The sequence below is a fragment of the Chlamydotis macqueenii genome, chromosome 14 (genome assembly GCF_036417535.1).
Source record: "Chlamydotis macqueenii isolate bChlMac1 chromosome 14, bChlMac1.mat, whole genome shotgun sequence".
In the NCBI taxonomy this organism is placed as follows: domain Eukaryota; kingdom Metazoa; phylum Chordata; class Aves; order Otidiformes; family Otididae; genus Chlamydotis; species Chlamydotis macqueenii.
The window spans coordinates 20,712,692-20,856,870 of record NC_141569.1 but is presented as its reverse complement, the minus strand read 5'-3'; the positions used below and the strand labels follow the sequence as shown (position 1 = coordinate 20,856,870).

The following is a 144,179-nucleotide window of genomic DNA, read 5'->3' as shown; positions in this document are numbered from 1 at the left end:
CGTCCGAAAGGGCCCGGGCCGGGCCCGGCCCCGGCCCGCCGCTCGGCCCTAGGCGGAGTAGAGGCTTCCCTCGCCCGGAGCCGCCAGCCGGGCCGCCCATGGCTAGCGCAAGGCCGGGGCCCGGGCCTACCAGGAAGCGCCGGAGAGGGGAGGGGGTCAGCGCCGCGGCGGGGTCGCTGCAGCGCAGCTCCAGGAATGCCTGAGCAGGAAACACCTTTTTTGGGCCTCGGAAATACCATAAAAGGCGCGGAGGAAATGCCAAATATGGTCGGCACGGTTCCGGCCGCCGCGGGAGCGGCGTTTCCGCTCGGCCTTGGCCGCCCCGCGGCCGCGTGACGGGGCCCCGCCCGCTGGCGCGCTCCCGCCGCGGGCGCGGTGCCCCTCGAGGCCGCAGGGCCGCAGCCAGCGGCAGCGCGCAGACCTTTCTGCTGCCGGCGGTCAGAGCTGCAGCTGGGCTTTAGATCGCGAACAGCTGAGGTTTAATTCAGGCAAATTGATTTTCCGGCAGCGACTGTAAAAGCAAGGGGCCTTTGCTTCCTTCCGCCGTGCTGCACTTCCCGCACGGAAGGCGAGGGGTTTCCCCGCCAGTGGCAACACCTGCTGTTTCCCTGGGAACAGCCTCCTTGATACCGGCTTATCCTCCCGATTAGACTAGGAGGAAGCTTTTTAAGAGTCAGAAATTCTGTCATCTTCAGACCAACACCAAACGAAAAGATCTCACAGAAAATGTGTAGTCAATGCTTTCTTGACCCTGAAATCTCCTTTTGTTTTATGGGACGAAGGCCATGGAGAAAGTGGGACAAAAATATCCTATGCAGTTTATTTTCTTTATGTTGTATACAGGGACAGCACATGCAAAGCATAAGTCACTGCAATTTAGACCAAATGCCAAAGCTTAAATTACGAGCACTTTCTAGGAGGTTCCACCAAAGAGCATCCACATTAAAGTGGCCCTGGTTGACACAACTCAACAGTTTTTACTAAGTCATTTGGGGGTTTTGGTTTGGTTGGTTTGGTTGGTTTTGGGGTTTTTTTTTGTTTGGTTGGTTGGTTGTTTTTTTCTTCTTCCCAAACCAGAGGCTCCGTGGTACTGGGAAGCTTCTTGCAATAAGATGCAATTCAGGCAGGCGGTCCACCCCCCATCTGGGCGGGCAGTGTCACCTGCAGTGCACAGGTACTGAGCCCCTCCCACAGACCACTGCTGGCTTCCACTACTCAGTTCTACTGCTTTTTGAGTCAGGATCAACATGGGGCTGACAGTAACCCTACATACCTGGTTCAGTGCCTCCGCACATCCCTGCAGCTGAACGCTGCTGCCTGTGGAGTGCCTGTGACCAATGCTCACAGCTGTGGGAGACCAGAATTCTTCCATTTAGAGGGAGACTGCAACACCCTCAAGAGAAAGCCTAAGGAGGTGACCAGGGAGGTGGGGGGAGAGTTAAGGTGAATTTCTGGAGCCTTCACAAGTTGAAAGGTTCTACTATGTCACAGTGAAGAAAGCACAGGGCAAGTTAGACCAGTGTTTCTCTGGTCTTACTAGAGAGACCTCACAGATCCCATCGTCTCCCTTGCACAGCTGCCTTGGCACCCACAGGCCAGTCTTGTGTGCAGAGGTAGCTAGCCAGACGTCAGAGACGTGCTCTGCTGCTAGAAAGCATGCTCTGGCCTTAATTCCCGTACAGCCATGCAACACTGCCTGACTCAGTCCACTTTGCACATGATGTGCCAAAAAGTACCTATCTTCTTTGCCGCCTCTTCAGGCATGGTAATTACTATCACTGCTCATTTCTGTACGAAGTGCCCTGAAGAACCTGGAGCACCCCCAGACTCATCAGGTATTGCCTGAGAGTTCCCTTGGCCAGTTTTTAGCACAATTACAGTTCCAGAAGGCTAGAACAGGAGTTAGCAGAGACTAGCTTGAAAAGTCAGCAACATGTACAGCTTCCTGGGGAGGGGACGTGGAGAGGGAGGTGCTGAGCTCTTCTCCTTGGGTTCCAGGGAGAGGACACGTGGGAGTGATTCAAAGCTACATCAGGGGATGTTCAAACTTGACATTAGGAAACATTTATTTACCTAGAGGGTGGTCAAATTGAACAAGGCTTCCTAGTGAGGTGGTTGATACCCCGTGCCTTTCAGTATTTAAGAGGCATTTGGACAATGCCCTTAAGAACATGCTCTAACTTTTGATGAGCCTGAAGTGGTCAGGCAGATGGACTAGATGATCGTTGTATGCCCTAGGCCCCTTCCAACTGAACTACTCTATTCTGTTCTAAACATCTAAACAGAGCCGTGTCCACTGATCAGAATGGGCTGGCACCGACTCCAGCTGTTTATTTTGCTGTTGCCTTTAGAAACCAGAGGTGGGGAAAAAAAAATTGTTGTTAGCTTTACATAACGTTATTTGCTTCCTTCTTTGAAATATCACATTTGAAGGCCATTCTTCATTGTCTCATCACCCGTAAATGGATTTCTGTGGCTTCTGACATGGGTTACACTCTCAGACAGTGTGAAGCCAAATATTCAGCTTGCCCAGTCAATCTACCTTGGCCAGAGCCTGGAGCCCCTTGGGTGGAAAAGAGATAGTGCTTTTCTCTGAAAAGGCCCATCAGGGCGAGCTGCAAGTTTCACTGTTAGCAGCTTGCAGACTGCACCTGGCACTGCAGGCACGAACCAGCACAGAGACAAAGCAGCCCAAGCCCTTCACCATAGCTTGTCCCCAACCTGCTGGGGGACAGTCCTGGCTGAGAGACAACAGACTGAGATTTACCAACTGCTGAGCTCTTAAGTATAGTCCAGAATTGCTGCCGTTTGCCAGGGGTGTGCTGCATCCCCAGGAAGAAGGACTAGCCCAGGGGCTTCAGCAGGTTGCCCTTCCTAGCCAGTGGGGTTAATTTTGGCAAGCAGTAGGGCATGCTGTGTCCAACAGAGAGTGCTTGCCAGTTTACACTGTGCTGTGTGCATTCATCAATGTTTGCATCTGCATCCCAGCACCTTGCAACCCTAAACACTAGTGAGTTGTAGAGAGCCCTCAAAGGGCTGACAGAACCCTCCTCTACACCTGCATCACCAGCTCTGATGGCTGCAAAGTCCTTTGAATTCACCCTGCAGAATGTTCACAAACCCCCTGAAATGTATTTCAAACCACCATATAAGGAAGTGCTTCTTCCTGTAAATGCTGGAGCATCTGTACTAAAAGCTATCAGGCCCACACACACACGCGCTCTATGTTGTGTCAAGGTGGAACTTCTGACAGCCCTCAGCCGAGCAGAGCTACCTTCCATCAACCAGCCATTTGGACTGAGCTTATTGTATTTCCAGCCTAGAAACCGCTCTAGATTTCTGACTACCAGTTAAATTTCTGACTACCTATGAACACACAGTTGAGATTCTAATTTTTCAAATCTCATTTTCAGTACTGGGAGAATTGTTTTTCTTCCTAAGATTAGCTCATATGCTTCTAGAGCTGCCAAAAACCAGGAATTGTGGCTGCTTCAAAAGAGTAGGTGATACACCTGATGCAAGGATGTGTGTGCTCCATCCATGCCTTTGCAAGCAACTGTGCCGAGGAGTGATTGGTCTCCCTTCCTTTCTTTAAGCAGATATTTCTCCAAGAGACAAGCAGCACTTGTTACTTCCCAGCCACTCAAGGAGTCAGGGTTGCTGCAGCAGAGTTTTCTTATGCAGCAGCTGAAATTAAAATGTGGAAGTCTGCATTATTTGATATTTTATTTATTTTTTTTTTTCTGAAGGGTATTGTACACCAAATATCCCATTGGCAGGAAAGCGCATTCAATGTGTTTAGAAGCCAAACAGTCACTTTCATTTTAACAAACACAATTACAAAGTAAAAATAAACCACAAAATAATGAACCGCATGTTCATAACATACAAAAATTGCTGCCTACTCAGTAGGTAACTACAACATTCCAACTCCTGAATATATATATATATAAATTTACATTTTTGTAACAAAAATAGACTTTGAGAGGTGTGGGAGTTTTTTTGCTTACATTCTGTCCCCCAGGGCTTTCTCGTGCTCCCCTCCCCACCCATTCCCTGCTCTACCTTACATTCTTTGAGTAACATCCCTTTCACTTTAAGGCAAGATGCAAAGCATCCATTCACACAAATGAATGACGTCAGCAAGGCTTCACAAAAAGGCACCAAGACTTGTAACTTTAAAACCAAAACTTCTGCCACATGTGAGTGTCTCATCAGGTGATATTTACATAGCATCACTCTAACATGCTCAAATACAGTAAGTGCTGTTCCCAAAGAAGTTTGAAACTCATTACAGCATTGTCACTGAAACAGAATTAACATTTACAAAATATGGCCCTGCAAACTCCAAATAATACAATATGGATATGTAAAGATTTTTCACGTCAATAGTACCTAAAGGAAAGCAAAACCATGGCACATGTACAATTTACATCAGCTAGGTACTTAATCAAAAGTCCTTTCTTCCTAATAAAAGCCTACTGTTTACGGGGAAAATTATACTGAACTTATATCCACAGTCCATGCAAATTAAGTCATTCAACAGAGTGGAAAACTTAAACGGCCATTGTTTCAGGCAGCTGAAGTTTAAAGAAAAGTTAAATAGCCTTGCAACATATGGTGTTGAGGGAGTAACTGGAGACTCCATATCTGGTAGTATCAATGGAAAAGGTGAATTCTCCTGTTCCAGAAGGTAATCTCAGCAAATCTCAATTGTTCTTGGAGAAAAGGCTGATGTCATGTCTGAAAGTGCTGATGTCACCTGTGAGCTGAAATTGTTGGTGACCCCTGGAGATGAGAAGGAGGTGGCCACTTGGGTCTGAAAAGTGGCAGTGCCAGAGGGGTAAGTGGTTGCTATAGAAGGAGATGGGAATGTCGTGTGTGCAGGAGAGGGATAGGGTGAAGAAGCAGGGGAGGAATATACTGTGCGCACTGGCGAGGGGTAAGTGGTGGCAATGGAGGAAGGATAGGATGTAGTCCCAGAGGATGAGTACGCAGGAATTGGGGAAGCAGTTGAGACCGGAGCTGCCTTTTCCACTTTCTTGTCCTTCTGCCTAAGGTGGATTTTAGTGTGTCTCTTCCTCTCATCGCTTCTGGCAAACTTCCTGCCACAAATGTCACAGGCAAATGGCTTCTCTCCTGTGTGCGTGCGGATGTGTGTAGTCAAGTGGTCGCTCCTGCTGAAGTTCCGCATGCAAATGCGGCACTGGAAAGGTTTCTGTCCTGTGTGGATGCGGATGTGCCGCGTTAGCTCGTCAGACCGTGAAAACCTCCGGTCACAGGACTCCACAGGGCAGGCATAGGGTCGCTCATGAGGAGGGGTCTTGCTGGGACGGTTTGGGTATTTCCTCATCCTGCTAGGCTTGATCAGCTGAGACTGATAGTTAGTGTTGAGGGTCTTCAACTCTTGGGAGCCAGTCTGAGTAGCAAATGCCTTAATAGTGGACAGTGGCGTGAGGGAAGGCTGCTGTGCTCTGGTCTCCAGGGCTGGGAAGGGCTTCTGATCAGCTGGAACAAGACTGAGCTCACCCTGTTGCTGAGGGAACAGGTAATCTGGGATCATTGGTACCTGAAAGTTGGTTTTAGCAGTTGGATAAGCTGGAGGGGGATACTGGATGGGAGCTCCAGAGGGGCTGGGAAAGGACTGGGTCTGTGGTTCAGGGAAAATGTCAGAGCTGGAGTTGGGAAAAGTTGGGGCAGCCGAATAAATTGGACTGTTCTCGCTGGCTTGGACAGAACAGCTCAGAGAGGGGCTCTGTGAGGAGGAGGATGGTGATGATGAAGAAGCCGTAGAGGTGGGAGGTGCATTAGCCATGCCCACCAGCCCGCTGACGAGGCTGAAGAGGGGCTCTGGCCATAAGGTGTTGCTACTGTTGGGGGCCGGCTCTAGGGAGAAGCGCCCCGTGTAGGTTATCGGTGGCAGTCGTGCCGTTTGGTTGGGATAGCTGGTTTCTGGCAAGGTTTTCTCGTTGTTCAGCGAGATATCGGGAAAAGTGTCTGAAAAGAGAGGAATAGCGATTACATCCAGCAGCCACTGCAGGCACTGCCAGAGCTTCGCAAGCCATCCCCACACAGCGCAGCCCCAGATCCTTGCTTCTGGTTAATTAATAATTGAGCGTAACACATCGCAGCGCCGCTGGCAGGTTTCCAGCAGCAGCGAGCCCGGAGCTGCTGACGCAGACGGGAGAATCCCCCCGCGCAGCCGCCGGGACAGGAACGCCGCTCCAGCGCGGAGCTCCCGCAGACTCCTCTGCCCCCGCGGCGGACCGGGGCTCCCCGCCCGCCTGGGAGAGGCCCACGCGCTTACCTGCCGCGAGGTGCTCGAAGTGCTGCTCCCCGGGCTCCCCGGCGGCACCGAAGCCCGCGCTCTCGGGCGCCCCGGGAGGGGCAAGGAACTGCGGGCCCCCGCCGCTGAGCAGCATCATCTCCTCCAGCTTGGGATAGTGCGTGTCCATGGCAGGGGGCGAGTGCGGGAAGGCGCCGAAGGGGTCGGAGATCTGCAGCGGGGGCAGGAGCTGCATCTCTGCCTTGGCCGCGGCCATGAGGGCGCCGGGCTCGGGCTCTGACGGGTGGTGTCGCCGCCGCCGCGGGCCCGGCGAACGGGCCGGCTGCGGCGAGGCGGCCGTCGCCTGCTGCGTGCCCTGCTGAAAGTGCTCGGCTCCCCGCCCGCCCGCCCGCCCGGGGCTCCCCCCGCCTCTGCCCGCTGGAAGCGCTCCGCTCCCCGCCCGCCCCCGAGCAGCCTCTATATATCGGGTCCCACCGGCCGCAGCCCGCCTCGGCCCTGACGTACATGGCCATATATGGAAAGCAGGAAGCCCTTATATGGATGCGGGCCGGAGGACCCCGCCTGGCGTCAGTGCCTGGCACCGGGGAAAGCCGGGCAGTGGGGGCCCCGCCCGCCCCAGGCTGGGAGCCCCGCGCCCCTTGCAAGCCCGTCCCCGGCCATGGGCAGCGCCAGCGCAGCGCCGCCGACCCCGGGGCGCGGGGTCCCCAGCCCTCGCCCGCCCCGGCCAGCCCGCCGGAAGTCCCCGCCGATCTTTCCATATTAGGAAACAACCTTATAAGTCTCGGTTCCGGCGGAGACTTCCCGCTCCTTATATGGCGATTCCGGCCCCGGGGAGGGTGCGCGGAGGGGGGAGAGCGCGGGGAGCCCGGGCGCGGGAGCCGGGTTGCCGCCGGGCCGCGCGCTCGCCCCCGAGCCGCGGCAGCGCGCGGAGGCCGCAGGCCACGGGAGCGCGCGGCTGTTGCCCAAGCAGGCGACACGGGGCTCTTGGGGAAGGCCCCGTATAGTCCAGCGCCGCCGCCGCGGTCTCGCGGGCAGAGCTCCCGCTCACCCTCATTCCGTCTGCTCGGCTCGCGCTACTCGTCCCCCTAGCCCCCGCCCCCGCTCCCGGCTCCGCAGAGGGGTCGCGAGCCAGCAGCTCACGGTCAGCGGCGCCTCGCGCTCGGCCGCCTCGATGCGGAGCAGTTTTCCTGGCGCTGGCAGCGCGCCCCGGGCGGGAGCTCCCCGCTCCCGGGAAAGGGGAATCTCTGAGACGCCGGAGGCCTGCCGGGAGCGGAGGAGGTCTGCCAGCATGGGCAGGCCGGGGCAGACCCGGGCTCTCTGCGCCTCCTTCACGGAGCAGAGAACGGGGCGCTGCTAAAAACCAAAGCCCCGGGTACCGCACGGCCGCAGCCCGGCGTTGACTTCGGCGCGACGAAAAGCGACTGCGCTCGGAACGGGACGCTGCTTTCGCGCCCTTGGAGATGTTCCTTGGCGCAACAGCAGTTCTCTCGTGCCTGCCCTCCCCGCAAACGCGGGCTGCTCCCAGCACCGGCTCCGCATAGAACCGGCGGCTCCGCGCGGAAGGTCCCGGGAGCCCGGCCTCGCCGCCTGAGGCAGGACGCGGAGCCCCAGGAGAGCGCTTCCCGGGCCCGGGGGAGCCTCTCGCGCTATAAATAGGCCCTCGACGCGGCCGCCGCCCCGCCCCGCCCGGGCAGCCCCGCTGCCGGCGCGGGGCTCCCCTGGCGCTGGGCCAGACGGCACCGGCGACGCAGTGCGGCCGCAGTGCGCGTGCGCGGCCACCGCGAGGGCTTCCCCGCAGTGCACCCCCCACCCACACTCCGTGGGCGGCGCTGGGAGCGGCAGCTGCGTCTCGCCCGGCTGCGCGGTGCTGGAGGGGACGCTCCACGTGGGCCCTGCTCGGATCTCCGGCGGGCCAGATCCAGTGGAACCGGGCCTAGAACCCCGCGGCGCTCGGCCGCCCCTGGTCGGCTGCGGTGCGGAAGTCGCTGGGACCCGTGCTCTGCCGCGGACGGCGATCTCCTCGCCACAGAGATGGAGGGCAACGGCGGGCGCCTTTGTTCCTGCTGGCGGCGCGGTCTCCTGGCCAGCCGCGCTCGCAGGCGCTCGCTCAAGCCATGGCCCGCAGCCCCAACGCCGCGCGGCAGGGCTGGCCTTTCCCCGCGGAAATCCTGGCGCAAAGCTGGGCCGCGCACCGCGGCTGCCGGGCAGTCCTCTTTTGCTGGGGGAGGGCGGTTGTATAAATCACAGTACGGCTCTGCCGCCTTTGTAATTTATATTCAAGTCGCGAGCAACCGGGGCTCTGCCTGCCTGCGTTTATAGAAGATTTAAACCTCTTGTCGTGTACTGTTTTAACTGAGTTGCTATATTTAGGGCCGCATCTTGTCAGTAACGCTTTGCAGTGTCTCCTGCGCTGATGCATTTCCACCCTAAAATCCATTACGGTTTGCAGCCACAGAATCCCTCCAGGAAACATGGAGGAAGCTCCCGCTTATCTGCAGTCTGTATTATTCAATAGTAACTAATACGCATTTGTTCTTTAGTACTTACTATTTATGGAGAGAAATCATATGAGTTTTCAAATGTGAGTGCACTAGGCCAAAGCTCTATTTTCAAATTCTAATTCAGTGCTTTTCCTTTTTTTTTTTTTAACAAATTCAAATACCTGGTGCACATTTTGAGAAATCCCATACACGATAGTTACAACTAGTCTCTGATTTCCATCAGCCTGTTACAGTTTGGAGTCCTGTTGTTAGAAAGGGCAGAGTAGCAGAACTTGACTTTTTCTACAAACACTGTAGTTTGTTTTGGCTCCTGAGCATCTAACTGACATTGCAGAAGCCATTGCATCCACTTTCCCCCTCTTTTCTGTTTTCCCTTCTCTTTCAAGACCAGAAGGAACTTTATTTCAACAAGTGCCTAATTCCCAGGGAATTTCCTTCACACACCCTGCATATGTTGGGCCTGATATTCCTTTTTAACTGAAGTGCATAATTCAGAAAAAAAAAAAAAAAATTTTTTTCCAAAATCTGAAATCACAAAGAGATGGAAAATCTATTAGTTGCTTTCTTTTCAGTTACCTTAATTTTTATCAGTGTAATTCTAATTTAACAATTCATATAAGAGGACGCAAGAGACCTGCTTCAGAATTGCAGACAGTGGTGTAACTAGCTTGAGCTGCACATAAATTATAGTAATAAAGACTGTTTTGCAACATCCCTTCTGTCGAGGCTTCCTGGCTTCAGTGAAGTTCTAGAAAGGCAGCGATATACACAGATTACTTACAACCTGGACCACTGAGCTAGGAGGTCACCTGTTGTCATTCACACGCCGGGACAATGTCTGCTAGTTTTCCAAACTCATGTTCTGTGTTCCATTTTCTTTTTCTGAATACAACATTAGGTCTGTAGGAACTATATTAAAAGAGTTAGATTTTTACTACTGAAAAACCAAGATCTGTTAAGTTCTGCCCATTTGTTAGAGTGAGGGATGTTGTAATCAGACTGAAAGTTGTGAATGAAAGCTTTCATAGCAAGTGGAGCCTCTAGCTATTAGAATAAGATGACATCTGTGTTTTGTTTTCTAGATAGCGTAATTTGAATGTCCAAAGAATTTGCTACTATAGATCAGTATTTTTTAAATAATATTTTTCAAAAATGGCAGTGTTTTAATAAATTTGTAACACTTCACTTAATGCTCCTAGTGAAAGCACAGAAGTGTAAGACTTTGCCATGGGATCCATCATAATTTTATTTAAAAGTTTAATTATTTTTGTTGTGGTTGTCTAACAAATGCGATACTCTGGTTCTCCTTGAAAGTCCATCATCATCAAATGTACTTGTCTCTCAATACATTTCCGTGAGAGGAATGCTGTTCCAAGGACATATACAGTGAAGAATGCTATGCGGTGAGGGAAACAGAGAATGAGGTATTAAGCTCCACGAATAAACCACCCATCTCAAGTCACCAGGAAATACCAATCTCTGCTTCAGTTTTACAGTTGCATCTTTAAATTTTAGTAGTTTTAAGTACTGGCAGCATGAGACCTTCTGAATTAGGCTCAATGATAATACCAACGTGGATTTAGCAGAGAGATCAAATGAGCAGAGAGACCTTTCTGTCTACAAGTGCTATCTCAAGCAAAATACCCACTGCAATATAATGCACAGTATCTACATGACTACACAGCCTCATGTTCAGATCAGAGCTGTATCTGTCCATGAGTCCACAAATTTCTATTTGCTACAGGTATGAGATTAAAGAACAATTTATTCCTTTTCATTTGCTTGACATAGTTGCTTGCAGTAGACCTTGCATACTGTTGTTATCTTGCTCTAGTCTTTACCGCGTGCCATATTAATCCACAGGCACTCAAGATCATTCACATCAGTTACCAGCCATGCTACAGCAAGTAACCTTTAGCACTTCTTCGCTAGGCTGAACGCTTTTGGATCCCGCTCTTTTATTTACATTCTCTTCCTGAATGAGTGGTACTTCTGAGCTTAGCATTCCTAAGATACAGGGAAAATGTTTCCACTAAAAGAACAACGGTCGCCCAGAGAGGTGGTTGATGCCCCATCCCTGGAAACATTCAAGGCCAGGTTGGACGGGGCTCTGAGCAACCTGATCTGGTTGGAGATGTCCCTGCTCCTTGCAAGGGGGTTGGATTGGATGACCTTTATAGGACCCTTCCAACCCTAATGATGCTATGATTCTATAAAAGCGGTATATAGAACTGAAATTAGAAATAAAATCACAGTTTAGTAGATAGCTGTGCTTAGTTCTATTATTAAGGAATTTCAACACTGGTTTGTCTTGTGCCTGACGGGGGGAAAAAACCAAACCAACAACTTGTTTATTTATTCTACTAGAAGCTGAACTGAAAGTGTGTGGGGGGATCACATGATCTGAGTTTATCTGGCTGAAAATTAGACATCTTGAGTAAGTCAGTATTTGAGGTTCTCACTATTGTCAATGGAGCAAGGCAGAACCCGCAGAAGCCAATTCATCCTACCTCGTTTATATACCTGCCCTGAATGAGCTGGGTCTCTCTGTGTAGTAGTGACCCACAGATGACTACAGAAAGATTCTGCATCATTTTTTCTCCATTCATATGTAATCTTTTTGATGGTTATAAACTAGCTGAGATGAACCCTGGGTATTATTTTGCTTGCTTTCTTAATAGAAGATAATCCAGTGTAACTTTTTTTTTCATTCAGACTAATTTGTGTTATTGTGCTAGTAAGAACATCAGAGTGTCTCTACAAAATATGTTTCCATACAATTGCAGCTTTATCTCTCAGTTATTTTTCTAACTGCTGCTTTCTATTTTTTATGACTGCAGCTTACTTCCAGGTCTTGCCAATGTCTACTGTGACTAAAAGTAAAGTGGTCAGTGTTACTGTTGGCACTGGATATAACTGAGTTCAACTCTGGTTTAATTAGATTCACTTTATCCACAAAACATAGTTTCCATGTGTCTGGCATGCCCATTGTCTTTTGGCAAAATTCAGTCATTTTCTGTCAGAGATGTCGGTTTTGCCTGGCTATGTAATAATAACAGCAGCAATCATAATTTCTGTCTCTCTCAGCAATTGTTCAAATACATATCTTCAATTGATGTTATCCCAAACCTCCAATTACAATTCTGTTCTCTGTCTCCCCTGGGTACTATTTTTAATGTTCCAGACTGTAAAACAAGCTTACAGAGAAATCCTTTTTAAAAGTTTTATCATTCTTTAATTATATAATTCTCTATTTATTTTGTTGTATTATTCTATAATCCTGAAGAGTTAGAAACAAGAGAGGGTATTCTAGCTTTTTTTAAGAAATACTGTAGAGTTGTTTATTCCTGCTCACCCTCCCAGAACCAAGCCATCTGATTTAGAAAGCTGGGATATTTTTGCTCTAATGACTGAGATGGACACCCCTGCATTTGCTGCAAAATTCTTACCGCATTCTGGTAATGTTTCTCTCTTCGTTCTGTAAACAGGTTTGCAACGTGTTATGCGTATCCTTGGTAGCGGTGTTGTTGAACCGCAGGAGGGAACTCTTCCCTGGAATTACTTCAGGAGCTGGGCGTGGTCTACAAAAATTAAATAGAGCATGAGCTGTGTAATAATCAGGTTGCTTGTTAGGTTTTTTCTTGATCTCAGACATTATAGATGAGCAGAAAGGTGACATCACCGATTTTCCTCAGAAATCTAAAGCAGCTGAGGGTTTTCCCCTCAGGCTTTCATGCCTTGATTTAAACAAATCCTTTAAAAATAGTTCATTTGGGATGCATGAGTTAATAGACTTCAAAAGCCTGTAAAGGTTGTGTCATTGCAAAAAACAAGTTGCTATACACTACCTGAAGTATTCAAACATTTCTCAGAGTGCCTAAGAGTACCTCTGCTCTGGTGAACTCTCATCTCCAGTTTAGATAATTTGGCTGTGGTTGCTAAGAGACAGTGCTTACTTTGTTTCAGTGTGAGCCCTCCGACAAACAGTATTAGGCCTCCTATGGTATCAGGATGAGTAAGACAATTAACCATACACAAAGCTGTCTTCTATTGTCCCTACAGAACTATTATATGAGAAATATTAGAAAGGTAGAGGTAAGTAGTGGAAGAAGCAGATCACAATTGTGAGCATTCAACAGATGTTATCAGTGAACAAAGAAAACAGATACCTCTACCAGTGCTGGGATCTCACTGCTACTGTAACACAAGCATTCCTTTTCCTCCTTCAGCAGTAATCATTTCACGTGTTCACACTCTTCGTCGGGACAAAAATCACTGATGCCATCTACTGTATGTGTATGTATCTTTAGAGATGAAAGGTTAAGATGCCAGGCAGACTCAGTGTAATAAAGCTAAGGAAGGCTTCTGACATTAGATTAACATTTCATTTGGGGGAGGGGAGAGGAAATATAAATGATAAACAGCTATTATCTTGCCAAAGAAGACTGAGGCCTAGCAAGACCATCAACATTTGCACCATAGCACCCTGGATGAACATTTATGTGGAACTGCTACTCACATGAAAGAAAAGACCATGAGGATTTTCTTAACCCGTAGGGAGGACTGCTTGACAGCCTTCCAGAGACACTTTATAGAAGAAAAGGGTGAACATCTGTGCAGGGAATACAAGGTGCAAGAGGTCTACCAGGATTCTTCTGAAGGATAAGGAGACCCAAGAGTTTCTGGCAGCAATGTAACCTCATTCACGCTGATGTCAGCATCACTGTGAGCAAGGCCCTGATGAAGAGTTCAGATTGTACGCTTAGATTGCAGCTATCCAAAGGTAGATGAGCTTAATCCTATGCTATCTACATTGTTACATGGCCAGGCACTGTTATAAGCCTACCTAAATGTTCTATTCAAAAATCCTGCCTTGTGTTGCCACATTTGGAAAGGAGGATCACAATAGGACAGAATCCTTGGATGTCTGTGATTTTAGGTATAAGGTTAGTCATACCAGAGTTTGCATTCTGACGTCTTCAGGGCATGGGCTAATAATGTATCAATTCACATGCTCAAACAGAAGTATGTACTTGGATGCTTTTCCAAATTACAGCCTGTATGAGGCAAGTTTGCAGCATTTATTTTTAAGTAACGTAACAGAAAGACAAAGGGGAGTTGCATGAGGACAATTATTGTCTGTCATGCAAATATTGAAGTGCTGTGATTCAGCCAAGACACAAAACTGTAAGACACAAGACCTCGCTATTTATATTGCTTAAGAAAGGCTTAATTAACCACACAGAACCACAGCACAGTTGAGGTTGGAAGGGACCTCCGGAGGTTGTCTACTCCAGCCCCTCATTGCTCAAGCAGAGCCACCTACAGCTGGTTGCCCAGGACCATTTCCAGATGGCTTCCGAATATCTCCAAGAGATTCCACAGCATCTGTGAGCAACCTGTCACCCTTACGTAAAACATGTAATCTTCTGTTCAGATGGAGTCTCCCGTGTTTCAGTTTGTGCCCATTGCCTCTTGTCCTGTCCATGTGCATCACTGAGAAGAATGTGGCTCCCTCTTTATTCCTGCCTCTCCATCAGGTATTCCTATACATGGACAAGACTCTCCCTGAGCCTTTTCCTCTCCAGAGCCTTCTCTCCACCATTTTTTCCCCAAAACTGCAGTTTATTTGTCCTACTTTACTTGGTGGTTTTAGCTAAGTGCTGTCTGTGAACTGTTTCTGTTTGGCGCTAAGGCAAATGTCTCCGGGAAACGGCAGCACGTGGGCAATAAAAATTCGTAGCCTGAAGTGAAAGGGACAACGAAAGAAGAGCATTCCTGGCCTTATTCTTCCATGGGCTTCAGTACTCCAGTTGGCAAATTTAGTGATTTGATAATGCAGTTTTAAATTACATTTCCTACTTTCCGTAGCACAAATAGTCCTACAAGTTGTGTTTATTTACAAGATGTCACAAGCACACAGAGTCAAACCAGTCTGACAGCAAAAGGTTTGGGAGCTAGACAGCAAAACACTAGGAATTCATCATGGAAATACCTATGAGCTCTTAACTATAATGCTTTTCTGCTTAACTTAGAGTATCTATGCAGAATACTCTCCCTCTTGCTATGACGGTTCACTAACAGAACAAAAGCAATCCACTGCTGCATACTCAGGATGTTATAGCAAGGTGGCTTATTGTTCTGATGATTTGTCTTACAATTCTCAAACTCCACTTTTTTTTTTTTAAATTTCCACTCTCACTGCAGTGCTGGATAGGAAGTAGCTTGAAAAAAATGACTCTGCTATTACAGCAATCTATCCCATATTCTCTCCAGCCTGTAACAAGAATTCAGGAGGGGGGAATTTCTTCTTGAGTGACACTGGCGGATAACAAAATCACAGAGCTGAAGAGCGATTCTACCCCCTCTTCTGCAGAGGCAATTAATTGGCTTACGCTCCACAAGAGCAAATCCCCCCCAACCACAGCACCTTCCTACTACATGCACGTGTGTTTGAAAAATGGTCTCTTGTTTGCACTTGTGCACAGGTGTCTTTTCCATTAGTCAGCTTCGTATCTCACACTAGCACATGCTGAAATAGCCAAAGCACATGAACAATTCAAAGGCAGATCTCTAACCTACTCAGTCTGCGCTGGCAGAGAGCAGCAGAAAACTGCAGGACACCATACAGTGACCCCAGTAGCCACAGTCACTGTGGCAAATAAAGTGGGCCAAGGCCCCTTTTCTCTCTGGCGAGCAAGTGGCATGGCATTTGTTATGCGTACATCCTCCTTCCACCTTCACCCTCGGTTCTCCCTCTAAAAGAAAACAAGATGAATTGTTGACGCGGAAGTAACGGACACTGCTGACGACCAATATGATCAAGCAAATGCCGATTTATTGTTGATACATCCCGGTTAATATAGCCCTTCTAATTCTGTATCATGCGCAAGCTCTCTACCAATTGGTTAACTATATCATGCACGCGCTCCTAGCTAAAATATGATTCGTTAAGTCTCTATGTTCACGCGCACGGCTCTCTCCACCTGCACCCTGCTTCATGTTCAGCCCCCAGTCACGTATGCCAGCTGTTTTCCTTCTTCTCAAGGTTGCTTCGTTTACTTTCTCACAGGAAGCTTCATTACTTTCTCACAGGCGGCCTCATTATTTTCTCACAGGTGGCTTCAGTACTTTCTTACAGGCAGCTTCAGTACTTTCTCACAAGCGGCTTCAGTGATGTCCTTGAGGCCTGCTGCTCACAAACATAACAATTCCATTCGGTCTGGATTGTTCACTAAGTGTCCCTGATACTCCAGGTATCCAACAAATCCCCCTTTTTGTTTTGAACAATCCAGACCCACTTTCATCATACGTTCCATAGCTTTCACAAAGCATTTTTAAATATACCCCAAAATCATCAGTGTCAACAGCAAACCCATCAATAATACCAACCCACAAACTATCAAATCTTTTAGCCAGCCTGTGACCCCCAAGGATTTCAACCAGTCTGTTAACCTGCTTTCCACTTGTATTGCATGCATGTTGCATCATAACTCTGCCAACAGATAGCGTATCGACTTAGAGTGATCAGAAACATTCATGCAACACATACCTTCAAAATCTTCATGTCCATGCGCTAATAACAAAAAATCAATGGCTGCTAGATTCTGCAAAAATATCATGACGCATGCTATCCATGTCTTCTAATAATCCTGATAACATGCTAGAGGTTAAATTCATTTGCTTTTGTGCCCAACAAGCTAATTTATTTAAGTTAGCTAAAGTTTTTGCAGTTGCTGCCCAAGGAACAAATAAAGATAATGCTATCCGCTCAGCTGTACCCAACAGGGTTAAATTGCCGTCACAATGGGGAGTCAATACTTTTAGCGATCTTCTTGCTCGCGTATGATACCGTAATGTTCTCATAGGTGGAGCAAACACTATCAATTTTCCAAAATAACATGGTCCTCCTATGGCCCTTTTTGGTACTCCTGACCTTATTTTACTACAATATCAACTAGGTTCATGTAGGCCTCTACTGAATCTCCCCTTTTTTTTTTTTTTTTTTTTTTTTTTTTTTTTTTTTTTTTTTTTTTTTTTTTTTTTTTTTTTTTTTTTATTAGCCAGATTGTCTGTATTGAGTTGTTAATCATTTTTTGCAAGCATGGTATGTTAATGATTATGCCTAGTATGATGCCTAGTATCACAATTCCGATTTTAACCAAGGACAGCAACCACCCAATTATGCCACACACAAGCTTAGTTAATAAAATTACTGATCACACGTTATACATATTCATGATTATGAAGCAAAGCTAAGTTTCACTACCTTCTAGTAATTTTCTACTATAACATTCTTCTACTATTATAGATATAACAACTCCAGTAACTTATCTATAAGAGCAATGACTAGTTTTCTGCAGGCCTCTGTTGAAACAAGCCATAAATTCTGCTAACAATGTTTTGTATCTTAAAGCTTCCCTTCTCATTCCATGGCTTTCTTCCTGAGAGCATGATTGCATTCCTCCCCCAAGGTCGGTGTGCTTTCACTGATACCGTACTGGCTCAGCGAAATACCACATCTCCCCCTTCTTTGTTTATGAGAAGAGGCTTGTTTCAACGCTTTATCTGTTAAAGTCTGCACACATTTTAAGACACAGAATATAGATCAAAATACATCTATACAAGGAATGAATAAGCATCCTACAACTATTAGTAACAAGCTTATATCAAGTCACCAAAAGATTTCTGAATATCAAAACCATCACTTTGTTGCTGTTTTTGTACTCCTTTTTGCAAGTTTTGAATACTTTTGTGAATAGATTCCGAATGATCAGACAGATTCATGCAGCAAAGCCCATCAAAATCCTGACAATCATGATTTTGTGCTAATAATAATAAAAAAAATCTATTGCTGATCTATTCTGTTACTAACCCAACTATGCGAAAGACACCGCTGAGCAAGAGGCTGTTTATCAGCCGGGTCAGAGCAGAGAAGGGAGGCAGGCGCAGCACCTTCAGGGCGTCCCCTGTTGTAAATAAAGTGTGCTCTGGGTCCGTCCTCTCCCCTTCGCTCCGAGCCACCTCTGTTTATACCCTCAGCAGATTCAGTGAAAGAGTACTGACTAGGTGTTGCTGCATGTGTGGCCAGCACATGCAACAAGGCCTGTCAAAATATGTGCTCTGCAGGCTAACAGCGGTTCTGTTTTGTAAAGTAGCATAGTATATAGAATCTACATCGGTTAACAGCATTGATAGTGCCAATGAAGTTATATTTATTTGCTTAGCAAGCCAACAGTCCAATTTATTTAGCGTAGTTAACGCCTAGGCACTTGCCACACCAGGTGTAAAGACTGAAGCAGCAATAATTTTACTTAGTTTCCAAAACTCTGTATTGTCTTGGCAATCAGATTCAATGCTATGTATGCTTCGTTTAGGTCTTTTATGCTGTCTGGATTTTGATATGTGCTCGCATGATTACGTCAAGCTGTGTCATTGCAATCTATAGATCTTAAAGCATTTACAATCATTACCCCTCTAGAAACATTAGCTCTTGAATAGTTATAAAATAGACAGAAGTCCATCTTTACTGATCCCAAAAAGTTCCATCTTTTGTAGTTTTAGCACTCAGCACTCGTGGTTGCTGCTGTTTTACACAGAGTTGCTGTCCGACCGGTATCTGGCAGGTCAATCAAACATGTTCTGAAATACCCGCAGATGAGACAGACAGGGATCCACTTGTTTACTGCTCCTGTAAAGACATGAGCGTATCCCTTCCCCCATGTTATAAGAGGGAACGGTCCTTCCACTTATACAAAGCTCAACTCAGACAGGAGTATCTGTTAACCACGTCAGGGGCGGGGGGTGGGGGCGCCTGGCGGCGGCCGTGGCCCCGGGCATAGAGGAGGAAAGAAAACTAAAACCCGAGGTTTAAGACAAGAATAGGGAGGGATCCTTAAAGCCACCGCTACAGGCAAAAAACAGACCATCACTAAAACCAAAGCAGGATAATGAAAAAAGGAACAAGACAACCTCCCCCCACCCCTCCCTCTTCCCAGGCTTAACACCATCTCTACCTCCCTCCCCTGCACCCTGAGCGGGACAGGGATGGGGGGCGGGGGGGGCGGGAAGAGGGAATGGGGGTTACAGACAGTTAATCACGCGCCGCTTTATTGATATCAACGGTTTAACGGCTGCACCTACAGCAGCAACCATGACTGTAGCCTTTTCTTGTTCTAACATTCGCTCGACAGCTTCCAGCAGTTGCCCTGTACTAGATCCTTTTGGCAGCACACTAAGGGCTCTTAAGGGCTCTCTTAGGCTTTTTTTTTGGGTTTTTTTTTTTTTTTTTTTTTTTTTTTCATTAGCATTATTAAAGGCAAGCATATCTAAGAACTTTGCTTTCATGTCATCATCCAGATCAGGGTGAGCCATAATTGCAGTGTGCAACCGATCAATACATTTCCCATATGGTTCTGTGGGACCTTGCCTTACTGACGTAACGGCAGGTCCGGACTTTTCATCATACACCCTAGCAAGCGCTCTATAAGCCAAATCTTGGCCCAGTTGTAACACTTTGGTAGCAAATTGCGCTTGCCAATCAGATCGTGTGTAGGGTCCCGCTCCCATCAGCATTTGAGTTTGCACCCCGAATAATGGATCACCCTGTTGTCGAGGCGATGCAGCTGCCCTATCACAAGCAGCCTGCCAGTACTGAAAGAACTGCAGCTGCTGTGACAGTAGCAAAAGCATCTGGACCATCATTCTAATATCATAAGGAGCTAACAACAGTGACAAAAAAAATATGCTGCAACACAGATTAAGCATATGATGATTTTAGCCCATACTGAGTAACTGCACTTTTAGCTTCCTTCAATATTTTCCAGTCTAATGTTTTCAACACACTTCTCCCAGTATTATCAGTCACAACTGGAAATGCCATGGGCAAAGGCTCTCCTTCTATCAAAGCACCTCGAATCACCTCTTTCCACTGCACTATCGGATTCAAAACCCCGGCCCCTCCCGCCGGCGTCCCTTGCAAAGGTGCAAAAAGACTGATCTCACCCGATGCTCCGTTCGGAACGAATAGGTTGGATGCTGACAGGTCTCGATGTGGCACAGGCGAAGGAGTTGACAAGTTTCCCAGCGACGCTTCTAGGCGAACCTCTAGGGCTTCTAGCCTTTTTAGTGTCTCTTGCAGCTGTGCATCCTTCAAGCCGGATGAATGTTCATCCCCCTCTTCCTCATGCCGTGGTGGCAGGGAAGAAGGTGGTAACGGGGGATAAACCGGAGCTGCTGGCGCCGGCGAAAAGGCTCGTGACTCTGAGCCTGCACTGGCGCAGCGTGGCAGGGTGCCTGGCGGTGGTACATCTGATGGTGGTGAAAAGCCTTTGGCAGTTTTTCCCTCTGGTGCCCGCATATCTATAGTTATAGGGGCTGTGGCTGCATTTCCTGGAGTCCTTGCTGGGGCTCGAGCCCCCCCACCCTCAGCACGAGCTGGGGCGGCGGCAGGGCTCGTTAAACCCGAGAACAGCATGCTAGTAGCGGAGGTGGACCTGCCGGCTGGAGTTAAGGCCGCAAAAGCAGATGTGGCAACTGAACGTTCGGCTTTCATGCTTATCAATGTTTCATTAATTAGCCTCCACACGGTGGAGAGTTTGCTCGCCTCCTTTGATCCTTTACTTTTTTCATCCCACAGCTCTTTTCCTATCTTCTCCCATGTTGGGAGTTCAAAAGCAGCATCAACTGTGGAGATTAATTCCCTTTTCTTTGCCCACTGCAGCAAAGCTTCTAGGATGGCCGAGTCATAAATCAGTCCTCTCATAGAGAGCATATGTTGGAGGAGCTTAACCACTGCTGACTCCTCTTTGGTCAGTGTGGACCCCATCTCCTCCCCGGCCGCTCGCCTGGCCAAGACGAGATTCCCTCCGTACCTTTTGTACCTTTTTGCGCTATAGCGACTTCCCGAGTGCCGGGGCAGCACTCGCCTTCGACCGGCTTCCGCCCCCTCTTCTTTTCCTATTTCGGTTCCGTCGGGATGTCCAACGCCGATCTGAGGGTCCCTGTTCGGGCGCCACCTGTTGACGCGGAAGTAACGGACACTGCTGACGACCAATATGATCAAGCAAATGCCGATTTATTGTTGATACATCCCGGTTAATATAGCCCTTCTAATTCTGTATCATGCGCAAGCTCTCTACCAATTGGTTAACTATATCATGCACGCGCTCCTAGCTAAAATATGATTCGTTAAGTCTCTATGTTCACGCGCACGGCTCTCTCCACCTGCACCCTGCTTCATGTTCAGCCCCCAGTCACGTATGCCAGCTGTTTTCCTTCTTCTCAAGGTTGCTTCGTTTACTTTCTCACAGGAAGCTTCATTACTTTCTCACAGGCGGCCTCATTATTTTCTCACAGGTGGCTTCAGTACTTTCTTACAGGCAGCTTCAGTACTTTCTCACAAGCGGCTTCAGTGATGTCCTTGAGGCCTGCTGCTCACAAACATAACAATTCCATTCGGTCTGGATTGTTCACTAAGTGTCCCTGATACTCCAGGTATCCAACAATGAATTTGTCCAGACTGTTACAGAGACCAGTCCGTGGGCTGCTTGACTCACGTGAACTGTGCCTGGGCCCACAAGAACACTCTGAGGAGCAAGCTAACAACTCTGAAGCACGGACAGCCATGGAGCTATGCCACGTGCATGACTCAGCTAATAATTGTCTTAACCCTGCTGAAGTACTATGTCTTCTTTGTAAAAAAGTGAAGAGGAGGAATATTTTTTTTAATCTGTGTGAAGTTCCTGGATGCACTCCCTAAGAGATTAAGTCTGTCACTTATAGTCGCTTTCAAATCCTAAAAATATGATTTTTTTAATTCATTTTTGGCTCTTACTGAAAAAAAAAGTACCCTTTCTATTTTGCTGTGTTTGCCTATGGAGCTGGCCAGGATGTATAAATACCATTTAAAATAAGTCAGTATGAGAGGTTAATGAGAGTTTAAATTAAGATTGATGAGAATACACATTATACGTATTTCTTGAGTAGGAGCAACAGGTCACAGATCAAGCATTGAAGACTCTATTGTTGAGAAACATTCCCAGTTATACTGCCTGGATGGTATCAGTGTTCATCCTGTATTTGATGGATTGGTACATGGAATAAATAAGGTGGTGAGTTTTCCCAAATTTCTATTCTACAGCAATTAAAAATAGAGTGCTAGATACTACTTTGAATCAAAAGAGATTTAAAAATGCACATAATCACCAAATATCTTTCTTCCTCTCACTTATCTTACATGTTTTTAATGACAGTCCACCACCTATTACTACGTCTAGCAGTTAACTTGCAACTAAAAACTATAATTTGCGTTCTCTGTATCATAGTTTTAATTGTCAGATAGAACTCTATTTTCCCGGTTCTCTTTTATGAGTGCTAACACACACATTGCTGCAATCACCAGGGTGAACACAGCTGTGTTGAAAACACCTACAGCCCTGCACTAGAATAGGTACTCTGCTCTTACTACGTCCTTGGCTATAGAACTGTTCTTACAGCAGCCTTGCTATCATCCTCAGTGATTGTTGGAAGCTCAATAGGCTACAGTCTTTTTCCTCCCCTAGTTTTAATGTACTTTGTTTTATTCCTAATTGTAGCTTAAAATTGTGCAAAACCCTTGCATTTCTTGTACACAATTTTCTAGGTAAGGAGATGGGCTTTTTTTTTCTCTCCATACATTCTTCAAATGTTCAGTTGCCTCTTTTTCTTTAAAAATACAGAATAGAGAGCAGGGGAAGGGGGAGGACCCTCTTTAGGAATCAAGCTGTAGCAAAACTGAGCTTGCGTTTCCTGTGAGTGTCAGTGCTGCTTCTGGCTCAGTATCCATGGAAACCTGATTTCCCATCCTGCTGCAGGAACTAATTGAAGATCTCAACCTACTTGCTCAGGGAATCACTATGATACTAATTCACATCAGGCTATCAGGCTCACTTTATTATCTTGGATACTCTTTTCATTACTTTTTATCAGAACAAAAGGTTGAATTAGTTTTCACTAACTTAACAAAAAAGGCCATCTAAATCTTTACCTCGTCAAAACTAGGGCACAGCACATCGAGACTACATAATGGAAAACGGTGATTTCAAATGGAGCATGGCCAAAATGTCAGCAACAGGAGATGGTGCACAGTTGGTAGTGCTCCATGTAAACCTCCTTTCCTGCATCATATACGCAGCTCTGATTTTCACCTATGCCACTAGCTGGATTATCCTGGGGGGAAAAAAGTCACTGTCACCCTTCAGTATCAGAACATACCTACCTTTCCCACATTTTCATTCTGTCCTAGAATATAACGCAAAGCTTCAAAGCAAATAAGCCAAAAGGGACTTTTCCTAGGGAATATTGTTTCCAGATTTCTCTTTGAAGGCTTTTGATTAATTACAAACATAAGCACATCAAGTTCCCATGGGGTCTGTTCCTGAATCACCCGCCTCTGCATCTCTACTTTTGAACTTTCTTTCCTCTTGCTTTTATTTCCTGCTTAATTCCCTAGTTGTGGTACCCATTCCCTTTATTTCTCCCTGACCTCCAAATAATTTTATCTACTTTGCATCTTTTCTACTTGGACATTGATTTTCTCTGTTTTCATATCTCTGACACCTTGTATTTACCAGCTGGTCCTTTTGTAACCATGACAATTATATAATGATGTCAGCAAAGGATCTCACTAGTGTCTAAGGAAGTGGATCTCATTAAATGCCAGGGATGCTGCTTGAGCTGACACTGAGTGTCTTGTACCCAGTTTTGTTTGGGGTTATCTGTATTTCGACTGTGATCCCGGAAAGGACAATATCTTACGTTAGCTGGTATCCTTCAGACAATTACCCTCTCCTTCTCTAGTTTGCGATATTGAGATATAGTCTCTCCCACAAATGTGGACTATTTGAGGAAAGATTATTTCAGGAAAGATGTCAGGGATGTTATCATAGACCTATCATACAGTCTTTGGGTTAGATCCAACAAGTCATGCTGTGTTGCTCTGCTACCTCTCAAACACTGATAGTTTATGAGAAAAAAACTGATTGGTCTGAAGCTGTAATCCCAGATGCTGCAAATGCTGCATATACTTGCTACAGAATAGTTTTGGATTCATGGACAAAGCTAAGCAGCACTGTCTTCTCTGACTGGTAAGTGCAGGCAGGGGAAAAGTGAAAGTAACGTTTTGAACTGACTTAGCGGCAACACAAGACATGTTAGACAAATACTTAGGAGAATGAAGAAATACCATAGGACCAGTGAAAGACTGTACTAGAGTGCCAGAACACCAGTATTCTTAGAGTGAAATAATTTTTTCCTTCTAGCTGGATTTACAAATTACATGTTGTGTTATATTGTTACTCACCACCAAGACTGAGAATCCCATCTGTGACTAACCACTCTTCAGTCTCAGGCTGCAGTTTCCCAGCATCAGACTCTTTAGGCACCCAGGGATTCAAATGCTGTCAGAGATAAGAGTTAGCTGAACGTAGACTTCCAGGGAGAAGAGAAATTAGGAGGCAAGCACCTACTTCCCACGCATAGCCAAGCTAGACCTTCTCTGTATTCCTCATCTCCCACTGTAAAAACATCAATTCACTTGTACTTCCTCTTTCTCCTCACATCAATAAAGACCATCAGGTGCTGTGAATCTGAAGTCCTGGGATAAAGTAAGACCTCAGTGAAAACACCTGCTTTATGTTCAGCTGCAGTAAGAAGACCAGCTGTTTAATCTAAGAAAGTGCTGACAGAAACTATAACTAAAATAATACAAATTCATTGTGCAACCTCTTCCTGCACTCTGTTCAGGCTGGTTAGACTTCAAAAAGAACTTAAAAAAAAAAAAAAAAAAAAAAAAAAGGTGAAGCTAGCAAATACTGTTTGATGTGAGCTTATAATGAAAGAGCAAACACAATGAAGCAATGAGGTAGCAAGTCTAGAACAAATAAGCAGAAGTACTTTACTGTAGTAACACACAATGGAATTCAACACTGGATGATGCAGTACAGGCCATAAGTATAAACAATTTCAAAATGGACTACATCATAAACTAATAAAGGATAGATCTATTGGTGGCTATTAAAGATAATGGTGAGAAGCAGCCTCTAGTTCAGGAATCACCTAATGGTGTATTGGAGAGTGGGGGCAGGAGAAAGAAAAATCACTCTATGTTTGCTTTGTTTATTATATATTCTCAGCACCCACTACTGGAAACTCACAGCCAAGAACTGGATGGGTTAAGTAGACCTGACCTGTCAGTTTTTCCAAAGGCAAAGCTCAATAAAGTACAGAAAAATTCTCAAAAGGTTCAAAAGTCTTGCTTTTACAAAAACAACAATTAAGATGCAACACAATTATTAAAAAAAAAAAAAGAAAAGAAAAAGAAGGAGGGGTAAACATATAATCTCTCAGAATATAAGAGTGGGAATGCCACGAAACAAAAAGGAAATACATTTTTGCACAGTGTCTAACCCATGGAACTGTCACGAAATACCATGGAGACATACATTCAGCCAATGTAGAAAACATTGAGCACAACATCTGGTTAATAACATGTTTCAACTGGGATTTATCTTAAAGAGAGACTCTTCTCTCTCCCACCATCACTGCCTCTTCATAGGATAATCCAAATTAAATCTTGGTAACTAGTAAACAGAAGCACAATTAACCAAGTCAAGGCAGTTAACATTCCTTGCAATCATCTCCCTCTGAGTCAGTCAGTACCACCAGAGATATGAACCTGAGCTGGCTAGACCACATATCTGAGGTAATTCAGCAGTTGTGTCCTGAGTCTTTTTGGGAAGGGTTTAAAGTTTGACATCGGAACAACAGAAAATGGAAATTCTATGTATTTCAGATCAAGGCCCTTGCCTTGCCCTTTCAGTTTTTTTCTGTATTGCTGTTATTTTCTGTTTGGCAAAGCTTTGCCTAGTAAAGATTCAGCTGATCTATATAAAAAGAGTATAATGGAGCACAAGAATATACTTAAAAACAATACCACAAATTCATGAACAACAGAAATAGTTTTCTGTCTTTCAGGAAGATTTAAAAATACCCTTAGCTATTGTTTCATTATTTAATTATATGTGACACTTAACTGGCATTTATTTTCCAGTTTTTCTTGCACATCTTTAAAATACACCTGTCTTTGCATATTTGCACTTGGCAATGTAAACACTTGGTCAGTTGGCTTTAGCTCACTTCTCAGATCCAAAAACCAGATAACTACTTTCAAGCACAGCTGCTTTGAGTTAGGTTTGAACCTGCAGCAGTCCTAGATATTATTGATAGTTTTCAGAGGCAATCAGGACCTTCTGATTTTAGCATATTCTAAATTCTCCAGGTATTTTGCTTTATAAAAAAAATAGCTTACTAGATATTCCCCAAAGCCGTTTCTTTTTAATCACATATACTTCACTTTACATTCAGTATGGTTGAATTAAATTAATTCTGAGGGATTACCATATAAGCTTTCATAGAAGCTTTCTTGTCTCTTCAGATAGCAACATATTACTCGTGGATAGCACATGGCTGTTGTTAAATTCATCTGTTAACTTCCTTGGGTAACCCTCAGAGAAGAACAGATGCAACATCTGTCTCCAGTATATAATGATGTGGCTATTGTTGCCTACTGCTGTTTTTAAGACATAAAGAGTTCACCTCTACACTTCTCAGTGGCCTAAAGGATTTATGCTATTACTCAGTGCTTTATAAGATTAATATTATCTTGCAGTTAAAAAGCTGACATATTCTCCATTTCATATTATATATACAAAACAATAACAAAAAAAAAGGGCCATTTTCTCAGTATGCAGGAAAAGAGAGAATGTATTTTTCCTATTTCTCTTACCTTTGGGTCTTGTTCAAGCTTACATTTGTTCAACCTTACATTTGACATAAGAATTTTTCTGTCTTCTAGTAAGCCATACCTAAATAAAAACAGAGCAGCTTTGCACTTTATAAGTCCTACACGCCAAGTTACTAGAAAACAAGGTAACTAGAAGGTCTCTTCTATTAATGTACATTCTTCCTTTGGCTCAGCTTCAGTTTGTTCTACAATTAAAGAACAAAGCCAAAACCAGACAATTCAGAGATACAGACATCAAAGCAACAATGAAATTATAGTTATGCAGCTTGGAAAGCAAGCAATAAGTAAGGACTTCAATTTTTGACTGAAGTCAGGTTTGGGCTTTTTTTTTTTGTTTGTTTGTTTTTCCCTCTCCTTTCTTTTAAATAAGGCCCAGGTAATCTTGTCCTTGTCCATGGCAATTGCAAAGCTAGTGAAAGGAAGATTCAATGCACTTTGCCATTATGGAATAGTCTGCTACAGAACTCTTTCCCATGCTTTTGATTAGCAAGTTGGTGTTATCTGAGGCAAGAATGGTTCATAGTATATTGCACTGTAGCTTTATCTGCACCGTATCAAAACCATCTTGAATATTTGCTGAGACTTCCCACTCACTCCGGTTAACAATGTGCTATTTCTGATTCCTGGGTGGCCATTGGATAGAAAACATTACTCTGCTCTCTGCAGTAATCTTCAGGAACTAGTCATTCTACTGTTACTCATGGCGACCTCACAATTTTACTGCACTTGCTTTTGCTTGCTGTCTTTGACATGGTCTCACACAACATCCTTGTCTCTAAATTGGAGAGATACAGGTTTGGTGGATGGACTATTCAATCGACAAGGAACTGGCTCCATGGCCACATCCAAAGAGTTACAGTCAATGGGTCTATGCCCAAATGGAGATCAATAACAAGCAGGGGCCCACACTGGGATTAGTACTCTTCAATATCTTTATTAGTATCATAGACAGTGAAATTAAGTGCACTCTCAGCAACTTTGCAAATGACACCAAGCTGAGTTGCATCTAGCAGTTGATATGCTAGAGGCAAGGGATGCCATCCAGAGGGACTTTGACAGGCCTAAAGAGTGGGCCCATGTGAACCTCATAAAGCTCAACAAGGCCAAGTGCAAGGTCCCACATCTGCATTGGGACAATTCCCAATATCAATAAAGAATGGGGGATGAATGGATTGAGAGCAGCCCTGCAGAATGGGACTCATATCTCCAAGTCCCCAAGATGAAAAACTGGATGTGAATTGGTAATGTGGCCTGCAACCCAGAAAGCTGTATCATATCCTGGGCTGCATAAAAAGAAGCATGGCCAGTAGGTCAAGAGGTGCTTCTGCCCCTCTCCTCCACCCCACCTGGAGTCCTGTGTCCAGCTCTGGGCTGCCCAGTACAAGAAGATGTGGAACTGTCAGAGCGGGTCCAGAGGAGGGCCACAAAAATGATGAGAGGGCTGGAACACCTCTCCTATGAAGAAAGGCTGAGACTGTTCACGTGACTCAGCCTGGAGAAGGGGCTCCAAGGAGATCTTATTGTGGCCTTTCAATATATAAAGGGGGACCACAAGAAAGACAGAGAGAGACTTTTTACCAGGGCCTGTGGTGACAGGACAAGGGACAACTGTCTTAAACTGAGAGGGCGTAGGTTTAGATTGGACATAAGGAAGAAATTTTTCACAATGAGGGTGGTGAGGCACTGGAACAGGTTACCCAGACGAGTTATGGAGCCCCATCTCTGAGAGTGTTCAAGGTCACATGGGACAGAGCTTTGAGCAACCTGGTCTAGTGAAAGATGTCCCTGCCCATAGCAGAGGGTCTGAAACTAGATGATCTTTAAAGGTCCCCTCCAATCTAAATCCTTCTGTGGCAAGTGCTTTGGGGCAACTGCTGGGTTATGTCTTTGTAGAGTACAAATATGCAGTTATACATTTGTAGAGTACTAAATGCACATTGGGTATGGTCTGTGGTCTGGTTTAGGTTAATGTTGCCTCTAGAATTCTTGCATTTGCAGGTAGGTGAGGGAGGGAGGAAAGAGCAGTAGCTGTTGTTTCATGGGATTTTTTTTTTGCTTTATCATTTACTATAATATTTTAACTTTGAATTATCAGGTATGCTACAAAACAAATCAAATATTTTAACTGAAATCTGATAAACTTCTTAATTTTGGATGTGCTGCAGCAATGAATTCCACAAGTTAGCAACTATAATGTTAAAAAACTTGTGTGTTAGAGATAAACCTTAGGTTATTGCAATTAAAGGAGCTAAATCACTTTTCCTTCTTCCCAGAGCAAGCCCAAGGAATTCATTTTTTAAGAGTTTAACAATACCTCCTTTGTACTTTTTAAGTAGTAGCACAGGAGGAAATACAATGTATCTGTATTGCACTCTGTTAGAACCTTTCCCTTGGCATTTCCTGACTTTTATTTTTAGCTATTCAACTTCAGTGGTACATGAACGGGAGCTTTTTTTGCATTGCATTCAATAATATTTTAAGTACTCTGAAAAATAAATGTTGCAGACATTTTAGCTAATCTCTTGCCTCACCTCTCAGCAGGTTATTTTTCCTAAATGCATATTATTTACCTTTTATTTCTCAAGGTTGATCTATGCCAAAGATTCCAAAATAAAGCACAAGTTTTGCTTCAAAGAAAATTTGAAGGCAAAGATTACTTTAGAATATTAAGATAAATTAATGCTTATGTATACAGTAAGTTAAAAATCACCATCTTCTGATAGGAAAAGTCTTATAGTAGTTAGAATAGTGGTAGACTTCAGGGTTTTACTAAGTCCAGTTTGCAAAAAGCTCAGGAAAGAAGTGTGATTGTAATAAAACTAAAACACGGTACAAACACATCACCAGAGGCAAGGTTCGCCTCCACCTCATAACTGGAATAGCCCAAGTCTGGAATGTATCCTTATCTTGATCTTGGGTTTGCTTAAACTGTTCTGTTACTGAATGTCAAGAGGTTTTATCCCAAGTTGAGCAAAAACTGAAAATCAAGCTGACAGAAAGCTCATTGCTGCTTCCTGATTAATATGCCAGAAGGTCTGTGTGACATTTCTATGGAACGTCTCTGTGCTCTTGGGACTGATGATTCAGTGCAGAGCTGCTTGGAATTTCTACAAAACTTTTTAGTCCTCCTCACTTCTCAAATGGCTTCCTTTTACCAGCCTGTCAAGCTAAACTAAAAATAATTGCTTTGTGTGCAATAACAAGGGGAAGGATAGAAATTTCACAGCACAATGTATTAGGCAGCTCACTAGAAAGAGGAAGCTGCATTTTCAAGAGCAGTGTGAAATGTATCTCCCACGTTTAATTCATTTTTTTTTCTGCAGTTAGAAAAAAAAAAACCACCACGTTTTAAGGTGCATAGTATCACTCAGGCTAAAGGAGCATGCAATTAAGATCTCTGTAAGGTCAAGTTGATAAAATTTGTTCCTTGCTTGTCATAGTTTCATGAAAAGAGATCAAGGAAAAAGCTGTGTTTAGAACAGGGCTAGTAAGTGGCAAAACAGCCATGCGAAAGAACTACAAGTCTAAAAACAAGTATAAAACCACAGACTAATTTTGGTTTTCACAACACTGCAGAGTCTAGAGACTAGTCTCACAAAAAATTAAATGGTATTCAATGGAAAAAGACCCATTTCAAGAAAATGAATGCCTCATCGTACCTCTCAAAATCCAGCAACTGTCCCCACAGGCCTACACCTAGGAAGGTACCAACAGGCGTCCTGGGCGTGATTCTACTACAAGTCATCCTCCAATCACCATAAAACAGATTATGGACAAAGACAAAAGAAATCACGGGATCCACTGGTAAGTAGCAGTCAAGGACCTTACAAAACATTCTTTCCACATGGGCAATTTATTTGTAAACATATTTGAAACATATACACACATTTACGAAAGTAACTGGAGTGGGGGAGTCAAAGCCCTCTGTGTTCAATACAGGCAAATAAGAACAAACTGACAGAACTTACTGCATGAGAGAGGCCAGTAGTACACTCAGACACCAAGGAAGACGTGGTACTGACTTTTATGCTTTAGTCACACAAGGACCCACTAGTGAAAGAAAGTTATTTCTGGGAATGAAGGGATAAGTGCATTGTACGCATATTACACATGGCATGAAATTATATACTTTAAGCTCCCTCACAGGCAATTTCAGAAGAAAAGGAACAGAGCAATTTTATTAAGAACTTTTACCACATTTAATTATGTATCCAGAATTTTAATTTTCCAATATAACAATTATGTTGGGAAAAACCTACAGAAATAACAGAAGTGTTGAAAAGGAACTGAGCAGAATACTTTAAAGCCTGATACACCTCAGAGTCATTACTGAGTCATATATTAAATCCACAAATAATGCAACTTAAGATGCATTGTAAAAGCTGTTGAGCACAGATATGAAAACCAAAGGAATCTACAATACCTAACAAATTCCTTTTGATTTCAGGGGTATAGGATTACATCATCAGAGAGTTTAAGGAAAATCATGGCAATAAACTAATTAAAAATGTTGTGGTTTTGTTTGGTGAGGGGGGCCTAAGGTGGCAGCTTCTGTAGGAAACTGCTAGAAGTCGCTACCCTTTGTTCAGTGGACTCGGCTGGGCCTAGGGCGGACCCGCTGCTGGCCAGGGCTGAGCCAATGGGTAGCAGAATGTTCCGTGATAAGGCCTCTGCGATAATGCATTGGCAGGAAAAACTGACAGTAAGGCAGGGAAAAAGAGAAAGGCTCCACCTACATGAGAGTCCCAAAAGAAAACTACACTGGGGGGAGGAGGGAGGAAGAAAAAAAAAGGGGAAAAAAAAAAAAGGTAGGCTGAATTTCAAAGTCAAAAAGGACTTCAACTCAATCAAAACTAGAGACTCAATTCATTACTGCTGCAATTAAGTTCCAGTTGGAGACAGTCCATCACCTCAAGATCTGAGAGCTCCATGCTATCCAAAACACCAAGTAGAAAGATGCCAGTAGGACCCTGCTAACCGAATTCCTCTCTTATCCCAGTCACTACAACTGATAGCCCTGACTACCAACTTTATTCACTAGCAGGGCCTATGGAACACAAACTGTTGATAACCACAGAAAATTCTTCTCGCAGCCCATTTTTTCCTCTTAATTTCACACATCCTCTGTGTAATCAAGCAGAGTTCTTCCTCCCTGCCCTGAAAAACTGCAATTATTTCCCCACCAATCTAGTATTTCATGCCTAGGTATAATAGCTATGTAGTATTGACTAAACATTCATGCTTCTGCACATGCACCCAGAAACAGATACTCACCATTTTCTGACTTTGCACATCTAAATTCTTTCCATGCTCTGTCCTGCCCAGAAGTTACTTGCAGTTGCAATTTAGGCAGGTCTCCTAGACGCGTAACAGTAATAGTATTTGATATTGCAGTGATCTGTACCTCCAGGAATGAAAATGCCACTTAACAAATACACTTGTGATATGAATCGAAGTCCTCAGTTAACACCTGAGAAGTGGACACAACCTAACTGAGAAGTAACATCTAAGTGAGGAAACACAGCCAGGACAAACCACATTCTCAAAACTTGCCTTGATTTTTACATGTCAGAAATAGGAGGACTCTGTATTAATTTTCATATCTTTATTGAGCAATGGAGAGGGAGAAAGGTAGAAGACTAAACACATGACAGACACAGAGATGAATTAACACAATTTAGGAGAACAGTTTGAGAAGATAATAAAATAGCAGTCAAAGAAAAATATTCACAGGCATCAATAATAAGAAACTGGAGCAGGGGGTGGGAGGAAACTATGCAGACTCATTCAGTAGCAAAGAACAAAAAGCCATACCTACAACTCATAAACCTTTAAGTCTATTCTAGTGACACATGGAGATTTCAATTCAAATTATCTGAGACTTTTATCTGTCAAAATAAACTGGAAGTAAAATTGAATAAATAACTTGAATAAAACCTCTCTCCCCCACTCACATCAATAACTAACACCCTATCAAAGCAACTTTTGTCTAGAGGTGCCACCATATACTTGTGTGCAGTTATACTTGGAGCACAAGATACTACATAAAACAGCAGCAATATGTAATATTGAAATTTAGTCCTTGGATAATGCTTTTTTTTTGTTTCATCAGCTACTACCATCTTCAGCAGGTTGATATAGCCTTAACAGACACAATATAATAAGCTTTTCCAAATAGTTTTTAACCTCAACAGGAGGGCTATATTTACAGGTTCATGACCCTTATGCCTTGGAAGGGAACTTGGCCAGGAAAGCTGCTTCTAGCAGAAATGTCAAAATAGCTGAGAAGGGAAATAAAGATTAGCTGCCACCCTGTGGAATGAAAGCACATCTGCATCCATAAAACCTTATGTATCATACGCTGGGGAGAAATGGAAGAAAAACAATGGGTCCTTTGAAATAGGAGAAAATAAATGAGAGCAAAAGAGCAAGACATTGAAGAGATAATACACGATTTTCTTTAATGGTCCACACAAAAGAGAATGTAAAAAGATACCTAGCAAGAGTCTAAGTAACAAAGCAAGCACAACATGAGATTAAGATACCTTAGGGTTTCTACATTTAAGGCATTATACTGCAGCAAGCGACCAAACTTTTAAAGACTCTACAAAAAAAAAAAAAAAAAAAAACACAAAAAAAACCAACCAAAAAAAAAACCTAGTGAAAGAATTCAAACAACTCCCTCTCCCAGAAAAACCCCAGTAACCCAGTCATTTAACATCACCATGCTTCAGAGCATGGGTAAAAAGGTGACATTGTCAGAAAGAGGCTTTTCCAGTGTGTGTGTGAATTCCAGACTGCCCACTGGTCACCAAATTGAGCAGGATCGAGACAGGAGCCTAGACTACCTGATCCACGTCAGTTTGCGCTGGTCTTCTCTCTATTTTCCCTTTTCTGAGGTAGTAGTCTTTGAGCACCACAGTGACTCCACTGATCAGTTACTGTACTCCTCTGGCAAATACCGAATAGTCACGACAGCCAGCTTTTACAAAAATTGGCTTTTAAATTTTATTTCTCTTTCCTACAGTAACCTCCTGGATCTTTTTTCAGTCTGTAAGTCTCCATCTATGATGTTGCAGATAAAAGACCTCCTCTTTCTCAACATCAGAAAGAATCTCAGATTGTCTCACTATGTTCCTATTAGGATTTTAATACATTTGGAGATGCAAGGTCAGATACTCTATGTACCTCTTGTTGCTTCCTGCACAACCTTCTGGCACATCAGCCACTCCTCCTAGTTTTGTGTTATCAGCAAACTTGCTGAGGGTACACACCGCTACACTATCCAGATCATTAATGAAAACGTTAAATAGGACTAGACCCAGTACTGAGCCCTGGGGTACACTGCTAGCTACTGGTCTCCAACTAGACTTCCTAGGACCAATCACCACACTCTGGACCTGGCCGTTCAGCCAGTTTCTTTCAATCTCACTGTCTGCTCATTCAGCCCATACTTCATCAGCTTTTCTACAAAAAACTCTTATGTGAGACAATGTCAAAATCTCTTGTACCCACATGATCTTATATGGTTAAAAAAAAAAAAAAAAAGAAAAAGTAACCGTTTTTTCCTGAAATACTTGCACCATTAATTACGTTGTTGACTAAACAACCAAAGAAAACAAATTTAAAAAACCTCCCAAACCTGTCTGTTCTTCAGAATGCTAACTCTCTGTTGCCATGGTCATAAATTACCATGGTAACTATTAGATACATCTGTATTTTCAGATTAAAATTGCTTCTGTTTTCAGAGAATATAGAAACAATTGAATGAAACTACTCATTCTTACCAGGAAATACTACAAAATTTAGAGTATAAATTAGGGCAACACTACTGAAGTACACAAAACCACATAAACTTCTTAATTGCAAAAGAGAGCAGGAATATATCACAAACATGGCCTTTTACAGAGCTGCTTCCTCCAGCCAGAAAATGGTTTGAATGAGCAACAAAAAGATCTGAGGACAGTTATTCTCTAACAGTATTGTCTCACTGGAAAGTGGCTCAATTAAAAAGCCCAGCAAGCTTAAATAGCCCTTTTAGTCCAGGGTTAACTGCAGTATTACTTCGTATTTCTCCATTAAAGCTCCAGTTTGTTCACTCCTTCCTCCCCTTTCTAAGCAGGATCTTCACTCTCATAGACAGGAAATGTTCAACCTGTCTTTATTCAGCTGTTATCAGACAAGTCTCCGCTCTCTCATTTTCAGTGATTGTATGTAACGCCTATAACCCTCTGGTGGACAAAAACCAATTTACACTCCTCCCTGTGCCCTACTGCCTTTAGATCAGCACTGTGCTAACAGGAACTCTGTCATGAAAATGTTGAATCAACCCCAAGCATCCCTACATAGTCTAATTTCTGCACTTCAAGGAAAGTCCTTCAGTCATCTTTACCCGGCTAGATCCGTCTCAGCTTCTCCATTTTCTTACTGGGCTTTCCTTCAACCAACATTGTCTCATATATCATGTCTGAATTTAGACACAAATTAATGGTCAATTAAAAATTCATTTATGTGACATTCACAACATTTGAGAAATAATCTAACAGAGGAGTCCATCAACTCACTGCTTTCCCAAAAATGGAAGAGCATGAACACAAAAGATTGACAATCAGGATAATTTACCTCATAATTTTATAAAGTCACCAAAAATTTTCAATTTGCTTTCTTTCTGGTAAGTTACTAAGTATTACTTGTGGTAAAAAACTTAGTTCCCTTGTACGTAAAAAATTTATATGCTTGCCATCCAGCCTGGCTCTCCTCCCTGACCTGCTGCAAAGAACTCAGACAGTTACGTATTACAGAAGGATTACACATGGATTGCGAAAATATTCATTAAGGGAATGTAAGATCCCTTTACTTTATAGAATAGTTTTAGTTTTTCAGCAATTCTATGAACACAGCTAGGTGAATCAGCTACCTGTCACCACCCTTCAAATCTTTGGTGATCTATTAAGAAATAAAAACTCCATCCAGTTAGTGTTTCACATGGTTGCGTCTTTGAGTCAGCATTCAGTTCATTCACTTTTGCAGCCTTCCCACAAACATTACTGCTAACATTATTTGGCTAAATGCAGACAGAATGCTCTTGTCCAAAGAGTCTGCAGTAAGCGTATTTCAGCCAGAACCCACTGCAAGAAAAGGGAAATACAAACTGCATTGGCAATACATACTCAGATTCCACCTGGCAATCCAGCCTTAGGCCTTATTGTACAAGTCACTGTATGATTCTGGGTCATAGGATTAAATAATGAAAAAAGGTTTAATTTCATCTCTATAAGACAGTATTTTTCACATCTCCACAGTCAGCAAAATGGAAGTAGTCCCTTGCTTAACTGAAGAAAGCATAAGAAGCATAACTGGTCATGAAAAGATAGAAGCTGAGAAACAGAGCAAGGAAGCAACTGTTTGCTTGCAAAGGGTTTATGGAAAGGTTTTAGGCAAAGAAGCAGCAAAGACCTAAGTTTACTGTCAAAATCACAGAAAAAAAATCTGCCAATTTGCCACTCTTTCTATTCACCTCATATTATTTTCATTCCAGTTCTCATCAGAAATAGAGCACTGGCAATTCTGACATCGAATTCTGGGTTTCTATAGATAGCTGTGTATATGAGCGCAGCATTGGTTCCTCCAAAAACGTAGGCTTTTTGGGGTGAGGGGTGGGGTGGGGGGAATAGCTTCGCAGATGAATGTATCCGCTGGAGCTCCCTGCTGGTGCTTCTCCAGCATAACACATCTACTACAAAGCGATGCGAGATACTTGATAATCACTTGGTCCCCCTGCAGACCAGCAGCCTGCTGATGTAAAATTCAAACTTTATTGTTCTGAAGTGATAAAAGGTTCAAGAATCTCAATGCACGTATCTCAAGCCCAGCTTAGAAAGGTAAGACACAGAGAGAGGAGGGCTGAAAGACAGAAATCAGGCTCTAATCTGTAGAGTGCAGAGTTTAAGTACTGCTAGAGGATCAGAAAGCTGGTACACCTCTTAAAATCTCTTCTGAAGCCTCTAGGCTTCTTAACAATGCTTATAAATAACATAAGACTGGGTTATGCCTATAGCATCTTGTAATAGTGCCAAATTCCAGACAAAAGGTGACCAGGAATCTTTCTCCTCAGTAACACCAGAATACATCCCCATACAGCATATGCATTTCTAAACATACCAGCTCTTAAACACTAAATTCAGTAGGCTTCAGACCACAAACAGCACACAGGACCTCCTGGGCAATGGGCTCTAGGTGGCCCTGTTTGAGCATGGAGGTTGAACCAGATGACCTCCAGAGGTCCCTTCCAACTCCAACAACTCTAAGAGCTCATGGAGCTTCAGAATACTTTGCTGGTTTTCCACATATCTGACTTTATGGGGCAACACAGAAAGCAAAACCACAAGATGCTTCAGCCAGGTGACACATTACAAATTCTTAGTGGGTAAAGCAAGAAAAGCTATAGTACTGACCAGTTACAAAGAGATGTGACTCAGCATCTCCCCAGCAAGTAGCAAAGTAATGTGACAATACAGTGACCCCATCAGAAAGAAGGATATTTGTTTTTTCCCCAATATTTCTCTCTTAGGCAATAACTCAGGCTTTCCAGCATTACATGCAAGTTTGGAAAACAGACAGGAAAACTCAGCTCAGTTCAACAGCTGCTCTCAAGTACACAATGACACTTCACAGTTACCATGCAAGCCTCCTTGATACCAATGCTATGTGCAGATCAGAGAACCAGCAGAGTATTCCATAGTTATATCACTTTCCTCCTAAGGCACTATATTTCCTTCTGATTAAGACGGCAAAGAATAAATAACAATTTCTGGAAAGTTGTGGTTCTGTAGAAATGTCACTTTTCAAGGCAGAAATGACTTGGCCATATATTGTGAGGGAGTCATACTTCCAAGAGGGATGTATAAAAAAGAAAGCCTAGCACTGCAAAGGGACAATGAATGGGACTCAATTAATTAAAATGGGAGGAAGGTGTAGCTTCCCCAGAACAAGCTTTGCAATTTTAAGAGTATCAGAATCTCTCTCTCTAATACACCCTCTACCTACCAAGGAGGTTAATCTAGTCTAAAAGAAATCAGTCCCCCAGACTCTGAGACATAAGGCTGGAGAATCTGAAACTCAAAGAACAGTAAGAAATCAAGATATTTACTAGAAGTGTAGGTTTAAAACTCGACTGCAGTCTCCCCTTTATTTTCCTATTTCTTACCTACCATGGAGGATACTGCCAAGTAAGAAAACATTTTTTCCCTTTTATGCAGCAAATCATTAAGTGCCTCAGAAGGGAAACCATATTTCACCATTTTCCAATAGCAGAACACTGAATTATAGTATTACAAAGTGTGGAGATACACCACTTCTTTCCAAAAGGCAGTCATGGCTTCACTTTGTATCTCACGGTACAGGTATTTTAGGATAAATTTTAGACACACAACATGTACCACCACCAATCCCCCCACCGTGCTTCAGGTATTATTTTCTCTTACTGTGTTTCTCTCCGTGCTCAGGCATATTATGAAAGGGGTATAAACACTTATTGAACACAATGGGTTCTACTGCTAGGTGAAGATTTAACCATTTGCTTAATTGCACAATGAAGCCCAGAGATGATACTAAAGAGAAACTACATTCCAGTATTTTCTGCTGGAAACACTGAACAACAGCTGATAAAAGCATTTTATCAAAACAGCACATTCAGCGTTCTCATTAACAAGAGAATTTCTATGCAAGACCACACCATCCAATGCAGAACTATATCTAGAAACTCGCTAAGAGGTCATGTGGGTGGTGGCACATCTGCAGAGGCCTTGATCAAGCAGAGCACAATCCAGCAGTCACATTTGTACTGGAAGAAGAAAATAAATGTCCATGATAAGACATTGTTCTTGCTCTGGGTAAGTTCTGCTGGTTGACATCATCAGCTTTGTATCACACACTAGATAATAGTCCCTGACTCTACTCCAGACTCTCTTACAACCAGAAGGCACAGGACCTAGCTCAGGAAGACAAAAGTAAATCTAAATGCCAAAACAGAGTATTCAGAAATTATTCCTGTGCTTCAAAGCAGGAAGAGTTAGTACAAATGAACTGATTCTAGAGAACATTCTGCAATGTCACTGTATGAAAACCGAGTAATCTGAGACTATCACAACGCATGCACAAGGAAAGGGCGTGAAGATCAGCATAAGGGGAGACCAACCAATCCTTGACTTCCAAATCAAGTCCCTCACAATGATGTATATGAATTATTCACTATGGAAATTTTTAGTTAAAAAAAAAAAAAGAAAACACTTCAAGAAATTTGGTCATGGAGATACTTGGTATATAGATGATAATGGTTCTGTCTTGCTCAGTCCAGTAAAATCTAGGACAGTAATTCCTCATAACTGAATCTTCCACATAATCAGTATAGGTTTTTATCCCTTGTATGGAGGGAGGAATTTCCTTTGGAAACAGAAAGAATTCCTGCTTCAGGACATGCCTTTGCATATACTAGTGCATAGTACTATGTTTGCTAATAAACTAAAAAGAACAAAATACTCGGGGTTTTTTGTGAAACGCAAAACCAAATCAAGGTTTTTCTACCGGCTTCTGGATAAGGCCTTGTGGATAATTTAGGACAAGTATTTCTGACAAGATGCAAATTTCTGACCTGGTTTGTCAATATTTCAAATTTTAAAAGCTACAAATAAAAGTAAAACCAACTTAATTGGTTTCCTAAAATAACTAGTCAATTAATAACACTTTGCCACCAAGACAACGGGAAACAAGAAAAAAAAAAAAATCAGTTCTAATCTTCAACTTCACAAACTTTTGAAGGGCTATTCTTTAGGACAGAAATACTTGGGGAATTTTTACTTGCAGAAGTGCTTCTACACACTGTCAACAGCAAAATACTGGCTCTGTGAAGAGTCTACCATAATTTCAGAAATGTGACAGCAAAAGCCATGGGCAAACACAAATGTCTGCACTTAGAGCTAAGAATGGTCTTCAGTAGAGAAGGAGGAGCCAGGTTCCTTTGATTAACCAGTTTCAGTAAAGATTAAGATCACCAAGTATTCATTCAGACAACCACATCTATAATGGTGCTCCTCCACTATAGATCTCAACAACAGAAGTCTCACTCATCTCAAACTCCCATTGATTCTGTTGGCACATGTACAGGGGATCTCCCCTTAACACTGTTCAACAGATAAGAATCCAGTATAGCTTTGTATGATGCAAATTTTCTCTGCAGCACTGCAATTTCACTCCCACAATACATATTCTACGTTCAATGTGGTTCTGTCCCAAGTGTTACCTACTGCTCAAGTCTCAGGACATTGATAAACATGGCACGTGGTCAGACAGAACAGTTGTGCAAGGGCTGCAGTAGGATAAATCAAGAGGACTGATTAATCCCAGTATTGTGCCCTACTCCCTGCTTTTTACCCCACATAAATGGAACCCTGGAATTAGCAAAATTCGTACATCAGCTATTTATCAGTTCTCATGCCCTGACAACTGGATCTCCTAAAGCTGAGACATAAAGGCTTTTGAAATTCTCAGGTATGCCCACAGATTATATTGAGCCAGATTTTCCCCAACCGTCTGCTAGAATGAAAGAATTTGTCTGTAGTAACAAGCATCAGGATGACATGGAGTTTAACCACTAAATGGCAATGCAACAGTCTCCCTGCCAACTTATCCTACTGCATTGGATTTGCCTCACTCTGACACTTTCACAGGAATCAAAGTGAATAACAGCCTGAAATGAAATTCAAGCAGCTTCAAAAATAGCCAAAATCTTACAGATGCCTAACTTCCCTTCTCAATAGTTAACTTTACAGATAGCTGTATCTACTCCATCACACGTGCCTATAACAGCACATTTTCTTCATTACTTGGTTTTTCAAGTATCTCCCTTCATTTTCCAGAAAACAAATAAAATAAAAACCAAATCTCTTCATCTTACAGTACTAGTAATGGGAATCTAGCATACTCCTCCCATGAGCTAGTCCTTTATGTTCAAAAGCACTCGGCACACACCATTTCAGTCACCTTCTCCAAGGGGATGGACATGACAGGTACGGTCCATTCTTAAGGAGGATGAATCATGGTGGGCACTCCTTAACACATAGCTGCAGAAGAATATCCAGAGCAAGACAAGACATTTTAGGGAGCCACCCTTCCCTGTGGAACTCCAGTGTCTAATATTTTTTCCAGTGTCTGTGCCATGGATGTCTCTAACCCTAGTCAGCTCCTCCAGCAAAGATTCTCCCCAACTAGGGTTATACAGTGGGAATTCCAAAGCAACAGGCTATGTACAGATATATCAGCATTCCCTCCAACAGAGAGCTGAAAGGGAGAAAATTCCTGAGGATATGTATCCTCTACTCCATTTTCTGAATCCCAGCCTCCCCCTTGCCTTGGAATGAGCTCTACAAAGCAGTTATCTGTTATGTACATGAATCTCAGCTCCCTTCCTTTGGCGAGTTTCCCCTCACAAGTGACAGGCAAATCCCGGGACAGAGATAGGTGCTGGGGAGGGGGATGTCTCCTTAGGATGACTCGCCAGAAGCAAGAGAGCCCACAGCTTTCTTCTTAGGGCGGGCTTTCACACTTCTTACTGGAAGCTGAGAAGAAAGAAAGAGAGGTGTCTTAGGTTAGGTTAGTTTAATATCTACATATCTAACAGAAAGACACAAGAATGCAGAGTGAAATATTCACGTCATCCGTCGTTTCCAAAAGGCTATTTCACCATTCCCTTTGGTTTTGGTTACTAAACAAATAACTCTGAGCACATCCATCAAATAGCAGCCAGGAGAGGAAGACGTTCTAAAACAGGACAAGTGTGCTAATAAAATCAAGTTCAGCTGACTTGACATAGTGATATTTCTAACTGGTAACATTTACATCACACTTCACTGCTATAACTTTTCTGCTTCTTGATTGTCATCTCAAATGCTGTTCTCTGAAAGATGTAGAAACATCTTGAACTAGTTTGCACACTGTGTCTTTCATTCTAGATACGGGCAAAAAGAGTGCATTTATGATCTGAAATGCATTCAGCCCTTCCAGGCAATCTCAGAGATCTTAGTCAAAGATCCTACAATTCCTACATCTGAACCAATGATCTAAACAGACTGAGCAAAAAACCCAACATGCCTGCAAAGGGCTTTACTGGAATCTCTGTATTCACAATAAACAGCATAGAAAAGTTGTTAGTGTCTTTTCATTATTTCACTTTAAAATTTCCTTACTAAAAAGCCTGGAATCAAATTTTGTTCCTCCTGTTTCCCTGCTCCTGTCCAATATGCTAAAGAAGAAAGCAGGGCGGTCAGCTCAGAAGTAAGTCTTGGGTATTTAAAAAAAGATCCAGGCTTATTTTAAATGCATCTTTAGACATTTATGTCCATCCTTGGACTTATTCCCATCCTGGGAAACCAGCTCTAGATGGCCTTGCTTGAGCAGTGGGGTTGGACCAGATGATCTCCAGAGGTCCCCTCCAACCTCACTATTCTGTGATTCTGTTACAAAGAGTATTTAATCACATGAAAGGTGTCCTGCACACTGTAAAATCAGGTTAACAGTATGACTTTAAATGATGCTTTAAGCAACTACTTTCCTTCAAATTATTTGATATTTAGCCTGAAAAGTTCAACAATGGAAACTAGTCATATAGCACTCTTTATCTTTAAAAAAAAGTAATTTAGGAGTCTGAGTTGAATCAAGCAAATAGGATGCCAGCTCCACAAGAAGGGGGAAGCATTTTATCATGTATAAGTCAAACCACAAGAAACACTCAAGTAAGAGTCAGAACCTCGAAAAACATATTCTACAAAACACCAACAGCTGAACAAAAGATTGTTAAGCTAAAATGGCTTTTGAACACAACTGCACTTATTTTTGTGTATGGCTTGTTTTAATAATAATAATACAGGCAACTCATGTCCCATCTGAATGGCTGTAAATATCTTGGATCACCACATGGTCATATGGAGGGGACAGCTCAACAGTGACTCAAACTTCAAGACAAAATCCTAGTGTTGCGAGAGAGCAGAGGGGATGGGGAAATCACGTTTTCCCCATATCCAACATGCAGAAGTCCAGGAAGGCCTAAGAGGGTACTAAACAGTTGCATTTTAGATGAGGACAAAGTGTCTGTCCCAGGGATAAACGTCACAGTAGTATTATATATTCAGATTGTAAGAGACAGGAGAGAGGATACAGTCAAGAAAATATGTTAAAAATATCTAATGCCCCACCCTTCAACACAAAACCTGAATGAAAACAAAGCTGGATCCTGGTTTATGTCAGAGGCTTACAGGCATGATAAAAATACAAAAGCTAGAGACTAGCACAGTGTTCTGGTTTTGTTAGTGAGGGGGGGCCTAAGGTGGCAGCTTCTGTAGGAAACTGCTAGAAGTTGCTCCCCTTTCCTCAGTGGACTCGGCCGGGCCTAGGGCGGACCCGCTGCTGGCCAAGGCCGAGCCAATTGGTAGCAGAATGTCCCGTGATAACACCTCTGCGATAACGTATTTAAATAGGGGAAAACAGGAAAAAGAGGGGGAGAAGATGTGAAGCAGCTGAGCGGGGGGCAGAGAGGGGGAGGCGCGAGCCTCATGGGCCTTGCAGGCCTCACCCTCTGGCCTCCCGCCAGGCAGCAGACTGGGCCCAATTCGGCCCGGCCTGGCTGCAAGAAGTGGAGAGGAGATGAGAAGTGAATAAGGTGTAAAAAGGATCCTGAGAGACGTCTGCCAGCCTGTTGTGAGGAACGGCTGCAGACGCCAAGGTCAGTGAAGAAGGAGGGGGAGGAGTAATGCGGCTCCTGGCCAAGATTCCTCTGCAACTCGTGGTGAAGACCATGGTGGAGCGGGTTGTCCCCATGCAGCCCATGGAGGTCCACAGAGGGGCAGAGATCCACCTGCAGCCCGTGGAGGACCCCATGCTGGAGCAGGTGGAGGCCTGAAGGAGGCTGTGGCCCGTGGAGGGCCCGCTGGGACAGCTGTTCTAGAGGGACTGCACCCCGTGGAAGAGATGACCCACGCTGGAGCAGTTTCACGAAGGACTGCGGCCCGTGGGAGGGACCCCACGCTGGAGCAGAGGAGGAATGCGAGGAGTTCTTCCCCTGATGATGATACAGCGGCGTGAAACAACGCATGATGAACTGACCGTGACCCCCATTCCCTTTTCCCCCCCCGCGCCGCTCGGGAGGGGAAGGTGGTAGAGATAATGTTAAGCCCGGGAAGAGGGAGGGGTGGGGGGAGGTTATCTTGTTCCCTGTCTCATTCTCCTGCTAGTTTTAGAAATCAATGAGTGTTTTTCCCCAAGTCGAGTCTGTTTTGCCTGTAACGGTAACTTTACAAATTTCTTCCCGTCCTTATCTCAAACCTCGAGCCGTTTTTCTTATATCATCTCCCCCTATTCTCTCGGAGGGTGGGGGGAGCGAGAGAGAGACTGCGTAGTCTGGTCCTGATCGGGGCTGAACTATGACACACAGCAAGTAGACAGCAAGTCCTCTGATGTAGGGCTCAACTAGCAGAGACTTAGTCCAACAAAGTTTATATAAACGGCTTTTAAATGCACTGAGACTATGAAGCCAAAGCCTTCCAACAAAGCTCACAAATCAATGTCTGTGCTGGAAATAATTTACACACCAGCTCACCTCAGCTTTTGTCGTCTTCTTCGGAGTTTTGAGACTCTGGGTACGTTTAGGAAGTTTGTCTCCTGCATCTTCATCTGATGGGTCTGTTCTAGCCTCCGATGGAGTTCCATTAGACCTCTGTGCAACACTGCTCTCCTCTCCTGAGGAGTAACAGGAAGCTAAGGAATAACAGAGAAAGTTTTAGTAAATACTTTTGAAAAATCACATGAAGTCTAAAATGCCCCATCCTGAAGGGCCACATTAAAGGGAGATGTCCATAGTCCTTAAGAAAGATAATCCAAAAACCACAGAGATGCGTTAGTAGATGGGAAGGGACTAGGGAAGACAATGCAATTTCTCACAAATAATTTGGAATCTTGTAGTCCTTCTGAGACCCAATGCATGAAGAGTCCAGGGAACCCCTCCTCCCCTCCTGGCTCACCATATGAGGCCTCATACGATGGCCCAGCAGAGGTGTTCTGTACCTGAATCCTCAATGGTTTCAAGAAGACTCCCACCAGAAGGGTGCAGCTGTGGCTCATGGCTTCGCATATGCACAGTATCTTCATCCCGGATCAGAGTGAGATCCTGCATGCTGAAACTTCGCAGCTTCTCAGACAAAACTCCTTGACCCTAAGAGGATATAAAAATTAGGGTAAAGGGCACTCAGCTTTCACCAAGATCACCTCACGTAGGATTACTCAAAAGAAGAGGAAAGTTGCTCTCTTCCCCACTAGGGTACTCTGAAAAAAAACATGGAAGGGAAAAAGAAAACTATGCTCCCAAGACAACAGGGAAAAGGTTAAAGCACAGTCCATTCCACTGTTCCTCCACTTTTCATAAGTCAAAGGATGGGATTGACTGCAAGGCAAACTGGAGGAAAGGAAAAGCAGATTAGTGACAAGAAGTACCAGCATCCCTAACAGACCCATAGCACTAATTGCTAGCACACAAAACTAAATTGCTGGGGAATCCCTGAATGTTACAGAAAGCATTGCATTACCTTTGCAGCTGCAGTAACTGCTGCACTGGCAGCAAGGTTTAACCCTCTCTTGCCAACTCGCATCATGGTTTCGTAGCTCTTGTCACGAGCCTGAGTAATGTATTCATCAATTTCCTAGGAAGGCAATGTAGAACACGGCATTTAGCTCCTCGTTACAAACATGATCAAAGTCTCCCCACCATCACCCTTAAAAACCCAAAGCTCATCTGGACACTTTTCCAGGCTGCTAGCATTAGCTGTCATTGATCACACAACTGCAGCTACTCTGCTACTTACAGAAAGCTTGAAAATGCAACTTTTACTTAAAGTATGCTATCTCCAAATTGTAATAACAGAAACAAAGCACTTGCTTATACTGACAATGTGAAAAAAACCAGCATAGCTGCAGAACATGCTGCTCCTATCGCGATTCAAAGAGCTTAACTACTGACAGTGACTATAAGGGCTCATGACACTGGGTTAGCCAGACATGCTTTCTAAGCATTAGGCAAACTACTGGCTACATTACAATCTTCAGTAAGCCACGGTATGACACGGTTGTCAGAGGCAGAATCGCTCTACATTCACTAATGTCAGCACAAGCATGATTCACACATTTCAGTTTTTATTGTGCCATAACTGAATCAGAAGTCAGTCGCTCCCACACAGGTCAGTATCTTCTAACAAACAGTGAGTACCTTCTCCTTATTGGAGAGCGTTGGGTGCACAAACTTCCTGTAGAGGACACTGGAGCCCTTGGTGTAAGGGGAGAGCAGCCAAATCACAAATGCGATTTTCAGCTCGAAATAAAAGGGAAACCTGAGAGAAAGAGGGAAAGAAAAAAAAAAAAAAAAGGAGAGAGGGAGAGAAAGATGGAGAAGTAGAATCAAGATCAGCACAGAGACAGATGGAGATAACTGGCAGAGAGCAGCATAGGCAGAAAGAGCAAAGGCAAGACAAAGACTCAGAAACAAAAGAATTGATGTATCAGGTCAGAATAGCAGAACCATCTCTGGAATCCTAGGACATACCTTCTTCGAGTCTCATTTACTCTTTCATCCATAGCCATGAAAACTCCATAAACAGGGCATCTCTCAGCCCTGCAAACACACCAAATTACAATCCGATAGCTACACTCATCATTCTGAGGTTTGTTCAGAAAGTATCCACTGGATGTTAATATCACATTAGTTTCCTTCTTGTTTTCCAAAGCTTTCAACTACATATCTCAACAAATCTCAAGCTCCTGCTAAGGCTGACGGCTCAGTTTCTGAAACTTCCAGTAGGTACTCCTCAGATAAGACACAAAAGGAGGATCAGTGCAAATGAAAAAGACCAGACAGCATGTAAGTCTTTCATGTCTAGCCCTTACCCATTAAAGTTTCTAGGAAGATACAGCAGCAGAAATTGAAACAAGTGAATGCAAACTTTCTACTGTCTCTATTAGTAGTAAGAGACTTCTGTTTTCAAGGGTCCATTTTAAGTACATGAACAAGCCAAAGCTCTTGTACTTTTTAGGTCTTTGTCTGCTTTTCAAACTTTATGCAGGAAAAGGCAAAACTGCTGAGCACTTTTGTAAGGCATGTGTAGCCATTTCATGTTTCTTTAAAAGATGCAACTCTTGATCAGCATTCTTTCAGAGATGTGTGCAAAGCTCAAAACACTAAATTAATGAAGAAACTGAACATATACAGTTCCAAAGGTTCAGTTAAGACATGTAACAATAATTTGTTGTTTTTGGAGCCCTCCATATTGCCAGGAATGACACACAGCACTGAAAGGATTAAGAATCTGCTTCTCCAACTCCACTCCAACCCACTCCCACTAGTGGAAAACAATTTCATCATGTAAAACACCGTCCAGAGCTCAGACATGCATCTGACCTGCTCCTCCACACAACAGGCTAGCAAAGCAAAACAAGTCCCTTCTACCATGTTTTTATTTTTTCAAGCATCTTCTAGACCATCATTTCTCAGTCTTTACCAGTTCACATGAACAGCTTCTCAAAAATATTTTATGTTATGGATGGATGAAGATCCTCTTACAGATACCGCGTATTAATCCTAAGTATTTGCAAATATAGAAGATGAAAAAGCTATGACAGCAGCTACTACCCATGATTTCTAAAAACTTGCAGACTCTTCACAGGAAAACTACTAAAGGATAGACAGTTTATTAGTACCATCTTAACACTACTCCTGTCTTCTTTAAAAAAAAAACAAACAAAAAAAAACCCAAAAAAACCCCCCAAAAACAAACAAACAAAAAAAAACCACCAACAAAAAAAACCCCATGCAGCCAAGGAACTCACCAAGAAAGAACAATGTCAGTGAGTGTTTCTGCAGTGGTAAAAAAGGCAAACACAATCCAGTACATCATCCACTTCACCTGCAAAAGAGCAGTCACCCATCAGAAAGCAGACAAAAGTGAAATGTCTTCTCAGTAGAATTGACTCATCATCTCCACACATGAAGATTATTTCAACAACAAGAAGGCATATATAATCAGTAATAGACAGGGTCACATACCAAATGGTACGTTATAGTTTGCGAAAACATGTAGGATTAATGTGTTCTAAATAGAAAAATACATACACACACACTGATGAATGCAGGCTCTATAACAACACCATGATACAAGAGTGTTAAAGCCCCAAATAAGATATCTAAAAAGAATAAGTAGTTAACTTTAAAGAGTTACAGTCTATCATATATCATTGTTTTTGTAATAAATATATATACAGGCATATGAAAAGTTTAGTTTCAACTGTACCCCTGTATTTTCTTGATTTAAAGTTTTTTCTTGGGAAGGAAAAAACAAAAACAACACCAAACCAACATATATAGTATTTTGCTCCAATTCATTAATAAGCATTCTTTGCCTTAATCATTACTCCCAGAAATTACGTGAGCATTTTTCTTTTATTTTTAAATAAAGGCTCAGTAAGAAAGGTAAGAAAGCAAAGAACATGTTGCATCAACCTTATCTTCTTGTTTAAGGTCTTGAGTATAGTTTACAAAGTGTACTTTGCTGTTACAGCACATCTGTATGCCCATCATCTATCACCCTACTTCCTCACATCTTTCTCTGGAGCAGTAGGTATTTCCTCCAAAACAAACATAAAATAATTCCCCCATAACACACACACACACTCACTGTCTGCTGTTTTAGTAACAAGTCTCTCAGCTACAGGCCAATTATTCCTAAAGAGAAATCAGCTCAATTATAAGAACCGCTACCCAAAAGTTTCGAGTAGCAGAAGAGTCAATACCTTAAGAGAAATTGCCAGTTTTCTATGCTGTTAAGAAGTAAAAATAATTGTAAAGTGGCAGATAAATACAAAGAAGAAGTCACCTTTGCTAAAAGCAACTTAACACTCAGCGTTATCAAGAATGAGAAAGGAGAACTAAACTGGATCAAGGAAATTCCACATATTAAATCCACATATTACATTATGAACAGTTTAGCGACAGTCTTTGTTACAGCAAATGAAGTTATAAAAGCAGATATTTCCCCAAACTTGCATGTGTTGGAAAATGTGGTGATCTGTTCTTGAAAGACCCTCCAAAGCTTTCTAAAAAAACCCAGTAAAATTATCCTGCCTCCAACCTATCTAACACAGTGGATGGTTTTGAAGATCACGTAGCAGCTCAAATTATTTCCACTTTACTGTGCAATCTTGTCACAACTGAAAGTATCAAAACTTGTATTTTATGGCACTCTTCTGCCTCCTCCCCCCCCCCCCCCCCGGTATCACCAGTTTGGACAGGACCAGGTGTCATTCACGTGACTTCTAAAGCATCTCTATGACATTATTGGTTACCTGTTCAGTGCAGCAACATAAATCATCATCAAAGATGGCAAACCGGGATCCCAATGGATGAGAGATTTCAGAGAAGTTACATACCAGCAAATCTGACTTCAGTATTAGGCAAAATGAAGGCAATAATAACAAAAGCAATTAGCAGATACATATAACACAATGAAGAGTCTTTTTTTTTCAGAAAGCGTAGCAGAATTCTTAGGTTTCCATAAGCTCTTGCTACAGCAGCTTCCCTTATAGGCAGGGTGTATGGAGTTTCTACAAAGTTTCCAACAGGCCTAAACAAACACTCAAAGAAAGAAAATTGTCAAGGATAAAAAGGAAAGGACTCCTGAGGATTAACACTTGGTTAAAAGAGAGGAAACAAAGGATAAAAACAAATGGCCATGTTTCACAATGAGGAAAGTTACCAGTGGAATCCCACAGGAATCAGTGCTGAGAAGTGTGCTGCTCATCTTCATGAAAGATCCGGAAAAGGTTGCAAATAACAAGATGACAAAATGTGCAGAAGATACTTTTGTGTCCAGAGGATTAGGTATGAGCTGATTAAAGAATTCAGAAACGAATCTATGCTGATTGATCTACAGTTGACATTTTGTTGCTAAATGTCATTAAATGTAAAATAATGAGCTTTCAGCCTCTGCTTTTTCTTCGAGAAAACTATTATGGTCACATAAATTAGCTCATGTCACTCAGGAGTGGTCACTGTAGACAGCCTGATGAAACCATAAGCTCATTGCTCCTTAGACCTTTTCATTCTGCTCACAGAATGCTCAGGAGTATTAGAAGAGGAACTGAGAAGAACAGAAAATATTGCTTTGTTTACTGTTTAAATAAACTGTGTGTTCCGTGTTCACATCTTTGATACTGGAGACAGGTCTCTTGCCCTCTGTCTTCTCCTGCCACCCTACACCCTACAGCCAAAGAAAAAAAGAAATACAGCTCTTAAATAAACTAGAAGGATTCAGCTTCTAGCTCTAGAAGTCCCTGAAGTGCAGACGATCAGAAACTAGAAGAGCAGAAAGCAGAGGAGAAAAATATCTTTTTTTTTTTCCCCTTATGATGTTTGTAATCCAAACAAACACCTCCAAAAACTGAGAGTCAAACCAGGCTATATTTTTTTTGAATCTATTAAAAAGGAGTCAGGTCTTTGCTGCTCAAGCTGATGACCACCAACTTCACCTAACTGCACATAAGTAGTTTCCCCAGCTTGCACCAAGAATCTAAATAAATTTAGTAAAAGCAAAAGTGTAATTGGAATGTAGATTTAACCAAAGCTGAAGATGACACATAAAAAGAAAGCGATTACTTTTTAAAACAGTCTGAGCTACTAGAAGCAGTTTGTCACAGCTGCTCAAGGACTTATTATAAGTTTCTATCACGCTGGGGAAGAGTAAGTTTGCACTCTACTCCGAAACCACTGATGCACTACTTGTGGTAGCTTGGTCCATGTCAACTCAGTCTTCAACACACTACACCCTCTAGCACAGATACACCTGTAAGATCTTTCTCTGCCACCAATGTTGGCTCTTAAGCACTATGAGCAAGTAGTATATAGACACAGCTGGCTTTGAAAACATGCAACACAGCACTCGAGTTTTTCACTGACTTTTCACACGAAGAACAGTGTGAACAAATATTGGCCCCCTTTCCTGTGTTTAACAAAACTGTTTTTTTCCTCATCTTTCCACTTATATTGAGATGGAAGAAGCCCTCCAAAGATAAGTGAATTAGGTAGATGGCAGTTCAACATCTAAATGCTCACTTCTGATGTAGTCCTCTCAAAAAGAAATAATTTATATACAAGATCAGTTTTAGTAGTTCAAATAAATACCAGAAATACCTACTTAAAGAAAACTGTATCAAAGCATTAAACAAATCCCAAAAATGAATGCCACACTTTTCCACCTCAGCCCTAGTGTGGCTTCCAACCAGGTGACTAGTTGGTATTATTGTTAGACAATTTTATGATACGCAGATACTGTATCTCATTTCTTTTTCACCATCAGATTAGCAGAGTCTTAGAGCAATTTAGGTAACATCTACCAAAAGAAAAATCAGATCAACACAGTGTTTGCATTCTGCAGGGAAACAGAGCATTTATGTACCTCAACAGCTAACCTACCCACAGAAAATAAGCAGGTTTTTACTGTAAAGAATGCTTACGTATTCAAAGGCTCCATATTTACCGGGTCTTTGAGCTCCAGATCAAGCATGCTATAGGCTATGCTTTAAAAAAAAAAAAAAAAAAAAAAAAAAAAAAAGAAGTTTTCCCCCCTCGAGTTCTCAATACAACAATTTAAAACTCTGACATCTGAGTCTGTGTTAAAGTAAACATTCTATAACTGGAACGCAATCTTTCTGTGTCAGACACTCATGAGCCAGAATAAAAATTCCAGGTAAAAAAAAAAAATATGCATTTCATGCAACAAATGAAGGTCATAGGCAACTGGAATAGAAAAGGAGAGGAAAGCCAGAGAAGACAATAGTAATACAATACTATGTCATACATAACTTCAAAGATAAAGTTGAAGTCACAGGATCATGCAATTATTCAGACAGTCTCTTTCATGCTTTTCAGTTTCTAATGTTATTACTAACAAGCTTCCAAGTTTAGTAAGGCCCATAATATTTCTAACTATATCTCTAATACTCACTCAAAACACTGTATCAGTTATCAATGCCTCCTGAATATTCACATTTTGACTTCTCTCCTGAGACCAGTATTAAAAAAGTAAAAACCCAAACCAAAAACCAGAACACCTCAGCAAGACTTTGTGGTTTGTAAAGTCATCCACTATGAGCAAAACTCTCACCTCAGTTGGCATCTCCTTCAAAAACTAGCAGGCTGAATTTTAAGCCAACGCATCGGAAAGGTCTAGGCAATTCTAGAGAACTCAAGCAGTGTGAGACAAAAAAGGCCTATATCCTGCAATATTTGTTGTTGGCTTGTCATTTCGTAAGGAGCAAACGGAGCCAGTTGGATGAAAAGTCTCAGAGTACATCACAAAGCAATACTAGAAAATTATATCTTATTCACCCGTGTTGCTTCTCTTCTCCATCAGGTTATTCCTCACTCTAGATAAAGGGAAACTCATCTCACCCATAAGCCAAATAGCTCATCTCCACTCCAATTTAGAGCATCCCTTCTGTAAGACGACAACGACACATTACATTGCTAGGACATGTCTGGTGTTTTAAACACAGTAATTGTATCAATGGTGTGGACAGAAACAGAGAAAGGGGAAAGGAAGGATTCCAGAAAGGAAGGAGGATGAAGTCTTGATCAACAGAAAACACTAATTACAAGCAAGCCAACACTGTAAACCAAACAAAATCACTCAGCTTTCTAGAAGAAAACAAAAGCAGCACTGAAAAAGCAGTAAAAAGACACAGAGTACAGATGAACTTAGAGAAAATAACTTGTCCCGGACTTTCAGATGCTTCCAGACTGCAGTGCTTCCCCCGCTTTCCCTACCTCTCAGCATCTCCCCACGTTTACGGTTTTAAACCTCCCATGTTCATACGCGCCCTTCCTCGGCCGCTTCTCCAGAGACTCTCGGGGCCGCTGCTCAGGCGGCCTGGCTGAGCCCACGCCCCCGCGGAGCCCTCGCCCCGGGGACAGGCCGGGGGCTGCAGGGCAGCCGCGAAGGGCAGGGCCGGCGCTGCGCCGGCACGGCGAACCCCTACTCACGTATTCCTTCACGTTTTTCGTCTTCACGGCCTTGTAGGAGGAGTACGCGGGGTAGAGGGTGCCGAAGATCAGCCTGCCAGAAGAACAGACCCCTCAGCGCCTCGCGGCGTCCCGCACTGCCAGCGGCCTCTGCCCGGCGGGACGCCGGTCCCGCGCGACCGCCGCCGCGCCGCGCTCGGGCCCCGCCAGCCCGCGCGGACCCGCCGGTTCGCGGCCGCAGCCGCCTGCGAGAAGCACCCGCCCCACGGCCGCCCCTCCGAGCGCGGAGCCCCGCGGGGGCAGAACCGGCCCCACTGCTGCAGCCTCAAGCCCCCGTCGGGGAAGGGCCCTGCGAGGCGGCCCGCGCATCCCTCCGCCCCGGCCGCCCGCACTCACACCACAAGGCGGGAGATGATCCAGGAGACCATGGCGGCGCCGGGCTGGCTCGGGCGGCGGCTGGCGGCTCAGCAGCGGCGGGAGGCGGCTCTTAGGGGGCAGGTTCCTGCAGCAAGCGCAGCCCCGCCCCGGGTACTTGAAGGGGAGGAGCCGGCGCGTCGGAGGGAGGGGGCGGCAGCGCGCCCCGAGCATCGCCCCCTGCGCCGCTGCGGAGCCCCCGGCGGCTCGGAGCGCGCGCCCCGACGTGGGGGTCCCGTCAGGGTTCGGGAGCGGCGCGGCCGGGGGACGGAGCCCCCCCGCCGCCCCCGGCTGGAGGAGGCTGACCGCAGTGCGGCAGGAGAGGGGACCTCCGGGAAGGTGGCAGGAGGCTAACATGCGCAGTGGAAGAAAATTGCCGAAAAGTGCTGATTTAAGATCTCGGATACTTCGGGAGGCCACAGAAGAAGCCATCTTCGGTAAAATTGCCTCCTCTAGGGAGGTCAAGGCAACAGCGATTAAATGCTGCAAACATACAGTTATGTTTAAAAGAGTTTCACCTGCAACCGGATGTAAAACAAAACTTACTCACTGATATTGAGGTCAGGGTTATCAAACCAAAGGGCTGAAAGCAGTTAAGGCAGTTATCTGTAGTTTCCAGCATAATTCAGCATTGCCTCGTGCTCTTGTTCTTGGAGACTTCTGCTGAGAGGTCAGGGATTGCTTAACTACACAGACAAGGCTGAACAGAGCGAGGTTGGGGAGGGGGAGGATATTCTTGTTGTAGGGTGAGAAGTTGTACACTTAAGCATACCGGCATACCAGCAATTGTTTTAACAACTCACCAATGAATACTATGCAGAGAATCCTCCTCCTTAGTCAATGCCAGAGGTCATTAGTGGGCCCCTTTTGCCCCCCCACAATAGCCTGCATGTGCATTACAGTCAGAGGTTGATCAGGCCCAGTACACAGATCTCTGAATCACACTAAGATGGCTGTTACATAAGCTGGGGTTTTTTTTTATATATATATATATATATGTATATGTATATAATGTATATATTTGCTAAAGAACTATTGTGGTTCTGCAGCTACCCAAAAAAAAAAAAAAACAACAAACCTCTGAAGGAAGGCACTATGGCACTTGCCAAATAGCCCTTATGAAAATGAAAGAGACCAAAGAAAGAGGCAGAGCAAAACCAAAGAACTGCTAGGGAAGCATTTTCTCATTAATGCATGAACTTTAGCATAATGAGAAATGATGAAAAATACAAAACATTAGCAACTTTCTGTTACACGTAAGAGCTGAAAACACAAACATCTCTACAGACAGTGACAATGAACTTTTTGTCATAGTCTGCTTTTGGATATGAATGGCCGCTAAATGACTGCATAAGGGACTGCACAATTTACGCCACTGATGGCATAACAGACCTACAAATAGGATAAAAAGAATTTGCTCTCTCATGTTCAGATAACACCAACATGCACAACCTTCACCAAAATAGTTCTGTTTCTAACTGCACCAGTTTTGTATCAGAGAGCAGCATGGCAACAGCTCTGGTACCTGAAAAATGTGCTCATAATCAGGTGAGTGAAAGGCACAAATAGAAGAGAGAAAAGTCAGAGACCTGGCGAGTGCAACATATAAAGAGTGTGGGAGTGCTAAATAAATGCAGCATGGGTAAGTGGCACCTAAATAAAATGTGCCTTAGTGTTTAATGTGCCGAGGAGCAGTATGAAGATTTACAGTGCATTAGAAATAAATAGTGGTAAGAACACAGAACATGGACATCAACATTAGTAGAGCAGGTGGTCTTGTGAAAGTCTTAGGTGGCAGCTAATTGTTAAGTTGCACATTGAGCTTTAGAGCAACTTCAGGAAAGGTATTTTAAGCTAACAATTTACAGTTAGCAATAAGTAGCTCAATTTCGTTCCATATAATAAAGAAGAATGAGAAATTAATTACTTAAAAACTACTGGTACTGAAGGGCTACTTTTGGAACAAAAGCCAGCTGCAGGTCAAATTAAAATAGAAATATTTGTTAGTAGTATTCTTTTTATTAAGTTATTACTATTATTGTGTAGTGCTGTGTAATTAAGATCCGAAGACCTACCCAGGAAAGCAATTAGTTGATGTTTTCAGATTAAGGCTGTATATTTTTCTAGCTGATAGGTTCCTGCTGAAATAACTCATGACAAATTTGGGTTGTAGAAACAGTTAAGATAGGTGACCAAAAATCTATCCATCTGTTGTGACCTAGACAATAAGGCATGGGAATCAAACTAACTGTTCCTGGAGAAAAGCAGCTTAAGCAAAGCAACATTTAGAAAAATGCCTGGTCAGACCGAGCGATCCCCCTGAAGCTGAGGTTCAGGCAGAAGCTGCTGTAATGAAGAGGAACAGCAATTAGTCAGGGCTCAAGAACAAAAGACTGTCTCTGTGAAAGTTTAGCGGAATAAATAAGGGTCTTAGGAAGAAAGATGAAGTGGAAGAACACAATGGGAACCCTCTCTCTGAAGCTCAAAGATGCAGATTGTAATATAAGAGTACCAAACGCTGAAAGGGATAAGGAAAACACAGAAATACGAGCTGACAGTATAAACCGACATTGTGGGAGGTAAGGCCCTAGAACTGGAAATTACTCTGAGAATATTTTCTTTCTTCACCTATTTTGCTTTGTGATTGAAAGCTGTTTAGTTAGAAGAGACCTTCCTAGGGGAAGCAACTGTATTTTATTACATATAGCTCTTGAAACTCACATTACCATTTTAGTATTAGCTTATATAAAGGCAAAGAGAGAATTAAAAGCTCTTGTAAGGCAGGAAGATAAGAGAGAAAAGTAAGATGAGTTCTGCTTGGTTATTTTTCAAATGCCTGGTGGGAGCATGCAGCTCTTTTTCCAAGGTTGAGAACAGAGATCTTAAAGACACTGCCAATTAAGAGGAAAGGAAGCTGCGGGCCAGTTTCAGATTCTGAGATGCATTGGGAGAGAGTGGCCACAAGCAGGTCTGTGCATCTCTGAAAGGGGATAAGTTTGGGAAAACTCTGAAGTTGACAATCAGCAGATACGATTACGTACCAGCAACCAGAGCCTGTAGGATACACTGTCCACAGGTGCTTCCATGCTATGCTTCACTCACATGCTGTGTAGTTTCACACTCCTTTTCCAGCAAAGCAACACTGGTAAGATATGCTTGATGCATGAATAAGTCACTAACACGTGTCACACAGCTCAACCAATACCTCTTAACTGTAGAAACTCAGAGCTATCAAAGGGCTATTGGAAGCGAGGAAGGACAAGGAAGTCATGTGTACATAGGAGCAGTAATTTTGAAGACTATCCATGCCTGGTAGCTTCTTTCATCTTATTTGTATTGCAGGTAAATCCAAGTTACCGCTTAACATCTAAATCCTCTGCTCCAATTCTGATTCCCCGTCCTCCGATTCTACAAGAGGCTGTCTTAGAATCTTTCAGAAGAACAAATGGATCACAACCTTTAATGTATTAAGCACTTCATTTTCCCCATATTTTTGTTGCCTGGTTCAGTTGCCTCAGAGTACAGTTTATAAACAAAAAAATATTCAGTATTGTAAAATTAACCCTTGCAGACTGTTACATTTTTAATCAATATAAATAAAATGCTGGGTTGAAAGGAAGTGAAATCTTCAGACCGGGGATGTTATTTCTTCCTCTTCATCTGAGACTGAGAGAAAACGATGAATGTGTGCTGTGTAACATTTTGAAGCCTTTGTGAAACTTGAATGACAGTGCTGAGTATGCCCCTGCATGGTTGAGCACACACCAAAGCTTCACTATTGTGAATGCAATCCAAATTCTCTTGGGCAGGCCAACAGCCATATAATCCTGAATTCCTGCTTCCACATGTCTGTAGTTATACAGGACATTGGCTAAAAGACAGCCAGAGCTTAAAGTCAATATTAAAAAATGGTGCCTGCCCACTATCTTGTGCAGCTCCATTTAGTAATGGCAAGACAGCATGTTAGAAAAAATGTCATGACTGCCGCAAACGCAACTTGAAGACATGCAACTGAATTTTTTATTTTCTCTCTGCTCAAAAATTTCTGATTTATGTCTCCTGTAATCTGCTTACAATCTAGGTAACATATCAGCTGCCCCTTAAAATCTGTAACTAGAAAATACTGTGATAAAAACTACTGATTGTACATCTTAAAACAATTTTATAATCAGTTCAGCTGGCTACTTTTACTATAAGCCCTGTATGAAGCATGAAAGAACTAGTGGTTGGTGCTGGAGAACGAGTGCTTATACTGACCCTTCACACAAATCCTGTTAAAAGAGAATCCTAACACGTGCCCTTGAGAGCACCCTAACCATAGTCATATAAACATATATGCGATGGGCCCCAAATTAGCTGTCACTGCTCAGGAAAGATAGGACAGTCGTCACTACTGGAACTCTCAATGCTTAGCATTAGTAAGAAATGCAGCAACAGGAATGTTTTAGAAGTGAATCTTCTAAACTCACTGTTCTCTCACCACAAAAATGCTTAGTGAACAAACTTTGAAACCCTGCACATCGCTTGAATCATCTTCCCTCAAAAATGTGGTAGTTGAACAAAAAGGAAGCATAAGAACATCAACAAGAACAATCAGAGGCACTGAGCAGGTTCCGTGCAAAGATTCTACAGTCCAAAACCGTTCACCTTGGAAGACAGATGCATCACAGCAGTGAAATGGTACATAAAAGAACTATGAAACTATGAACATGGTCAAAGGGGTAAAGAGAGGACAAACACTTATTGGGGAAAAAAGGCTTTGAAGCCCAGTTAAATTACTAAGCTAACAAAGGTACATACTTTCAAACAAAGCATAATTAAATCTTGCCACACTCAAAGGATGTAGTAGAAGCTCTAAACACAGTGTCCTGGTTCTGGCCAGGATAGAGTTAATATTTACCTGAGCTGGGTGGAGAACTGAAGCTGGTAGCCCCTATGGCTGAGATAGTTAACTAATTAGCTAACAGCTGGGGTTAATTTACCCAAATTAGCCAAAGGGCTATTCCATCCCATCTGACATCATGCTCAGTATATAAGTGAGGAGGGTGCTGAAGGGAGGCCCTCCTAGTTGGAAGAGACTGGATGTGGAGATCTGTTGTGAGCTATTGTACTGTATTTGTGTTCCATCACTCTATTGTTTTCTTCTGTCATTACTGTTAAATTTACTTTTTGTTCAATCTCAACCCGCGTGTTTGGTTTTTTTTTTTTCTCCTGGTTTTCTTTTGTTTGTCAAATCTCCTCCTGTTCTCTCAGAGAGTGGGGGGAGTGAGAGAGAGACTGCGTAGTCTGGTCCCCGTTGGGGCTGAACTACGACAGTTATTTTGGCGCCCAACGTGGGGCACGAAGGGTTGAGATAATAACAGATCTGACTTTTTTTTTCTTTTTTTTTTTCTTGAAACAAATTTGTTTATACGTGCTTGTTGTATTGGTTGTCAGTTATTGGTCATGATGTTGCAGTGGTTGGTTATGTTGTTGTATTGTCTACGCTCTTATATGTACTATGTGTTCCCAGTGGTGGTGTTTATCACCTCAGGGAAAATGATGAGAATTATCCTTCTGTTATACTATGCCATATACATCTATGACACACAGGTACTGCTGGCATCAACATGATAAGACTTGCAGTGGGCTTCACAGTCTAATTACAAGTACTATAAAATATCCCTGACCATGTAAGGCTACAGTAGAGAGAAGCAGCTAAGCACATTTGAAAGAAAACAAACCCATAACAAACCCCTGTAGTTATCTGAGTTTTTTATATATACATATATGAAGTGTAATATATATGTAATGTATAATATATACATCCATAAATATATGAATGCTATATATGACCTATATATATTTATATACCTGATTAGTAGTAACAAATAAAAACCTATGTGTTTGCTGATACACAATAAATGAAAATTCAGTTTTAATGAACTGAGGACCTTCTCTTGGTGGAAAACAAGCAAGAATTGGTAAGTGGGTTCTGAATCTACATAAATACAAATTTGTGCCCCATATAAAAAAAATTACCTACTTGGAAAAACTTGCCAAAACAATTGGTAGTCCCTATCTCCTGATGCATAAAATCCAGATAAAGAATAAAAGCTTTCAAATATAAGTTACTGGAACCGATTTGCCAGATCAATTTACAAATTCTTTCTGTTCTCATCTGGTCGAAAACCTGGATTACTACATATTTCTTAATTTTAATCTGCAATTTTTTTTTTAAAACCATTCCTCTGATTTTGGCTAAATATTACTTTAGTTTGATTGTACTCAATAGTTAATAAAAGAGGAAATTCAAGAGACAGAAACAATGTTCGATAGACAAAAACCAAACAAAGGTTCAGCATGAGATGTGTAACTCAGTGTAGATCACTGCATTGGAAACGACTGAAGCTATTGCACTACATGCAGCCCTGTCTTTGTCTTTTTGATCTTTATCTAATTCTAATTGCTGATATACACGCACAGACACAAATGAGGGAAACATCTCAGCTGTAATTAACCATTCAGAATGGGTTGTATACACAGAGTACAACAGAAGTGCAGAAGAAATTCTGCACAATAGGAGTATGTTGAAGTTGCATGGTTCATGGGTCTGGGATAATCCTTTTCCTCTGCAGCGGACTAAATTAGCCCATATTCACAGGACAGCTGCAAGGGTATGAAGGCAGTAAAAGCCCGGGAGCGAACTACTTGCACCCAGTAACCAACCTCAGAAGCTGCCAGCATGCCACACATCAGTGAATGTAACTGCTGCTGTCATCACAACCTCCAAGGTCAGAAACTAGGCAACCTTTATCAACCCATATGTATCTCCAGTGGAGAGGGCAGCTCTAAACCCCAGCCTGTTAGGAAGATAGTGAGGGGTGGGGAGCACAGCACAAGAGATGTTGTTTATGACAAGATAGATCCTCTACTCAAACTATCTCTGAGAAGCAAGAATCTGCTGGTAGCTCAGTATGCTCCCAGCACGTACTTGGTAAGCCAGGTGTAAAACATCCAAACCTTCTGGTCAGAAACAGGGCAGTAAATTAACAGGTAGCCTACAGTACCAGAGGCAGAAACTGAGACAAACTCGAAGCAGGAAGATCAGTGTACAAATCTGAAAGAAACCACCCAGGCCGTTACAGTAAATGACTTTTATTTTTTAAAAAAATGAAATAACCGTGAACGTATTAACAGGCCTGCAGGTGGCACTACAGTACAGCTGGATAGAAGGTAGATACATTTCCCCATGTACCCGGACAATGAAATCATTGCATCAATGCTGACATTAGTAAATTCTGAATATAGTTCTATCAAGCAGGAACATTTTACTTAAAATAGTTCTGGACAAAGTTGACACTGAAAGTTAACTTTTCCTTCACTTTGGAAAGGACAGATGTTTTCAGCTAGCACTGGTGTTGGGTGAACTATTGCCTGCAGTCACCAGTGCAGGGAGAGATGCACAACATCTCCACATGAGAACAGAGTTTATAATCCTTTTTACTTCTCATTTTGAGGAAGCAGGGTGGCGTAGGGAGAGGGGGGAAGACGGGTGAGGAATACGGGCAAGGGAGGTGGGGTGTCAATTTCTATTCACTCTCCTTTGGCTGTTTTTGTGCTATTTTGGACTGCTTTCTAAAAATCACTTCTTGATTTCACTGAAAGGAAGACTAAATGTAATGCGCCTTTCCTTGAAAATCCAGGAACAGTTGTGGTACTTCAAAAATACTAAAAATATCTACTTTCATGAAATATTAACTGTTTCACTACAAACCTAGTTCTTCACTAAATACACAATTCTCCTATTTCTGGAGTCTCCTGGGGAAAAAAAAAAGTGGGTTCTCCCTTTATTTCTGCAATTCTACAGTGTATAGAGAAACAGCTACAAGAAGGGGAGTGCAGAGAATAGTTTTATTCTTTTCCTTGGCCTGTATCTCACATGGGAAGTTTGCTTAAATTTCTGCAGTTGGGCTACTGTTGGTCACACTCCTTCAGCAGCTATCAACTAAGTCTGCAGTAGGACAACCCACCTCCAACACATTCCTTCTAACTTTGTGGAGACTAACTAGGCATGAGGAAAAAAAAAACATCCACACTCTTTATACCATTTGTAATCATAATATGCAGGAACACCAAGTGGTTTCCATGTTCTTCCAATCCGCAAAGGGCCACAGGAAAGGGACACGGCACCTTTTGTTACGATCTGGAATTCTGCATGTAACAGCGCGACCTTTCATTAGACCTTCAGTGTTGAGGCAGCGTAGAAAACAGTGGCTGAAGAGTGTGTGTAATACCGACCACACCAGCTCTTAGTGAGAAGCCTCTGCTCCTGCAGAGGCAGTCGTGCAGTCCCTGTATATAATGTGAGCAAAAGGCTTACTTCACAGGGCATTTGGAATTAGCAATTCCTATGATCTAGCTAGTTTGGATTCATGAGCTTTCAGTGTGCCAACAGCATCCTTCACTGCATGGTAGATAATGTTCTTCACCTGTAACAGGGAAAAAAAAAAAAATCAACTTCTACAGACTAAGGAGGAGAGTCTTACATACCTACGCAATCAACTGATAGCTCAATTATTAATAGTTGTCAAGTATACACAAAGTATATCCTATCACTTCTTCAGGATATTAACAGCATAAATTTTAACTGTCATGGTTAGATGACAAATATCTTAGATACCTGCACTGATTCATTAACTCATTTTCTGGTCACCCAGCAACATATATTTACTCATGTTATTTTAAGATAAAGTCTCTCTTTCGTGAGGCCTAGGAGGAAGTACACTATGAAGTCATGCATATGAGTTTATTTTGAAAAAGTCCTTATGATCCAAGTCACTTACAGATTCACACGAATCAAACCCAAAAGGAGCAAGAAAATCATATAGTTTAACCCTATGTAAATTAAGATGATGTATCAAATCATCTTGTCTTTGTATGGAGGCTAAAAATTCTTCTAGTTTATGCATCTTCCAGAAAGGCAAGCAAAATCGGAGCTAAAAAATCCATTAGTACTCACAGCAATCTGTCCAATGCTTAGCTATTTAACAATCAAAGCTCTGTCTTGTTTCTGATTTTTCTGATCTAAACTTATCTGAATTAAGTTTCTAGGTACTGAATGCATCAGTTTAGCCTCTACGTGAGTAGCTTAATTACTCTTTCTCAGCTAACTGCCAAGCACCATCATTTTTTTCATGATGTACATAAGATCTCAGTCTTTTACATCATTTATGTGACAGTTATTGTCTCTGTGTATTTTATATATTACATAGAAATACAGAGACAGACGTTTATATAAAGATACTATAATAAAAATATACATGAAAAATGACAAAGAAAACCAGTAAAGTTTGTCTGTGAGGCACAAATACAACCAGTATGCTCTTTCACAGAAGTATTGAGTTCCACTTTTCCAGCTGTTACTTTTTTTTCTTTTTTTTTTTTTCTTTTTTTCTTTCTTTTTTTTTTTTTAATACTAAGTATTATTCATTTGGAACCTATTCATTTACAGAAACACTTCCACATCTGTATCACTACTGCAGAAGATGTACAGTGTTAGAAGCTGGTTCCCGACAATGAGAGTTGATCCTACTTCTGCTTTCCTTTAAAAACCTGTGCAAATTCATATAGAAATTTATAGTAATTTTTCACTGAATTTTTTCAGAGAAGTAACATGGTAAGTTCTGATATTCTTGGGTGACATACTGGAGAATGGCTACACATAGAGCACTCAGTTTTGCAAGAACAGCCATTCTGCAGATCTCCACCCTCCTACATTACACATGCATGAGATTATTAATACACAAAAAAATGCTGACAACAAAATTTGCAAACTAAATAGATACTAACTCTTCAGAACCACACATAGGTGAAATCACAAAAGGTCTCCTATGGTCTTCTCTCTGTAGAACTTACTGTCTTATATACAATGTACTGCTTCAGTGCCTAATATGTTCTGTGCATAATTATTAGTTTAAACAGACACAGTTCTTCAAACCAAAACACATTTATTTGTCCTGTTTGGGACTAATTTAGAATCATAGGATCATTTCGGTTAGAAAAGACATTTAAGATCATCAAGTCCAACCATAAACCTAACACTGCAAAGTCCACCACTAAACCATAACCCCAATTTAAATAAGCAAGCCTTCACTTTGAGAGCAATTTTCCTTTAGGCAATAAATAAAAAAATACAAGTGTCCTTGGTCAAATAAACATATCTCTTAAAAATAAAGCACTTCTTTTTCCTTTTTAATAGAGGATTTTTTTTTCTGCTGCGCTTCACTGTCATTCAGTTGGTTGCCCAGAGAAGTAGTTGACGCCTCATCCCTGAAACATTCAAAGCCACGTGGAACAGGGCTCTGAGCAACCTGATCTGGTTGGAGATGTCCCTGCTCCTTGCAGGGGGGTTGGACTGGATGACTTTTAAAGGTCCTTTCCAGCCCTAATGATTCTATGACTCAGGATTCAGCCACTTAAAAACTTTAAATACCAACACATGCACTAGTGCAATAGTGGGAAAGCTCTCTGGAAATATAAGTTTATTACTAAATAGACATAGGTGCATTAATTATTTTTTAAATACTTATCAAATGAGAACCTCCAAAGTTGTGGAAAGTTGTTACTTTTTCTTAAATCATTAGCCACTCATTTCTAGTACTGAACAAAACTGGCAAAACACAGCATATATTTAGTAACTACTGTCATAAAATGATTACCTGTAGTTTATCTTCATGGTTTGTATGAGTATTAGACAGGTGCCTGAACTCCTGGGTCAGACGGAAGCAGTGCTTCACATGTTCTGGAGATACAAAATCTTCTGCCACTTTAATGCAGCTGTACAAATTATGGACCTAAACCAAACCCATATCAGATGATAGATACATCAAGATTGAATGAACCATACAAAACCCCAAAAAAACCCTCCATCACGTATGTTAGGTTCTTCCACATTTACTTATCAGAAACAGGAACTGAAGCCTATTTGACATCACAGAGAATTGTGTCTAACGGTAAAACCAGAACAAAATACAAACCATCTCACATGTTCCCTATTGTCCCACATATACTAGTGTTCCCTGAAGCAAGTTCTCTACTGTCCTCCGCTATTTGCTGCACTGAAAAAGTGGTGGTCAACGGCTCAATGTCCAGGTGGAGACCGGTGACGAGTGGTGTTCCTCAGGGGTCTGTGTTGGGCCCAGCCCTGTTCAACATCTTTGTCAGTGACATTGACAGTGGGATAGAGTGCACCCTCAGCAAGTTCGCCATTGACACACTGGAGGGGTGGGATGCCATCCAGAGGGACCTTGACAGGCTGGAGAGGGGGGCCCGTGCAAAACTCATGAAGTTCAACCAGGCCAAGTGCAAGGTCCTGAATGTGGATTGGGGCAATCCCAGGCACAAATACAGGCTGGGCGGAGAATAGATCAAGAGCAGCCCTGAGGAGAAGGACCTGGGAGTGCTGGTAGATGAGAAGCTCAACATGAGCCGGCAATGCGCACTTGCAGCCCAGAAGGCCAACGGCATCCTGGGCTGCATCCCCAGCAGCGTGGGCAGCAGCTCGAGGGAGGGGATTCCCCCCCTCTGCTCCGCTCTGGTGATACCCCCCCTGCAGCGCTGCGTCCAGCTCTGGAGCCCCCAACATCAGAAGGACATGGACCTGTTGGAGAGGATCTAGAGGAGGCCACGAAGATGCTCAGAGGGCTGGAGCACCTCTGCTGTGAGGCCAGGCTGAGAGAGTTGGGGCTGTTCAGCCTGGAAAAGAGGAGGCTCCAGGGAGAGCTTATAGGGGCCTTCCAGTACCTAAAGGGGGCTACAGGAAAGACAGGGAGAGACTGTTCAGCAGGGCCTGTTGTGACAGGACAAGGGGTAACGGTTTCAAAACAGAGGGAGGTAGATTTAGATTGGATATTAGGAAATTTTTTTTTACAATGAGGGTGGTGGAGCACTGGCCCAGGTTGCCCAGAGAGGTGGTGGAAGCCCCATCCCTGGAAACATTCCAGGCCAGGTTGGACGGGGCTCTGAGCAACCTGATCTGGTCGGGGATGTCCCTGCTTCTTGCAGGGGGGTTGGACTGAATGGCATTTAACGGTGCCTTCCAACCCAAACCATTCTATGATTCTATGATTTTTTGGGATTCTGCTCCCTTGGCTGAAGTTTCACTACACAGCTATGTTTTCCCACCGTTTACCCTATTTTTTTTTTCCCCTTAACTCCATCACAGTACTGTACACATCACTCAAGTATTTAGGTAATTTTTATTAATATAATGACTAAGATCCAATTCAAATAGTTCCTGCAAGAACTGCATACATAGAAAAAGGAACTTAAGTCTGCAATATTAACTAAGAGTTATTTTGCAGTTGCAGTTCTGTAGTGCCTCAAATTCAATTCTACTTGTCAGTGTCCTGGTTTCAGCAGGGATGGAGTTAATTTTCCTCTCAGTAGCCGGTGTGTTTTGGATTTCATATGTGGAGAATGTTGATAAACACCCTGATGTTGCTAAAGACACCAAGGACACTGTCCGGCTTTCCAAGTGTCGCTAATGTGCAGATGCAGGAAGCTGGGAGAGAGACAGGCAGAATAATTGACCCAAACTGGCCAAATAAAGTATTCCATGCCATAAATGTCATGCTCAGTATATAAGTGGGGGGTGCCCACAGAGGGGGGCATCCATCTTATCTCTCTTTCTCACTTGCTGGCATTGTTCCCTCTACCTTGCTGGCTCCCTTTCCCTCCTTTGCTTGCTGCTCCATTTCACTTCCACGATCACTGCTTGGAACAGGATGTATCGGTTATTTTGTTATTATTGTCATTTTCCTTTGCTATTCTAGTAAACTGTCTTCATCTCAACCCACATGTTTTCCTTTCTTCCAAATTTCTCTCCCCCATTCCGCTGGGGAGGGGGAAGGTGAGTGAGAAACTGTGTGGTGACTTGGGCTAAACCACAACAGCCAATATGGCCTAGAGTTGGCATGCTTACCTGATGGGGAGCACCTGCAGGAATGAACACAGCATCTCCAAGGAACTGCACTATTGCCCAGCCTTGTACACCATACTCATCATACAGTCGCTTACGTAAGGTCTGGTCCAAGTACCAACTTTGGTCATGAATGGGATCATGATCTGGGGGATTTTCTTGGCCTTGTTCTTCTCCAACCTAGGGCCAAGATATGGGGTGGGGGAGAAACCATGACAAAGCACCTTGATATTGCTGGCTCACAAAAAGCTCTGTACCAAAAAACATAACAAACAAACAATTTCAAGGTAGGACATTACTTTCATTAAGCTCATTTAGGTCTGAACTAGTAACATGTGCTTTAGTATGAAGATTCTAGACCAGGGTGAAAACCTGGGAACACAGTAACTATATTAATGTCCTCAAAGACAGCATTAGAATACCTAAGTACTTGATGCTGATAGCAATTTGTATAATTCAGCCGCTGTAATTAAGCTAGTCAAGGAATTCTGTAGGCTCAAGCCTCCTTTGTCAGCAACATACCTTCCGGAGTAGTTCCCGTATCTTCTCAGCATCCTTGGCAGCATAGATGTGCCACAACGCTCCAGGTTTCTCTCTTCCTTCATGGATTCGCTGCTTTGTTACATCATCAGCATCTCCCTCATCAATTGTTTTCAGAACTTCTGAAAGGTGAATCCACATAAAAGTGATATGATTACAAAGCTTCTGATTTTTGACATACAAAAGAGGAAGGAGCATTTTGAGCCGCTAAATCCAGTCACAGTGCTACTGCAACTGCTGCATCATACAGTGCCCTATCTAAGCGCATCCAGCTCCATCTTAACAAAATTCAGGAAAAGTGTCAACTGAGAGCTATCACAAAGCTTAGCCATGAATTCAAACTGAACTAACTACAATTAGTTAAACACAAGGAGAAGAAAGAGTAACTTATCCCCTTTTCTCCTCCTTTTTCCAAGGAGATACCTAGTTTCTAGGAAAACTCTGCTGCTACCACAGTTGGGAACCAATGAAGCATTACTGCACTTTTAAATATGTGTTGCAGATGTAGCAAATTGCCTTGTATATTTGGGTTGTATCTCACAGATATGACAAGCTTAAACAATAAAAAGTACAGTCTTCTTTCTCACACACATAATTGACTTTTAATTGACAGAAAACAGCTTTGCTCAAACGTTACCATCATCATGGGTCCCTTCCCCAATGGGAATCCCAACGTACACCATGACATTAACAGCATCAGACACATCCAAGTGTAGGTTTGTGGTACCAACTCGTCTGTCTTCTGCAGTAATTAAGCCTATGACAGAGCGTAAAATAAAATCAAATTCTATTTAAGCTCTTATAGAAATAACCCACCTGAAAGATCTTTCTAGAATGCTAAATTTACACAGCGATGGGAGCAGAAACAAACATCAAAGGGCAGCTGAAGTAGTTATTTTCATGTCATGTGTGGCATAAATAAAAAGTTTACTGATAACTGGTATTTTTATTTTACAGGAAGCAGAAGTAGCAAATATAGGTCACTCAAGTCATGAGAAAAGCAGCATTTTAAAAACAAAGCCTCTACTCGTTCTTTACAATTCTGTCTCTGTAAGGGTGATTTACAATCTGTAGTAGGGAACTTAGCTTTCATAATACAAAGTTAGTAGGCATTTTTTGCCAGTTTTCCTTTGCTTGGAGGTACAAGAGAAAATCCAACTGCTGTAAGTGGCATTAGCATCATTCTGTGTGCAGCAAGTCATTGAGGACTGTTACAAATACAAGCCTCCAGCAGTTCATTATTTTCTCATACTCAGCTGTAAAATCCATATGATCAGTTGAATTCACAGCAGTTATTGCCAACTCATCATTAACAACAATTCAGATTACAATTGAGTAAGGAAAAACACCTGCAGACTGTCAAGTGCTTATACCTTTCTACATTGGATGATCTTGCCCCTCTCAAGTGGCTATGAGTAACGGAGAAAGATTTCAAGTGTATGCTGCTTAATTCTTTCACTTTCTCATATAACACATTCTTCTCTCTTCCTCTGACCCTTCAGTAGCACTCTCTCTCTCTCTCTCTCTACTTTTGCTTTACCATCTCCTCTACCAAGTAATATGGGGAAAAAAATTAAAAGATTAAGAAATCTTCATATCACCAAACACTAATGTTAAGTATGACCACAAGACTATTGGCTATATTTTAGGATCACCATCGTATTTATCTATTTAAAATATAAGCTGCTGGGGACAGGAGCTCAACTCACTGTACAGTACCTATCATAAAGAGCAGAACCAGTAGCAGCTAATTTAGACAGTTTGTAACGTGAACTTTAAGAAAGCACAACTGAAATACAAACATGGATAAAACATAACATATAGGTTCAAAAAACAGGCCAGACAAATTCACAAAAGATAGGTTAAATATTGAGCCCAAGTAAGGGCCCTTACAGTCTCCTTCTCAAAACTGTGCTTTGCCAGATGCAGCAGGATATAATTTAAGAGGTGTCATTCTTTCCTTAATTATTTGCTAGTGGGATAAGTCACACAGAGTATGCTGGGAAATACAGTATCAATGGCAAGTCTTATGTTACAGAGTTTAGGTATTTATATATAAAAATTGGTCAATATTTAAGGGTCCTTTACACACAAAACCTGTTGAAGAGAATAATATTTCTTCACAGTAAATTTCTGCAAACAGTCTTTTTATTTAGATAACTGAATATCACTTTAAGAATCAAGCTTCAGTCATAATTTTTCTATCTTAATGCTTTAAAATGCTAAGCACATGGAAGACTTTACTTCACTATTGTGAACTTTTTTCCACCACATGCTCAGAAAACAAAGCCATACATTTACAACCAAAATACATTTAATATGCTAGAAAAGTTACTTTTCTTCACCATAGAGAGAATTACTATTTTTATATGTAGGTCCACCTTTTAATTTTTCTGTAAAGCAGCTAAGAGCAAGAAGATATAAAACTGTTTTTGAAGACAGATCTAGCTAAATTTTTTCTTTTAACTTGAAAGTAAACAAGTGTAATACTTTATCTCTTTGGACCAAGAGCTATACCTCTAAGAAGGATCAAATAGTAGAGGGTTACATTCTATGCTAAAAAAAATACTGTCAACAGTCCCACTACAAATTCTGACACAAAGGAAAACTTTGATATTTAAGATAAATTCAGCAAAAATAATCCATTCCTTCCATTGCTAGCAATTAGCAATACACAAAGACAAGTTAGCCGTCATTGATTACCTTGCTTCTTTCTGCACTCATATATATATATTGCTTGATTACATTATTAGCTCTCTGGTGTAGAGCCTTCTTCACTCAACTTACATGTCAGGTAATACATAAACTGAAACACTGAACACTGTTAAATACTGAATAAGCTCCATTTGTCTAAGTTCACAACCCCCTCAATTTTTTAAACTGTTATTCGTGATGTCATACTGCTAAAAAAAAGCAAAATAACCCAACAAACACTTTATCAGAACTGCAATATGTTGGTTTACAGTTTAAGTCTAGTCTCCTTTGGTTACTGAGATAAAACATTTTTTTAAAAGGATGAAACAATAAAAACTTTTTCCTTATCAGTATCAGCTGACATTTTTCAGTATATACAAAGAGCAACTACTTTAAATACTATTTATCTTACTCTAAAGCTGCAAAAGTACCTACTTCCAGATAAATCAGTTATTTTAAAATATCCTGGAATTTTAGCAATCATTTGTTTTAAATTAAAAGTCTCCAAAACCTCCTTTTGGCCATGACCTCAAAGTCAGTACATCCACGAAATGAAATAATGCAAGTTGATAGGACAGTCATTAATTGTTCGTATATCCTCCACACTCTGCTATAATGACAATCATTTGAAAGTTTAATGCTTCACAGCCCCATGCACGCTATGTGTTCAGACAAAGGTTTTCTCAATTTGTATTCTATTTACCTACTATATAATTACAGTCTTAAGACGACAAAACTATCCAAGTCAGGCAGCTGAACATGGTGATAGTTTTGTCTCGCATGTTGTCTGTGGTCTGTGCTGTGAGACACGGATGAAGAAAATTACAATTAGGACGAGAGGTAATGGTTTTAAAATAGAGGGGGGTAGATTTAGATTAGAAATTAGGAAAAAATTTTTTACGATGTGAGTTATAGAACACTGGAACAGGTTGCCCAGAAAGGTGGTGGAGGCCCCATCTCTGGAAACGTTCAAGGCCAGGCTGGATGAGGCTCTGAGCAACCTGACCTAGTCAGGGATGTCCCTGCTCCTTGCAGGGGGGTTGGACTAGATGACCTTTGAAGGTCCCTTCCAACCCTAACCATTCTATGATTCTATGATTCTACAATCCTGGCCAGAAACACGAACACACAGATTAAAGTGCCCAGAAGCTGGCTAATTTCTCTCTCAAACTTATCAATTGGTCTCAAAAAGACATTAACTTCTCTTTGAATCTTGTATCAGTATTAGGCTTATTATATGTATTAAATAATAACTATTTGCAAACTTAGTTTACTGTCTGTACATCTCTTGGAAACCACAAGGCAAAAAAGGGCATATCTGACAGAGAGAGGACTAGCATAGCAATGGATTGCAGCCCCAATTTAAAAAGATGGCAGTGTTCTCTAGGATAAGTCAGAATTTTGATTAATGCCACAGCTTTGCATACGCCCTAAGTATATGTCCTGGTTTTGCCTGGGATAGAGTTAATTTTCTTCCTAGTAACTGATATAGCGCTGTGGTTTGGATTTAGGATGAGAATAATGTTGGTAGCACACTGATGTTTTAGTTGTTGCTAAGTAGTGCTTACACTAAGTCAAGGACTTTTCAGCTTCTCATGCTCTGCCAGTGAGAAGGCTGAGGGTGCACAACTAGGACAGCTGACCCAAATTGGCCACAGGGATATTCCATACCATATGACATCATGCTCAGTATATAAACTGGGGGGAGTTGGCCAGGGCGGGCCTTGGAGCGGGCATGATCACTGCTTGGGGACTGGCTGGGCATTGGTTGGCAGCTGGTGAGCAGCTGCATCACATGTTTTTCTTGGGTTTTGTTTCTCTCTTTCGGTTGTTTTCCTTTTCATTACCCTTTTTTTAAAAAAAAAAAAAATATATATATATATATATTACTTCAATCATTAAACTGTTCTCATCTCAACCCACAAGTTTTCTTACTTTTACCCTTCTGATCCTCTCCCTGCTCCCACTGGGGAGGGAGAGCAAGTGGCTGCATGGTACTTAGTTGCTGACTGGGGTTAAACCACGACAGTATAATAAACAGTCACATCATAAACACAAAACATCTGCAGAACTACTCTCACATACCATAGGCATTGTACATTTTAGGACCCAAGTCAGGACGGACAAAGTAGCTTGGCAGCCTAGAAGCCAAATTCAGTCTGCCATCTCTCTTCGTGTATTCAGGAAGAGGAAGATTTTCCATCAAGTCCTCAAACCTGGAGACCAAAAAGAGAATAAAGGCATGTTTTCCTCCTGTAGTGCCTACAGCAGTCCTGTAGGCATTGATACTAAGGTTTACTTACCTTGTAGGCATCATATCTCTAAAGTCCTCCCCTGGAGGCCAATCCTTTAACTTAAGTACCATTGGCTGACCATCATCCGACCTGAGCCGTTCTGCAAGAAACAAATTAAGATTTCTTCATGTAATATCTTTCTACCGCAACCCATCACCTTGTTTAAGCTATAAGTCTTCTGTACCAAGATCTCTACATTGCACAGCAAAACGGATCCTGATTTTAATTTGGGCTTCCAAGCATTCTCATAGTATGACCAAATAACAGTGTAACAATTAGAGATACATATCATTACCTACAGCAGAAGTCTGACAGATCTTCCACAGTTGCTAAGTTTTATAATAGTTTGCATTCAACTTTAAAAACAAGCCTTTCCAAAGCATTCTGCCTTACTGCTTTTACCAAAGTCTAAAGGGTTTTTTTCTTTCATGTTAAGAGGAGTTCATGCTCTGAAATCAACCCTAACCTCAGTATAAAGCAAGAAACCACAGTACACAACACTCAAAAATCTAAATGGCAAGTGGTTACTGGGGAATACAGCCTTCAGTTTTTTAAATTCTTTGCTGGAAGCACTCAAATTAGCAGGGTGCCAAATTCAAACATTCGTTCTTCACTTCAAGAGTTGTACGTAAGTGCTGACTGGTAACAGAGAAAGCTGGTAGCATAAAGATGATATTATGTATGCAACAGTGGATGTATGCTGACAGCACTGACCACTGCTGTTTTGCCTCAGATTTTACAGTGGCTAAGAGACTGTATCTGGAAGTGGTATGTGCAGCAGCTTAGAAGCGTAACATTTAGAGAGAAACAAAGTTCACTCTTCTACCAGGTCCTTCACAACTCTACATGAAGCCATCAGTTGGAAAACAGGGTAAACTAAGGTCTGACACCTTCACATCCCCTTCTCCCTGGAAAGTAACATCCTTCACCACTTCCTACCTTACTAAGGATTGTCAGCCAAATAAAAAGCAATTGATCTTACCCAGACCTAGCAGAGCTGCTGACAGCACCAAAAGAGAAAGTGTATCTAAGAAACCAGGACTTGGGAGACCTGTGACTCATATCTGTGTTGATATATCAACAGGCTACAGAAGACTGCTTTAGTTTGCAATATAAAAAATTATTTTATTGAAATTAAAAGGAACTGAGAACTGCAGATATGTAAACCAAAGTGACTGATTTAAAGAAAACAAATTTTAATGAGCTACATGAAAGATTTTAGAGAGGCAAGTGAACTGAAAAGCTCAAGGACTTGAATTTAAAGATCATAGAATCATAGAATCATAGAATGGTTAGGGTTGGAAGGGACCTTCAAAGGTCATCTAGTCCAACCCCCCTGCAAGGAGCAGGGACATCCCCGACTAGGTCAGGTTGCTCAGAGCCTCATCCAGCCTGGCCTATTTCAGAACTTCCTGTATTCAATATTACGAACTCATCGAGGACCTTTGTTTCAAACAAGGAGAACAAAGTTGTAGGAAGGCTATTCAGAAAGCAGAGAGTGAAGAGCTACCTGGAGGAAAACATACGGATCCGACAAATTACACGAAACTGGACAAAACCCAGAAAACATCTGATCAGCAAGGAAAAGGAGGTCTAAGAAGGATCAAAATAAAAAGTTAGACCTCCCAAAAGTCCACTTAGAACTCAAAGACATTAAAAGTAAGCAGCACAAGATTAAAATTAACTAAAGTATCATATTGAATAATTAAGGGATTATCTCAATACCACCTTCAAATTCAGTGGCTGTTCTACATATTTTCAATAACTTAATGCGATTGCGAGGGGAACAAACCAGCCACATATTTAAGGAATCTAAAAATTCATGTAATGCAGGGAAGTCAGAGTTGTCATATAATTTGGAAACAGTTTTCATATGAGTTAGTGTATGAAATCTCTGGACTAATAGCAAATAATACTCTTCTAAATTGGGGATTGCACATGGCTGAAAAACACTAAATAAAATGTATTTTAAAGAAACTAAGAAAAGCGATCAGGTTTTCCAACCCAGATCACTAACATTTCTTATATAAATTGTGGTAAAAGGACTAAAAGAAAGGCAGCAGCTGATTTTGCTGAAAGAAGCATATCTGTCTGGAGACAAATTACAAATAACATTTCTCAAAGATAACTTGACCCATACAAATTTACTATTGTCGTGAATTACCCTAGCACAAAAGCAAAGAGTTTGTGAAGTTTCCCAGCTACCATTAATACACAGAAAGGTCACACCATTATATCCTTCTAGGTTATTTATTTCTGAGTAATAATAGAAATAGTACAAAATTTAACAGTACAAAATAGAAGACACTGTATTTGGAACCATATAAAAACTAGTTGAAAGCTGGGAGCTTTCCAACTGGATAATTTCTATGGAAGGGAATACTCTTGGTCTACAACTCTAACATTTCATTTGCTGTTGAACAAACATTTCATTAAGTCATCCAACAGTTCACCATTTCTGCTATGTGCACACAGCAATAAATACAGAAAATGTTTTATATGCAACACTAAAATTAGCAACATTACAATGAACCATTAGAACTCTAACACCTGTAAATATAAGACCAGACCACTCTGGTCTAGGTATAGAAAATCTAAAATAGAGCACTCTGCTTTTAGAAGCTCTTTAATCTGACCAGTTATATCCCCAGGAATTTTAACTGGTTAGCTTTCACATCCACACTTGAAAAAAGCTTTTCCCAAAGAACAACTCAAGCATCAAGTAATGTGTTATCACATAAGGTACGCATACAGTATAGCTACTCATAATACATATAAACTTGTATTTGTACTCACAGATGATCTACTGTAAAAATAATTTGCAATGTCAAGTTTATTTAGTTGATATATCCCACCAAGTCTGAGTTTTAGCATCAAAAGCCTCAGTCTGGTCTAGCTCTGCAGGTTCCCTTTAGTTTTACAATAAACACTGACGTCGGAAGGAGAGTAAGGGTAGTCAAATTACTTACTGTCTTAATAACGGTAACTGATGGTTAATTTAACTGAGGAAAGTTAAAAAAAAAAAAGTAGTTTCCTACAAAATGGATCATCTTCTGACACGTGAAAGTAACACACACCAACATGCTGCAGTACAGAAAAAGTTTCCTTGAGCAGCCCTCACCTAATGTTCATCAATAAAGTATTTTCTAGGGTGCACTACATCTAAGGAACAATGGATTCTTTGGATGAGATTTATAGCTATTTGGATTTTTTTTTATTATTACTATGTTGTATTTTTTGAGAAACTAGGTGGAAAAGGAGGAGTTGAAGGTAGTAAGACAAACTGCTCAGTTAAACTAGTCAGCCATAGATATTACTTACTAGATATTATCTCAAAGCCATCCCAGAAGTCACGCACTTTCACGTCTGAAATTATGGCACAGTTCCTGCAGTTCACCAAATCTACATCTTGATCTCCAAATTCCAGGCTGAAAGCTTCTGGTTTCCAAAGCTCTGACTTCAACTTCTTATGGACACCAGATACCAGCACGGGCTGAGAATACAAAGATGAATGCTTACTCCACCATAACCAAATTTCTTACACATGCAGCCAAACTTTCTTAAGAGCTGAGACTCCTGGCTACCATCATACAAAAGACACTACAGATCTGTTTTCACTCACGTCTGGTTTTTGCTCATCAAACAAATAACCAGAGGCAAAGCAGAATTCAGTTCCAGGCCACGTGCAGTTGCCTTAAAAGTGGTAGTATTAGACTTGCTAAGGCAAGTGTATTAGGTCTACATGGCAAGGTGCTGGCAGCAGGGGTGGGCTCTGTGAGATGAGGCTGAGAGCTGCCCTGTGCTGGACACAGATGGTTCCACCTGGCTCCAAGAGACCCACTGCTGGCCAAAGCTGAGCTGGTAGTGCCTCTGCAGTAATAAGAAAAGGTAAAATATGTCCTGCAGCTGCTGGGGGGCGTGGGAGGGAGGGAAGGGGAAGGAAGTGAGAGGAATGACTGTGCAGACACCAAGGTCACTGAAGCAGGGGGAGGAGGTGCTCCAGAGGCTCCCTTGCAGCCCATGGGAGAGACCATGGTGAAAGCAGGTTGCTCCCCTGCTGCCTGTGGAGGACCACAGGGGAGCAGATATCCACACTGCAGCAGAGGGAGATGCCCTGAAAGAAACTGCAGCCCATGGAGACCCCACGATGGAGCAGGCTCCTGGCAGAAGCTGCAGTCCTTGGAGAAAAGCCCACATAGGAGCAAGTTTTTTTTTTAAGAAATTGGCCTGTTGGGGGACCCACGCTGGAGCAGTCTATTCCTGAAGGACTGCAGCCCATGGAGAGAGCCCATGCTGGAACAGTTCATGAAGGATGGTATCCTTTGGGAGGGACTCCACACTGAAGCAGGGGAAAAGTGCGAGGATGAAGGAGCAGCAGAGATGAAGTGTTATGAACTAACTGCAACCCCCATTATTCTCCAACCCCAGTGTGCCACTCGGAGTCAGGGGGGCAAGGAGGTAGAAGAGTCAGGGATGAAGGAGTAAAGTTGAGCCTTTAGGAATAAACAGGGGTAGGTAGGGGTGTTTTTAGCTTTATCTTTGTTCTCCACCATCCTACTCTATTTTTAATTGGTAAAAAATTAAGTTACTTTTTCACAAGTTGAATCTGTTTTGCCTATGACAGTAATTGCTAAGTGATCCTCCTGTCTTTATCTTGACCCATAAACTTTTCCACCTTATTTTATCCCTGTCTTGTTGAGAAGGGGGAGTGAGAGCAGCTGGGCAGGCCAGTCAAGGTCAATCCACCTGTGAAAGTACAGTGGCTATTGAGTACTACCACCTCTCCTTTTTTTTAAGCATAAATGCAACTACCACTAGAAACAGCATTTGTAGTAAAGCCTTCTCATATGAAATGTTCATATTCTGATATGAAATTTTAAAGTATTTCACTCATTCTTTATGCATAATCATTGATCATCATTAATTCCCTAGTACAAAACCAAGTAGTGGAAGTGTCTGTTCACTTGCAAAAGGAGTTTTTAAGATGTTTAGGCTAGCCATGTATATATATTCCACACCGAGATTTGAGTGGCCTCTCCCCTTAAATGCTCAAGGCATTTGCTAAACTAACAATACCAGGAAAAGGTATACCAGACAATCCTCCCAACACTGGCCAAGACCTTGTCAATGCCTCTCACCTTGCAACCTCTAGAGAGTTAAAAGACTTAAGAGAAAAGGAAAAGAGGGTATGAAGTGAACTTGTTCATGGACCATCCCACCTGAAGATCTCTAGGTTTAGTAACTGCTACCTATGTTCAAATGACAGTTCACATGTCTATGCAAGTTTGAATCAATTCCAAGCTGTGCCCCGTACATTAACAACGATCTGAAGGTGGATCTTGGGTTTATTCATGTGAAGTGCTCAGTAAAACCCTGAGGAACACAGACGCCCTTAGATGTTCTAGTAGTATCAGCATGTTAGGCAAAGATACCTACAGAGCAACTCCAAAGTTATGTTACTTAAAACCACTCCAGTACCTAACCACTGCTTCACCTGGATTGCCCAATGGCCTCTAACAGGACTAGTACGCATTTTAGTCCCTAAGTGAAGACAACCATTCAGAAATGAATGGACGAAAAAAAAACAACTCTGGGGAATAACAGGAATGGCCTTGATTTTCAAATATAACACAATATAGCCCTTAAGTTCTAGAAGGCAGCAATGAAACTTCAACTCCAGAAGAGTGAGGTTTAAGAAAATAAAAAGGAGTTGTTACTTTACTCCTGTCAACTTGGAGGGGGGGGGGGCACCGGGCGCGCAAAAAACCCCTCACAGAACCACAGAAACATTTAGGTTGGAAGGGACAATCCTCACACTAAAAATGTTTTCTTGCATTCAGGTTGAACTTCCTGGGTTTTAATTTGTGCCCATTGCCTCTTGTCCTGTCAGTAGGCACTGCTGAGAAGAGTGTGGCTCCCTCTTCCTCATGCTCTCTCATCAGGTATATACACACATTAGATTTTCTCCCCACACTCCTCTGAGCCTTCTCTTCTCTAGGACGAACAGTTCCAAGTCTCTCAGCCTGTCTTCATGTGAAAGATGCTCCAGTCCCTTAATCATTTTTGTGGCCCTTGGCTGGATTTGCTCCAGTAAGTCCACATCTTTCTTGTACTGCAGAGCCCAGAATGGAACACAGTACTCCAGGTGAGGCCTCTACCAGTGCTGAGTAGAGGGGAAGGATCACTTCCCTTGACCTGCTCACAAGGCTCTTCCTAATGCAGTCCAGGATGCTGCTGCCCTTCCTTGTTGTGAGGACGCATTCTTGGCTCACGGTCACCTCCTTGCCCACCAGGACCCCAAGGTCCTTCCAGGTAAAGTTATTTTCCAGTTGGTCGCCCCCCCAGCGTGTACTGCTGCAGAATGCTATTCCTCCTGAGGTGCAGGACTTTACATTTTCCCTTGCTAAACATCACGAGATTCTTCTCGGTCCAATTCTCCAGCCTGTCCAGGTCTCTCTGAAGAGCAGCACAACCATCTGGTGTATCAGACATTCCTCCTAGCTTTTTGTCATCTGTAAACTTGTTGAGGCTGTATGAACTCTATCCCATCCAGGTCATTAATGAGAATGTTAAATAGTACTCAACCCAATACTGAACCCCTAGGGTACACCACCGACTGCGATCACAACCCTTTGAGTACAGCATTTCAGTCAGTTTTAAAACTACCACGCTGTCCACTTATCTAGTCCATACTTCATCAGTTTGTCTGATGACATTATGACAGTATCAAAAGCCTTATTAAAACTAAGATAAAAAACATCCAGTGCTCTCCCCTCATCCACCATGCCAGTCGTCTCATCACAGAAGGCTATGAGGCCGGTTCAGCATAATTCAACCAGCATTTCTGAGCCCCTTTTCTCTTCTTATCCAATGGGATTCTTCCAAGCAGATATCTGAAAAGATGAAAGTCTGCTCACCTAAAGCCCAGGCTTGTGATCTTGCTTTTTTGCCTTCCTTCCTCCTCTCAGGATCTTGAACCAAACCCTACCATTTGATAGTCACTGCAGCCAAAGCTTCCCCTTACTTTTACATCAACAACCAGCTTTTCCCTGTGTGTAAGCATGAGGTCCAGCATTGCCTCCTTGACCATCTGTGTTAGGACGTTGTCATCAACGCATTCCAGAACAGGGACAGAGAAGATACAATGATCCCGAGTTTAAATATATTCACTGATCCCAGCAGGAATTGTAACATTAAGGCAATGGAAAGGTTTTCATCAAATTCTACAAAAATCTAGGGATCATGGATGAGGAGTAAAGTAACAATACCTTTCACAGGATGAGTGGAAACTGCTGCCAGGTAGTCTTTAAGCTGATGGATAAACTAGTCTTCTTCAGTCCAGGAAAATGACAAATTTTGATCCCTGCTGTATACACTTGACCACTTGAACACAAGAATTAGGGGGAAGAAAGAAGAAAAAAAAAAAAATCTACTTAACCTAGTAGAACCCTTCCAGCTATTAAGCAGATAATTTCTCATGGAAGAAAGAAAATGTTCTCTCTAGTGGGGAACATAGCTAGAATTGCAAGATAAAAGGATAGTGGACTCTGTTGGTAAACATTTCCTGACAGGTCTGCTCTCAGACTACAGGAACAAAACAAATAAAAGCTTCCAACACCACCCCAAATCTTCAGTATTTCAAAAAAAGAGAAAGCCTAGCATGAAAATTCAGAAAATAATAGGTTGCTATAGGATGAGAATCCTGACAGTATCCCCAGCTGAGCAACCACTATGTTCAGGAGAGCAAAATGCTCTTGAAATATAGCTTCAGAAAGAAATAATCCTATGGCCTCCCAGTGAATTCTGGGATAAGACAGTTTATCTTATTTCTGACATTTTCTAAGACAAAGGAGTTGAAAAATATTGCTCTTTCTGCATGACACTGAAAGAGTGCCAATCATTGTCCAAACATTAAGGGAAACTAATATTCTCTTTTAACGATTTGTGATGCTACCATGGCTCAGATCTACAGTCCAGTGTGCATTTATCGTGCTACGGGGGGTAGCTGAGATGTTTTTTCCAAATAACATCTTCCAGCCCACAAAATGGGAAAGGGAAGATGATCTGGGCGATGATGGTGGAATTAATGTTCTTTGACTTCACTTTTAGAGGTGCAGCTAGGATACACAGGAGGATGTCAGCCAAGGGAGAACTGTGATGGAGCAGAGTTTGTTGAAAGAATCTCTGCTTGAAAAAATTCTGTTTAGAATAGTCTTGTCAAGATAGCGATGCCTGCCTGGGTCACCTGCTCTCCATTGTGCAGGAATGAGAAAGGTCCAATTAGACTGCTTTCCACATCTCACCAGGAAACTCAAGTGAGTGCAACACCACTAGAGAATCCTTGAATGAGCAAGGGACTTGTCTAGTCTGTTGGTATACAATGGGTCCTCTGAATGATAAAAATAATTCAAAAGCTTAATAGCACACCTTGGGTTGAATCCTAAAATACAGGGTCAAAAATAGTACATGAGCTTGACAGTTGTGGCCTGCACCAACTTGGAAGGCAATGCACACTGCAAGCTACACATCTGACAGACTGGTAGTCACATCTCGAGGCTCCATAAGGAGTCTCTCAGGATTCACTAACAGTCAAGAACTCCAGAGCCACCTGCAGCATCTTGCACCTGGTGATTAAGCAGTCTCATTTCCAGAGAAACTGACAAGGATATCTTTTGTAAGTATTCCCAAAATACTTAGGATCCTCCTCAGTGAGACAGTATTACTTGCTGACACAGAGGGTTGAGAAAATTATCAAAGTATACTGACTAGAAACTAAGGAGCTCTTTGCCAAGTCAAGCAGATGACTGACATCACAGCACTGCAAAAGAATGATCTGAAATCCTTCATAAATCCAAAAGATACAATGGGGTAAGAAAAAAAAAAAAAAAAAAAAAAAGAAGAAGAGACTCCTGTGCACTCAAAAAAAAAAATCAGAACAAGAAGATAACTGCAATTACAGGGAAAGCTGGCAATACCAGCAGCAAGCTAAATTTCTAGTCAGACAAGCAAGGGTGTGCTGCACAGTAGCCTCTTCCACCTAACAGAAGGTGGCTAGGGGAGTCAGAAACAGGAACTGGTAATTCTGTGGTTGGTGGTACCACAGTTCTCTCTGCAGTTCTCATGGCTATGTGTAAGTTATGCTTGTGCCCAGGGAACCCAGAGAACGTGCAATCCCATGGGACATGCTAAACTTAGCTGAAAAGTACTCTACTTCTGGCAGGAATGGACTCTGAGTGCCTGAAGAGGAACACGCAGCTTGGTAAGTTCCTCTGTCACAGCTCAGCAGTATGCATCTCTTGTGAGCAACCACAAATAAGTATAAATGTGAGTGCCAAGAGCATTAGCACAATAACAACAGAACAGCTTGCAACAAGGACTTCTCCAGAAAAGATGATGAGGGAGCTGTCTAGCACCAATGGTCTCAATTCTGCTGAGTCAGTGAAGGTAACAGTGTCAGTTGTAGCTACAGAACCAAGTGCCAATAACAGTCTGGACACTGATGGACACCCATATACTGTTAGAGCTATGGGTGCACTTCCTCTGCAGCAGCAGCTACTCACCCGTTTTTTAGGATTCAGCTTGTCTGACCAGGCCAATTTTATTGACTCTCTGGAGAAGTCCAAGCTGTAGCACTATGGATTGAGATCTGAAAAAGCCGCCACGCTCGCTGCAGGTCTAAGGTCCAGCTGATGACCCCTCAGACAATCCAGGAGAGTGCTCAATACATGAGATGCTGAGTTCAAAACAATACTTGGGTTCACATGAGCTGTAGGCTCAGGATGACACACTGCATCAAGTAACCTCAAAAATTTCAGCAGAAATTCAGCAGAAATTACTGCATGCAGCACTTTTATTCTTGTGTATGCTACAGCTGGAAGGAATGAACCTTTCCCAGAGTCTGTAAAGCATCAAGTATGGAGTAGATGCTAGGATGCATGCAGGAAATCATAGTGGATTCACTACTGGGCTGTAGTAGAGCAGATTCAGCACAAACCACACCACAACTAAAAAGGCTGTCACAGCAAACACCCTAATACTGGTAAGCTGAGAAAAGCTCAATGTACAAGGGCACATGGGTTTAAGTCAGTACCGCATGGAGTTCATAGGGCCGCTGTGTCCCCTGTTTATAGCGCTACAGTAGAAATCTTCATTCATCATATTCACTAAGGAGCAACTGCCCAAAGTTGGAATGGCTTTGTCAATAACCAAGGTACAGATTAAAATTTCCGGACACTTATAAGCCGTAAGGGTTGGCTATTTGTCAACACCCACCTGGCCTTGTTTCCAGCACTCCCTGAAGATCTTCCAGTTGTTTTTGTTGCTAGGATCATGAAGGCAAAGGAGTCTACCATCACACAGCCAAGAGTGGGAAGTGTGTGGATCCAGCACATTTAAGCCCATAACCATTTCCTTCACCTCTCTCTGTGTGTCAGCTAAATTACTAGTTCGTTTTGCAGCATCAGACGTCTTCTTATTTTCCACCACAGAAGCAATGATATGGTCTAAGAAGTTAGGCAGGCTCGCTTTACCTTTGGCCCCCTAGAAGACATAAATACAGAGGTAAGTTTAGTCTTGCAACAGCATACATATTAATGTGTATCTGCTCTCATTCAGATTTTAGTCACAGACATCTTTCTGTCAGAAAAACAGGCAACAGTAAACAAATCAGGTTGGAGTCAGGCATGTGTCCAGTAAGAACAGAAACAGCTATGGCCCTGTTTTATAATAGTAAAACTTAAAAATAACCTGCTACAGACTATCTAGAAAAATATTACAGCAAACAATCATGGAATAGAAAACTTAAGCGACCTAAACTCTGCTACCTTAGTAGTAAAATGGTTCATATTTTTCTTAACTTCATTAATATCTCAACTCTATTTCCCCATTTTCCTCATTCCATTACTAAGAAAGTGAATTCAACCCTGGCACAAGTTAAGCTGAGGAATACAGGAGCATTAAGTAAACACTGACAGACAGAGAGGAGAAAGTGCTTCCTGTACATACAATGTTAACAGAACCATTAGTAAACAGCCTCTCTGGTTGTGGCATCCATGCTCCTCAACGGACGTTTAAAACTCCTCAAGAGATGTTTAAAATTCAGAAGAAACTAACAATACAATCTTAAATTGTGTTCTTAATGTTAAAAAAGAAAGAAGAAGCCTGCCTATAGGCCTTGCCTATAGTAAGATACTTAAAACACTGAATATATTTCATATATTCAACAGGAGATTAATCACTACCTGGGTTACTATTCACAAGACATCTATGGGAGGATGCAGGAGTGTGACAGATCTCTAGCAGCAAAAAGCTGCTCATTCTCACAAAAAAAAAAAAAAACCAACCAGCCAGCCCGCACCCTCACCAGAAAAAGAGACCAAAACAAAACAAAAAACCAAAACAGGGACTGGAAGCTGAGTGAACAGTAACAGCAAAAAACTATTACTGGAACAATTTTGCCATCTTCTTTAAAATGAAAGTTCAATAGACAGAAAATTTACCACATGCAGAGCTATCAATCTAAAGCATAACACTATTCATAACTGAAGACATTCATGCAGTAAAAAATATTCATGGAATTACAGAAGAGTTTAGGTCAGAAGGAAGATCTAGTAATCATTTGGTATAACTTTCTGTTGAAATCAAGTTAAGTTACCCTGGGCTGGGTCAAGCCAAACCTTAACTTCTCAGGGAAGGAGATTACATCACTCCTCTGGGCAGCCCATTCCACTGCTTGAATGTAAAGTGAGAATTTTTTCTTATATCCAGATAGAATTTCCCCTGAAGCAACCTGTGTCCATTGCCTCTTGCCCTGTACCTCCATATTCTCTACAACTACTTTTTACATATTATAAGATTGACCAGATTCCCAAAGCACTCTCTTCTCTAGGATGAAGAGAACCAGCTTCTTCAACCTTTCTTTGTGTGTCAAGCTCTCCAATGTTTTACTCATTCTTGAAGGCCTTCCACTGAACCCCCTCTAATTTTTAAGTGTCATTCTTCAACTGGGGAGACTAAACCTGGAAACAGTGTTCCAAGTGTGGCCTAACAAAAGCTGAGTGGAATAATCACATTCCTTGATGTGCTCCAGCTGTATGCTTCCTGATGCAGCCCAGGATAGTCTGTCTTCACAGCTGCAAGGATGCAATGTTCAGCTTGCTGTTCACCACGACCCTGGGCTCCTTTCAGAAGGTCTACGCCCCTGCTAGTCAGACCCCAGCCTGTACTGCTGCCTGGGATTATATTAGTTTTCTACAGCTTGTCTTATGCAAGTAAGACTAGATAGAAATAACATCATTGTCTAAAAAAGGGACCTTCACACTGACTCTCTAGAGGTCATGAAATAGATAGTATGCTGTTTAACTATAACAGTCAATGCTAACTGCTTTTCACAACAAAACATCAATGCTCCAGAAATACCAAGATGATTCTCCTCATGAGCAGAAATCTATTACTTATCTCAATTTGACCAACACAACTGTTGTTTCTCAGGTACGTTTTGTTCATATACTTTCTATGTGAAGCATCCAGGAATTCAAATTGGGGGTTGGACCAGAGTTCCCCACAAGTTCTTTAAATCTAAATTACTCTGTGAAGACCGGAAGTCAAGAAAGTGAAAAAAGACAGTACACAGTAGATCTGATTCAATGTGGTGAGAGAACGCATAGAGTTGCGGGGACAGGGATACAAGGTGAGACAGGCCCTCTCAAGCCTTGAAGGAATAACTTGCTTTAAAACAAGTGATCACAGTTTCTTTGCCTGTACTCAGTGATGAGAGGGGTGGAAGTATTACTAGATTCATTTTCCTGTAGCAGCGACATATTTTCCTGTACAGCCATGCAGTTCCTTCTACCAAAACCAAACAAAATGAACTATTATTAAGGTTCCATCCTTCCAGCCTCATACGGTGGAAAAAAAAAACCCTCTGCTGTGAGACAAGCCACTTCATCTTTCTCGTTCTATCTGCCTAAGCTTATGGAGAAAGTATTCTCCAAGAAGAGCTAAGCCTTGATAAATTCCACATAATCTATCTTTCTCACCTTAATTTTTTAATTAATATTCTATCTTAAATGCTTTTCAAGTACACATACTTTTCTTTTAAGGAACTGGTTTGCTGATAGGTTTTTGTCTTTGTGGTGTGCTTTTACAATCTTTTTAAAGATGTGGAATCTAAAGTGAGCTTTTATAGGGATGCTGATTATCAATTAATAATAATAATAAGGGAAGTGATCATGCTCCTGTACTCAGCACTGGTGAGGCTGCACTTCAAATGCTGTGTTCAGTTCCGGGCCCCTCACTACAAGAAGGATGTTGAGGTGCTGGAGCACATCCAGAGAAGGGCAACGAAGCTGGTGAGGCGTCTGGAGAACAAGAATTATGAGGAGCAGCTGAGGGAACTGGGATTGTTTACTCTGAAGAAGAGAAGGCTGAGGGGAAACCTCACTGCTCTCTACAACTGCCTGAAAGGAGGTTGTAGGGAGGGGGGTGTTGGCCTTTTCTCCCAAATAACTTGTGATAGGACAAGAGAAAGGGGGCAGGGGAGGTTTACGTTGGATGTTAGGAAACACTTTGTTACTGAAAGAGCGGTCAGGCACTGGAACAGGCTGCTCAAGGAAGTGGTGGAGTCACCATCCCTGGAGGCGTTCAAAGAACACGTAGATGTGGCACTTCAGGACATGGTTTAGTAAGCATGGTGGTGTTAGATTGATGGTTGGACTTGATCTTGGAGGTCTTTTTCAAACTTAAAGATTCTATGAATTAAAAAATTGAAAGGCTATATTTAACTCACTTTCTTAGTCTCTGGCAAGGAATAGCTTTTCCACAGCTGTAGTAAACCAAACCACAAGCTAACAATTAGCATCAAAAATCTCTACAACTTTGTGGAGTGGTGAGTTTCAGTGAGATACTCCATTTGTTTCAACATTTAAGAATAAGATAATACAAAAACATTTAGATGAAAATTGTTAGATCATTATGAAATTCTTCCCTAGAACAGTTATCATTGAAGGAATACAAAATTATTTACCGTAGAAGCTGCAGAAAAGACCGGAGGAAAGGGGACTCCTGTGTCTAATGGGACCTGAGGAAGCTTTCCTGGCCCTGTGTGTAGCAGATCTCTGAGGCTGGAGCCTTCAGCTTTGTTGCTAGATGTCACTGGGCCCAACAAGAGGCTATTAAACAGCTTTGGGGTTAGTGGGGAAACCTTTGTACTGGCGTTGAAGGAATCCAATCCAAAGGGTGAATGGGATTCTTTACTAAGCACTGACCTCAGTGATCCTGATTCTGCAAGATAAATATCAACATTGGAAAAAAAATAACGAAAAAAAGAAAAAAGTCAACGTTCTAATGATCACAAAGTTCTCTGAAATTATTTGCTCTTGCATTAAATAGGATATTGTCAGAATCTTGTGGTAATTATCACTGCAATAGTGAATAAGGCATCTCAAAGAGAATCAAAGACATCACATACTTCAGACAGATTTTACCCTTAGTATGCTGTTACGGTTTTGAATAGCACAGATCTGATCTGAAAGTATCTGATATACAAGAAACTACAACTTTGAAACTGACTTAATTAAAAAAACCATTTCCTTGACTTTCTGTATTTATGTTTCAATATTAAATATTCCAAATTTTAACTGTAGTCAAAATATTACAGTGACTAAGCCCTGCAAAACTAATGAAAGAGCAATCAACATTTAACACAGACATATAAAGTAGTTCCTGCTAGACAGACGGACAGGAATAAATCCTGTGTTAGTCATGCTACCTCTGACAACTGGGAGGTGTATTCTGTAAAGAGTTACTTCATATTTAGAATCACAAAGTACTGAGTATTAAAGAAGTTCTAAGCTTTCATCTGACCCTCTGACTGGACTCTACTCTCCCAATTCTTTGGAAATGCACCCTTCACATAGCACATAAAACAACTTCATTTACTTCAATAGTTATAAAGTGACAAAAGCTGCATCTGAAATTAATTACTATCATTTTACATCAGGATACCGCCTGCTTATTACTTAGAAAATAAATACAAGGACTGGCACTGAAATAAACTGAGAGTGACAAGACAGTATTTTTCTCTTCAGCTGTATCATCTTCTCAGCTCTGCGTATTCCTAAGCCTGTGAAATAAAACTGGTTCTAAGAGGCAAAGGCAGAAAAATGACCATGTTCTTTTCTGTTTAGGGCTAGGTTCTCTCACAAAGAATAGCAACCAAGCAGTACGTTGTCATTTATCTTTTAATTCACACCCCAGAGGGCGTCTTCTGCTCACCTTTTGTTTCCTCTTTTGCTTTTTGCGTTGCTAAATCTGCAAGCCAGTGTAAGGCCGACGATGGAGCTGTTTCTGGACAAAGCAATCTGTTAGTCTTTATTTCACCAGTGTTATTGGTTGATAACGTCTCTGGTTTGGCAGATTCTTCTGTCCTACTATCAGTTGCTTCAGATTTTGGAACAGTGTCCATTTCTAGTTGCCCCACTCCTGCTGTCCCTGCTCCAGTGGAAAAGGTACTCTCGTTTCCAGAGACTGATGCACTAGGATTTACAGTGGGAAGCTAAAACAAAAACATAAACAATTGCTAAATGCTGAATAAAGGGAAGAGTTCAACTTGGGAGACATTTTAGTTATCCGGTGCATTGGGTATTGTTCGTTGGTTTTGTTTGTTCATTTGCTTTACATGCACAGTAGAGTTGCTTTATGCTTATGTAGCAGCAGAGTAGAGGAGCTTCTTCTCTACGTACATTAGACCTTGCACTGTGGTGTGAATTCTTACCATGCCATCCTTTAACATAAGCCCAGGCTTTCTGATTTCTTTCTTTACAGAAGGACCTTTTGTGTGAACAGTAACAGAACTGCTCTAGATTCAGCATAACATTCAGGAACCGTAACAAAATAAAAGCACGTGTTGCAAGCTATTCATAGTGGTTTGTTTTAAGATACAGCATCAATATGAATGGCTTCCTACTCAACTTCTGCATGAGAATGTTAGCCAAATATCCATTTGGTAAGTAACAGTTACAGCACACATCCCCAAAAAATGTCCCACAAGATTTTTGCTAAGCTAAAGCACTCAGAATACACATGGAAAAAAAAGTTTGTTTCACAATAGGTTAGTTTAAAGGATCTAACATTTTAATATATCTTAAAAATGTAATGTCAAACAAGGTAATTTCACCCTCAAATTACATACCTGTGATATTCCATTAGTGACAGCTGGTCTCAATACTGATTTGTTCTGCCGGTTAATACATGGACAATTGGCTTTAATGCCCCATTTGCCTCGCGCTGCATGAACCATGTCTCCAATATTGTAAAGCGCTGGAAATAAAGTTAAAATCTTTAGTATCACATTTAAATAAATCTTAAAAAAAAAAAAAAAAAAACGAAGAGGCCTTGACTGTAACATATATTCAGAGAGGTGGGGTTTTTTCAGTATTGACAAGTATCTTTAAAATCACTATCTATAATAAGACACTTGTGTCCGAATAGTGTGGAGAAGTGTGCTAACGCTAGCTTTGTGGTGTCACTGAGAGGCTGTCAAGCCTGGCAAATCCTACAGATTATTATCATCTGCTCCTACTATTTGATGTAGGGTTCAACGATACTGCAACGAGGCAACTTTGAATCATCTAGAGACTATATAGCCTTTGAAGCAATGCTAAAACTATGGGGAGTATGGGTGGTGCTCTCCTCTGTCCTCCTAGTAAGAGGAAGGAGGTAACGAATTGAACACGTGAATGCCTGGCGGTGTGGTGTGTGCCATACTCAAGGTTCTGGATTCTATGATCACAAAGCTACATTTGAAAAGCCAGGTCTCTTGGAAGCCGATGGGATTCACCTGCCCATGCAGGGCAAAAGAGTCTTTGACAATAAGTTGGCCAGACTTATATGGAGAGCTTTAAACTAGGTTTAGTAGGGGAACAGGATGGAGATTTGAGCAACAGAGAAGAGCCAGGGGCTGCTGATGTATTAGGAACCAATAGGGAAACACCTGTGAAATGCCTCAAAGGAATTTGGCCATGTTTCTCTCAAGAGGTGAAAAGGTTGACAGCCCAGCTGAAGTGCCTCTATATACCAATGCATGTAGCATGGGTAATAAAGCAGGAGAAGCTGAAATTCATTGTGCAACTAGAAAGCTATGATCTAATTGTTAGAGCTGAAACATGATGGGATGAATTGCACAGCTGGAGCACCAAGAGGGTGTTGGTATGTAAAAGAATGGATTGACTGCACAGACCTGTCTTTGAAAAACAGCGACGAACAGATTGAGAGCTTATGGGTAAAAATTAGGGCCAACAAATTAAACGTCTCTGTTGATGTTTACCACATGTCGCCCGACCAAGGGGAGCCTGTTGACAAAGTGTTTTTACTTCAACTACAGGAAGCATCAGGCTCACAGGCTCTGATCCTGATGGTGAAATTCAATCACCTTGATCACAGCATGCTGTAAGCAGTCAAGATGTTTAGAGTGGGTTGAGGATAATTTGTTAATCCAGGAGACACAACCCAACTAGAGGAGAAGCATTACTGGACCTGTTGGTCATCACCACATAAGAACTAATAAGAGATGTCAAGATTGGAGGCAGCCTGAGCTGCAGTGATCGTGGAAACGTTCAAGGCCAGGCTGGATGAGGCTCTGAGCAACCTGATCTAGTTGGGGATGTCCCTCCTCCTTGCAGGAGGGTAGGACTGGATGACCTTTCAAAGTCCCTTCCAACACAACCTATTCTATGATTCTATGCTTTGGTGGAATTCACAATCTTGAGGGACATGGGCCAGGTGAAGGGTAGAGTCAGGATGCTGAATTTTAGGAGAGCAAACTTTCATTTGCTTAAGGAATTTGTGTGTGGGACCCCGTGGGAAACTACTCGGGGACAAAGAAGCTGAACAGAGCTGAACAGGGCCCACATGAATCCCATGAAGTTCAACAAGGCCAGGTCCCTCACAAGGGCTGGGACAATCCCCAGTATCAATACAGACTGGGGGATGAATGGACTGAGAGCAGCCTTGCAGAAAAGGACTTGGAGACACTGGTGGATGAAAACTTGGAGATGAGCCAGTCATGTGCGCTTGCAGCCCTGAAAGCCATATTGTATCCTAGGCTGCATAAAAAGAAGCATGGCCAGTAGGTCAAGAGAGGTAATTCTTCCCCTTTTCTCTACTCAACTCTACTCCACCCCACCCCACCTGGAGTCCTGTGTCCAGCTCTGGGCTGCCCAGTACAAGACAGATGTGGAACTGTCAGAGCAGGTCCAGAGGAGGGCCACAAAAATGATGAGAGGGCTGGAACACCTCTCCTGTGAAGAAAGGCTGAGACTGTTCGCATGATTCAGCCTGGAGAAGGTTCCAAGGAGATCTTATTGTGGCCTTTCAATATATAAACAGGGATCATAAGCAAGACAGAGAGAGACTTTTTACCAGGGCCTGTAGTCACAGGCAAGGGGCAACCATTTTAAACTGAAAGAGTGTAGGTTTAGGTTGGACATAAAGAAGAAACTTTTTACAATGAGGGTGGTGAGGCACTGGAACAGGTTACCCAGAGAAGCTGTGGGTGCCTCCTCCCTGGAAGTGTTCAAAGCCAGGTTGGATGGGGCTCTGAGCAACTTGATCTAGTGAAAGATGTCCTGGTCCATGGCAGAGGGGTTGGACTAGGTGATCCTTAAAGGTCTCTTTATCATCTTATGATTCTCCGATCTTTAGGACCAGTTATGTAAACAGCCAAGTAAATGGTCAGCATTGATCATTTACTTACCCTCCCTCCAAGAGAAAAGAGAAAGGAAAAAAAACAAACCACACACACACACAAAAAACTTTCTTGCAAGTTAACCAAATCTACTGATACAACTAAAAACAGCCAGGCACAAGAAGTCACAACTAGCATTAGAAGGGTGTTCACTTCAAACCCACAGCTTGATCTTACTTGGGTTACTTTCCCTTCAACCCTTCCACTGTAGCAAGTGCAATACTCTAAATCCATGCTAGAAAAGGTATCAGCTGGAACACCAACCATCTTAGTATTTTTTCCACTTGCTTGCTCAGAATTGAGACAAAATTTGGAATTTTTCCATTCAGGTTTCAAGCATTACCTGTACCGGGAATGATCTGTGTTGGCATAAGATTCTCTGGTTCATGAGACTGACCCTTTGCACATTTCAGCCACGAGAAGACTTCCTCATCACCAATCTCCTCTGCCTCTGGAATAAAGACACCAAAAAAAAAGTAAAATTTTGTAGAAAACTCACTAAAACTTTACAACACAGAGTGTTTCTGCATCAATATTGTTTCTTTAGATTCTTTACAGTGCAGGAGATTAACCTGGTGATCTCAGAAACAAATTATAAATACAGACTATTAGAACAGGAAACAGGACTTAGAGCAACTTCTTTGCCTCTTCAGATTATAAAACTACCACAGTCATTTTTCCTTCATCTCTAGTAGCTTGTTATTTTCAATCACCTAAAAATCTTGGTTTCTAGCCTCAATTTTTAAATATCATAGTCTTGTTCTCATTATGCTTTCCTAAGTTATAGAGTAATACTATATTTTTCTTGTCATCATCTCCCAAGCTTTTTCAATAAAAAGTATCTGCTGATCAGTTCCAGGAAGAGGAAACTAAGCTCTCCTGTCAGTGTATCTACCTACAAAGCTAACAAGCAGCAAATTAATAGTTTCAAGAGTAGTCTGACAAATTCATAATTCTTCAGATTTTAAACCAAGTTTGGCCTACCAACATGTAGCTGCATAAACTGTATGTCATTCTCTTCCTTTAAAAAGGAAGGTGAGTGGGAAGGGTGTGTGAGGTAGAATATGAGAAGGATCATATAAAACTTCATTTTAGAGTCCTTTAGACCTAGTATCTGCATAGGTTGTTTCTACAGCACAAAGTTCAGAAGCCTCTTCAGGCAAGTAATTGTATTTAAGTAATGCTTCAATTCTACATTTTGGTCCATTCCAAAATTCCAGACTTGATTAACAAACCATAATTACAACACTGTTTTTAGGAAGACATCGTTGGTAAGCCACATATATAGACACCTCCGCTCCACTACCATTTCACATTGTAAAATAGCAGTCTTTTCAGTGCTGACCCTCCTCTGTAAACCAGTGAGTAAAAACTTCTCATATGCCCAGGATACCTCTTCATTTTTACCTGGCATAGGTAAGATTATAACATTTATTTCCTTGATGTCAGAAGAAAAGGAGTTTAAGAGACTATTGCCCTTGAATCATGGACATCTTTATACTACAATCTGTCAGTGATATATTCAGTCTCAAATGCTTTTTCCAAACATGTGCAAGTGTCAGATACAAGGAACTCTATTCTACTTACTTTCAACTATTTGCACTGTACCCTGCAGAACCACATTTTAAAGATTGTCGTGCTCTCTTCTGGTGTATTCTGGCAGAAATTTCATAGGCTTCATTATTATACTGAGTCTGGCTGGGATGGAGTTAATTTAATTCATAGCAGCTCATGCGGTGCTGTGTTTTAGACTTGTGACCAAAACAATGCTAGTAACACACTAATGTTTTAGCTATTGCTGAACAGTGTTTGCACAGTGTCCAAGTCTTCTCTATTTCTCACTCTACCCAGCCCCACCTAGCAAACAGACTGGGGGTGCACAAGAGGTTGGGACAGAATACCACCAGGTGGATGACCCAAACTAAGCAAAGGGATGTTCCATGACATACAACGTCACACTCAGCCATAGAAACAGAGAGGAGGGAGTTTAAGCAGGCTAGCCATCTTTTGCTTGGGAAACTGCTGCGCAACAGTCTACCCGTGGGAGGTAGGGAGCGACTGCCTTTGCATCACTTGCTTTGTTTTGTTTTCTTCTTCTCTTTTTCTACTTCTCCTTTGCTTATTAAACAATTTTCATCTTGTCCCACATGTTTTCCCGCTTTTACTCTTCTCTTCCTCTTTACCCAGTGCTAGTGCCTTGGGGGAATGAGTAAGTGGCTATGTGGTGCTTAGCTGCCTACTGGGATTAACCCACAACAATGACACAAAAATACATGACTTTTTATCTATTTTAAAAAGCCCATTGTTTTCATAATTAATTCAGTATTCTCTGGCACATTTATCATAATGAACAGACAGCAGTACTCACACTTCTTAACATCCAGTATTTTGTACATCTGCTCGATATAATAATGTAACCGTCACTAATAGCCTTGCACGTAATATTGTCCATTGTCAGCACCCACACTACCAAAGCTGTCTCAATATAATAAAATACACAAAAAAGCAAACAGATATTCACTTCTGTAATGACACTGTGCCTCCATTTGCTAGAAATCAAACAATGAACTTTTTTTGTGAATTACAAACCCTAGTGCATCAAGGAATCAAAAAAAAAAAAAAGAAAAAAAAAAAGAAAAAAAAAAAGAGAAAACTTTCCAGTCTAACTCCTCATTACAGAAAGGAGTTCTCTGCAACGTCTCTTTACTAGTTCATCTTGTGATGATTCCAAACTGTTAAGATATTATTTACTTTTTCTTTTATACTTTCTGAAAAAAAGACAGAACTATATAGTCGTCTGTCTCAATACACTGGCTATGCCTGCCGATGCTGTAATTTTAATAATCAAATTCTAACCAAATAGATAAAACACGGGTATCTAAGGAAATGAAAAATGGAATAGCAGCATATAAGATAGTAGCACCGAAGTTCCAAACCTCCAGCCTCCCAGGCTGATACTCACTAACTCTCCCACAAAACCTTCAGCAACTTCCTAGAAACTATCCCCACTGAAAGCCAGCCAGTTCTAAGATTACAGTAGGGAGGAAAAAAATCCAGTACTCACCACTACGTGGACGATTCTTCCTCAGCCGGTAACAGTCCAGACAAACCCCAAAACCACACTTGCGACAAACCCAATGAATATTGAAGAGTGTTGTCTCACATACATCACACATTTCCCTCACACCACGTACTGCTCGCTTCCATGCTACTTTCTCTATAAAGAGAAGGAACATTAGGAATTACTGCTTTGACATTTTGCATTTCTCCCACCTAATTTGAGAATATCACAGTAACATTGATAAAGAAACAATTTACAGAAACACGACTTGAGGGCAGAGTATAGAAACATACACTTTTTACATACAGAGACATATTCTTTGAGTCTCTAGTCTTGTAACAATATTAAAATTCCCATTTCTAAGAGCGGGTAAGGTCAAGTCCCAAAATGCACAAACTACAAGGAAACAGAGCACCTTACAGAGTTCTGTAGTAACTGAATTTCAAGGAGCACTTATGGAACTTACAGCAAAATTATGAAACTTCTGCTAGTTTTATGAACAAATAACATGAACTTATAAAAATATAAAGAACACATATTTAGTTTTACTAATCAGATGCCTGTCAACTCTTTGGATTCTAAACCAACACATTTGCTGAGGAAGGGGAAGTCCTCTACAAATGGCTGTCCTTGTACATTCCAGAAGCAAAAGGGAAAAATCAGATAGTCAGAGCGATCCACATGATAGGCTGAACTGGATACCTTTAGAAAATTTTTTCTAAACCCACTCTTCTTGTGGGACAGTAGCAACACTGGCAACTACTTGCTCAGCTGAGCCCTTGCAGGCTGAACACAGGCACTGCTCCCTCCCTAGAAAACCCTGAGCTTTTACGTGATGTCCCTAGAGCATAACAGCATACCAATATGTAAGAAAAGCTGCTCATTAAAGCATAGCTGGTCAGTGTGATAAGCATTCTGGACTTACTTCTATTTTCTTAGGAGCATGGGTCAGCTGATTTCTGCATTTATTTATTGAAAAATAATTTAATGACGTCTGGGAAAGTTACTACTAACTTCCCTGGTAGTAATGTTGCACTGGTCCAAAATAAAAAATCCCAAATGCTGGTCCCACAATTACACACACCCCAAAGAAGTGAATATAGCCTTCTCTTTGTAAGAAAAGGAGAAGCATTTATCAAGAAATTATATTACACCTTCAACTATATTCCACTGCATTGTACACACATTACACAGAGAACATGGACAAAAACACATCAAAAGCCCAGCTTACGATGTGGCTCCACCATCATCATTGCCTCCTTCTCTGACATAACAAGCTGGCAGAACTGGTCCCCAACATTGGCCAGGATATATTTGGAAGTTTCCAGATCGATCCCCTCTGCAGGGGAAGAGGAAGGAATCCACAGGCTCATGGCATCAGGGTCACTCTGTTGTGGGTTCAAGAAACCCTCTACTCGTAGAATACCTTTCCGGGTAAATACCAGCCTGCAGAAAACAGGATGGAGTAACTGAGAAGCTGCTCAATCACCTTTCACTAACTTATAATGCCATCTATGTCAGAATATAAACCCAGAAAGAGGAAAAAAGGCTTGCACAAGAGTGCTATACTGTACAGACAGTACAGTTATTATGCAAATCCAAATAACACAAATCCAAATAACACAGAGAATAAGGTAGACAAAGGGAATGGCTGTAAAACCCACTAGAATGAATCTCCAGGTCTCAGTAACTGTTGATGGGAAATTCCAGATACGGGAAATTCTACACACGGGAAATTGCTACAGCTTAGTAAGTCACATTTCTCTATACATGATGACAAAATTCAATTTATTTGGGCTGCTGCAAGATGCAGCTTGTAAAATTATGCGTGGTTCTCATTCTCTATTTTAACTCAGGAGAAAGTTATTTCCCAACTTTTGGGAAACCAGTATTTCAGTTCTGGCCAGGGCTGCTAGCACTTGGCAACTGCTCTAATAGTTCACATGACAAGACATACAAAAATCCTTATTGTACCTATTATTCTTGCCACTGCTCTCCATAGAGACAAGTCACAACTGTTTTTATCAGTAGCTGTTGACCCTACTAATCTTTGCATGATAAAAGGTGTAACAACACAAGTTACAGAACCCTGAACATCTCCTGTCAATATTAAACACAATTTCATTTTCGAGCAAAACTGATCCTGTCTTTAACCTCAATGCCAGATTAATTTTTAACAGGTTCAGGAAGAGAAGTAGCTATAATCCTGACTGGATGGGCAGCACATACTGAAAAATCACTTCATCCTTTAAATGCCAGAAAGTGAACAAACATCTTTTTGGAAAAAGATGCATAGCACTTGCTAGAATAGGCAGTTAAGAAAGATGAAGAGAAGCATGATAGGTCAGAGAACTGTAAGATGTGCACATGACACAGAGAGAAGACAGAGGCAATGTTCTACTCCTAAAAATCAGTTATGTACTCAACAAAACCTAGTCAAACATTAGCCTTATGCTAGCAATGTTTAGTTACTTGTTGACCGAATTAAAACTTTCTTTCTCTTGTGAACTCCTTATGAAAGGGGGAGAGAACAGTTATTGCATACAAACTGCTATTCAGCAGTAAAATTCTACCCAATAAAGCAAACTCAGTCTCCTGAGGCTGGACCTGGAGGCTCACTTAGTATCACATAGCTGTATCTTCCAACAGCAGCTCTTCACACCACAGTGAGGGAACTCCAGTCAGGTGATGCAGGGAAATGCAAGACACTCAAAATCTTCATTATTGTACCCAAGCTCTGCACATAGACTATGTATGAAGGAAGGAATTTAAGCACCTCCGGAAATGGAAGAAGCGACATGCCACAGTTGAGTCATCTTGTTCTTGCTCCTTAAATTTGCGGTACCGCTCCAGACGGCACTCCCGGCACTTGTGCAGATGTGGAGCTACATTGATGCAAGAGCCATCCTGGAGAAAAGGCTCACCTGACTGCTTCAGCTTCCTCACCTTACTTATATCTTTCAGCACAGACTGGCCAACTGGGTGAGGCAAAGTAGAAGTAAAAATCCATTAGTTAACTGCAACAGCAAAAGGATACTGGCCCCAATAAACGTATTTTCAGAGATGTGTATGCTTATATGCATGCAAAAAGCAATAAGAGTGTTCAAGCCTGCAGCATACCACACTTCTGTCCTCACAAATATAGGCTTAAACATTTCTTAAAGTGAACATGTTAATTCACATACACAAAGCATTAACCTTTAGCCTTGCAAGTATCCTGTGTGCTGAGTATGAACGAGGTTTACGCCTTTGGTTATTTCACATAGTTCATCACACACAAGATAGCCCAGTATCCCACCTCCTTGTGCTTCAAAGACACCCTACATTCAAGTCATCACCTTTTAGGGGAGCTGTGCGAGGCCGACCCTTTGGGGCTTGCTTCCCTTTTCCTTTCCCCAGCAGTAATTCAGCATTGCGCTCTGCATTGGGGCCTAGTTTTGCCATCAAGTGGTCTGGGATTCCCTTCATACAAGCCTTGGCCTGCAGCTGGTCTTCAGAATCACTCAAATCTGACAGGTCACTATTGGTACTGGAGTCCGAGTCCTGTTTGGATGTCAAGCTCCGCTCATCTAGAGAGAATCTTTTCACAGCTTCAAAAGGGGCTTTGTTCTCCTGTGGAAACTCTGCCTGTGAAGAGAAAAAGCCGGGTGGATGTCTGCCAAACACATTAGAAAAAGTTTTCAGAAGAGGATTGTCCTGCTGCCCAGGCCCAACAGCTGGCTTTTCTTCTGTTGGGCTGGAGGAAAGGGTGGGCATCTCAATAGGCTGTGTCAGGTTGCTGGTTGGTGAGCTGGAACGGCCGTTCCCTACAGAAGGGCTCTGAACACAAGCAGCAACTGTTGAACCAGGAATACTGGAGATCATCTTTGTGGAGTCAGTTGTTATAAACAAGGTCTTCTTCTTAGCTAGAGAAGAGTCTGTAGAGGTGAGTGATTCCGGCCAGCTAGAACTGGCCTTATGACCCACAAGTGTAGAGGGAGTAGAAACACCTGTCTGAGATGAAGATGCAAAGCCACTGAAAGGACTAAGTTCTGCTTTCTCAGCAAATGCCAGGAAAGGGTTTGAGGGCTCCTCTCTTGATAGTTTTGGGGGCTGTAAAAATAGGTTTTCATGACTATCTGGAGGGCGAGTATTCAAAAGACTTTGTGAAAAGGCTGGAGTAAGGGTAGGCATAGATTCCACAGGCAGCTTCCGCTCCACAGAACTGCCAGACTGGGCTCCTGGTTTAGTGTCCACTGAAACAGTTTTACCTTTACAGATCCCAGCACCCCCACTCTCTGTACACTGTTTGAATGAGTCCCGACTAGAGGCATCTTCATTCAAGCTCTCTGAAATGACTGTGAAGTAGTTACTGGAAGGTAGATTTTGGGACATGCATTGAAAAAACAAGTTCTTGGACAGATCAGAATCTTTCTGAGCCTCTTGTCCAGTACTACAACCAAAAGGAAATCCAGAAGGCTTGCTTTCTGGAGTCACCACTCCATTTGATTGGCTTCTTCCACCCCCAAACACCAAGGACTGGGAAGCGCTTGGGAGAGAGACTCCAAATCCAGAAGCAGCCAAAAGTGAATTTCGGGAATTCTGAAACAAAATTAAAAAGCATTAGCCTATTACAGGATTCCTGTTTGATTCAGCAATAGTTTGGTTCACCTAACGGTACAATTAGCGTTCTACATATCCACCTGTCCTAAAACTTCCAGTAGAATTATTTACAATGGATAAACTTCTTTAAAGATTCTGCTAGATTAACTCTTCCTACCTACAAGCTATTGAAACTAATGAGCTAATGGTGTCCGTTACATACTAAAGACACATGGAGAAAAGGAACACTTAATGTCTTATCACGCTTTAGGACAGAATTGAGACACAATACAAAGTGACCTAATTGACAGAAAAGCAAGTTATTTAAATTGCTGATTGTTTTAATTCAAATCAGCAAGCAGGGAACCTTCACTGAAACTGCTTTTCAACAATCTCCCCTCTTTCACCCTCCCCCAAGATCATCCTGATAAGCTTTTCCTACTTAACCAGCACCCTTGAAATAATTAACTTAGTTTGCAAATTTAGTTAAACAAAGAAAGAAAGAAAGCCCTCTAGCAGTTAGTGAACAAACTGTTCTGGTCACAGAAAGCCACATTTGCTGACAGGTAGACAGATACCTATGATGTAGTGCCTTCCAGGGGATTACTAAGTAGAAGTTAAGTACAAAGGGCTTAATTTTTTATGATCTTCAAATACTGGAAAGTTTTCTGACTTGCAGATTTCTACTAGACCCACAACTGTGATATGGAAAATTCACTTGCTCTCTTCTCAATTTATACTTACTCAGATATTCTCGTTCTCACAGTCCTACTGTAACTGATTGTATTCTGCAACTAACTCAGCAGTTCTATTTCTTTTCTTTGGGTTTCCACTCAGAAATCTTCTCCTGAGGAATACTCATGATTAACACACTTTTACTCCAAGGCCATGTTAACAAGCACAGCCTCTGCACAATACATCTTACTGGTCATTAGTGTCACTGCACACCTACTACACTGCAAACTAATGTTTAGCTTGTTTCTTGTTATCAATCTTCAGCTGTAATAACTTTAACAACATATTCATGTCCCTCATGACAGTTTTTCCAGATGTTAGAATTTCAGGTATTTATTTTTAAATCCAAAGTAATTTTCACAAACTGAGTTCTAACAGTTTTAAAAAGTATATGAATACGAATGCAAACTGAGCTTATTAAGTAATCTCAAGGACCAAATCACACTATGATAAACTGGACAGTCTGAAGCAATAACAGACATGAACTACCTACAACACTCTTACTGATTTACCTCAGATTCCCTCCCTCAAGGAAAACACAGTTTGAAATGGACTAGTGGTCTGCTTGCAAAATCTGAAGCCAGATTATTAATAATGATTTAAAACAAGTGATTTAGGACTGGGGAGAGAGAGGGAAGGAGAGGTGGTACCAAAATTTCTCAGTACAATTAAAGGTCTTCCTTGAATTTTGACCATTCACCTACAAAATTTGTAGTTGCTTCCAACTCTGAACTTTCTTCTTATTTTTGGGGTTGTTTTTTGGGGGGTGTGTGAGGAGGGGGTGTATGCGTGTGGAAGAGAAAGTAGGTTATATTGTTATACGACAATTGAATTATGTAACACTCCTGTCGTCTACAATCCTATTTCTTCTTTTCACCTTACCATCTACGAATCCTTCTCCCAAGGTAAACATCTTGTCTTTCCCCCCATTCCATTAGCCAACACAAAAGACAGGGATGAAAGTAATCCATTTAACATCCTGGCAATCACCTTCGACTCTCTAATGTATCTCCCATTTTCTTCACTTTTTTAATACAGTAGACTACGAGTTTCTTAATTTTTGCTGTACTTACTGAGATGGGGTTTTGACTTTGTTTTGTTTTTACAAGCCTTCACTTGATTACTTTAAAAGTCTTCTATTTTGTTTTTAACAGAGTTTCCCTTCTACTTTTCCAGTGTTCCCCTTGAAAACCAAGACATAACTAAAAGGTCTTCAAGCTGCTTCCAGACTGAGCTCTTTATTCAAATTTATTTTAAAGGTATCTATCTCAAATGTTTTAATTATTTTTTTTTTCAGCCCTAGACAGTATACAATGTGACTGGCCTTTTTTTTCTGCTACAGAGATATCATAGCTGTAAGAGACAAGTTGCGCATCTATAAAAGGTCCTATAAATGCAGCCTCATTGTTTTATTTTAAAAAAAAAAAAAACCAAACCCAGAAACTTAAATGTTCAGCTCAGTGCACATCCTCATGCATATTTGTTTATATAAAAGCAAGATGTATTAAGTAGGTTATCTTCCTTATGATACACCAAAATTAGGTCTTTTAAGTGCAGTGCTTAAAGTGACTTTAAGGTTGCATTTCTCAGATCAAGGGCGAATAAAGATAAGAGTGCTAAAAAGCTGTCTCCTGCAACTCCTCCACCAAATACCAGTTTTCTTTTGAGTTCTTTCTTAGATCAGATAACAGAAGTTCCCTTTGTGAGGGGAGAGATTCATCAGAGAAAAAGGAGTTTTCTCAGTTCCATGGACACACTTTGTAACAGGAACATGTTTCAGAACATCTGTTGCAAATATGTATGTCTCTTGAACATGCTGGATCATGAGCTACTCACCTCTCCCTGGGCTTGTGATCGGCCTGTTTTCGGTTTCTCCTGTCCAGTAACAGCTGGCAAACTGGTATCAGAGATTCTCACAGTTGTCGGCGTCAAAGCAGTTGTAGTAACTGCAGCTGCAGAAGTCACTGTGCCTTGGCCAACTTGTTCCAGTGATTTTCCTGCCTCTTTACATCCAGATCCAACTAGCAATGCTTGTCCCGCCACAGAGGAAAATGGAGTGAAAGGCAACGGTGTGTCACCACCAGCTGGCTCATCTTGTACTACTAGTGTTCGGCCATTCTCTTTGGTGTAAGTGGCAAAGCGAATATTGCGATTAATCTGAGGAATGAATGAAGGCAACTGTTTGGCCCTTGGATCCAGTCCTGTTTCGCTATTGGAGCCTCCTTTCCAAGGACCTCTGCTTGCCTCACCTCCATCACTACCATTGCTATCCACCTCACCCCTCTCCTTTAGCTTCTTTGTCGCAGGATCACACCCAGAATCTGAAGCACTTTTCCTCCTCCGTCCATCCTTTCCCTCCAGACTTTCCTTCTTCTTTTTCCCTTTAGAAGATTTAGCTGCTTTTAGGGCCCCTCCCTATAACAGACAAATCCATGCAATCACTAAACAGAACAATCTGTATACCTGTTCAAAGAAAAGAATACATTACACTTCTCTTAAGCTTAGGAAGATTTAATCACAAATTGAGACATCTGAGAAAAGATACTACGCGAACACAGAACACAAGCATAAATGCAATCTTGTCTTTTTTTGTACTAGAACAGGATCTTCACAATAAGATTCTGAGTTGAGTTACTTTGCAGTAGAACGTACCACATCACAGCAGACTTTGGGAAACATGCAACATGGCCATATTCCAACATAGTTCCTGCTAATGTTTGAAATCTATTTGCACATTAATTTTTGCCACAAGTCTAGTCCCCACAGTTCTTTTGCAGAGCACGCTTTCTGTCCGCTACCCAAAGCCTACAATATTTAACTACAGGAGATAGCTTGCCGTTTAGCCTAGGGTAAAAAACATAGATTCAAATGTTATCATTTGATAGCATCAAATGATAACATATCATTTGTTATCTCAGGTTGCCCAGAGAAGTTGTGGATTCCCCATCCCTGGAAGTGTTCAAGGCCAGACTGGATGGGGTTCTGAGCAACATGGTCTGCTGAAAGATGTCCCTGCCCAGGGCAGGGAGGTTGAAACTAGATGATCTTTAAGGTCCCTTTCAACCCAAACCATTCTATGATTCTATGACCATGGACTTCTCAACTGAGGCAATTAAATGCCACAAGCATACCAAACCCTGCTTCAGAGAAGTCAGATGATAATTTTCAGAAATGCCTAAAAAGTTCTTTGAAAAAGCACAGAGCACATTAGAAAAAGGCAGCGGGCACAGAGTACAATAACTGTGATTATTGAACCTCCCCAGCAAGATTCATGCTGAACTTAGTAAAACAGGCCTAAATGAAAAGAGAAGATTGTTTAAAGAAAGCTATGACTATCTCTCAAGGTGGTAAAGATTTTCCTCTTCCATTTACATTATCAAAAGCCCACAGTGAACACAATATCAGTTTTCAGTTGTTTCCATGGTTGAGATTTTTTAATATCCAAATCTTTATGTAGTTTCACACTGCATATGAGACCTGAATTGTTGTAGTACCTCGCTTGGAGAAGTCTTATCCATTACCACATGAATCAGTCGAGGATCCACCGACTTTATTTCACCACTCTTAATTTTCATGCAGATTGATATTGAGGAGGTAGGAGGAAGAAAAGAGGAGGTTAGTTTTTAATTCAGAGTATATAGTATCAACATAAGAGACCTTAAACATAGTATTACTCTGCAGTCTCCCTTCCATTCGCCTTTTCCTTCTATCCCACTTCCTTAATAATACTACAGCCTTCCAGTTTACCTTCTATCCTTTTGCTCCTTCTCCACTTCAAAACTTTCAGATTTGATCCCTACCACTGTTTCCTTGTATATTCGTTCTACTGAGCATCTCTAGAGACATTCGTTGCATTAAACGCAGCTGCTCTTAAATTTGATTTAGTACTGCTTTAGTCTTCTGCACATTTACTCTGCTAGATGTAGAAAAGACTACTGGAAGGAAGCAGATCAATTTATGTTAACTATCCTCATCAGTGTCTCCCCAAAAGGAGCTATGAATCCTCAATCTCTGTAACTGTGCTTGGAGGTTACCTTTTTATTTCACAGTAGAAACACAGTACGTTGGGTGCTTCCTGGCCTATATCTGCTGAAAGCATATACCCCACAATTTCAATGCCTCTCCAAAGTACTATACTTATTCACCATAGACAGTGTACTTTTTTCCTGTGCATCAGAAATACATCTAGTAGTCACAGCACAGGATTACTGCATGTGTACACAGGACTTACCAGGCACACTAAGTGCATTGATTCTGCACACATCTTTTTCTGCACATGGAAAAGGCTATGGGGTGGAGGGCGTAGGACATGGGACAGGACCCCAAAACACCTGAGAAGAGTGCTGCTGCTACAGTAATTTACACACAGCACCACAGACCTGTTCCTAGTTGCTCAGGAAAAAGGAAGTCATTAGGAGCAGGCTGCTGGCAAGAGTGAACTACCTGTCAGACCACAGAATAATATAACACAAACCAGATAACTCTAGCAGTGCACAGATTTTCTGTTCTGTTTACAACACTTACTGGCCTTACTGAATAGGAACAGGGCAAAAGGAAACAGCCTAAGCTAAAATACTTCAATCAATTTTGTTTAGACTAAGACTTCATCTTCTATGCTACACTTATTTCAAACCAACTTTTACAGCCTGATAGAAGCTGAAAGAAAGCATAGGAAGACCACAGCATAACAGATGCAGAAGGTAGCTTTCTATACGTCAGCACGCTCTCCCATCCAGAAAGCTACTTCCAGTATTTTTTCATATCGCACTCATTTCCAAATAAATTCTTATAGCTTTATTTATAGAGGTGGGCTATGTATCATCATTTATTATGGGAAGTCATCATAATAGAAAAAAAAATATTATGTGAATCACAACATGGATAATTACTCATCTTTTAAAGCAAATAAAGAATTAAATGCACAAGTTTTGGCGAAGCTGTCATTCTCCACGAGATATTGAGGCACTGTATTTTAGGAACACCAAAGCAGTGCTTCATATTTTTACCTCAGTCACAGACACCTCCATAAGACGAGTTACTGGGTCTTGATGGCTCACAATACCACATAGCCAGCTATTTTCATCCTCTGGTTGGTAAACCTTAACTCTTTGGCCTTGGACACTGTAAGGACCTGTAAAAGAAAGACTCTGAGTACATTTTCCAGACAAGCTTTGTGTCATACTAGTTAAGAGTCATACAACAGAAGAGAGTTCTGTGCACATAATTAGGGCTTGAAGTGTCATCTTTCAGGTGGAAAGATGTTAAAACACTGGGGCTTCTGCTGCAAATCCTGCATAAGCCAAGCATTCTATTGTAAAAAGTTAATAAGCCCTCATTGCTGTAACTCAAAGCTATTGTAAAGACAAAACACAGTCTACAAGTAAAAAAAAAAAAAAACAACTGTGAAAGATCAAAAACTCATTCCTTTGAAAAAATGAAGCTAGATGGGGTCTCCTTGTTAACTAAACTCTTTTGCTTTTTAACCTACAGGTCAGTAATTACGAAGCATCAATCCAGTGGACAGTCAGCATTCTGACTGAGTCCAGATAAATCAAATCTATGCTGCATGCAGTTCAAAACAGAAACATGTATTTGTAACTGTGGAAAATTTAATAAAATTGCACAAATATCCAATGTCTCTAAACCAACCAGTCTTAGTTCTTTGACACAGGTAATGGATCATCTACAGAAAGGTTTCCTCCGACCCTGCCCTCACTCTCCACATCATCATGAAGAGCTTTCCTCCTACTATAAGTCCAGACAAAAAATAACTTTGTTAACACTAGATCACCAAAATCCACGATCCAACAGCCCGTATCTGATATAACCAGAACTAGGCACTTCAGAAGAAGGCTCCAAACTGGACAATTCTGAAGCTACCTGCTCATGTAAGAAGTACTCTTCTCATAGCATTTTTACCAATAAACCTTTTATTTAACCATAAGGGACCAAATCCTCATTAAGAATTACATTGTCCTTCAAATGTAATACAGTGGCCTACCTCTAGGGTGGTCACCCGGCCCACAAACCCAACTCTGGATAGAAAACTGTTTTAGCATTTAAACTAGAGGACCTCAATCTGAAGACAAAACCTGCAGTCAGGCTTAACTCTAATATACAATCCAGACAACAATCAAGTATTAGCTTTATGCTGAGTAGCCATGGCCACACCATATTTTCAACTTATACAATTCACATATTAATTATTAAAATGCCAAATTTGAATTTGACATAGGAAAAGAAATTGTTTAAAGATCCACAACTACAGAGTAACTTCACTTCCAAATTTCCACATTACAGAACAGAAACATAGAACAGGACCAAAACCAAAAATTTTCTCATGGTTTCGTCCCAGCTGTCAACTAAGTACCACATGGCCACTCACTCAATCCTCCTCCTCAGCGGGATGGGAAGAAGAATTGGGAAAAAGAAAGGCAAAACTCAAAGGCTGGGATAAAAACAGTTTAACAGGACAGCAAAGGAAGATAAAACAAGGAAAAAAAAAACAGTAACAATAATTTAATACACTAAGTGCGTGATTCACAGTATAATTGCTTACTGCCTGGAACCCAAAGCCCAGCTCGCTCCAAGCAGTGATCCTGCCCCCTAGAGCCCTCCTCACTTTATATATTCAGTATGATGTCATATGGTCTCAAATATCCTGTTGGCCAGCTTGGGTCAGCTATCATGGCTGTGTGCCCTCTCAGCTTCTTGAGAACATTAACTCTATGCCAGCCAGAATCAGGACAAAATTAAAAATTAAAACTTAAAATAAGGGAAACTGTAAATACATAGAATCATTTAATCGTTAGGGTTGGAAGGAACCGTTAAAGCCCATCCAGTCCAACCCCCCTGCCAGGAGCAGGGACATCTCCAACCAGATCAGGTTGCTCAGAGCCTCGTCCAACCTGGCCTTGAGTGTTTCCAGGGATGGGGCGTCTACCACCTCTCTGGGCAACCTGGGCCAGTGAGTCTAATCTTGTAATCTGAGTCTAATCTTGAATCTACCTCCCTCTGTTTTAAAGCCATTACCCCTAGTCCTATCACAACAGGCCCTACTGAAGAGTTTTTCCCTGTCTTTCCTGCAGCCCCCTTCAGGTATTGGAAGGCTGCTCCTCTTTTCCAGGCTGAACAGCCCCAACTCTCTCAGCCTGGCCTCACAGGAGAGGCACTCCAGCCCTCTGATCATCTTCGTAGCCCTCCTCTGGACCCTCTCTAACTGGTCCATGTTCTTCTTATGTTGGGGGCTTGGTGATAACATGGATGTTATCACCAAGATGTTGTCCTACTTTAAGTACATCTTCAGTGCTCATTCCCAGTTGGTCTTTCTGGTTGTAGCTCAGCAACTGCTTACCTGTACCTGTGACAAAATAATGCTTCTTTGTAAAGAACTTGCAAAACAATACAGAAAATTGACCTTCCAAATCAAACAGTAACAGATACTATTACTATTCTCCTTCACAAATGCCAGCATAGCCCAGCTGTTCCACAACAAGGTAGCTTTGAGATAGAAAAACAAAGTCTCACCTCTACTAAATATATCCTGAAGTTTCTGATCACTGATCAATGCATTGACAGATTCTCTTAGTGAAGGCTGTTCCTGCAGAATCTGATTTTGACTGTCTGTTCCCATCTGCCAACAATAAACAACTTTAACATAAAAGTACAGTCTTTTAAGGTATTAGAATCATTAGATTTTAAGGGACAGTTTTTGGACTGCTCTTAGAGACTGACAAACAGAAAAAAGTACGATTAAAACTGATGAACGTGCCAGAAGGAAAAAAAGGACTAGCTATGCAAAAGCTGTTACAGCTGTTATCAGCCACAGGATGCTTGACAGCTAGCCCTCCAACTGACCAATATAGAGGAACTAGGACTTTTCAAATGCAGAGGGAGGTTAGTGTAAGCACCTGGAAAGGCAGGGAAACAAAGGCAAATACATGAACAAGCAGTGAAAGGAGGAAGGCAATAATACATAAGCGGAACAGCTTAAAAAAAGAATTAATCTGACAAATACAGCACAAAGTTAAATTTCCACTTTAACCGAATACAGTTCAAATACCTGAAACAAACGTAATCCACTGGCATCAGACAGGAAACGTAAATGTCTGTCCAGAAGAAATTCCACTGGGACCACAGAGCCTAAACCCAGCTTATCTACTAGAGGAGTAAAGGTCTGTGATGAACAAAACCAAAGGTTATAAAAATGACTCAGCACACACACAAACCAACAATAGTGGTTTTCACATTCTATTTAAGCATCACAAAGAATAAAAAGTTTCATTTCTCAACTTGCACTGTCCAATGCCTGTGTTTTAATGCAAATTATTACTCATTATGTCTAAGCTAATAATTATTGCAAGTGTGGCATATTACAAGAAGGAATTACAGAAAATTGGCTCCACTTCTTCACTAGAACTTAAAGCAGAACTCAAAACACCTTTTGTGGTATTTGTTTTTTCACAGGTAAGCACTTTCTCATGCTCATGTCAAAAAAAAAAAGCTTTGGTTAATGGTTCAAACTATCCTCCATATTTTGGTTATAGTCTCCTGAAAGGAGTATTTTTATTCCTGTACAGAAGTCGGTTGTAAGTAATTTACAGGCATATTATTACAGGTGAGCTTTTTTTGCTAGTGTTTTGTGCAAAACTAAAGTTTGTAAGAGGTGTATTATTGATATTCAAGCAGCAGGACAAATCACTAAAAATTCCTAGCAGAATCAGAACCATAACCTTGTAACATAACTTGCTGATGGAAGAGGAACTTGCCAACCATTGGAGTCTTCAAAACGTGTTATCTGTCTCAGGCTCACTCTTAGATGATTTTAAACACACAAGTATTCATTACATTTCTGCCTTAACAGCTCTCATAAATAGAGTTCACACTCCATTTTCCTGTATGCAACAGTATCAATATAAAATTTATTTTCTCAGTTTATGTAAAACTATTTCCTAAAAGTGAACAGGACTACAAGAAAGAGACCATTAAGGATGAATATATATTCATAAGTGATATATCTTAAAAAAACCAAACAAACAAAAAAAAAAAAAAACCCAAAAAAACAACAAAAGAAAGAAAGAAAAAAAAAACCCCGAAAAAAAAAACCTGAAAAAAAAAAGGTCATCCACTTTGGAATGCTAAGTAGTTGGCTTCCCAGAATTGTCTACATTGCACATACGTACTCTGGTGTTTTGGCAAACTCCAGTCTGTACCCCATGAAGTTATTTTGATAGGCCTCTAGTACTTAGTGAAAGCTTGATTGTTCACATGGCTGTCCAGAGTACATGGGATGGAAACATTTTTTCAGCAAGTCTACAGACGTAGTCCGAGTTATAGTGGAAATACTCAGGGATTTTAGCAGACCCATATTTGCTTCTAACAGGTTGTGACCCAACCAATTACACAAGTAGTGTGTAGACTATGGTAAGACCCCCAAACCACTCAGATATCAAGATATTTGGGAATCATTTGAAAGAAATTGATCTTGTATAAACACAGTTTCCCTGATGAAATTAAACTGGGGTTCACTCTTAGAGACAAGTTGGAAATACACTGAAAGGAAAACTCTGTCTATGGAAAAAACACTATATAGAGAATCTCTGCTGTAAAGGCCTGATTTTCTTCTGCCTTAAGACAAATGCAATAAAAAACCCCTCAGAGAACAATGCAGCGCTGAACACATTGCTTTGAGCCTAATTGTCCATTTAAAACACTAAATTCAAATTCTAATAAGGTACAAGGTCCTTGACTGGAAAAAATATTGCAGTGTGCCCCCACACAAAACGTAGTACTAAAAAGCAGAGAGTAGGATCCGAAGCAGTCCAAGGACTGCAGGAGGAGAAAAGAAACAAAAGAAGGGCAAAATAATAAAAATCAGTCTGCAAGAAAACGAAGGTAGGATTCTCACACATAATGATCTTTCCTCTTCAAAAGCCACTAAGAGAAGAAAGAAGGATTTAAGTAATGCTCTCTGGTACATACTACTCATCAGGATGTTTGCAGAATGGGCATACTCAGATACGCTAGCCAAAACATACCGGCTTTGTTCTCAAGTGACACGACATGTAACTCCCATGTAAACAGCAATATGGATAACCACTTCAAGGAACAGGAGAAAATTTTGCATGTTATGTTGGTTAATGTCAACAACAACACTGAAATGAAATTTTTAGTTTAGATTAGAAGTGGCCAACTTATGGCTTATAACAAGGTCAGGCACAGTTCACAGTCTATCCTCTTCTCCAAAGTGCCTTCAGGAATAACTATAAAATGATGCAGCAACCTTTACCATACAGAGCTCTAGAGAGTCCCCGGTAAGACCAAAAAGCTTATTCTCACAATTTAGAATAGTTTGTGTTGGTTTTGTGTAGCGGAGGGGGCTACAGTGGCAACTTCTGCGTGAAGCGGCTAGAAGTTTCCCCTTTGTCCAGTGGACTCTGCAGGGTCTAGGGTGGACTCACCACTGGCCAGGGGCGACTCAATTGACTACAGTGATAATGCCTCTGTGATAACATATTTAAGAAGGGGAAAATTATAAATTTTAAAAGTAGTGAAGAAGCAAAAGCACGGGCAGAGGGGGGGAGATGCAAGACTCGTGGGCCTTGTGGCCCTCACCCTCTGGCTTCCGGACGGGCAGATGTCTGGGCCCGGCCTGGCCGAGAGAAGCAAAGAAAGGAGATGTGAAGAGAACCTGCGAGGTGTCTGCCTGAGTCAGTTGTGAAGAATTTCTTGAGAGAGGAATGGCTGCAGATGCCAAGGTCAGCAAAGAAGGAGACGGAGGAGTAATGCTGCTCCTGGCCAAGATTCCTCTGCAGCCCGTGGTCAGTCCATGGAGGCCCACGGAGGGGCAGAGATCCACCTGCAGCCCGTGGAGGACCCCACACCAGAGCAGGCGGATGCCTGAAGGAGGCTGTGGCCCGTGGAGGGCCCGCTGGGGCAGTCGTTCTGGAGGGGCTGCACCCCGTGGAAGAGATGACCCATGCTGGAACACTTCATCAAGGACTGCAGCCCGGGAGAGGGACCCCATGCTGGAGCAGGGGAGGGATGTGAGGAGTTCTTCCCCCAAGAAGGAATGAGCAGCAGAAAATAACGTGTGATGAACTGATCACAACCCTCATTCCCTATTCCCCTCTATGCCGCTCGGGGAGGTGGGTGGGTGGATGGGGGGGGTGGGGGGGCAGGGTGGAGATAATTTGAAATTAAGGGAAGAGGGGAGGGGTGGGGAAAAGTTGGTTTTGTTCTCTCTCATTATCCTGCTTTAGTTTTATTAATAATAAATTGAAATAGTTTTCCCCAAGCTGAGTCTGTTCTGCCTGTAACGGTAACTTGAATGATTTCCCTCTCCTTATCTCAAACCTCAAGCTTTTTGTTATATCTCTCCCTTACTGCCTTGGAGGGTGGGGGGAAGAGAGAGAGAGACTGTGTAGCTTGGTCCCGAGCGGGGCTAAACTACGACACCTAACACACTCAAAGTTCTAAAAAAGGGAAAAATAATCTTTTCCACATGTACCACCATGTCTTCAGAGACTCACTGGTAAATACTGCATTTCTGTGAGGTAACAGCTTTCAATTTCTAGGACAGGAACTGGAAGCATGCTGCCTCTCAGATGCCTTTTCAAAGGCACTAGAATTCCTAGTTAACTGTTCTCTGTTCTCTCCTATCTACCATTTTAAAAAAATCCATTCCCAAGTAATTTTTGGTACCTGCAAAGAGGTGCCCTGTATAATATCCAAGCCTTGTGTTTCACAATAGAGTTGATGCAAACCTCTGATGACATGAAAGCTTTCAGTAAAATACTCACCAGTGCAGGCCATTGCGCCAGTGAGACTCGAGTCCCCTGAAGCATAACTGGATCATTTCGAGGTGCCCAAACCAATGATCCTTCCAGCAACAACACTATAACTTCTTCAGCATGGACTTTCACCCAGGCATGTTGCTTCCAGTTACAGCCATCAAATTCCACAAAGATCTGATTTAAAAAAAAAAAAAAAAAAAAAAAAGAGAAGGCATTTCAGCTCTCTTCAGACACTGAAGATAAAAAAATAGATTCCTACAATCCCTATCAATAAGAACACAGCAGCTTGAGTCAGAAAAATCAGGATAAATATTGTAATAACACTGAGAACACCACATCTACATAGCTATCAAACATTACAAAAGAAACAGGAATTGAATTGACAACAATTACTAACCTACAAAAAATTATATATCCCCAAAATAAACCACTGGCTCCAAAACCTGCCTTTCCCCATACAAAACTAAAGGTGTGAAAATTGTTCATCCCAAAATGCAGCTGATGACCCAATGCAAGCCTCTTTCACGTTGCAATTTTTTAGAGAATTTAGAGACTCCTTCTTGGCACTTCAACAGACAACCTGTATCAGTATGGTTAGCTGATATTCACAGAATCAAATCCTTCAGCTAGGAAAGTTTGTGTTTGTGACATCCACTCTAAATCAAGTTTTGTGTTGCCTTGTACTATATTAAACTCCCTGAACCAAATAAAAATATTTTGGATGGCATGAGATTATCCAGAAATACCTACTCAATAGATTTTTTAACTTTATTTACAAGTGTGACAATATAAACCATGCTACAATTCTAAATCACTATTCTGAGATATCATTCTCTTTTTTTCTATCACAAGAGACAAATGTTAAAGCCATATGAAATTACATGGCAAGAATGCCAAGAACAGGAACATGGGTTACAAGTCTTATTCCACATCCTAACAACTAGGGCTGTTAAATGTTAGAACACAGTTGCATTTCAATCTTTCAGCTACAGAACTTACATACTACACAAATAGAATAAAATATGTCAGATGAACAGCAAGAAATTCCTAATCAGTTAAGAAACACCGTAAGCTGGACAGTCAAAACAGAGTTCTGTAAAAATTACGAGATCACTGGGGGTAACGGGGCACTAACAGGAGACAGACAGCTCTCTGCTTTACCAGTAAGCCTTTTTAGAAGGGGTATTAGAGACCACTCATACGCTCCTCTTCCCCACTCCTCCCCCCAGACTCAAAAGCTCAAACTCCAAGGGCAGAGGGAGAGAATATGAAGCAACTCTCTTGATGAATTCTTGAACTCCATTACTGCTTAAACTAGCCTGCAGAGAAAGAAGACTGAACCTTTCAAGATATCTTTCCTCCTGTTCAACAAATTTCAGCAATATAGTGGAAATTGGATTGAACACCTTTTCGGTTTCAGTAGGCCTGTATCTTTCTTAGTACTATATTTGTGCTACTCTGGCAGCAGAATGTGACATAAAGAGAAGACTATCATATAACAACAACAAAATGAAATTATTTGTTCATATGTAAAGTATTAGTGAGGTAGTTGTCTTGTTATCATTCTCTTATTGTAAAGGTTATATGAAAAAAAAAGTTGTCAAGAAGAGCTATGAGAATAACGCTGACTTTGGAATGTATGCCTTTTTGCAAGATACTTAAGAATCTGATGAAAAGGAGAGGAGATTGTATAAGTAACTATATAGGCAGGACCTCTCACAGGATGTCCCCTTCAACTAGCTGGCAAGGATCACTAAAGGCAGACATTCAAACAAGCGATAAAGTGCAGCTTACCACTCTGTCCCAAATAAATAAGGATACCTATCAGCTTTATTTTTAATTTCTTACTTCACACAAGACTTAAACAAGTCAATTTACCTTGTGACACACATGAAGTAAGACTATAAGAAAATTTTTTCCAGTCCTAACCTGTAAGACACCCCACATTTCTATGAAACATTATAGGGTGATGAAATGGAACAGCTGTACTTTTAGCTGCAAATTTAACACGACTTTCTAGTTTAAAAAAAAAGTAAAAAGAAAATTTCTACAAGAAATAGCCTGTGATGAACTTCAAGATGGGTGTTCCACGTTTGTTTAAGAGTCTTACTAAGTATTCTGACAAATACTGTGTACCCATCATATACAAACCAGTAGCAATGCCATCTGTAATATTCTAGCAGATGTTACAGCAGGACCCCCTTCAATCATCTACCAAAGGTCTGGGAGTCTGGGGAGGTCCCCACTGATCAGAAGCTAGCCAACATTATTCCAGTTTACAAGAAGGGCATGAGGAAAGACCTAGGGAACTACAGACCTGTTAGTCTAATCTCAGTACCTGGAAAAAATACGAAAATCACACAGGGTGCTATTGAAAGACATTTAAAGGACAATGCAATCATCAGGCACAGGGAACACAGGTTCACAAAGGCAAAGTCCTGTTTAATTTAATCTCCTCCTACGACAAGACCACCCACCTAGTGGATGAAAGGAAGGTGGTAGATATAGATTTTCTGGATTTTAGTAAGGCTTTAGATACTGTCCTTCACAGCATTCTTCTGGACAAGTTGTCCAACTGCAAGGTAAGTGGCTTCACAGTGCACTGGGTGAAGAACTGACTGGACAGCAGGGCTCAAAGGGCTGCAGTGAATGGGGCTACATCTGGCTGGCAATCTGTCAGCAGTGGTGTTCCTCAGGGCTCAATCCTAGGGCCAGTGCTGTTCAATATTTTTATCAATGATCTGGATGCAGGAGTTGAATGCACCATTAGCAAGTCTGCTGCTGATACCAAACTGGCAGGTGCTGCTGACTCTCTCAAGGGACAAGAGGCCTTGCTGAGGGATCTAGATAGACTGGAGTACTGGGCAAGCACCAATGGCACGAAATGCAACAAGAACAAATGCCGGATTCTGCACCGAGGATGAAGTAATCCTGGACACAAGTATAAACTGAAAGAGGAGCGGCTGGAGAGCAGCCCTGCAGAAAAGGGGCTGGGGGGGCTGGTGGGCAGCAGGCTCAACAGGAGCCAGCAGTGTGCCCTGGCAGCGAAAGGGGCAAACCGCACCCCGGGGTGCATCGAACGCAGCAGGACCAGCTGGAGAAGAGAGGGGATTATCCTGCTGTACTCACCCGTGCTGCGGCCCCACCTTCAGTACTGCGTGCCGTGCTGGGCCCCACCATTTGAGAAGGACGTGAATGTCCTCGAATGTGGCCAGAGGAGGGCAACCAAGCCGGTGACGGGGCTGGCAGGCATGTCCTCTGCAGAGCGGCTGAGCACTTGGGGCTTGTCTCCTTTGGAGAGAAGGAGGCTGAGGGGCAACCTCGTTGCTCTCTGCAGCTTCCTGAGGAGGTGATGTGGAGAGGGGGGTGCTGAGCTCTTCTCCCTAGGATCCAGGGACTGGATGCCTGGGAATGGCTCACGCCTGTGTCAGGGCAGCTTGAAACTGGACGTGAGGAAGCATTTCTTTATCAAGAGGGTGGTCAAACCTTGGAACAGGCTTCCTGGAGAGGTGGTCAATGCCCCGTGCCTGTCAGTGTTTAAGAGGCATCTGGACAATGCCCTTAAGAACAGGCTTTAACTTTTGGTCAGCCATGAAGTGGTCAGGCAGTCAGACTAGATGATTGTTGTAGGACACTTCCAGTTGAACTATGCTATTCCATCACCTACCTCAGAAAACAGACCTTATAGTTTTCCTTTCTAAACCCCAGACCCATGAACTGGATCAAAAGGAGAGAACAGACTTACAACATTATCACATTAAGATCACCTCTCTCCCCTCCAAAACAGAGAAGTCATGGCAAATTTCTTTTACATGCCTTACATTCAATATTCAGTTTTTTTCCATCTTTGTATAACCAACATAAGCAATGGAGTCTTGTCAAACTTTAACTTACAACCATTTAAAAAGGTGTTACTAATTCTAAGTCAATACCCAACAGAGCATTCTCCTACACACAGATATGCAGAGCAGCTGTTCCAGATCCATGCAACACCATGCACGATATTGTCAGTAGTTTCCAACAGATCACACAATAAAAAGGATGAAAAGTCTCAATATAAGCAGTTATGTTCTCAGCTTCTGTTTCCAGACCCCGCAACAGAAATCACTTTGTGTACTGGGTGCGGAAGAAGCAGAAGCTGACTTGCACAGCACACCAAGTTTTTGTGCATGTAGCACTTTTTATTACTACAGAAAACTACAGCATATTCATGAACTGATGCCCAATACGCTTAGATTCCATGAGAAAAACACTAAGGGAATCCTGAAAGAGATGCCTAAAGCAAGGAAAGTAAGGACAGAAGAGACAGACTTGAGAGTGAAAAATATCAAAAGGAAATATGTTTAAAGTGGTAAACACTTTAAATTCTACCTTTGCTGAAAAACACAGAAACCTTAAGCAAAGTGGTTGCACTATAACTGAGAATTTTCTCATCTTAATTTGAAAATTGTGCAGTTCTGAGTCAAGAGGGAAACATCTGTATGCTAAAGCCCCGGCTACATCAGAATAAATTACCTCTCAAATGCATCAATGGTTCTACAATTCATAGGGTCACAACTGCCAAGAATATCTTCTGCTGACACTCCTAACTCTGCTAACAATCAGTGTAGACAAGCCATTGAAAAGAACAGCAATGCTGCTTTGTTAATACCAATGCTTTTGAACAGTAGTATTGATGACAGCAACTAGATATGCAATTAGTGCAGATATGTCTGTATCACACACACACACACAAAAATGATGCTGCTTAGACAAAAAATCCACCGGTAGGATTTCCCAAGTTCTCCTATGGGGAAAAATGCCTTGTCTAAGCAATATCTAATTGAAAACAATAAAAGATTTTAATGTGATTTTTGGTGATCTGGTTTGTTTGTTTGTTTTTAAAAAATCTAAAAAAACAGGGGTTTTTCCAACACAAAAACCAGATGATGCATACATACCTGCAATTCTTCCCCTCCCCTTTTTTTTGCCTGTCCCAATAAAAAGTGATACTAGAAAGCAGAGCTGTTGCTCTGCTTTATTTGATATACAAAGACAGCCTGAAGCATTATTTCCAGAAGACACATTCAGGTCTAGCTACTACCCTAACATTCAGGCCTTAATTCACTATAGATACACTAGTACACTAATACAACAGACCATAGTTCAAATGGAATTTCCTCTAAAGTTTTCTTACATCAGTTCCACTATAAAAGCAACAACAGGAAGACCGTAGTGAAGATAAGACAGATATATTGATCTCCTCCTATCACGTGACATACAAGTTCTAAACATGATTTATAAGAGAAAAAATACTGCAGCTTATTCCATTAGAATTTGCTCAAAGGTCTAATGCAGATGCCATCTATGAAAAACATAAAATCTTTACATTTTAGAGTTCTATGTATCATAAAAAGGAGAAGATGGCAAAAAAAAATCCAAGTTCAAAAATATCCCTTAAAATGGTCTTAAATTTTACCTAGTTTTGAAATGAAGGATGGTCCATCAGTTGCTAGAGAGTAGCCAGAGACCCAGGTTCAATTCCCTGCTTCATCAGAGGCTTCCTGCATGACCTTGGTCAAGCCATTTAGTCTCACTGGCTGATTTCCCCATCTGTAAATTGGAACAATAGTACTTATGCCCAGAAAGGAGGCACTGGTAGGAATCTGTTGCAGACTACCAAGTAAAACTGGGTAACAAGTTGGTCCATGAGCTCTTATTCATGATGTGGAAAGAACTACATTGTCAATATGTGGGAGAGGAAAGAAGGGAAGACAGATACTGAGATTTCAGCTTGAGAGATACATCTGAGATCTCATGCAGCCAGTACCACCATTAAATGAGAGTTGTTTTGTTTTGTTTTTTTTTAATCAAACTACAGTAGTTTTCTAACAGTTCTAATACAATCAAAGTATTATTTTGGAATCCACTACATGAAACAAAGATGATGAACACACTGATGTTTAGAAAAGTTTTAGCTTCCAATCCAGTAATCATGCTTCAAACTATTTCTTACAAGGAAAGGCAAAAAAATCCAATCTGAAATACATATACACATACACCGGGTGTTCTACTGCAGCTGATTCCCAAAGCCAGGAAAATTAAGGAACAAAACTAAGGAGACAAATCCTCCTCTGAAATAATTTGTATCAAGTCAGTCAAAAAGCAGATCTTGTCACATAACCAAGAAACCACAGTTATTAGACAGAACAATTATGCTTAAGGGCTGATTCTGTAGAAGACTATATATTTAGTGAAGACACTACATACATTACTAAAATTAGAAAATATACATAGTTTTTATATTTCCTTGGTGCTTTCCTATGCTTATAATGCATAACAATAATTAAACAATCAAAAATGCTTTTGACGGGATCTAAGGCAGAAATAGTACTAGAACAGCAGAAGCTAGAGAAATCATAACTCAACTAAAGTCATTACCTTATGGGGTAGCAAGCTGCTAATAAATAGCTGCAAATATTCATCGTAAGTGTTTCTGTTTAGCAATTGAAGATGAGCATTGGTATCATGTTAGTCAACACTCAACATGCACTGTAATCTACAACAGTACTTAACAATTTCTAATAAAGATTAACATGTTTATGAATCAATGTGTTCCAGGGAACAGTAACTTTTTGTTGCAAGAGCTTAACAAAATACCTACTTTCATGTACTTTAGACTTTAAAAGGAAAAAAACAAAACAAAACAAAACAACAAACTTTCTTTCAACAATCTCAACAGTTAAGGAGCCAGTTATAAAAAAGGACAAGGAATTAATCTGATTACTAGCCTCCGTGGAGTTCTGGCCGAAATAGAGAGGGCAGAATGAAAGTGAAAACAAAACTATAAAAATGACAGGTCTATCTCAAATGTGAACTGATAAAATTACCATTTTGTTGAATAATCAAACTTTTCTTATTTTTTTTTACTTCTGTAAAACATGTACTAACTACAGACAAGAGTATGAGTTAAACACATAAAAATCGTTAACCTAATGGATTTCAAACACTGAAAAGGAGTAATTCATGTGAATTTCAACAGATGTTGGTATTGGGTCCAACTTATTTAGTTTTGATGCATGGATGACCCAGAAACACATTATCAATTATAAAGCTGGCAGTCTATTTTAAAATTTCCAAAGGAAATTACAACAAGGATGACAGTACAGTCCTACCTCACTTTTTCTCGTAGGCTGATGGCATCACGAAATACGTTTTTAGCACTGCCAGTCAGAAATTAGTAGTCTATTTCTTTGTTGTAAGATGTTGGACATATAGTCAGAACAAAGCATTGCATCCTGAGATGTAATGCATCTGGAGTACTCTACAGATGCAAGAAATTCACTTTCTGTTTTAAATGAACAGCTTTTTTTTTCAAAATAATTTTATTTAATCTTCAGTTGCATACAACACAAATAACATTTTTGCCTTGCTTTACTATTGAAGCTTTCCCAGAAAAATACAAAAAAATCTTTGCTGATCCATTGCTACAAAGAAAAAGCAGTAACTTTCCCACATAGAAGTTACTTTAAAACATTCACGGGTAGATACAGATTAGATATGTAATGGCCCTGTCACTCTCTGCTTCAAGAAAGATTACAAGGTCTTCCAAGTAGAGAAATACAGGCCTCACATCTTGAATTTAGGCTTTGGAACTCTTTTGTATAACATTTCACACCAGGAAAATACAGCCTGTATGCCGAGCACAAAAATCAACTATTCCATGATAAAATGGAAGTACTTGACTGAGAATCTTCATAGGAATCTGTTCTAGTTCCAAAAATGAAAGTGTTTGAGAATGGTCATTGAACGTTGTAACTGACACCAGGATTGCAAAATTCAGCAGAAAGATCACACACTGGAAAGCCCTGCAAGCAACCTTGAAGACTGAATTCAAAATTATCTTGACCAACTTGTGAAACTGCCTCAGATTAGGGCACAATACAACCATGAAAATAAGCACAAGGTGCTAAACGAAGACAGAAACTATGAGTGATAGGACAAGTATTAGTTTTACAGAAGAAAAAACAGTGAGCAGATCATAATGGATCACGAGGTGGTATACATTCAGCTATCTCACGCTGTTTCAAAAAAGGATAGACACATACCTAAACAGGTCTATAGTGCACAATACACCTGAAGTGACTGTCTCTCTACTCAGTCTAAGTCCTCTGCTAAAATACTTATGACCAGTTTGGGTCAGAATAACAGAGCAGAAGAAAGCAAACAAGAACAAAGGTCTAGAAAATGTAAGCTTTGAAACAGTCAAATTATGCTGCTTTATTAAGAAAAAAAAGAAGACTGAAAGGGGAATTATTAACATGTTCTTCACGAAAGGCCTGCCAAAAAAGAGAACAAATAATCCTATTTGATCTGTCCCCTACAGAGATGAGACAATACTGGCATTAAGATACAACCAGAAACACCTGGGTCAGACAATTTTCTTGAATGACAGATTGCAAGAACAGAAGCAATGAAGAGACTATGCAGGGCCATTGTAAAGACCTCTACATAGCAGAGATGGAAAAAAGAGGCTACAGACACATGTCAGGATAGGCATTGGCAGAGTTAACGATGGTTTTATGCAACAGAATGGAACAACAACAAAGAGGGATGTGGTGGGACTTGTCATTATTATTCAAAGGTGATCACTTACATGAGTAAAAGTGACAGAACACAGTATGATATGGAGAATCAAATCAACATTGGACACCTTTCTGGAACACTCTCTATACAAGCATGTTGTTGGTACCAATACAGAAATAACCAGTTGTATAACCATTTCAAACAACTACTAAATCAAAATAGCTTCCTAGAATTTAAATCTCTCTTGGCTGGCATTACGATTTTACATTTGAGGTCTGAACAATATTCTGACACCACAGTAATATGTGGCAAATTCTACAGTAAAATTCAGATCTTAAAGTACCCAACCATAGCATATCTGAAAAATACGAGTTTGTTTACTCTGTTCATTTGAGACTACAAGGATGATAAAGTTTCCCTTCCTGGTTGTTTGGTTTGGTTTCCTCCTTAACAAAGGAGGAAAAAGAAACATTTCACGATTAATAAGTACTAGAATTACAGGGGGAATCAGGAGCAACTGCAAAACAAAAAAGCCATTGTTAAGTTCTGTAATTATCCTAAAACCCCAGACACTTCCAGGCAAGATCTGGTTCAATAAGCTCTTTGAAAGAAGAAAATAAACAACAACAACAAGAAGTCAAAAAAACCCACAAAACATATTTCAGTAAAAATAGTAGAGAAAGCCATTCCTGAAAATACTGGTCTTCCAGTACCTCTTTATGTGGCTCAAAAAGGTATGTATTCAGATGAGCTGGGTTAATCAGGTAGGAAAAAAAGAATGACAAAGCTCCAAAACAAACAGAATCTACCACAGTGCTCTGTCAGTATCCCATTTCTCTCAGTATTACAGCATTTCCAGTTTCAGCATCACTACTGACCCTAACACTGGCCACTCATACGGAGGAAAATGCCAAGTAATGTGAATATCACAGCTCAAAATCAGTGCTGGAAACTACACACAAATCCCAAAATGCAAGGGAAGAAATCTCCTCTTTGGAAAGGCCCTACCCCATTCTGTACCAGCTTCAGTTCAGAGTCATTTCAGAGCACAGTGCAACTGTCACACTCCTGTCATAACAAAAATGAGCAACACTCGGAGTCCTGTACAATCAGCCCTGTTCGTGCCTCTGTGACACACAGACAGTCCACAACCTTAACTATCACAGGTATGAATTGAGGCCTAACTAGATTGCTGTTACATCCATGCTACCTCATCCTTGTAACAAGACACTACTCAAAACTGATGTACAATTTGGATTAAAACACAAGGTGAGTGGGGTACAAGCAGATTTACACTGGTCTGGAATTTCAAAGACTCCACTTAATACAATCCAAATGCAAAAGGTAGATTCAGAGTGGCCTCGATACTTCTGCAACCTGCCCATGAGATTTAGCCACCATGCAAACCAGTCAAAGCAAAGCAGTTGTCCAAAATTCAAAATTTAAAAAGTCTTCGAGTAGCATGGTGCTTTATTCTCCTGATACACAGCAAGTAACAAACGTGCATTTATAATTCTGCATGTAAAGTATCTTTAAGATGTTACTTTCAAAACAGCACTTTGGGAAAATACTGGAGATTCTTCGTAGTCAGTTTACGCAGTTAATGTGTTTTAGAAATTTAGATGGGTAAAAACGCTGAGATGAAGATCAAATCACCCTCTAGCAGCTTGCTGTTACTGAAAGCGCCAGGACATTGCCTCACCACTGTCACTACACAGTGCCATTGTTTCCCCTTGAACAAGCAACCCAGCTGAGTTTGTATTGTGTACATTTAGGGAACATGTGGCCTAGAAACTAAGCACACACAAGGAATTATTTATTTCCCGCAATCTTCCTCCACGCTGTTTGCTTAAGCAAACAATGAAGCACTGTGCACAAGAGATAGGAAGGGCAATTACTTTTTTTTTTTCTGCTAGTAGCTAGCCGCTGTATTGACTTAATAATGCCAGACAAAACTCTTCTGCTGAAGTCTTGATCGGCAAGTATTTTCTTACACATTAAGATCAGGAACATAAAGTAGTGCACTATTGTCTCCCCACATGCTGCACTGCTTTTTTCCACTTTATCCAGTAAGACTCACGACAACTGTCAAGCAGCTGAACATTTCAAGACACTAGCTGATGCGGACAGTTTTGGTTTACGCCACACAAGAAAATGACCGTGCCATATATGTCTCTTGGATAACAAATGCCATCCAAGTAAAATCTGGGATCTAACAGTAACCTCACAGCCCTGAAATCAACTGAATCAAAAACTGCAATGCCGTGCGCATAAGACACAGGACCGCTTCATGCAAGCTGTCTCTCAAGCCAGTTATGTAACATCCCTCGCACTCTGAAATTAATCCAGTAATTGTGGTGTATTTTACACCAGGCAGAGCCAAATATGTTAATTACTATGATTTGCTTTTTAAGAGGAACTTTATTTCAGAAAATGTTTGCATTCCTACAGAAACTTCCTGCCCCCGGAGACCTCCTTGCTGCACAGCCAGAGACAGACTGCCTTTTGAAGCAGCACCAGCCCATTTTGCACATTAAGCACACATTCAGTACTCCCCAGGCCTACTAGTAAAAAACAACACCTTTTTTCCTTAATTCATACTAAAATTAACAGTTCTTAATTGTCTCTGCTATTAGTAACTTGAAATACTTGAGCTACTAGAAAGTGTATTTCATAGAATAAATTGGTTTTGGAAACATGTATTTTTGTCAAAAACGTTGGGTTTTGCTGCTATTTCTTCTAAAATGCATCTTTACTGGATGTCTGTCTGCATCCCAATCAAAGTATCATAAAAACTGACTTCCATGAAATAATGGCAAGACAATCTTTTTTGACTATTGCTTCTTTTTGCAGCTATTTAGACTGTATAGATTATGATATCTTCCATTTTCCAAAACAAATCACCAATCCAATCCAATCAGGCTGTTCCTAATGTCAAGTATTCCACAACTGAATTATCAGCAAGAAAAGTATGATGACTTCCAGTTCAGGACTCTGAACGAAAAGCACCACTTTAAATTGCATGTTTGATACCCAGACTTTTTAAACAATTTTAAATTAGTACCTGTATAATTGGCAAGTGGCAAATATAACATCTGTATTTAAAAATAAGAAAGAACGAACCTGATAACTATCAATCCATATAAGACTAATATATAAGAGGGAGGTGATTCTGCCCCTCTACTCCACTCTGGTGAGACCCCACCTGCAGCGCTGTGTCCAGCTCTGGAGCCCCCAACATCAGCAGGACGTGGAGCTGTTGGAGAGGGTCCAGAGGAGGCCATGGAGATGCTGAGAGGGCTGGAGCAGCTCTGCTGTGAGGCCAGGCTGAGAGAGTTGGGGCTGTTCAGCCTGGAGAAGAGGAGGCTCCGGGGAGACCTGAGAGTGGCTCCCAGTGCCCAAAGGGGGCTGCAGGAAAGGTGGGGAGAGACTCTTCAGCAGGGCCTGGTGTGACAGGACGAGGGGTAACGGTTTCAAAATAGAGGGAGGTAGATTTAGATTGGATATTAGGAAATTTTTTTTTTTTTTTTTTTTTACAATGAGGCGGGTGGAGCACTGGCCCAGGTTGCCCAGAGAGGCGGTGGATGCCCCATCCCTGGAAACATTCCAGGCCAGGTCAGACAGGGCTCTGAGCAACCTGATCTGGTTGGGGATGTCCCTGCTCCTGGCAGGGGGGTTGGACTGGGTGGGCTTTAACGGTCCCTTCCCACCTAGACCATTCTGTGATTCTATGACAATACTGGTGGTTTGCCAAATATCAGAAAAAGTTTCAGGTGAGGGCTGGAAAAAAAAAAGAACGGCAATAAATGGAAGGAGTTAAAAGTGAAAAAGTTTTAACTACATAGCTTCCACACGATATCAAGAACTTTCTCTTACAGTATGTAACCTGAACTTGAGTATCCAAAACACTAAATGGCACTGCACTCAAAATGATGACGACCGGGATTTAGAAAAGTCTAAGGGGAATGTAAAAGCAGGATGAAAATTGTTAGTTTTGAAATGGTAGGTATTGGAGCAATATAACTATTATTGCAACATAATTAATATCACTGATAAAGCTGGCATAAAAAGCATCACATTTCTTTAGACACATTCCTGGCCTCAAGTCTAACAGTAACCTTATGCAGATCAGACAAGAAATTGAAGAGCTTTTGGAAGTTCTTGCAATCACAGCTTCTGAAAATTTGCTATTCCAACTGCTAATCCTGGTTGACCTCACTCTTTTTCCTTTGTTAACTTTGGCATCTTCCTTGTAAAAACATTAGTGACAAAGCATATCTCATTTTTGTTGAGTTTTATAGATTAAATTGGATAAAGTAAAAAAAATCTATTTTAGGTTATTAGATTAGATAGACCACATGACTATAGTTAAAAGAAATCCAATCTCAAAGAAAAGCTTTAACCTGGAGCTTACTGCCACATTCAACAATCTGAAAATCAGAAACCAAAGCTATTCTTCTCAGGTAGAAAATTATGCTATTCTTCAGAAGAATATCTAAGAAACTGTCAGCCTCTCTCCAGAACCACCCACTCAAATGTCATTTTGCATATTAAGCAACTCTAACAAATTAAACTCATCTCTGAATACAGTTATTAATGTCAAAATGAACAAGGTGGACATCAATAAAACCATGGAGGAAATTCAGAAAGATGGTAAAAGGCTGGCTAAGCATGCAAAAACTGCAAAGAAAACTTGACTTAACAAGAAAACCATCCCATCTTTCTTTGTGTTCTGCAAACAGAGCATCACCGTGTAGTGCAGGTGAGATACCAAAAAGGGACTCCCAACAGCAAGTACTGGCAGCAAGACAGTGACTACCAAGCAGTCACTTCAGCAGAACATGATCAGTTAATCAATGATAACAAGACAGAAGTAGCAGTAAGATTTTCTCCAACTACAGATAAGCTTGCAATAAGAATAGTTTCAAAACAAAACATACTTAGAAACCACATAAGAAAATAAATCTGCCACGGATTGAAAAGTTGGATACCTTGATCAGATAAAGCACCTTATCAAAAAGAAGTAGCACAAATTATTAGATGCACATGCCAACGGCTTCACAGGCAAAGCACGAAGCATTGCACTAGTAACTGGCGTTACAAGCACAATGACCTCAGGACAATAACTGTGTGGAGGTAAAACTGAGTTTTGTTTTGGTTCTGTAATCAGCAGCAAAACTGGAAGCATTAAGACTACTTAGACAGCACTAACAATATCGAGAGAAGTTACCGTATGAGCAAAGGTACAGCAAAAGCTGGATCTGAATACTCCTATTAATTTAAAATGGAACAACATGACCATTTTTCATATAACTTATATCAGTATAAATAAAACTTGTAGATGCAATTACCACTAAATATAAAGAAGGTGGGTAAGAGATTCCTTGAACGTACATTTTAAGCAGTACGCCTATTTGAGCAGCAATTTTCCAAAGTTAAATAACCATAGTTCACTAAGTCTGAACTAGGGTATCTGAGATCTTTGATTCTGCTGCAACAAACACCGTGCAGGAGGAGGAAGAGACTGACCCTCCAAAGTCAATCCAATATTTACAAGTCAGTTACCTCTACAGAGCATCCACTATCAGACAAGCAAAAACTTACTTTATAGCCCTTCACTGATGCAAATATACAGCGGTCATGCTGTGTGTGATTTACCAGCCACACATCATTTCAGAAAACTCCCACCTGGCAGCCTATCGGTGGAAGGCTTAACAATTTTAATTCTTTCCACAGCTACGTAGGGACATCCACATCTGACCAGTGCAAAACAGAACAGGGCAGCGAGGGGGAGGGGGGCTAGGTGGACCGCTGACCTTGTCCAGTACAGCTGTTCTTTCATTGACACAAACGTAAAATACTCAGACTGCTCTATTAAAGGTTGCATTTCTCTGCCTTAGAAGCTTACCTTCTCAATCTAGAGCTTCCATATTTCTACCTAGAATTCCCCAAACATTTATTTTGTCCAATATGTTTAAAATGTATTGCAATTACTGCACACGTGCAGATCAGCATAGCACGTGTTCAACAGTGTGACACTTCCTAAAATATCAGCAACTCTGCATAAACGCCATGTAGGCACAGTGAACATTCAAAGCGGGCACTTCCGTAATCCCCAGGAATAGGGCAGTTTAACTGAAACTCCTGCACATGTGCAGTAATTGTCCAGGTGTCAAGAAATCATAACAAGTATCCTCAAATAAGGAAAAGGGGAGGAAAAAAAAAAAAAAAGACAGGAACTTGGAGTGTCTTGGTTAAGAAAAGCATGGAAGACAGTAGTGCGAGAAGGCACCCAGTGGACATGGAATCAGTGCTGCACAAGGACAACTCTGCAAAGAGCTTAGCCAAATGCAGAGAGAGGCTAATAAGCCTCTCTTGTACACTACCACACAAATTTTTGTTACCGTTACTTCTCCATAACCCGCATTTTGGAGGAAAAGCCCTTCGCCTGCCTGCCCTGATAATACCACTGCTGAGATCAGTCCCACCAGTTCCTGCCACAGCCACCATCTGCCCTGCCCCTTACTACTCAGTGAGCAAGACACAGGGACAACAGAGATGGCACAAGACTGGGAAGACACACTAGCTTGAGTCTCTACCTCATTGCTTGTCTGTAACTTGATTACCACTTCAGATCTGCCAAGATCCTTTTGAGAATTCTGCAAGTCACACTGAGTTTCCTCTACTGCAGTCACTCTGCCAAAGAAGCCAAGACTTCTTTTTTTTTTTTAATAAATAACCTAAACTTATACTTACATAAGTTACAAATGCAGAGGCATTCCATCCCCCGCATGTCAACCCTCCTCCTTGCATTTCAGTAGTACAAATGGTTATAGAATCCCTCATGACCCTACTGAGCCCTGAGAAAAGTAACCAGTGGAGCCACAGAAGACATTCCTCACCATATGAATAGAAATTTTGCCATGTGGATGCCTATCTTTCACACATGGGAAGACAGAAAGGTTACCAGAAAACAAAACAAAACAAACAAACAGTGGCATAAAAAGCATTCATAGTACTTTGTACTTAGGCCACCAATAAATATCACAGAGTAAGTGGAGAAAATGTACATCCATCACATTTGCAGACAGCTGTCTTTAGAAGGACTGTATTTTACTTGCAAAGCAAGTAAAAATTTATTTGAAAAAAAATGTTCAACATCCTATTTGTTCTTAAACATCTCTTTTACAAGAAAAAGCATTAAAGACATGCCTGCTGGTCTTACCAACATCCATACAGGCCAGTACTCTGCCTTCAACAGCAGCAACAGGAGGTATTACTTAGGAAGAAAGACAAAGCCTAGACCACTTTCTGTGGTCCGTTCCCCTCATACACTCTTTCAATACGCAAATACATGCAAGTGTCTTGCTGACAGGAAGAATGATCCAGGAGTATGACCACCTCTGCAGGACAGAAGGAAAAGAAGACGAGTACAGTGGCACAGAAAGCAATCTGGATATCCTGGACTCATACAACCCCAGCTGCTTGTGAACCCTCCCACCACTTCCACAGAGTCTCAGTTCCAGCTCCTTGTCTGAAAACTCCTCTTTCCACATGTATGGCAGTTTGAAAGTCTCTATAAACTCCCCATTCAGTCCAAATCAGAGCGAACTGAAATTCTGCAGCAGACATGTATGCACAGCTGGAAACAGCCTGCACACACCCTATCCCAGACAGTATATGCACATTTTTCCCACATTCTTCTTAACTGTCAAGACTACTTTCAAGTATCATCCAAAACCTGAGAGCACATAAACCTAAATCCAGTCTTGTAGGAGTCCAGCCTCCCTCATCTACGACATAGTCTCCAGACAGGAAGATATTATTTTCCAATGTGACCTAGTTAGAAAAACTAGTTGAAATACCTTGATATTTATGGTTAACTCGAACAGTTCTGATACTTGCAAGGCAAATTAAGCTTATTCCATAATTCAGGTAATTTCTAAGTATCAGCTTTAATCAAGGAAATCTCTTAAGATTACTATATGTTTTCTTTAAGCTGTATAACCTACATATCACGTCCAAGTGAAAACGTCTTCAGAGTACATTCAATTATATGTGCAGGTTACTGTAGGAAATAGATAAAAACTCAAGATATTAAAAAAAAAACAACTTGTGTGAGATGTAACTTTCTAATCATAAAGGGGGAAAAAAAAAACCAAACCAAATCAAACCCTTTCTCTACCATCTACCATAACAAGCATGTGTGGATTACTCCAAAACAGTCCTACTCAAAACACCTTCTGTCCTAGGCCTCCTAACTTCTACAGTATTTAGATAGTTTGGCTATGCATTAAAATAGTCATCTCACACACTTTTGTTTTCCACAGAAGCAAAAGCAGTACTGTCCTGCATAAGACATGTTGAGCTATTTCTCCATTAACATGTAACATGTCCTTTCATAATATTAGGACAATACTGAGCTAAAGCTTGACAGGTCTTCTATGGTTCCATTGCAACACTAATTGTCCCACACTACAGAACTCTGAAAAAATCTGCTGTGAATATTTTATACATTTCACATTTAAGAGTTGTTGTACAGATTTGGAGAATATACTGTTCGGAGACAGCTGCATCACTGGAACTGTGCTAAGTGAAAGGTTATTGATAAAAGGAACTGGGGTGAGAACTGCACTGCTGGATGAAGGTAATGAACTCACACACCAAAAAAAAAATCCCATTCTTCCCACGCTATCAAGCACAGAAGCTGATTTTTACTTTATTAGGGTAGTCTAACAGGTGTCACATGGTTGGACAACAATGACTAACCAGGAAACAAGTACTACCTTTTATTGGACAAAGATTCATCGAAGGGGAAGGAAAAAAAAAAAAAAGAAAGAATAATAAAAAAAAATACTCTGCTAGTCTTTCCACCAAAACAGAAATAAGATAAGGCGCGCACCAAGAATTCATGACATCATACTCAAGCTTGGGATGAATGATTCCATAATGCAAGAGTACTGATGACAGACATGTCAAACGCAGTCTGCTACAAGAGCAGCTCTCCAGACCAGGTCTTAGCAAGCCCCAATACACTGTCATGTTTCAGATACAGGTCTCATACACTCGTCCCATTTTCCTTTTGAAGATCCCCTTTCTGCATTTTTTTCCTCCTCTCCTACTTAAACAAATAAGGGAGCAGCTAGAGTGCATCACCACAGTTCTCAACTGCAGACACAGGGTGCCAGGTCACCTGGATTTACAAAGCTAAAACTTGCATACTACTTCTAGAATCACTGAATGGTCTGGGTTGGAAGGGACCTTGAAGATCATCTAGTTCCAAACTCCTGCCTTGAGCACGGATATCTCCCACTACAATAAGTCGCTCAAAGCCCCATCTAACCTGGCCTTGAATACTTCCAGGGAAGTGGCATCCACAGCTGCTCTGGGCAACCTGTGCCAGCACCTCACCACTGATACTTCCTACTGGTAGCCCTACCTGCAGTTCTAAAACAAGGCCAAAGAAAGCAGCATCATTGTCAGAAGTCAAGGAAACTTCCCGAAGTTGGAACTCTCCAAAGAAGCTCAAAAAACTTACCGTAACAATAAAAAATTAAAAGAAAATTTAAAAAAAAAAAAAAAAAAAGAGAACAAAACTTCACACAGAATCTCATTCCCCTTAACACGGGTCCCTTTAACAGCCAGTTCTCAGCAGCATGCCATCAGTTCTCCAAAGCATGCCATCACTTACAGCAAGTACTTGCAGGACTGACACACGGAAAGAGAAACAGCACAGATTTCTTTTAAGAGCTCTTCTTAAGATCTCCACCCAAGCGTCTCGCTGAGCTATACTAGAAATAAACCAAACAAATGCTAAAGAGTGTTTAAACACATTATGCAAAGTACAAATTCCTACAGCTTAAAACAAAACCTCAGACAAAATGAAATCGATAATCATCTTCAAACAAGGGGCATCACATAGGCTGACCAAGACCACTTAATATCTTCCCGGGGAAATAAAAAAAAAAAACAAACAACAACAACAACAAAAACCCCAAACAACAAACCAAGATGTAGAAGTTACACACAGACGTATCAGCTTCAGAAAGCAGAAACGTCTCAGGCGCATTTGTTTCTCACGTAGGTTACCTCCAGCCACCGCAGCTGAGGCCGCTGGACCCTCTCCGCCCCGCGGACACCCGTGCCCCGGCAGCTCGCGGGGCCACTCCGCCGCCGCCGCCGCAGGCCGGGCCCGCCGCTCCTCGGCCCGCAGCGCGTCTCCGCAGGCCCGGCGGGGAGCGGCGGGCAGCGCGCTCCAGGGAAGGCGCGGGCCGCCAGCACGGCGCTGCCGCGACCCGCGCGGGGAAGGCGGCACCCCGCGGCCCCAGCGCCGCCGCCTCGCCCGCACCGCAGCTCGGCCCGGCAGCGGCCCGCCCCGGTGGCCGGAGGCCGCGGCCCACGCGGGCGGCCCGACCCGCTGCGCCCCCGCCCGCGGCTCCCGGTCGCCCCAGCCCGCCACCCCGCCGCCTCGCCGCCGGGGCCTCACCGCCAGGTCCTGGGGCACGGCTCCACTCATGGCCCGCACGGTGCCGCTCCGCCAGGCCCGGGAGGGCAGCGCAGGCCCCGGCTCCGGCCCTACCGCCTCGCCCTCGCCCGGCCCCGCCGCCAGCAGCAGCAGGAGCCGCTTCCCCACGGGGGAGGCCGCCGCGTCCGCCATCCCCGAAGGGCAGGAGCCGCCTCCTCCGCCGTCGGCCCGAGCCCACCGGTCTCCGCCGACGCCCCGAAACACCGAGCAAGCGACTGCCCCGCGCTGGGCCTCCGAGCGCCGCCCGCCCCGATCCCGGCATGCACCTCGCTCGCACGGCTTCCCCCCCGCTTCCTCTGCCCCACAATGCCCCGCCCGTCTCCCCTCGCACTGTCGGCGCGGTGGCGGGCGGAGGGGCGAGTGGTGGCGTCGCCCCCGGGGCTCGGCGGCGAAGGGCCTGGGAGGGCCGCAGCCCAGGGACAAGGGCCGGCGGCCTAGAGCCCACAGCGGCCGCGGAGAGGAACCGGAGCGGGCGCGCAGCTGAGGCGCCGGCGGGAGTGACAGGCCACCGGCGGGGCAGGGCGGCCGGGCAGCGGGGAGGAGCCGTAGCCGTAGGCCCCTTCCCACGGCAGGGCCTCTCACCAACGCCGAGTTCCGAATCTGAACTTATCGCAGAAATTACGGAGTTTTTTCCTCAAGTTCGAGGTAACCACACACAAAACCCAGTACAGTAACAGCTTGAGATGTGGAATTTGAGGTGCGGTTTTCAACGTTTCGGATTGGCATGGGTAAATGCTGTTTGCCCTAGAATAACCGCAGTGCACCGCAGGTCTAGGTGCTTTTTTTTTATAGTGAGGCAGACTTTGAAAAAGCATTTATTTCGGGGATAATGAAGATACAATATGTTAATGGGATGCAGGTCTCATGATTAGTGGATACATTTGAATAGTTCTCATATAGAATAGTGCAAAGCCCTAAACCTGCCCCTTTTCAGTGTGCTGGAACAACCACAAAATACCTCAGAATCCTACACCACTGCAGAAAAGACATACAACTTTACGTCTCCTTGTGCAGCAAAGACACAGTAGCACTGACAGAAACTGGAATGAGGAGCAGACGCTATACTCCATACCAGAACAAGGATATGCTTGTGGAAATAAGTTGTTTTCTTGTGCACATACTGTTTCCTCACTCTAGGAGAGTCATATTTGACACTGACTTAGCAGCAAAGGCAAGTTGCTTGTTTTCACTTTCATTTATGCAAAATGATTGTGCCAGGTTGTTTTAAGTAGATGAGAACATTTAATCTTTGTTACTTTCTGGTTAGAGGGTGCAATTTACTGGGAAATGGGTAAGTGAATGCCCAATACCAATTTGTGCAATGTGCCTGTCCTGAGAACTGTATTTCATCATTTCATCCCATTATCTGTACTCTTTATGGTGTGTCTTTAGTCCTGATGTGGCACACAGATATAATATTGAACAGATTCTAAGACAGATTATTACATCAAGAGAAGGTTCAAAGACTTTTTTTTTGGAAGCGGGGTCTGCCTTTGGTATTTTGAACAACTACACTGAACTTAAGAATAAACATGAGTGGCATCAAAACTCTGCTTTATCCTCTGCTGTACAGCATCAGTGACTTTTGATTTACTACATGCCACTAGCTTTACTAATCACTCTAACTTTTTAAAAAATTTTTTTTTTTTTTTTTTTTTTTTTTAAGTACAGGAGCAAATACCTACATGAAACATTACAGAAGGGTAACACAGCCATTATGTCTTGCATCTAAGCAATTGCTGTGGTAAATCCAAAATTGGTACTACATTCCTTGAAGGCCAGGCTTTGCCCTCATGTCTTAGGTTTCTTCACTGAAACAGTAAGATCATCAGCTACATATTAGAAATAGTACCACCATGTGAAAGATTCCAAGTATTCCCCTTCCGATTCCACCAGCTCCAAGACTGAAATTGCCGTGACAAAGCAGGCCAGAATTTCCTCTAACCCATTCTCCTGAGCACGGTGCTGGATGTTCCAAAGGCGCACAGCACCAGCTAGACAAATAATTATATAATCCACCAAGGATAGGAAGGAGTGTCCTAACTTTCACTGACGATTGACACAGGGAGCATGGGCCATAAAACATTCGTTAACTTCAATTTATGAAATACCTAACCACCTTTCTATGCTAATTCTGTTGCACCAACTTTCATTATATGTTAGAAAAATTAGTTTCATGGGCTGATTTTGTGTATGAATCTCAAATACTATTTTACTGTAAAAAGGTGAATGCAGCTACTGCTGTCTACACATGTATATTTAAACTACACACTTAAAAGGCTGCAAAACCAGTTACCACAATTTCAACTTGTGAGAAGTCACATAAGTAAACACCAGACTACATCCAAAGCTGTCCTTTAAGGATTGAAGATGGCTTCTTCTCTAGTGTGCCACTTTCACAGCCTTGATTGATGGTCAATGCTCCAGAATCCAAAGTAAGTCATTTGCCAGAGTGGCTGATCCAGGGAGTGATTGTGTGGAAGATCCAACTTACCTAATCTGAAAAAAGCTGGACTGATGCAGACACTCGCCTGTACAGGGATTCAACCCTCCCCTTCAATATTGTATCTAAGGCCATCCCTTCCATAGACAGCAGCCATGTTCTTTGGAGAACTTTATTAAAATATATCCAAGAAGTAATCAAACATTTCCTAATGAGTCAGGAGAGAACTGAAGTGAGAAAGACATCTGTACAGAGGACAGTGCTGTAAGTTTTTGTTTACATGCTTTATTTCAATGTTTCACAGTTTAGTCATTGTCTACAAAAATATATTTCTGAAACTCTGAGTCCTCTATAAAAAAAGCTGGTCAGCAGCAGTGACCCTGACAAACAGAATGTACCTTGGGACAGTGCGAACACCTCCCGTAAGCAGAGTGGTGCAGCTAGGGCACTCCTGCCTCACCCTGGGAGACTTCTGTTCTTTGGGATTAAAGCTCTGCACTAGTTCTGAAGGAAGGCATTAAAAAACAAACAAACAAAAAACCAACCAAAAAAAAAAACAAAACAACCCAAAACCTTCCACTTTTGTATACTGCACTAAGCTTGAGAGGGGGAGCTCCAAGTCACTGTATCACACAGGAGAAAGTGCTAACAAAGGACTTGGCACTCAGGGGATGGAGAAGACCACAGGGATTTTAGTACTGCTATATTTTTCTTTGAGCTATTTGTTCAGAACAGCCTTCATCTGGTGATAATAGGTTCAGTCTATAAGCAGGGGAACAAGTGGCATACAGGTAGAGTAATCCTATAGGCACAAAGAGAGTCCTTCTTTGAGGTCGTGATAAGGGTTCTCTTCATTTTTACTTCAACATTTTCTGCTGTGGCTTTAATCAAGGGGAAAATTGCCTTCATATCCAATCACAAGCCTACATAGTATTGGATAGAACAGAGCCACTATCAATGCTGTCAGCTTCAACTTCTTAGTACCTATAACTGGAAATATTTCTTGTGACATCAGTTATTTAATTCCTACACTCACTAGTCACCAGTATATCTAGGGACCAAAAGTAAGAATTGAGAAACTTAAGTGTCCCCCAAATGAGATCCTTCCACTCTTCCTCTGCTCAGTTATCTGACTGGTCTATAGAGATACTTGCAGGTAAGAAGAAGAAGAAAAAAATTGGTGCCTCTTTTAAAAAAATAAATCTATCTTGCATTGTGCTCTAGAAGAGACAAGGTCAGTGTACTCTGATCCTCTGTGTTCACAGAGCTCCTAACTAGAAGCCCCTTACCACAAAATAATCTCAGACCTGAACCACTAAGGAGGGGAGGAATTTTCAGCAGCAAATAAGGAAAGACTTATCAACAGACTGCTTCCCTAATGTGGTAGCAGACAGAAGATGAGCTCTCAGTCCCTGAAAACTTTTCCCCATCTGCCTGTCAAAAGAAGAGCTTTCTGAGCTAGTAGCTTGTAAAATTTACATTTCCTAGAGATGAGAGAACTCAGGAAAGTGCTGCTGGTTATTTTAGGTACAACTGCAATCAAAGTACTTCTGAGCTCTAGGCTTTTTTCTCCTGTAACTTGTGCCTACCACCAGTCCAAGTCTGAACTGCTAAACCTGAGCAGCCAAGGAGGTATATGAAGTTTAAGTAGAATCAGCATCATCCATGGAAACACAGAAGCCAAGAACCTTCACTGAGAAAAATACCTTATCAAAAAAGACACTCAGCACTAAAGAACTAGTATCATCTCACTAATGCTAAACAGTTAAAGTGTAAAATCTGTAAGAAAACGCCTGAAGTTTACTTCTGGCCTACCTTCCTTTCTTGAATTGCTGGAGGGGGAACAAGGAGGGTGGAGGAGAAAGGAATTAATCACTTCATTGTGTCAGTAGTAAGCCATGATATGAAGGTAGTATTGGAGAAAAATTTAACACCAGGAAAAAATCTGAAAACTTAGTGACTCCAAAAGCTTTCCTCAGCATCCCAAACTGTAAACACCCTAAACAGAGGACTTTGCTCACACCTCAAGATGTATTTCCAGTCTGTTCCCAGCTGCTCAGCTTCCAGTCACAGACACACAAACAAGGGAAAAATCAAGGGAGGCAGACAAACCCGCACATAGGGTATGCCTCCCGTACAGCATCTGCTTTAATATACCCACACAGCATGAGCAAATCAATCAAGAATTGTTACATCTTGTGTATGAAAAGGCTATAACTGAAGTGTAACTAGATGAAATTAAAGGAAGATTTGGAATTAAGGAAAGTCTCCTGTGGAACCTGTTTTGCTGAAGACTCCATACCCCTCAAATAAGCGATTCATATTCAATTATTTGGGAAATGGAAAAAGACTTGAAAGCAACAATCCTACCTTAGCCTCAGGTGAGAAGCTAAGAGTGTTCTTTCTCCTTTAGTATCACAAAGCTTATTAATAAATAAAAAAATAAAAAAAAAAAAAAAACCAAACCACAGTCTTGCCCTGGCCATTACTAGGGATGAAGTATATGCTACCAGTGCTAAAGGAGAGTAATTTGGTCAACTGTTAAAAGCTGCCTTCTCCATCAGCAAAGAGACAAGCGTCGCTAGTGCTGGTATATTGATACAGTTATGCCAAAAAAAAAAAAAAAAAAAAAAAAAAAAAAAAAAAAAAAAAAGGTTTGTAGCACAGTTTAGAATTCTAACATGATAGATACCTTGTGGATAAACACCACCATTAAACTGTGAGGTACATGTGTGTGAGGAACCAGCAACTGCAGCTGCAAGTTACTGCTACTTGGTGTCTCCCAGTGCAGGTTTTTCCTATTTCTGCATTCTCTTGCCTTCTCCAAGTTACAGAGACTCCAGGGTGAACTATTCTGGAGCCTCACAAACACAGTGGTCACCAGAACACACTTGATGACGTTGTAATCCCTTCCAAATTATTTACAAGGCTGGCTTTGAGACTGTTACTTTTAGCTTCAGGCCTAGTACATAGACAAAAAACTTTGTATGATCAAGAACTAGCAATGCCTGTGCTGTCTGTTCTCTCAGGAAACCTTAATTAAAACAAGAGAAGTAATACAGAGCTGAGCCTACACTGCATTCTACCAAGGGCATAATAAAGACAACAGTCACAACTTCTCCAATTCACTAATATATTTCTAATATTCCCCATGGCTACACTTAGGGAGGTTCAGCCAAATTAAATTTAAGCTACAAGTCACAACTGAAAAGTGTGCACTGAAGTCTGGTGTTAGGAACACTGAGGGCCATCCCTGATCAGGCAGTTCCACTTCTATTTTCAAGTGCACAAGGACAGTTCCCTGCCAAAGACCACCAAGGCAGATATATGGGTTATCATTGGATAAACCAAGTATTTCCAAGGGGAGGCAAGGTCACTGCTGCCCTGCCACAGAGAAGGAGAAAGATCCATTGAAAGATTAAAACTAAAGGGTTACAAAATAAAGGCAAGAGCTAAAGTTTGCCGTTAATGAAATGCATTCTCCCATCCTGTATGAACAGGAAAAAGTCTCTGTAGGGTGTTAAAGAAGGTCCTAGGAGGAGAAACCCTCCTACGTTTTTCTGCTGCCAGAGGAGAGGAAAGAAAGATGCTGCTATTGGTCAGCAGGAATCTCTCTGTCTGCATCCAGTTTGCTCGTCTCTCCGGGGGAAGGGGTACGCGGTGCAGAGTGAGAAACAGAAGGGATCCCATGAGCTACAATCCCTTCCACTACTGGTGGTTCTGGTAGCCCAGGGGTGGCTACTCCCACTACTCCTGGAGGAAACCTAAAACCAACAGAAATATAAAAATTACAAGCTTGTCCAACAGAATTATGCAAGGGGAAAGAAGTCATGCCCTCAGGCACCCACTGAATACAAATCCCTCTTTTTAACAGAAATGCTCTCAGATAGAACACAGGAAAAGCGTCCAGAGCTGAAGAGTACCAGTTATATCCAAATAATAAATGACACTTGTTCTCAGACAGGCAGAGACAGTCTCAGGTCACATACTAAACATTTGTAAAATGTTTATCTCCAGTGGAAAACAGTGTGAGGCACTGTATGAAGGTACCCTGAAGGGCTGGAAATTCCCTCTCCATCAGGAGGAGTGCAAGCTGGCAGTTATCCTTCATTGGGCTCTAAGACAAAAAAAAAGTAAGGAGCTGAACTAATAAAATAGCTAGACGTAAGTGGAAAAATAGGAGAGCGATACTCATGAATTGCTAATGAACCTTTCTTCTATTACTTCCATTCTGCCTTCTTGTGCCTTGTCCATAAACATATCTGAACCTCTATAGATCTCTTAGAAAAGGGAAGAGAATATATTTTCTACTTTGCAGATGGGAGAAAAACAGAAGGGAAGCAACCTGCCCATAATCACTTGACAGATCCGTAACAGAAAAATAAGCTGACATACACCCTATTTAGGCCACTGCCCAAATCCACTGGACAATGTCTCTTTAATAGTCCATATATGGGCTACAGATAAGAACTGTGCTTTGTTTATACAGCCCTAATACATGCACAACTTCTGAATGTTAAGATCCAGACCTGCACCCAGCAGGCTTTCTTATATTAAAATATCTTTTGGGCAGGTCTTGCAAGCATTTGGAAAAATTAACTAGTATGCAGCTGGAACTAAATATGTTAATACTATGTTAAATGTCAAATAATGTTAAATCCTAGTACAGCTTCAGAAGTGCTGCTGTTAAATTTCTGGAAAGAGCTCATATACAGAGTATATAGAAACAGAAACAGAATTGCTTGCAGATACAAGCAGTTCTCAAACCCAAAGAGGGATGTTGGCCTACTGCAGTAGGAAAATAGGCTTAGAAGCAGTAATGTGGACAACCTACATATCTCACCTGTAAGCTGCAGCTCCATTGAGTTCTGAGTGGACAGTTGCAGGATCAATACTGGACCACTGAGCTGCTAACAGCAAGTACTCCTTATTAACACAGTTCCTTAAAGCATCAGGAATGTGACCTGCAAGAGCACCAATGACAAATACAGGACACAAGTAGGAGGGGCTCACTCCCTGAAGCATTTACAAAGAAAAGTAGAAAGGAAATGCACATCTTTTCCATCTACCCCTACCAGGGTAACACTGGGGAGGGGAAACTCCTCTGAACAACTGGTCTCTAGAGGCATCAAGGATCCTTCCTTCCCACTTCTTGTGGAAACTACTGTCCACAAACCAAAATTGCGAAGTCTCACCTTCCACAAGAGACAATATGCACTGCTCCAGAAAAAAGGTATATAGTGTAACTGTCAAAGGAATTATGGCAAAGGATTTGGAAGAGGTACTAGGTACAAAGCTTTACCAGAGAGGGGAAAGTGCCACTCCAGCATTAGTTACAAGATTCTCAGAAGGCAAAGAGATAATTATCAACTTACACTCTTGTTACAGAAACCAGTTACTGAGTCTAAGTTTTCAAAATAATCAGCATAATCTTTGCAGTGAACTAACAAAAGAATACTAATTGAGCAGCAGCTGCAGAGCACACAGTCTTCCTCATTACCTGTAATAGCCCTGCGGATCTCTTTAGCTGCATCTTCTCTGGATTCAATGGAAGCCTGCTCACTGTACCAGGCAGTGTGAGGGGTGCAGATCACATTAGGAGCATCTTTTAAGGGTCCCTGAGCAAAGCTATGGGGAGGGGGAAAAAAAAAAAACAAACAAAAACAAAAAACAGTGGTTTATGTCCAGAAGTGATAACCCCATCTGTCCTCTCAAGTGTCACTCTAAGTCAAATAACAAAAAAAAAAAAAAAAAAGAAAAAAAAAAAAGAAACAAACAATCATCCAACGTACGCAAGTCACAGGATAGCAGAGCAGGCATGCAGGTGCAATGTTACCTGAAAGGCTCAGACTCATGCACGTCCAATGCTGTTCCTCTGATTCTACCCTCTTTCAAGGCTTGTGCTAAGGCTTTCTCATCTACCAGCCCTCCCCGGGCTGTGTTCACTAAGAAGCAGCCCTGGCGCATCTGGAAGAAGAAAAATATTAAGTGGGTTGAGAATGAGATTTTTCATGGAAGCGAACTGAATCTTGGGAAGTCTACTGGAAATGAGCAGGAGCCTGCAGTGATTAGATGAGGCCTGGACGAACTAGGAGTGCTCTCACTGCAAAGCTAACCACAGGGGAAATGCCTGCAAGCAATGCTTGAGAAATTGCTTTAAAAATGAACAAACAAAACCATAAGACAACAAGGGCAAAAGCAGAACTCTCAAGTTCTGCACTCCATATTCATCCTACTACATTAAAAAAGAAAGAGGACATGAATCAAGTATCCAGCTATACAGAACTGGACTACAATGTCCAGATGTCTCTCATGAAAGCACTGAAAAGCATTCATAGACTAGTGGAGTAGAGCCCGAGACTGACTTTGCAGTGGGCTTGGGCAGAGCGGCTTTGGCAGAGCTGTGTAAAGAAACTTACACAGTCCCAGCCACACCACATCTGGCTCTAACCAGCAGTCAATTATGCATTTTAAAGGTAATTTGAAATCATTGAATCACCTAAAACATTCTTTATAAATGAAATTACTTGGCAAAAAGAGCCAATCCTATTTTTCTCTTAACATGAAATTCTATACAGCACAAAGCACAGACACCCGGATCCACACGCTCCCAGCCTCCAAAGGCAGCAGGATTCACACGCTCTCAGCCTCTGTGAAAGCAGCAGTTTCTGTTTGCATTCATTTCCACAGTGCTCTGTGGGGGAAATCAAGCTCCTGCTGCACCTGTTTAATAGTGAAGTCATTGATGAGGTGATGGTTATGTTCATTCAGGCTGCAGTGCAATGTGATGCAATCGCTGTGCATTAGTAGATCCTGCAGGGTTCCTACTCGTTGTAAACCCAAGGATCGCTCCACTCCATCCGGCAGATAGGGATCATAGAAAATCACGTTGAAGCCAAAGGACTTGGCTCGCAGAGCCACTGCCTGTCCAACTCGGCCTTCACAAAAGAAAACCCACAATCATCAAGGAAAGGTAAAACAAACTTTAAAGACAAGATACTGGGGTAGACTGGAAGCCTACACTGGAATTTACTGCCAGGGCCTACTGCAGCCCTGGAAACCCCTAGGATTGCCATAGGGACCTAGTGGAGGTTATTCAGTGCTGATCCCATGTGGCTAACTCTAGTCCTTCCCCATGCAATAGCCAGAGCTTAGCCTAGAATAAGCTCTGTTTTTCACACCAAATCTGGACCCTGAGTGAGAGGCAGTAATAATCTGATTACAAGAACTTGGAGAAGGAATTGGTAGCTTTCATCTGGCTTTGTTACTGATACAGAGCCTAGCTCACAGGGAAACAGTCACCAAGAAGAGCTGACTGTTCCAATTCTTCTAACCATTTGAATACGAAAAAAAAAAAATCCCCAATCCCATGACATACACCCAGCTCTTGAAGATATCCAGCATCACAGAATAGGACATTAGCATTCCTTATGAGTCAGTGTGTTTCACAATGAACAGCTGTAAAATTATCACTTTTTTCAGTCTGTGACTCTTAGGTTCCCAAAAACTTTCACAGTTCACTTTTCAATCTAACAATTCCCATCACTTACCTAGTCCAATGATGCCCAAAGTCTCCCCACGGATACGCACAGCGCCTCCAGCTACCTCTCGAATCTGTTCTACACTCGAGGCTCGATTCCCTTCCCGCATAGCCTGATGTAGCCAAGTAACACGGCGATAGAGGTTCAAGATGTGGCAGAGGGTGGAGTCAGCAGTCTCCTCTACTGAGGAAGAAGGGATGTTGCAAACTGCAATGCCTACAAAGCCACAGAGGTCGTATAAGATTTTTAGCATCACAACACTAAACCAGCATGGAGCTCTTCAGGCATAACTGCTGAAAGTTAATTTAGTGCTCCAGAACTACTGCCAAGAAACACAGGATTCACTTCAGAAGCTCATTCTACAGCAACATAGATGCAACCTGCCAGCTTTTTAACCCCAAGGAAACACCATTCCTTCCTTATAAATACCCATTTGATTGCCACACTCACCAGAAAAAAAAAGAAGAAAAAAAAAAAAAAGAAAAAAGGAAAAAAAGCTGGGGCAGGGCAGGATCTGGCACCACATCACTTCACTGCTACTATCCTTCATGCAACAAACCAGCCAAGAAATAAAAATAACTAGATGAATAAATGGTCTCGTCCCCAACATAACCCTAGCCACTTGACAAACCAAGGAAACTCTTCCTCCTCAAAAGTCCACCACTTATCTAAAAATTAGGAATAAAATCTAGGCAATGGTTGAAGGCACATAAAATTCAGCAATGCATCACTCTTTTGTAAGCCTAATACAAAGACACTCGACTAAACTCGGATCACACTCTCCCAAGAGAAGTAGGACAGTAATGGCCCCACACAATCCCAGTTATCTGACTCCTTTTCTCTATCAAATCCTTTGCAATTGTGCCATAATGCCACACAGACGACTCAAGGGACATGAGGAGGCGAGACAAGGAAACCTAACTTCTTTTAATCTCACTGGTTACCATCTCATTCAACTTCAGACAAGCCACATGCATTCATCTCTTACACAGCTAGACACACATTTGTGTTTACATGCAATATTATGCCTAAATGTAAGAATACCACACACACAACAGCCCTGTGGTCTGACTTGAAGATTCAGAACGCTTAAGGAACTGTATCTTACCTCAGAATGAACTAAAGGGCCTGGCTAAGCATGAAAATAATCATTAATTGTCCTTGAAAAAGCAAATCCAGCGATGCATAAGGGTCATCATACCATTGCTCCAAAGCAAAAGTGCCAAGCAGCAGTCTGATGGTGAAAGAACTTTGACCCACTTCTCCTTGGGTCAATGAGTGTGGAGTGGGGGTAAAGGGAAAGCTCTGAATCTGAATGAATCAAAGATATGGATAGTGACTTTAAGTAGAGAACCCTAAGAGTAGATTAGGTTCCAAACTCAGACCAAAAACGTAATGGCTGAATGAGAGCCAAAGACCTTGCCAGGAACTCTTGAGACTATTCAGTTGAACCATTCAGATGAGAAGACTCTTTAGACCCAATTCAAGCACTAGATAAATACACACTCTTCATTTATTCACAATTCATCTGTTCTTACAGATCTGTAAATTGCAATGCTTATTTCAATTTTATAGATAAACATTTGCATTTGATTTAAGCTTAATCTGACCTGCACTACATTAAGAAATGTTTCAAATCACTGACACAAACCCGAAGAAGAAGAGGCAGGGTACGGAGATGATTCACCTCACCTAGGAGACTACAAGGTCCAAAAGTCTCACTGCCATACATTTAATAAATAGCAGCTTTTTGTCACCTGATCCAGAGACTCTTCACATGCCTAGGGCTTTAAACAGATCAATAATAAAGCATTGAATTAGAACCTACCTACATACAAAAAATTAACAGGAAAACTCACTTATTGAGCATTTACAGTGCATTCAGACTTGTGTACAAACTTACTCAGTAAACTTACTGAGAGTTGCAGGCTGCTTTCAGACATCAGTTTGCTCTATTCTTTTCCCACAAACAACCCAAAAGCTGCGTCACCAAAAGTTATCTAGACAGGGTATTCAGTTTTCTGAATCCCAAACAATAGCAAAAACACTGGCATCTATAGCAGAGCAATCCGAGAACTGAAAATCTTTCTTTCAAGCTACTTACCAGCTCCAATATTGGTCAGCTTCCTAAAGATGCCTGATACTAAGCAGCTCTAAATCTTTTTACATAAAAGGTTCTAAATGCAGTCAGTTATAAACCAGAAAAACGTGTGCAGTGTTCCACTTCACATTCAGTTCTGATCACAACAGAGTGCTAATGGTGTCATCATACCTAATTCTGCAGCAGATTTGATGTCAATATTGTCATAGCCACTGCCAATACGCACAATCACCCTGAGGGCTTTGAACTTCTCCAGATCCTGACGAGAAAGGGCAATGGTGTGATACATCAGAGCTCCTACTGCCTCATTCAGCACCTACAACAAAAACCAGTCCAAATCAATCTCTGCTTTGGTTACTCTAAGAGGCAGAGCTCCATGTCCAAATGCTTGCACGTTCTCTCGCCCACCTTTTCATGGATTTCCTGAGTTGACTGAGCATCACAAAATGCCACTGTAGCAACATCCTTCAAGATGGGCATCTCCACTGTGCAATCTCGTCCATCCAGGAGTGCAACCAGTGGCCGTGCTGGCATTGGGCCATTCACAATAGGAGGCCGTATGCCTATTAAGAAAGGCAGCAGGAATGAGTACATGAAAGACAAGAATCCTCATTTGCTAGTCCAACAAGTCACTAGTTCTGTTAGAGTTCTATAGTATTTATGAATGCATTAGTCTTAGCAAAATAAATACGAAACAAACACAGGGGAAATGAAGCTAGGGGAAAAAAAAACCCTCTGCCACCACTATAAAAATAAAACATCCTTTATCAGTAATAATAGAGGCAGCCTATTCAGAAGCACACCACCTTACTCTAGGCTCCAGAAACTACTTCTAAAGCCACTTCAAGCCTACTCCCCACTAATCTGCCCACCACCCTCCCGCTCCTCCCCCGCCTAGCATGCCAAGATACTCAGTCTATTTCCTCGCTAACTGAGTGGAAGAACTTGTACGTTTACGGGGCCTCCGACAGGCACTGGCAGCTGCCCCTTTCCGGAAGGAGGGGGCATCGACGCCCCCCAGCAGCCGGGCAGCAGCAGCGCTGGCCGGAAGCCCACCCGCCGGCAGTTGGCCCGGACAAGCCGCTGGCCGGTCTGCTCGCCGCCGGCCGGGCCGACATGGGCGGCTCGACAGGGCCAGCACCCTGCTGCGGCACGGCAGGCTGCCGCGGCTGCCGCTGCTCCCCGCCGCCCGGGCGCTGGGCCGGGCCGCTGCCGGGTGTGGCCCCACGCCGCGCCGCCGCTGCCGCGGGGCGCCCGCCCCGCCTCACCTTCGCAGATCCGGTCCAACCGCTGCCGCTTCACTTTGTGCCGGTCCATGGGCCGGTCCATAGGCCGCGCCGCCCCTCAGCGCTGCGGACGGGCACCCCGCCACTCGCCGCCGCCGCCGCCGCTGCCGGCTCCCGGGAGGAAGCGGAAGGGCCGGGCCGCAGCCCCGCGCCGAGCGGCCCAGCCGCCACAGAGGCACTGCAGCTTGGGGCGCCGCTCGCTTCCGCTTCCGCCCGCGCCCGCCGCGGAGGCCCCGCCCCACAGACCTCCTTGCGGCGGGGCGCTGAGCTGGCTGCCGCCGCCGCCGGCCGTCCCGCTGCACCCGCGGGCCGCTGGGCCCTGGTTGTCCTTGCCCACAGCTGGCCCTGGGCCGTCCGGCTCCTGCGGGAGCTGCGGGCTCGGCCGGGGAGCCGCCCTCCTCCCGAGGGCCGGCGGGCAGCGAGGGAGCGCGGAGCGCGGCCGAGCGCGGCAGCCCCCCCCCCCCGCTCCGCCCCCTGGACTGGGCGGGCCTGCGTAGCCGGAGCCGAGCCCGCGTTCCGGCCTGCCGGGGCCCACTCAGCGCGGGGGGCTCTCTGCCAGCCCGCCCGGGACCTTCGCGGTGTGCCAGTGCGGGGCAGGGAGAGAACGACCGCTGCCGGGAGATGCCTCTCTGAGCCCCGGCTGCTAGGGAAATGGCTCACAGTGGTCTTCAACCCCAAAGATCCTTACAGAAAACTAGGACACTCGCAAAAGTGGGAGAAACTACACAGCTTCCTGTGCCCGCCTTCAAAGCATGGCTTCAGCAATGACCAGACTGGCAAGCATAGGATACACGGCACCTAGCCTGCTCTGTGCTGGGGGCATCTTTTTCTCTGCCTTTGTTGTGCTTTTAGAGGCAGAAGCCCAAGTCTTTCACCTGAGATGACAAAAAGCGCAGCGAGACTACACTGTTTCTGCCCTCCACCGCCACCTCAGGTGAATCATCTTCTCTGTGGGCGACTATGACGTGTTCTTGTGTGCTGGTATCTCAGCACTTCCGGCATGGAGGCACATGAACGCTTGGAAGGGCAAGAATGAAAAGTAACAATGAGAAGCAGCAGTGCAGTCTGTAAAGATCCAAGATCAAGAGTGGATGCAAACATTGTGAGATAGGTGGGGCAGCAAAGGACATTACACAAATGGAGTAAGCCGCAGGAGGTGGGACAAAGTGAG

General features: G+C 42.1%; 4 protein-coding genes across 7 annotated transcripts; all 4 read right to left on the bottom strand.

Annotated features, from left to right (window-relative positions):
* Positions 1-3,715: 3,715 nt before the first annotated feature.
* On the bottom strand, positions 3,716-6,639 carry EGR1 (early growth response 1). The gene is made up of 2 exons (XM_086759114.1): positions 6,308-6,639; positions 3,716-5,997 (listed from the first exon to the last, which is right to left on the bottom strand). The coding sequence occupies exons 1-2, from the start codon at positions 6,540-6,542 to the stop codon at positions 4,700-4,702; spliced, it is 1,533 nt and encodes a 510-aa protein (XP_086615240.1). The 5' UTR covers positions 6,543-6,639; the 3' UTR covers positions 3,716-4,699.
* A 32,560-nt stretch (positions 6,640-39,199) lies between these two features.
* REEP2 (receptor accessory protein 2) lies at positions 39,200-53,221 on the bottom strand. Its single transcript, XM_086758889.1, has 8 exons — positions 53,127-53,221; positions 52,752-52,824; positions 47,546-47,622; positions 45,933-46,053; positions 45,256-45,369; positions 44,738-44,885; positions 44,274-44,431; positions 39,200-41,241 (listed from the first exon to the last, which is right to left on the bottom strand). Exons 1-8 carry the CDS (start codon positions 53,156-53,158, stop codon positions 41,167-41,169), a joined length of 798 nt encoding a protein of 265 aa, XP_086615015.1. The 5' UTR covers positions 53,159-53,221; the 3' UTR covers positions 39,200-41,166.
* A 7,044-nt stretch (positions 53,222-60,265) lies between these two features.
* Positions 60,266-129,869, bottom strand: KDM3B (lysine demethylase 3B). Of its 4 annotated transcripts, none has more exons than XM_086758603.1 (24): positions 129,599-129,869; positions 110,554-110,721; positions 106,815-106,928; positions 106,280-106,385; positions 103,759-103,883; positions 102,247-102,315; positions 100,589-101,167; positions 96,775-98,017; positions 96,213-96,414; positions 94,668-94,882; positions 93,440-93,592; positions 90,719-90,826; positions 87,823-87,950; positions 86,907-87,186; positions 85,657-85,913; positions 81,906-82,172; positions 74,955-75,126; positions 71,643-71,733; positions 71,425-71,555; positions 67,283-67,402; positions 66,628-66,767; positions 66,109-66,285; positions 63,845-63,979; positions 60,266-61,615 (listed from the first exon to the last, which is right to left on the bottom strand). In XM_086758603.1, exons 1-24 carry the CDS (start codon positions 129,767-129,769, stop codon positions 61,535-61,537), a joined length of 5,232 nt encoding a protein of 1,743 aa, XP_086614729.1. In that variant the 5' UTR covers positions 129,770-129,869; the 3' UTR covers positions 60,266-61,534. The 4 variants fall into 4 exon arrangements, with proteins under 4 accessions (XP_086614729.1, XP_086614730.1, XP_086614732.1 ...); XM_086758604.1 differs by lacking the exon at positions 129,599-129,869 and adding an exon at positions 116,006-116,131; XM_086758606.1 differs by lacking the exons at positions 103,759-103,883; positions 106,280-106,385; positions 106,815-106,928; positions 110,554-110,721; positions 129,599-129,869 and adding an exon at positions 102,984-103,102.
* A 2,365-nt stretch (positions 129,870-132,234) lies between these two features.
* On the bottom strand, positions 132,235-143,186 carry LOC104474026 (C-terminal-binding protein 2). Its single transcript, XM_086758672.1, has 9 exons — positions 142,991-143,186; positions 142,131-142,285; positions 141,894-142,038; positions 139,631-139,837; positions 138,804-139,018; positions 137,917-138,047; positions 137,581-137,708; positions 136,924-137,044; positions 132,235-135,844 (listed from the first exon to the last, which is right to left on the bottom strand). The coding sequence occupies exons 1-9, from the start codon at positions 143,049-143,051 to the stop codon at positions 135,673-135,675; spliced, it is 1,335 nt and encodes a 444-aa protein (XP_086614798.1). The 5' UTR covers positions 143,052-143,186; the 3' UTR covers positions 132,235-135,672.
* Between the last annotated feature and the right edge of the window lie 993 nt (positions 143,187-144,179).

Bases quoted from the DNA above. Each gene is read 5' to 3' on its own strand.
- EGR1 (XM_086759114.1), bottom strand. From the start codon at position 6,542: ATGGCCGCGGCCAAGGCAGAGATGCAGCTCCTGCCCCCGCTGCAGATC. The intron at 5,998-6,307 runs GTAAGCGCGTGG...CTCTCTTTTCAG, and splicing joins CTTCGAGCACCTCGCGGCAG to ACACTTTTCCCGATATCTCG.
- REEP2 (XM_086758889.1), bottom strand. From the start codon at position 53,158: ATGGTCTCCTGGATCATCTCCCGCCTTGTGGT. The intron at 47,623-52,751 runs GTGAGTAGGGGT...GCTCTTTTGCAG, and splicing joins CGAAAAACGTGAAGGAATAC to GTGAAGTGGATGATGTACTG. The intron at 41,242-44,273 runs GTGAGCTGGTGT...CTTTCTTCTCAG, and splicing joins AGAAGACGACAAAAGCTGAG to CTTCCAGTAAGAAGTGTGAA.
- KDM3B (XM_086758603.1), bottom strand. From the start codon at position 129,769: ATGGCGGACGCGGCGGCCTCCCCCGTGGGGAAGCGGCTCCTGCTGCTG. The intron at 75,127-81,905 runs GTGGGTGTTGAC...TTGTATTCTCAG, and splicing joins AGTGCTGGAAACAAGGCCAG to CCCGTGCTGGTATCTGGTGT. The intron at 63,980-66,108 runs GTAAGCATGCCA...GGTTTGGTTTAG, and splicing joins CTGCAGGTGCTCCCCATCAG to GTCCATAATTTGTACAGCTG.
- LOC104474026 (XM_086758672.1), bottom strand. From the start codon at position 143,051: ATGGACCGGCCCATGGACCGGCACAAAGTGAAGCGGCAGCGGTTGGAC. The intron at 139,838-141,893 runs GTATGATGACAC...GTGGCTTTGTAG, and splicing joins CAAATCTGCTGCAGAATTAG to GCATTGCAGTTTGCAACATC. The intron at 139,019-139,630 runs GTAAGTGATGGG...TCTTTTGTGAAG, and splicing joins TTTGGGCATCATTGGACTAG to GCCGAGTTGGACAGGCAGTG.